Source organism: Pinus tabuliformis, chromosome 6 (assembly GCF_031772625.1).
Source record: "Pinus tabuliformis cultivar Carrire ecotype Pingquan chromosome 6, CPIR1, whole genome shotgun sequence".
Taxonomy (NCBI): Eukaryota; Viridiplantae; Streptophyta; class Pinopsida; order Pinales; family Pinaceae; genus Pinus; species Pinus tabuliformis.
In genome coordinates this window covers 715452717-715596895 of record NC_142292.1, presented here as the reverse complement: position 1 = coordinate 715596895, position 144179 = coordinate 715452717, and the positions used below count along the sequence as shown (strand labels likewise).

The 144179-nt window shown below is 38.5% G+C and overlaps 1 protein-coding gene across 2 annotated transcripts; it reads right to left on the bottom strand.

Moving 5' to 3' along the window:
* Positions 1–68540: 68540 nt before the first annotated feature.
* Positions 68541–119965, bottom strand: LOC149260677 (ATP synthase small subunit 6, mitochondrial-like). Of its 2 annotated transcripts, none has more exons than XM_089420965.1 (3): positions 119708–119955; positions 119554–119599; positions 68541–68814 (listed from the first exon to the last, which is right to left on the bottom strand). In XM_089420965.1, the coding sequence occupies exons 1-3, from the start codon at positions 119826–119828 to the stop codon at positions 68811–68813; spliced, it is 171 nt and encodes a 56-aa protein (XP_089277091.1). In that variant the 5' UTR covers positions 119829–119955; the 3' UTR covers positions 68541–68810. The 2 variants fall into 2 exon arrangements, with proteins under 2 accessions (XP_089277091.1, XP_089277088.1); XM_089420962.1 differs by having other exon boundaries at positions 68770–69123; positions 119708–119965.
* Between the last annotated feature and the right edge of the window lie 24214 nt (positions 119966–144179).

Sequence of the window (144179 nt, the reverse complement as noted above, 5' to 3'; positions counted from 1 at the left end):
AGCCATCCAGAGCCTGGATCGTTGAAGAAAGTGTAACTAGGTTCGGTCTCCGTGACATTGATTTTTGTAAACAAGGAAAATGAAATTATTATTATATCTTTCTGCATGGGTTTCATGAGCAGGAAGTTTATTTATTTAGTAGTGGCTCCCATTGAGAACCTTAAGATAAGTCAAAGAGTCAATTTCATGTATTAAGAAGTTCTTCTTGATCATGAGAAAAATATGAGTCTATAGAAATGTCAAGTAGCCCTCCAAGACAAGCACAATCCTCCAAGACATGCACAAGAAGTCTGCCAACAAAACAATGTGAAACACAGTCATGTTGGCCTACAAACGAATATAAATGACAAGTCGGCTCACAAAAGGAGACACAACACTTCACTCTGTCATGTCAGCTTATTTATGAAGGCAGAACCACTATAAATAGGTGTTAAGGTTCAAAATTACAGTCAGGATTTTCGGACATACCTCTGAAACTTCGGATGACACAGTGGGTGCAGGAGACACAGAATCTCGGACAAGTCTGCAATCTCAGATGGGTACAAGAAGAGACAAAATCTCGGATGTCTCTGATGTTTCGGTGGTGATTACAGTAAGTAATCACAGTTCTTCGGATGAGTACTATTAAGATGGATGTTCTCGGTCTCCTCACTGTCTTAAGGAATACAATCTCGGCCTCCTCCTTGTCTTGGTGATCATAGAAAGCAACGTTACAGTCTTGACTTACTCATGAGAAGGAGGACACTCTTTGTCTCGGCCTCCTCACAGTCCTAGCACTCACTGCCTCAGCACTGTTGAAAATGCAACAAGATGATGGAGCTTAGTGGAAAGGAGTCGCCTTCACTAAGTGGGCCCGCAGGCTATTTTTGGTGCAAAGTCTATTTTTAGACATATGGATCATGGTCTATGAGTTGCAGGATGCTATTGGTGGATGATTGGTCATGTTGGTAAAAATAGATGGAATTCTATTTTTAGACATAGGGGCGGAGTCTATTTTTAGACTGCTAGGCTAAAAATAGAACAGTCGAATATTATTAGCTCTTAATAATATTTGGACTATAAACATTATCTTATCCTCTTGGAGCACTTCAGTTCGAGCTACAGATGTGGCACATGCAACTGCCAGAAGGAAATACGCTTTTCTTATGGGTCAGTTGAGCTGTTGCATGATGGACTTCAGTTAGAACTCAAGTGATTGAGTTTGGTGGAGTTGATTGAGGAGTTGATGGAGTTGTGTTCAGTTTGACTTAGTTGAACTAGTTGTATTTAGTCTAACTGCAGAATACACTAGTGATGAGTGATCTGAATTAATTATTAATTAATTCACTAATTATTAACTCATAAAGCAACTAAAGCATACATCAATTAACTCAGTGCATGGACAGTTTAGTGGAGACAGGTGTTAGAGGTTGAGATTGCTATCAGTTGTGACTATAGTTGTGCATGAGATTTGCACAATCAATGGATTGAGTATTGCCAATGAGGATTGCGTGGTTCAGCCAAGGGAAATACGAGTTTGGATCAGCCATTCTCATCCTTTCTCATGCAGGATTGTGCAGTAGAGGCAGGCAGACAGCGGAGGAGATTTGAACCTATGATTCAATCAGATCTAAGCTAGTTTGTGTGTAGCAGGTGGAGATAGTACAGAGTACTTGTGAGGAGTATTGTACTATGTATTGTTACATGTTCTCAATCAATATAATATACAGATAGTTGGGGGTTTTCAGTTGTATGCTTTCCCCGTGATATACTGTGTTGATATGTGTGATTGATGCTTCAATGTGCGCATGCGATTGTTTCTGAATACTGCAAATTGATGATCAACGTAGAGGAGGTTATGTATTATGCATGCATTCCGCAATAGTGTATAATCAGGATAATCTCTGTGAATAAGTGTCATATTATTCAAAATTTCTACATGGTAGCAGAGCACGGTTGATCATCAAATCTATTATTCAGAAAGTGATTACATTTTATTTCTTCAGGCAGAGTCTATAATCGGGTCAGGTAGCCTCTGGATTCATCCTTCCTTTGGAAGGTGAGATATCCGGTAAAAGACCATACAGTCAATCTCTGTACGAGAAATACTTTGTTCTCACGAATTTTAGATCAGAAGCGGTTGAGTTTTGCGCTGGTGGAATTCGAATTTGCAGCAGTGTTTTCTTGGTCTCAAAGTTGAAATGTCTTTCTACGGATTGCGATTGGAGTATGCTCTTGAAGGCAGCTTGAATTATATTGCATGGAAAGACAGGATGGAGGCGGTGTTAGATGACAATGGGTTGAAGGATTTCATAGATGCTGAGGTCCCAAAGCCTATTGATGCTGCTCACGTTGAGGTTTGGCAAAAGAAGACAGCAAAGTGTCGAAGGATTCTGTTGGAGGGCGTGAAGGATCACATTGTATCCAGCCTGCATGGAAAGGCTTCTCCATACTTGATGTGGAAAGCGTTGACATATTTATTCCAAAGCAAGAGCGACCAGAGGAAGTTGGCGCTCAAGGATAAACTCAAAAACATTAAGTGTGAGAATGGAGACAGCATGCCCAGGTATCTCACGAAGTTCACCCAATGCCGGGATGAGCTAGGAAGTGTGGGGGTGATTATCGATGATAAGGACTTGGTGAGTTTGGCTCTCCTTGGTCCTCCGAAGAGTTGGCATTCCTATCAGGACTCTGTCAATGGTCGAGAGAAATTGTCAGGATGGGAGAGACTTTGATCAGATCTTGTGCAAGAGAAGATCAGGCGGAATACGAGGGACGGATCTTCATCAAAGGCATCTGATGAAGAAAATTGCGCTTTGGCTGCCAAAGCAAAGAAGGGGAAGGAGAAGGGTTCTCTTTCTGAATCCAGTTCTTCCAATGATGGGAAGAAGGTTGACAAATCGAAAGTGTGATGCTTTCGTTGTCATGAGGTGGGCCATTATGCTGCAAATTGTCCACGGAGGAAATCCAAGAAGGGATCCGGGGAAGGATCTGAAGGTGAGGCACTTGCTTCACAGTTTGAGTTGGATTTCACACTCTTTGCATGCATGGTTTCATCCATGGTGGGAAGTGGTTGGTTTCTTGACAATGGAGCTTCTTTCCACATGACCGGTGACAAAAGTTTGTTCAGTACTTTGGAGGAGAAAGATCTCCAGATACTCATAGCGATGGGTAATGATGAGAAGTATAGTGTCTCAGGTGTAGGCATGGTTATTTTTCAGAGGGAGCATGGAGCTCGCCTTACCTTGACTGATGTCAAGTATGTACCAGGACTGGAGAGAAACTTGGTGTCGATCACGATGCTGGAAGACAGAGGCTATGATGTAGTCTTCAGTAAGGGAAAGGTTTTCCTTAGACACATCATCACTAGACAGGTGAAGCAGATTGGTTCACGGGTCAAGAACCTGTATGCTCTTGAGGTTCAAGATGCATGCAAAGCCTTGAGCAGCGAGGCACTGATGGAGACTTGGTGGTTGAGAGGGAGCGTATATTACCTCTCAACATGCAGAGCCAGAAGAAGTCTCAGACGATTGTGTAGGAACCACGATTGGTGCAGCAGCTTCAGGAGGTTGTGGAGCAGCCACAACAAGGGAAGCTGAGAGGAGATCGAGTAGAGACATCTACTCATGTAGAGACCTCCAGTAGGGGGAAACTTCGAGCTAGGTGGGCTGAGGTATTGCATGCAGCCATACCTCCAAGTAGGAGGTGGGGTGATATAGAGTGATCGTCCCAAGGAGGAGGGGCAGGATCTTTGAGGTACCCAACCTCTTGGATGAGACCTTACTACGGGAGCCCCGATGTGGAGTAGCAGGAACTGACTGATTGGGTAGAGACAGATGCGGATGGAGCGGTAGAGAGAGCGATAGTGTAGAGAATCCCAGGACAACGCATAGCTAGCAAGCTGCAGCAATGCGAGAGGCACAAGTGTTTTGCACAGTGCTAGGTGGCACAGAGAGGTGTGCTATGGTGCAAGATGCATGGAGATTTTGCAGTAGCGCAGATGTCAGAGAGGGAGCACTTGTCAGAAGCAGGTAGAGCTTCAGCATCAGAGTATGTTCCTAGCCCAACAGAGTGGTCAGTTGGGAATGTTTTTGTTCCAAGTGTTGTTGGAGCAAATGGACCGAGCAAATGTGTTGCATGCAGTACATTCCAGAGTTGCAGGATAGGGGTTGCAGATAATCCATATCTTGTTGAGAGGGAGTGTTGAAAATGCAACAAGATGATGGAGCTTCGTGGAAAGGAGTCGCCTTCACTAAGTGGGCCCGCAGGCTATTTTTGGTGCAAAGTCTATTTTTAGACTATGTCTATTTTTAGACATATGGATCATGGTCTATGAGTTGCAGGATGCTATTTGTGGATGATTGGTCATGTTGGTAAAAATAGATGGACTTCTATTTTTAGACATATGGGCGGAGTCTATTTTTAGACTGACAGGCTAAAAATAGAACAGTCGAATATTATTAGCTCTTAATAATATTTGGACTATAAACATTATCTTATCCTCTTGGAGCACTTCAGTTCGAGCTACAGATGTGGCACATGCAATTGCCAGAAGGAAATACGCTTTTCTTATGGGTCAGTTGAGCTATTGCATGATGGACTTCAGTTAGAACTCAGGTGATTGAGTTTGGTGGAGTTGATTGAGGAGTTGATGGAGTTGTGTTCAGTTTGACTTAGTTGAACTAGTTGTATTTAGTCTAACTGCATAATACACTAGTGATGAGTGATGTGAATTAATTATTAATTAATTCACTAATTATTAACTCATAAAGCAACTAAAGAATACATCAGTTAACTCAGTGCATGGACAGTTCAGTGGAGACAGGTGTTAGAGGTTGAGATTGCTATCAGTTGTGACTATAGTTGTGCATGAGATTTGCACAATCAATGGATTGAGGATTGCGTGGTTCAGCCAAGGGAAATACGAGTTTGGATCAGCCATTCTTATCCTTTCTCATGCAGGATTGCGCAGTAGAGGCAGGCAGACAGCGGAGGAGATTTGAACCTGTGATTGATTCAGATCTAAGCTAGTTTGTGTGTAGCAGGTGGAGATAGTACTGAGTACTTGTGAGGAGTATTGTACTATGTATTGTTACATGTTCTCAATCAATATAACATATAGATAGTTGGTTGTTTTCAACTGTATGCTTTCCCCGTGATATACTGTGTTGATATGTGTGATTGATGCTTCAATGTGCGCATGCGATTGTTTCTGAATACTGCAAATTGATGATTAATGTAGAGGGGGTTATGTATTATGCATGCATTCCGCAATAGTGTATAATCAGGATAATCCTTGTGAATAAGTGTCATATTATTCAAAATTTCTAGGAGCACACAGCCATAGTCTCGTTATATATGAAGGATCTCGGTCACACTCTGTCTCAGCATATACACTACAAACACAATCACAAACTTGATGATCACTGTCTCATCAAGATCTCGGTGGTAGTGCAGCAAGGTGCTACAAAGATGTAGCAACATTGGTGGCATAGTAGAGATGATCTCAGTGAGATAATGATATAAAAGGAGCAGCTATGGTGCAACAACAATGATCTCGTCATTATGGTGAAGTCCTTCAGGAAGGTCCAGCAATGATGATGATCTCAGAGAGAAGAGGATTGGTGTCTTGGTCTTGGAGTGGCATAATAGTTCAAGGGTCATGGTCTTGCTATTCGTCAATTGGAATCTCTATAAAAAAAAAATTGTGTGGGTTTTCCTCTCCAAGAGGGAGAAGTTTTGACCCTGGCAGAAAGCCAAATATCTTGTGTTCTTGTCTCTTTGTTTTGGTAACTATTTGATGAATATAAGAAGACACACTCTAATAAGAACAAGTGAATATTGTGCTAAGAAGATAAATTAAAAATACCTCACAAGTAGTTATCATGCTAGAAGAATCTCATTAATTCTAACTGCCCTAGATTCTTCAACATGGTATCAGAGCTAAGGTGTTGAAGTTAAAGGAAGGGCAGCAAAAAGAGACATACAAGGATCAATTTTCAAGAAGAGCATCAAAGCAAGTTGTAGGGCTTTGACAAAACTGAAGGATCAGTCTACAACAACAGTCTACATCAGCAGGGGTTTTTGCCTATACAATCTAGAAGACAGTCTACAACAACAAGAGCTTTTATGTTCACAAGTCTTCATCAAAAGGACACCAAGACCCTCGTAAATGTTGTCTGCAAAGCAAGACCTAAAAATAAAAATCACATCATATTGGAATAGGTTGACACCATGGAAGCAGTGAGGGGTTTTTGCCTATACAATCTAGAAGACAATCTACAACAACAAGAGCTTTTATGTTCACAAGTCATCATCAAAAGGCCACCAAGACCCTCATAAAAGTTGTCTACAAAGCAAGACCTCAAAATAAAAATCACATCATCTTGGAACAGGTTGACACCATGGAAGCAGTCCTGATCTACACTACAAAAGAAGGCATATTGAAGGCAAGAAGGCACTGTCATCTCCAAGGTTATGAAATCAAGCAAGGATCATCTCCTTGCCCTAGAAGAAGACCATCTGAGGAAGCAACAAATCATCCTCATCAAAAGGGAGCAACCTTTTCTATTGAAAGGCTTTCTCACTTAAAAGAAGATCATTCAAGAAGAAGCCCTCATACATCTTCTTCATCAACATGATCTAGGTGAAGATTTCATCTTCACATGACAAGTAAGTATCTTTTCATTCTATAATCAAGTTTGGTTAAATGATTTCATGATTGCAAGGACATCTATAGGTTGGATGGGTCATCAAGATTCCTTGCATGAAGGAGGATAGTCATAATCCTCTAAGAAGCTGAAGTCATTAAACATATCAAAAGGTCTCCTCTGAATTTATGGAAAGGTATACTTATGAAAGATCCCCCGCTCTAGCCAATTGTCCACCCTTTCCAAGTGTTATTTCTATGTTGTGTATAGTCGTGCCTAAGGGCATATTGGTTGAAGTAGACTCTTATTCCGATGAATAAAAATCCCTTCCCAAACTGTACAAGCCTCTCTCAGGGCATACAGCTTTCTGGATGTATATTATATTCACATATATTGAATAAATATAATCGAGATGAGAAGGAGCATCTATTGTATTCTCTATGTCTCGATTCTCTACATCCTAGGTCTCTCTATTCCATCATCTAGCTTATATTCTTTATGTAGCATTCACAATGAATGACTTTATCAAATTACGCTAATACTTTCATATGTTATGGATAACGTAGGAATATTGGAGACATCAAAGTGATGTAGATGATAAACTCATCCTTTGAAGATGCAATGAAGAAGGTCACATGAAATTTGATCTACATGAAAGTAAAGGGTATCAAGAGATGTAGGATATCTTCCATCTACAAGACCTAGAAAAGAAGAAACCATAATGCACTAATAGATAATCAAGGTAACAAATATCCATGGGGTAAGAAGGTTACCTCATTTGATAACTTATGGTCTCTATGCTGCATAGAGAAAGACAAGTTGATGGAAAAAGTATTGAAGGGTAAAGGACTAAATCATGTGCAGAAAGGAAAGGAAGTTTGGTCCTCAAACAAGGCAGAATAGGTATAGCTAAAATTATGGAAGCTCATATCACCGGATAGATGGAAGAAGTTGAAGAAAAGAGCCAAGGAAAGAGGGAGTAACAAATCGCTACTATGATTGGGATAGGATCCCTCAGAAAAGGGTCCTATCATAAGCTTCTGTTATAAGGTACGACAATGATAATATGATGCATCGTGGCATCATGGAAGCATTAGAAACAAGAGCTCGTGACATCACCATGGGAATCATGAAGGACAAAATCCATGACAGACAAACTTGAAGGATATAGCTCTTGGGAACATCATTGGATATTGAAGGAAGCGAATATTCATCCAGGACAAGGCTCATCATACATCAAGACAAAAAGGAAACATCTGCCAGATGAGGATATACAAGATCCTCAAGATTCTCTGATGGAATCCTCATCGAAGGGTTCACTAATCTAGAGAGGAAGCAAGTGTTTCATCAAGAACTCCAACTTGTGGAATTCATGGATGATGTTATGGTGACATAAGATGAAAAGAAGATCAAGAGGTTGAAGACACTTCAATCAAGGAAGTTGTTGGAAGAAGCCTAGATGACCTAAAGGTAAAATAAGGTATGTATGTTTGTGTTTAATATTATAATGTCATGTCACATGGTTGCAGGTAACATGGATCATTACTTCTATCTTGAGAAGCATGATCAAGAGAAAAAGGATCTCCTCCTCTAAAAGGATGCAAGAAGGCATAAGACACACTAGATGAAATCAACATAATATGTCCTCATATGAAGTATGAGGTGGTTGATCACAACTAAGAAACTTTGATTAAAAGCACCTGGAATGAAATGTGTGGAGAAGGAAGAGATCGTGAGATATGCAACCCTAATGAAGGTAATCAACATCCAAAATACTAAAGAGACTTAACTAGGAAATCTCTCGGAAAGATATGAAGACTCTGATGGAAAAGATGAAGACCCTTGACAATGGATATCTTTGGGAGATGTGTCAACATGAATGCAGGAGGTTGATTGTTCATTTGGGGTAGCATCAGATGTGCTCTAGCCACGAAAATTGGTGGATGGGCTAAAGCACATGAGATCTCCATTACCTAGAAATGGTTTGGGCAGAATCTAACTAGTTTGGGAGATATTAAAATAATTAATATTTTTAATGAAGTCCCTAAGTCTAAATTTAGGGAAAATAAAATTAATGTGAATTAATATAAAATTGAGTTAGAATGGTCCAAAAGTCATGGATCAAGCCAAATCTAATCTTCACTCTTGATTAAGAACTTAATGTCGGCCGTTGAATTGTCAACGAGAAAAGTATAAGAGGAGGCCTTAGGGTCACTTAGAGAACACACTGAATTGATCAATAATTCGATTTTCTGGGGTGGGGCTTGCTAAGGAAATCGAAGGAGTTATCAGAGATGCAACTGAGGGGCAGTGAATGCAGTAGCAAAGAGGCACGGATAGTACTGGGAGCATCAACGCAGAAGTTGGGAGAGCGCAGAAGTCGGGAGAGGGTTGATGCAAAGCGAGCTAGAGGCCACGTAGAAGCAACGAGAGGCCATGCAGAGGTAGCCAGGAACTACGTAGAGCTTGAGGAGGGCCAACGAGGGAGACGCAGATGCTCTAGATGTTGACGCAGATCCCCGAGAGGTTGACGCTGAGCCAGAGAGGCTGACATAGACCCTAGAGGCTGATGTTGGGAGATTTCGTGGGGAAGATTGGGGCTAATATCTATCTCCGACTGAGGTACTACAGCGAAGGGCATTCTCTGTTGGGTGAGCCATTTCTGGCACCTAGATTGTATTCTGAAACTACTTAACAAAAAAATCATCAGGTAGCTGCACCGGTTTTCCCGCATTGGGTTTTTCCAAGGACATTAGTCCAAAAATAACGGTGTCACTTGTATGCTTGTTTTTCCTTCAGTTGATGATCTGTATGTGTTGAGACTGTACTTGTATTTATTTTTAATATTTACATGGTAAATAACTTGTTAATTAACAGAACAAGTAGGAAGAAATAAATCAGAAAGTACAGGAAGGATTTCTAACAGTTAGACTTAGAAATTCCAACATGGTATCAGAGCATGGTTGCAAATCACAGGATAACTGAGGGCATTAGCCGAGCAGAGCAGCAACAATAGAAACAGTTGTCCCGAGTGACAGAAGTTGTTCCTAGCGGAAAAGCAGCAAGGGGTGACATAGTGCCTGCGTCATCAGTTCGAGCCAGGAAGAGGATCAACGCAGTGGCAAAGAGGAGTAGCCCTGACCTACATAGTGCCTGATCATCTTTCTCAGTCAAGAAGGATTGACCCTCGTGGCCAGGAGGTGCGAATTTTCTTGGTGCCAGGATTTTGCAGAGCCTAGAGGCTCTAACCTTCAGTTTTTTGGGGCATAGGAGGTTGTAGATAAGTTGCAGAGCGAAGCTGATGGGGTACTGTGGTCAGAACAATACCTAGTAGGGCAAGACCAAGGAGGAGGGAGTTGCTGCCGAGGATTTCTAGCCAAGAAATCTGAATCTGTGGTGCAACTGCACTAACGATCGAAGTGAGGCATCTCGATATTGGCAGAAGGGTTTCCAAGAGGGAAATCGAGGCTCAGAGAGAGTCACACTGAGAACTTCCAAGAGGGAAGAAGAGAGGCTTGGAAGAGTCGAAAGAGGAGCAATGAAATGGAAGTGAATGGGGTAAGAGATCAGGACAGATTGGACGCAACCTCAAACTTCGTAGTCTGGAAGGCCTGGATCTTGTCCGTTCTAGACAGGAATCGTCTCAAGAACTTCGCCTTGTTCCACCCTTAAATTAGAAATAATGTCGAATGGATCATATGACCAGGTGAAACTAGGTGGAAAGTTGAATTGCTTGATGGCTGAATTTGCCTCGTCTGCTGCTATTCTAGTATTGCATATGAATGGTCCTACTTGAGTCTTGATCTTGAATTGTGATTTTCTTTTACCTGAGACAAAATGGATTTCATCCATATTGATCATCTTCCTTATATATTCCAGAGAGAAAATCCTCATTGGAACATATTTAGGCAACTTGTAAGGAGCCAACTCACATCCATATACCCTTATCTCTGTATAATTCTGGTATAAATACCAGTCTCTAGTCTTTGTCTACTCACTCAAGTGCAAAACCCTTTTAATCTCTGAACTGATTCTTGGCTCACTCTGACTGCTAAGGAGCCCTGCAATTGTATGAACAAAATTGTCTATGAATTATGCAAACTTAAACTTTGCGGAGTTTTTCCTGACTAATGAAGTCCACTATATCACTGATTGGTTGATGCCCTGATCATCTTGCTTATGTAAAGTTATTGGAAACTTATCTCCCTGCTGAAAAAGAAACATATAGACTAATACAGATGCATAATTAAACATGCCTTCTGTAGTAATCTTCATCATTTGTTCATGCATATTATCAGTCAAAAATTGGCTAAAATTGAACATGAATGTTGGCTTGTTCTCATTGGAGAAAATAGATAGAAATCCTAGAATAGGCTCATCTACCCACTAGTCCGATGGATACCCTAACAGGCAAGAAACTAAGGAAATTATCTATTTGGCTTTCTCTGAGAACATAAAAGCTGGATAAGGGGGATTTTTCTTAGGAAGATGAGAGTCTTCTGGAAGGGAAATCTCGAAAATTTGGGCTCTTTGAGGAAAGGTAAGCTTATGATACAAGTACATAAGAATAGTTGCAAAAAAATGGCTAAGGGAGTCATTTTGAGGAATCGGAAACATCTGGTTTATGGTTTCATGTGTAATTGAGACCAGAATTTCTCCATTATGGACCAACAATGGTTCTTTGCAATGGATTGTATCTGGCTTGACACCACATGACCAGATCATGGAAATAATGTGTCTATGGGAAGATAAACATAGATAAGAGGGATTCTCGAAGATTAATGTCATCTTGTTGGTCTAGGTAATTTTTCTTCAACCATAGATGTAATTCTAATAGGTCGAATTCACACTCGATATCAGCAATCTTGAAGTATTGGTCCGCTAATGGCATGTGATCTAGGTCTAGGGTAGCAAAGGTTTTAGGGTTATCTTCACTCCTTGATTTATTGCTAGAAGATTGGGATTTTCCCTTTGGTGCCATGACTAAGGAGTTTGAGAAGGAAAATGATATCAAAGGATATATATTTGGCTTGAACAAACACCTAGATAAGCAATTAATCTCTGTCAAGGGTATCTGGGCTCTGAATTGTTGAAATTGACAGGTGTTGAACAGTAGGGGTCACGAAAACTTAAAACAGTACCTGCAATTTAAAAACAATAACAAAGTAGCTAGGAGAGTTGCGCGAAATGAGTTAAGGTGATTTTATAGGCTTGATGATCACTTACCATTGCGGTTAAAGCCGTTACAGAACGAGATTAAGGTGTATTAATGGGCAACGGGAAAATTTGCAATGGATATGGTGTATAATGGGTAAATGGTAACGGGAATAGGATGTGAGCGAATGATAAATGAAAAAGTGCTAGGATGTGATTAGTGGAAGGTGTAGTTGGGGAAGTGATGTGGTGATCGTTGGCGGGAGTGAAGGAGCAATAAGCGGATTTCGGAGGGGGGGAGAAATGGTAAGCAGTTTTGGATGAGGGGGTTGTGAAATAATAAGGGAGCACCATGTTTGGTGGGGCCTGGGAAAATCAATACCGCTTTTCAGACCCCCCCCCCACCCCCCCCCCGGTGGCGTTAATGGGAAATAGGACAAGGGGGTTCGAAGTGGTTTCCCCGTCGTTTATCCAGGCGGGGAAATCATGGCCGTTGAAAAGTTCCCTTTGGATATTACAAGCCGACAAAACATCAAATCGTCTCCTGACGTTATAATAAAACTCATGTTTAATGCTTATTACATCTCGCTAATCATGTTTAAATGACATGATTAGTTCATAATTTAACTAAGATAAATCTATCAAAGCATAATTTAAATCCCTAAATGCACATTTGATCTAGCATGCCCTCTTTTATTTATAAAGTAATTCTTAACCCTATTCTAGTGCATAAAATGCAATTGACCAAGTTTAAAAGTTTTCGTCACCTTTTTCTCTAATCTATCCTATGTTCTAATTTCAACCAAGATTAAACAGTTTGGTTGAATTATTTCCTAATCTAAGAACATAAATTTAAACATGTTTGATCATGATTATACTATATGATTCAAACAGGAATTATTTCAAGTGGCATTTGAGCTTTCTCACTTGTACACTTCTTTTTCTTTTCATATTTTTTCAACAATTTTCATATCTTCATTCTTTTATTCTATTTTATTCTATTTTTTATATCATCTTTTATAAATATCTAATTTATCAAAACTATTTATGTTACAACAGTTAACACCAAGTCAAAGAAAATATAGTGATTTTCCTATATTTAGAAGGACGACACATGAACTTCCAACGATAAGAAGATGATACTTAGGAAACTTTGACCTAGGAGGAAAACAACACTGGAAAAGATGGTCGACACTTAGGAAAACATGAACAAATGACAAGATGACACAAGATAGCTTGAAACGACGACTCATGAAAACATATGTAGGCTCCAAAATTGAATAAGGCAAAAAATTTGGAGGCTCATTGTCGCAACGACAATAGACCCCATGTATAGTCAACATACTAGGTCAACACACTGAGTCTTCCTGCTCCCCATCTATCCAACTAGTCACTATCATTTTCCAGGTCTCTGATGGATATCTAAAAGTGAGTGTGTGCTTAATCACCAAATCCATCACATCGTTAATACCATCACTAACAAAATCCAAGATGTGATGGGGAATCCCACCTAGATCCCAACAGTAGTCTGGCCCTCGAGCTCCTTTGGTAACCCGTAACCCCTGTTGAACTATGCTCTTAGCCATGGATATATCTAGACACCTAGCCCGTTCCACTGTGTACCAACTCAATACCTCTCACCACCCAACCCTGTGAGAGGGGCAAAATACAAGAGCACATGTACACTTAACAACTCCAACATGCAGATTCTGCATCCAACACAACTCATGTCGCCTCCTCCCATTGTTCTGCTCAATACATAATATTTGGCTAGGTAACTATGCCTCGTTACTTCTAATGTGTAGTGGAAACCTAATAATTTTGCATGCTCCACCTATATATGCTTGAAGAGGGTTATTGTCTGAGAGTACCGCAGTTACTATATGGTTTTCATGTGTATATGTTTGCTCCTCATCGACAGTTGGCCCCAAATATGGATGCTCATCCTCCTCCCTAGTAGGCTTAACATGAGCCACTAACTGTTCATCCAAAAATAACTCATCACGCATAACATCCTCACTATTATGTTGTAGGTGGCTACCATCCGGAAACTTTGTCACGACTCTAGACATCTTTGTGCCTACTGGCACTTCGTCAAATGATGTCCATATGTGTGCATGTTCTACTCTCTCTGCAAATGTCTCTACCTGAGCCATCAATGGACTCTCCAACAATGGTCACTCCTAAGTCAAACTAGGCATGCACATCCCTTGGGTCTCTATTAGAATAATGAGGATGAACCTGGTTTACCCTTTTATCGCTACTCAACTGGACCAAAATTTCTATTAGATTATTATTATTTCTGAGGATCTCGTCCATTATTCCATGTGTACTCCTTCCCTGAGTGGTTGGAATGTCCATAGTCCAACCAATCATTGTGTATGCATGCCCAACTCTTCCATGATCTTGTTAGCTTCCCTATAGCTGACCAAGATCACGCTCTGATACCACTGTAATATTCCTACAAGGATATCTCTTGGGAAATCCACAAAGTTTTGAGTTTTTCAAATCCAGTTCATTGAGGAATTTTAACAAAGAGTTTGTATATGGAGTATTGTAGGTGACTATTTTGACTTTTATTGTCAAATGATCATGTATGGTGATAAACATACACCATGATGAATCATTCAAAAACCATATATTGATTTCTGTTATGCCCAGATATGTATTTACAGTTGACACAAGGTCAATATCATGATAAAATCAAGCATGAGCAGCCATATTCGATTTAATAAAATAAATACACAATGAGCAATTAGAAAGCAAGGAACTTGGTACTTAGTTCAGCAAATAGTTTCCCAATGTGTCAATCTCAAGAATGTAATGTAACCAACAGCATATACTCAAAGAGATAGCTTCAGTACAACTGGAATAGTGGTCAATAAGTCTGATATAAAACTCAGAAATGACACTCATGTACAGCCAGAAATCAGCCTCAGAGAAATCATTGTAATTTTTTTTTTATGTGGCTCTCCTTTTTGAGGGAGTGGTCTGCTTCAAGAAAATTCCATTTAGTTATGTACTCAAAAAAATTGTTCAATTAAATGGAGGAATCATCCCTCCCTCTATCATCAAAATCCTTTGAAAATTGGTTCCATGAACTCAAGGTAGATTTGTCTCACAACCTGCTCGACCTCTTGGATATTATAGTGTTGGAGTCACATAAATTCAGCCACTTCTTTGGTGACAATTCCAGGTCACAAAACAGTGAAGATCGCCCACCTCTATGAGAAATGGAAATTTTGAAAGTGATTCAATGTAGAATACGTCCCTTCGAGAAGTGTTGAGCATGAAACCCTCGGCCCTCCTCTCGAACAAAAATTTGGCCTCAATCTAGGCAAGACAAACCATTGAAAATGCTCCTTCAATTGGCTTCCAAATCTAGGAATCGATATATGATCAGCTTGGCCTCTTTAGAACGTGCCCTTCTTGGCACAATCAAACTAGAATGCAACATGATTTCTTCCTTGGAATATGAAGGTGTTGTGACCTAGAATTTAGGAAAGAATTTGTCCTTGATAATTTCTTCAGAATTTGTCCTTTCAACCTTTGGTACTTGACCCTCTTAGAGAAAAATAAACTTACCCCTGGAGATTAGAATAGCCCTACAACAAATTGAATCACAATGTTGCAACTTCTCTATGAAATTTTCATTAGATCTTCAAAAATTACAAGGAAAAACAATCCAACCAAGGTGGCGAGTAACGTCCACCGAAGAAGGAGAAAGTCTAACTGGGGTGGCAAAAAATCCACCGAAACTAGTGTGAGGATTTTGCTTCAAATCCTCAAGTCTAAAACTTGCTTGAGTTTCTTTTCAATGACAATAAGATATGATAGGAATAGAATTATCAATAAATGATTCCATCTTCCTTTTATAATTTCTCCCTTCTAGAATCCCTTTTAATATTATTTTATTGGTGTGGGCCATTTTACACAAAGTGAATTTTTGCAGCCATTTTAATAAAATAATATTTTATCGTCAACCCCCGATAAAATCATATTTGTCACCATTCTCCAATATAATACGTGTTTCCACTCTCTAATAAAATAATATTGGTCACCTTTCTCCAATAAAATAATATTTTCCCCTTTTTATTAATATTACTAGAAGTGGGAAAAACTCCTTAGTGATTTATATGCTCACAAAATTGGGGATATTACAGTCCTCCACACCTAAAATTTCGTGTCCTCGAGCAATGATTAAACAAGCACTCTCTCTCTCATTTGACCCAAATTGTCACTCCAAACAATATCGAGATCCCAAATGTGCCACTGAGTCACCCTGAATCTCCTCATTATCCTGTCATAAAGGAATCCCTCGGTACCAGAGTCTCAAGTCACCCTACTCAATGTGAATCACTCCTTGAACCACAAGAAAATCTCCAAAAACACTCTGCATATCACCAATAATTAGACCACCCTAGTCATGTGGAACCCTGATCAACTCGATAAGTTTCCCTACTAAGAAACCAACCTCATGCACTTCAAGAGTATACTCCTGAAGATGAAATCCAACCTTCTTGGAGATGAATCCTCACCCACAAGAACTCTCCATGATATCCTCCTATTGAGCATCCTACCATACTGGGGAAGTGCCTTAGCCATTTGTAGGCCACTAAGGAGCAAATTCTCTTCGGGAAACTGAGACCCAATGGAAGATATGCTCGATATCCTCCTACATAAAATAGATCATTCCTAAGGGTAGTTGAACTTCCAAGCCCTGTAATGTAGGGGTCTCATGCCAATCTCAAAAGTATGCCACCATGCTAATATTATGCCACTTTGACTGTAATTGATTCCCACCATGCTCATATTGTATCCTCCTCTCTCGGACCTGATAGTGAAATATTTGTACACGTCAAACACATCTTGCCCAGGCATCTCCACGATGTCAAAGACTACCCATCCGAAGCTAAACTTGATCCTCAACAACAACGGGGAAAGCCTGCATCACCATATGATGAAAGCCTCGGTGATCCCCCATGTGTCAACCCAAGAGTGAAATAGATCACTCTCTGCCATGATTCCGCTCATCACGAGATAGAGTGATTAGCAACCAACTAAATCCCTAGATCCCATACCCAGATATGATGTGACATAGCTTTGAAAGCTATTTGAATCCATCCATGCCTCGTCTTTATCCCTTGTATGCAATCAATATACATATGCCATACATCATAAATCAATTGGGTGCATGCTAAACTTCCCTATGCATGCCACCCCCACAGTGAGATATGTTATATTATCGCATGTTGTCATTCCCTAATATTATCTTGAGCCTCATTTGTTTTACCTCCTGCTCACCTAATGCCCCGGAATGTCTAGCCTAAAGTGTGTCAAACACCTTCCTAGGTGTGAACTCACGGGCATAACATATGTTATCTCTGCAATCAACTCTCACCCTCACCATATGCCTCAACTTGAATATATGCCTCCTAATGTGTTGCACTTCATCTATTTATCTCAGATGAACTTTCCATGTCCTATTGCTCGTGATGAGAACATCGAGTGACAATATCCAAATACTATGCGATTGAGCATGATGTTAGAGAGTGATAGATGTGTGGGCTTCAATGAGTATTTCCAAGAACATGTATGGACTCTGATGGCGAACCCTGTGACCATCCCGCTCTCCAAACCTAGGTATGCCCACCCCAATGGTATGTTGGACATCCTCGCCAAGGAATCTCCCTACTAGCAACACTCCCAAAGTCCATTGTGCAGCCTCATACACTACTACACACCACCATGCACCTTCGAGCTCCACTGCATACCACCGCTCATCGTTCCATATCCATATAAATAAATTGATTCTACGGTCCAAGACTAAGTCAGTATGCATTAACTCACATTTTTTTCTATCCCCATATCCACTAACTCACTACCACAACTCTTGATGTGTGGACCTCCCCTCTTGATCCTCCATGAGATATCTGACAGGAAAATTTCCCTAAGTGCCAATAGCGATGTCACTATGATGTTTCTCCTCAATGACCCTTGTGCCCAATATATCAATGGAAAACCCTTGTCTCCATATAAGGTATTTTGGGGTGGCTTGTCGATGCTACCTCCTCCAAAAAACTTATCCCATGTCTATGCTTAAGCCATCAATAGGCTCTATGCTTAATCCATCAATAGGCTCTCCAATAGTGGTGACTCTTGAATCACACTAGGTCGATCTAAGTCCTCCTCATGGCCACTGATTGAATATGCCTCATGCTCAACCTCCTCCTCAATCTCACTTTTAGGAAAAACCTCCATGTAGTGGGTATTTCCCTTAGTGTACCTGTGCCATGGGATCCATAGATCTTGACATGTGAAACCAAAGTTCCTTCTCTGGATTTCACTCCTAGTCTCATCATATAAATTTCCCTCTCCTGTCCATTCTTTTTTACAAGGTCTAGTGTCTTTCGAGTCGAATCTCTCTACAATCCTCTGTGTGAACATTTTGTATGATGTGATGTTTTCATGACCTAGAGGGATTAGTGCATGATACCGCCACTCTTTTTCATCTCCATTCGAATGCAGAGTGGCATACTTAATGGCATCCACTTCTCTCATGGGGTTTATTCAAATGCATGTGTCTAGTTTCTGCACCCACTCGTTGATAGAGCCCCTAACTAAACCATCAAAGTTGGGGAGGGTTATCTTTCCCACAATCATTTCTATGTCCTCATTCGGTTGACCTCCCCTATATGGTGTGAATATATTTACCCCCGTGCGCATCACTAGGGTCTTTTTCATAATAATTAGGATGTCTATGGTTTACCCTCTTGACGCTACTCACCTAGGCCAACATTTCTATTAGCTTCATATTATTTTTAAGGATCTTTTCCATGATTCCCTGTGTACTCCTCCTTCCTTGAGTGACAAGAATGTCCATATTTCCACCAATCATTATGTATGCAATCCCAACTCTTCCATGATCTTGTTGGATTCCCTACATCTGGTCAATATTATGCTTTAATACCATTGTAATATTCCTACCCGGCAATCTCTTCAAAAACCCACAAATTTTTGAGTATGTCAAATCTAGTTTGTTTAGGAATTTGAACAAATAGTTTGTGTATAGAGTGTTATTCGTGACTATTTTGATTTTTATTGTCAAATGATCATGTAGAGTGATAAATATACACCATTATGAAGCATTCAAATACCATAGGTTGATTTCTATTATGCCCATAAATGTATATATAGTTGATGCAAGGTCAATATCACGAAAAATTCAAGCATGAGCATCTATATCAATATTAATAAAAATAAATACACAATGAGTGATAGGAAGCGAGGAACCTGACACTTGGTTCAACAAATAGTTTCCCAATGTATCAGTCTCAAGAATGTCAAGTAACCAATAGTATATACTCAAAGAGACAACTTCAGTATATCTATAGTAGCAGCCTATGTGTCTGATATAAAAGTCGGAAATGACACTCATGTACAACCATAAATCATTGTAAATTGTTGTTATGTGGCTCTCCTTTTTGGGGGAATGTGGTTTTCTTCAATAAATTACCTTTCAGTTATGAACTCAAAAAACTCAATCAATTAAATGGAGGAATCAACCCTCACTCTATCATCAAAATCCTCTAAAAATTGGTGCCACGAACTCAAGGTAGATATGTCTCGCAACAGCTTGGCCTCTTGGAGATTAGAGTGTTGGAGTCACATAAATTCAGCCTCTTCTTTGATGACAATTCAAGGTCAAAAAACAATGAAAATCTACCACCTCTTTGAACACTGGAAATTCTCATAGTGATTCAATGTATAATATGTCCCTTTGAGAAGAGATGAGCATGAAACCCTCGACCCTCCTTATGAATAGAAATTGGGCCTCAAGCTAGGCAAGACAGACCACTGAATATGCTCCTTCAATTTGGCTCATAAAACTAGGAATGGATATATCATCTTGCCCTATTTAGAACACACCCTTCTTGGCACGATCAAACTGGAATGCAACATGATTTCTTCCTTGGAATAATGCAGCCCCTAGATGGATATAATAAATAATTTGGTATGGATATGAAGGTGTTTGATCATGGAATTTAGCAAAGAATTCATCCTTGATAATTGCTTCATAATTCATCCTTTCAACCTTTGGTACTTGGCCCTCTTAGAGAAAAATGAACTTGGCCCCTGGAGATTAGAATAGCCCTGCAAGAAATCTATTCACAATGTTGGAGATTCTCTACAAAATCTTTGTTAGATATTAAGAAATAACAAGGAAAAACAATCCAACTACGGTGGGAAGTAACATCCACCTAAGAAGGACAAAGTCTAACTAAGGTGGCAAAGGATCCACCAAAACAAATGTGAGGATTTCACTTCAAACACTCAAGTCTGAAATATTGGGGGTCATTTTCCACTAAGTGGCATTTTGATCATTTTTAATATTATTTTATTAATGGGGATCATTTTCCAGTAAGTGACATTTTGTCACCATTCTCTAATAAAATAATATTTGTCGTCATTCTCTAATAAAATAATACTTGTCGTCATTCTCTAATGAAATAATATTGGTCGCCTTTTTCCAATAAAATAATATTTGACCCTTTTTATTAATATTACCAAAATTGGTCAAAACTCCTTATTAATTTTTGTACTCACAAAATTGGGGATATTACAATCCTCCCCACAAAAAATTGCTCGTCCTCAAGCAATGCTCGAACAAGGGCTCTCTCTCTCAGCTGACGCAAAATATCGCTATAAATAATACTGGGGTCCAACAATGCAAGAGAGTTTGAAATGAAGGACATGAGTCTCATGCACTACTTCCTTGGATTGGAAGTATGGAAAGGTGATGGGGAACTGTTTGTCTCTCAAGAAAAGTATGCCAATGAGATACTTAAGAGGTTATACATAGATAGTTGCAAACCCATGGAGACACCTCTATTGACCAACTGGAGGAAATAGGATTTCACTTCACGTATGGAAGTGGATGCTACTATTTAACGGAAGTTGGTGGGTTCACTAATGTATCTTGTGAACACACAACCAGATATGTGCTATGCAGTCAATTAGCTGAGTGAATCCATGGTTAGTCCAACCAAATTATTTTGGAGGGTAGCTAAGCATGTTCTACGATACCTCAGAGGCACTACCCAGTTTGGACTATGGTACAGACGGACAGAGGGAGTGAAGTTGTGTGGCTTCACAGATGAAGATTGGGCGGGGAGTCCATCAGACTGAAAGAGTACATTAGGTGGAATTTTCAGTGTTGGGTCCGCAGTTTTTTCCTAGTACATCAGGAAGCAAAGATCTGTGGCACTTAGCTCAGAAGAAGTAGAATACATGGTTTTCAGTCAAGCAACATGTGAGGCAATCTAGTTGAAAAAGATACTTGTTGGTTTGTTTGGTTAGATGATGGATCCAAATCTGATCTGCTGTGATAATCAAAGTTTCATCAATCTCTCTTAAAATCATGTTTTTCATGATCAATCCATTCATATAAATATCTGGTATCACCATTTACAGGATTGTGTACAAAGGCAGATAATGTTGTTGCAATACATTCCGAAAGAGAAAAAAGACGTTGACATTTTGATAAAGACCTTGTCAAGAGGGAAGTTTGAGTTCCACAAATGCAAGATAGGGGTGGTTGATGCTTTCTTTCTCAGAGGGAGTGTTGAAAAATGTAGCAAGAAATTCTCAATTTGATTTTTCCTTGATTAAATTGAGAAAGTTTGAATTTCCACATCAGCAGACAACTTGGATAATGTTAACTTGTGTGACATGGCATATGTCACCCAGTTTACTCAGTAAATTCAAGTTGGAAGAGTTAGAGTCTAATTTTGCATGTGTGATTATTAATTTATAGTAATCAAGGTCAATTATCTCAAGTTGTTTTCAATTAAACTAGTTCCAACTTTTGGAGGAACTAGTGGAAGGTCAGTTAAGGAGTGGGACTTCATTCAAACTCAGTGATCGTCCAGTTAACTTATCAATCAGCCCAAAATATCTATTTCATGTAGAGAATTCGAGTTACCTAGTTGAGGTAGAGATTCCAAGGCAGTGTAACATCATTTGTATACTAGTCTTGCGTATACAGGTGTTACATGCAGTTAGATGATCAGCCTAAGGAATTGCACAATTAAATTAGATGAATTTCCTAAATAATAGGGGTTGATTCCTCAAGGAACAGTGTAAGGAAATAGGAGCTTGATCCGAGGAAAATTTTCACTAAGTCTAGTTCAAAGGCCTTCAGTGAGCAGAGAGATACGTTGTGCACTTGCAGGCTGAGCTCAGTTGATCAAAGAAATTGTAATACATCTCTATTCATTTGATTAATACAAGTAGGCATTGATGTTTTTAACAGATTTCTTTCCCCATATAAAAATACTTTGTGCATGTGTGTTAATTCTTCTTGCATGTCTGATATTTTTGTTTCAAATTGTCAATTAATGTCCGCAGAGAAATAGTGTGGGTTTGTGTCTTGTGATTTTGATTAAAACTTCATGATCAGTCACAAATATACAAACTAATTTCTACACTCTAAGTCACCTTCCTTTCCTTCATTATTAGACTAACATTTAGTTCTTTCATCCTCCCGTAAGTCGTTGACTTGTTTTGACTTTTAAGCCTAAGCCTAGGGTGCAATGATCCCTCTATCTCCTAGTTATTCTACGTGTGAGATTGAAACACAACCATTTCTCCGGGAAGTGACATAGATAAAGGGAAACTCCCTTTCGCCACTTCTTGCAACTAGAGACTCGGTGCTACCAGTTGTAATTGCACTTGTGCCATTCCTGTTGAACCTTATGTTCCACTTGGAGTTGACTCTAGTATCATTCCCTGTAATCATTTCATCCTCAACACCTTTACTATGTCTATCTACTCAACATTGAAAGGAAACTTTGACCATCGCTTCACTTGAGTGGGGAAATTTAGTGTATATATAGCACAAAATTTTACAAAAGCTTGGCTCAAAGAGTCCATCTATCTCCCTTTTATTTTTGGGTGTATATATATATATATATATATATATAATACCTACAACACCATCTTTTAAGAAAGACTTCTTCAAATTGTTGAAAAGTGGTGATACTACCAGGTTGAAGGGATTTGAATGGGTGTTAGAGCATCAATTATTACAACATTTTCAATAGATTTAACATTGACAATTGTTATGGCATCTATTTTTACAGCATTCATTGTAATGGTCATTGTTTCAATAGCTTCAATAGTAGTAGTTGTTATGTAATTAGCTTTTACAGTAGTTTCAGCATTTTCAACAATAATGGGTGTTACAGCATCAATTGTGATCGCATTTTTAGCATATTTAACATTGAAATTTGTTATGGAATTTGTTGTTACAACATCATGTGACAACCCCACCCATGGTTCTCTCATAAAATGCATTGTAAATATTTTTTATAAATATGTGAAATTAAGAAAACGGGACTAAGTCAAAGGGAAACGAATTCCAGAGTTGGGAAGGAGGATTGATTGTTTGGGACGTTGAGGTTTTCTTGTACAGAAAATCTGAAATGTTTGGGACAGCCATTAAAATATGGTTGGTATATGAATTAATGAATTGGTTCTTAAAATTGAATGAACTAGAAGGAAGGTACACAGGCCCATGTAGTTGGGAACCTTCATAAGGAAAAGGGACAAGAAACCAAGAGGGGAACTGCATAGCACAAGAAGGCAAGGATGAAACAATAAATGTGAGCCAGGAAAAGAAGGCAAGGAATGGTATTCGAATTCATACTGAAGGAGAGAAGAGACACAATTCGAGCAACAAAAATTAGAGAAATATGGTTCAATCAGTAAGTAGCGTAGAAAAGGAGAGAAGAGAAGGGGATTGGAACTCATCTTCCCTAGAGGTTGCGGGTTGAGTTGCTAGAATCTAGATCCATGTAACAGTTTTGGGTTCCCTGGAGGTTGTGGGTTGAGATAGGATCCTTGGAGCCATGTGACAGCTTGGGTCCTTAGAGGTTGTGGGTTGAGACAAATTTTCTAGAGATCTATAATAGCTTGGGTCGCTGGAGGTTGTGGGTTGGGATGTAATCATGGACCCCTATAACAGCTTAGGTCCCCTTGAGGTTGTGGGTTGAGATAGAAACTCTAGAGCCCCGAACATCTTGGGAAGAGGTTAATCTTGTAGCAGCATTAAAAGAAGTCTTGATTAAATACCTTGGTCACTGCATTATTGTTACAGTGGATCCTGGACTCCCTGAAAGGGAGTGAACCACTATGTATGCACTTGGGGTGAGGCAAGAACCTCTGGACTCCCTATGTTGAGAAGATGGCAACATCAACTGGTGGGATTGACGAAGAGGCCCTCTAGATTCTCTATTTTTGTTAGCAACTAATGCTAATCCCTTAAACAAGCACCCCTCTCAAAATATGGAATCTGGCTCGGGGGCAACAACTGAAAGTAAGTGTAGTTGCACTTGTTTATGGTTGGGTGGAGAGTCCTCGTCCCACACTTAGTTTCCCTACAACATTAAATAAGTATTTGTTTGTGTTTCTTAAATATTCATGAACTTATGATGCATTTTTGGATGAAACGGTTTAGATTCTTTTAGGATTGTAACATTGTTATTAATGTGATGAGTATGTGGATGCCTCTCTATGTAGAGATAGATTTATAGTTATGATAAATAAATGCATGCATAAACATATATGTCACACCTCTAAAACTAATAGTGTTGATAAAAAAAGTTGAACTAGTGTATGCATATACAATGAAATGAAGTGTTGTGTTAAATGCTCATTACCACATTTCATAACATATAATTTGCAGCAGAATATGTAATGTTATATATAATAAACTAATTTGAGTCATGTTCCTGAACCAGAATCTCGTCTTGGGGTAAATTCTCATTCATACTAATTGACAATGTATATGTAAGTAACACAAAGATGTCATGAAACTTCATATGAAGCGAAAGGATCCATAAGGATATGGAATAAAGACTTGGAACACTGGGCACAGAGACCCTTATTATTAACACAAAACAAGTACATAGGAGAATACCTTCTTGGCAGGGTCTGTACATATACATGGATGTTCCTTCACTGGGCTATAATCCCTTGAACCTGCCCGAACGACATTGGGTCAATAGTGGAAAGGGTTATTCTTCCTTTAAATGTAGGAATATCTTAAAACCATGCAGGAAGGCTTCAACAAACTTGCATATTAGCAACATTATTGCATCAAGGTGTAGCTAGCTCATTCCCAGAAGAATCTGCATATTTCCATGGAGTTTCTAAAAGGCCTCCTTTGAAGCCTAGAACCCTTGGTGTGTGGTAGACGAGGTGGAGACCTTCCAATATTTCACACCAATTTGATGGTAGCTAAGGGTTGCAAGAGTGCCTATGCGAGCACGCGTGAGATTCCCTATCCGAGAATTGGGAATGTAAAAGGGTCGGGAAATCCGTGGAGTTGGATTGGCTCAAGCTCAGAAGGGCTAGTACCATAGGGAACCTTAATAATCCATCGGCGTCGGAACCAAGTATTTTCATTGATCTGAATGTCTGAAATACCTCTAAGACAGAGCCATGGTCGAAATAACCAACTCAAGGGAATTATGGTCAAGTTGAGACTTGCTCTTATAACGGCGGTAAAGATCCCCATCTGATGCATTATTTAAATCAGGGTCAAGATCCCTTAGTTGATCAATGGCAGAGATTGAAGGCAGGCTCAATGCATCGTAAGAGGGTAAGCCTTAAACTTATAACAAAAATTCATAAAAAACCATATCCTTGAACCAATCTAAACCTTGGTCGTGAAGACTCTTCATTGGCACAGCCTAATTTTTCCTTTAATCAATTGGATGAGGAAGTGATGACATGGACCGAAGATACAAACCCGAAATATTAACCTGGAGGATTGTGTGGCACGGTTATGGGATCGACCGAGATGATTTTAGCCAGGATGAGTTGGCTGAATATATATATATATATATAAGCATGTAGAGTAACAACTTTAGTTGTGAGGCCCTTATGACGGGTTGGGAAGTCAAGTAGAGTTCGGAGGAAAATAAATAAATAAATATGTTTTACCCCATTCCTCTAACAGTATGAGAGTTTGGGTGATGTTACACATCCGTTGTTACAACATCTACTTCTCAATCCACAGTTACCTATATTTTTGCTTCTCTATTTTTTTTCTTGATCCCCCAAGTTTCGGTTTAGTTTTGGGTGGAAGAAACACCTCTTTGGCTACCAAATTTCAAGCTTTGACAAGCAAAATGAAATGGCTTTCTACCCCTTCAATTGTTACAACATCTGTTGTTACAGCATTCGTTCTAATAGTCACCGTTTCAGTAGTTTAAATAGTAGCAGTTGTTATAGCATCATATTTTACAGCGATTTCATCCTTTTCAATAGTAATAGATTTTACACCATAAACTACTACAACATTTTCAACATATTTAACATTGACATGTTGTTATGGCATCTTCTCTTACAACATCCGGTGTTATAACACATGCTTCTCAATCTTTTGTTACGTATGTTTTTTCTTCTCAATTTGTTTTCTTGATCCCCCAACTGTCGATGTAGTGTTGGGTGGCATAAATACCTCTTTGGATGCCCACTTTCAAGCTTTGACAAGCAAGATGAAATGGCTTGCTATTACAACATATTTTATGGTGTATTTTGTTACAACATCTTCTTCTCAATCCGTTGGTACCTTTGTTTGTGCTTCTCAATTTTTTTTCTTGATCCCCAAGTGCTAGTGTAGTGTTGGGTGGAAAAAACACCTCTTTGGCAAATCACTTTCAAGCTATGGAAAGTAATATGAAATGGCTTTCTACCCCCTCTATTGTTATAGCATATACTATTACAATATCCATTGTTACAACATCTGTTGTTACATCATCCATTTAAATAATCACTTTTTTAAGTAGTTTCAATACTAGTAGTTATTATAGTATCAATTTTTACAGGAGTTTCATCATTTTCAATGGTAATGGGTGTTATAGCATCAGTTGTTATAGCATTTTCAACAAATTTAACATTGCATGTTGTTATGGCATATGTTCTTACATTATATACTATTACAACATCTGTTGCTACAGCATTTACTTCTCAATCTGTGGTTACCTCTGTTTGTGCTTCTCAATTTGTTTTCTTGATCCCCCAAGCGCTGGTGTAGTGTTTGGTGGAAGAAACACCTCTTTGGATGCCCACTTTCAAACTCTAAAAAGAAAGATGAAAGGGCTTGTTGTTACAACATTCATTGTTATAGCATTCGGTGTTACAACATCTTAGTTGTAACTTATTTAAAATTTTATTATCATATGTGCACTTTGATATGATGTAATATGATTATTGTTTCATTTCATATGTTATAATATTAGATATATAACAGAGAAATTAATTATTGCGTGAAATAAATAATAATTTTTCATTCTAAATGTTTTTTTGCAGAACAAGGATCTTCTAAAAGATACAAATGATATTCATCACATAGATCCATATCACGTTGGGTCTGATGCTGAGATGGAAGATGATGCTCATGATGACAAAAATATAGGTGACAATGAGGCCAATGTTGATATAGATCATGGTGATGATGATCATGATCGTGATCATGATCATGAGGCAGTGGTTGGTAGTAGCTAGTGACATTCATGATCATAGACAACATTATAGATCATTTTTTATATATTGTTATGATGTTGATTTTCATGGTTACTATCATACATTATCATTTTCACAGCGTCCTGTACCATATTATTGAGTTGTATCTTTTTGACATGTATCATTTTAACTTATATCATTTGGACATGATGTATCATATTGACTTGTATCATTTTCACTTACATAATTCATCATTTTTATTTGTACATGATGTATCATTTTGACTTATGTCGACTGTTGGGCATGCATCATTTTCACAAGTTATTAATCTAATAGTATATGTGAATTTCACTTGTTTTAGTTATACTTGATGATGACCTTGTTAGTATTGACTCGTCAATTTTTATATGTTAAAAGTGGTTGATGATTTGGATTCTTATTTATTATGTATGATGGTTTTGAATCACTGCTCATGATGGATGTTGTCAAATTCACTTAAATTATAGTTATTTGACTCACTTGTTTTAACTATAAATGATGATCATGTTACAAAAATTATCTTGTTATTATATATATATATATATATTAGATGTTGTAGATTCTATTTTGATGGAGATTTAACAAGTATAATGATGTTGTTAATTTGTATGGATGTTTGTTTCCCTAATAATTCTTTATAAATGTTATCTTATAAAATATTTCAGAGGCATTCATATGTTGTATAATCATATAACTTATTTAAGAGACATGATATATTTCACTAATTAAATTGAAATAAAACATATTAATTTAACTGTATGCAAAACAATAACTATTTTTGGAAGAAAAAAATAAACAACAATGGGAGCCAAACTGGAAGCCACACTAGGAGTAAAATGGGAAGCAAAATTGGAATCCAAATCAAAATCCAAATTGGACGTAAATCTTGGCGCTATTCTCAATGCTTAAGCAAAAATGGAAGCCACACTAGAAGCAAAATTGGAAGCCACACTAGAAGAAATATTGGAACCAAAATTGGAAGCCACACTAGAAACAGAAATGGAAGTAAAACGAGAAGCAAAACTAGACATAAAGCTGGAAGCCAAACCAAGATCCAAATTGTAAGCAAATCCTGGCACTATTTTCGGCACTAAAACTCGCCCGCTATTCCTAGCTCTATTCCTGGAACTATTTCCGATGCTATTCCAAACGTTATTTACGGCGTTATGCCTAGTACTATTTACAACATAATAACTGGTGCAACTCAAGGCAAGATTTTAGGCGTTATTTCTGGCACTATTTTTTCGGTGCTAATACGACATTATTTCCGAAGCAATTTACAGTGCCAAATCTGACGATATGATAAACATACTTGGTTGCGCCCATTTTTTTCCCATAAAGGTGTCTAATTTGTGAACTGAAAAATGCTAAATTATTGCATTATTTTAGGCATTATTTGCATGTTCTGTTGTAGTGGAAAGACGATGTTGGAATTCTTCAGGCTGGGTGAAAGTGGATGTCAAGGAAATCCCTTCCAACCAACTCTTTCATTTCTGTAACATTTTTAGGCAGTGGTATTCTATATTAGCCAAACCGAAGGGGGAGCGAAAGAACGATATCAAAGTAAAGAAGGGAACCAACTTAGCCTCATGGTGGTAGATCATAAGGCAGTCGATCGATGAAATAAAGGATGCAAATCCACTAGGGAAATGTTAAAGGAATCAAGGGATTTTCTACTCAACTCGAGGAAAACGAGCCAACTCACATAATACTACCCCCACACCCTACACCTTTCCTAATGAAGGTTGTATCATGGAACATTCGAGGCCTAAACAACCCAGGTAAGCTTTGTTATCTTAAAGCTAGAATTACCAAAGAAAAACCAGAGATAGTGTTGATGTAAGAAAAAAAATGCAAGGCACAAGATTAGAAGGGCTAAAAAAAAAGTTTTAGAAGGAATGCAAACTAATGGCCATAGATGCTCATGGCTGGGTTGGAGGTTTGGCTATACTATGGGACCCCACTCGCGTGATATTCTAAGATTGGATAGCTACAAGATTCACTGTCACGGGAAAATTTTGTTGCCTAGGTATGGAGGAATGGTCTAGCCTGACAATTGTATGTGGTCCTCATACTTTGATGCACAAATATCGCTTGATGGACGAGCTAAATATGTTAAAGGAAGCCTCAATAAAAAATTGTTGGATCATAGGGGGGGATTTAACATGATATGAAACCTGGAATGTTAAATTTTCTTATTTTTCTATGATGTATTAGTTACTTTAGCCCAATTCATCTTTTCATTAAAAATGCATCCAATTATTAGCAGTATAATCAATCATAATTGTAACTACAGAAAGAACATATATGCAAGGACAAAGAAGACAACAACACAACCATAAGAGACAACAAACTGGTCCAAGACCAAGGAAAAACCCCACAAGGGGGAAACCCTTTCAAATCTTCTTCTTTAGTAAATCGTCATAAAAATATTTTAGCAGAGAGTACAATGAGCTCAATACATATAATTGTAGCAGATAATAACAAATCAGATATACATGTATGTGTAACAGTAGATATAAATCCAGATCTACCAGATTAGTGAAGTCAACTGAAGCCAATATGACAAACACTAGATCTGAACTCTGGTCGCCCTCATTAACATTGTCTATGTGCGACCAAACCCCTTGGTCGTTCTCTCGGTCACTGTATTTGGGCGATTGTCACTGCAGGGTTTCCCTCAGGAAGTATTTATGCGTGTCACTGTGGCAAACTACAGCGAAAACCCATATTTTCTCCCTTATTGTTGTTGTGTGAACATCTGACATGTCCTTGTCGCTCCCGAGACTACTTTGTGCGAGCGACTAGGGACTTGAATCTTTTGATCTGCCTCTGAACCCAAAGTCTCTCTCACTAAATTGTCTCTGAGCGACCATAGATCCAGAGTCGTTCCCTTGCCTACTTTGTGCTTGCAACCAAGGATGAAAATGTCATATTCTGTGCTAGTGACCGAGATCTAGAAAACCTAAACTCGGAACGAACCTTTCTCTTGTGATTTTGGACCATGTGTGAACTCCTTCTAACATACATGTGCGAGCCAAGACAAATAGAAAGGTGATGTGTTGAAATGAACTTGAGGTCGCTTCCTTTTAATGTCTTCCCTGAGGGTTAACCTGGGGTTAATATTTACCCAAGTAGTTACCCATGTGGTTAGAGTAGACCCATTCCATAATGTACGTATGAATAAAATAATTCAAAATTTAACTTCTTCTTAACCAAATTAGGTGATATTTAGGTCAATCTTGGTCCTCTCAGAAAGAGGTATTTAATGCAAGAATAATCTTGGTCATCTAAGTTGTCTAGTGTGGAATTTTACCTTAGTTGTAAAAATTAACATGGAAGAGAAAAGAGGAGGTTAGAGAAGGTTGGACCCCTCCTCCACAGTGATTAACAGTTCCATTCAAGATCTCAAATTGGCTGAAGTGGAAACCAGGAATGGAGTGCACACTTGGAACGACATGAGAGCAGGGAGGCATAAAATTTCTTGCAAGTTAGATAGATTCTTCCTTTCTAAGGAAATATTGCTACGGGATGTCCTTATGGAAGCCAAAATACTGCCTAGTTTGGGATCGGATCATTAGCCTATCCAACTAGAAATTGATTGGAATCTAAATCCAACCAATAGACCTTCTATTTTCAAGGTTTTTGGCTAAGACATATGGACTTTATCAATAACTTGGAACAATGGTTGTGGGATATAAAAGTGGAAGAAAATATAAAAATGCATATCTTTCAAAAGAAACTAAAAGATCTAAAACTCAGGGTCAAGGCCTAGAATTGGCAAGTGTTTGGCAACATCCACAAAGGGAAGAAGCATTAGGAGGATAAGATGCAAGGAATCCAAGTAAGGATAATACGGAAGGGAAGAACAGAGGCTCTCACGAAGGAGGAGGGACAAACAACTCAAGAGTTAGAGGAGTGGTTCAAACAAGAAGATACTTTATGGAGACAAAAATAACGGATCTAATGGCTTCGGGAGGGGGAATGCAATACATTTTTCTTCCATTGATCCATGATTAATCATCGTCACCATAATAGAATCTTCTCACGTGACATCCTCTATCACCATTATTATTCATTATTGTCGCAGAAGGGCGAAGCTAAATTATAAAACATGCAACCCAATCAGTACAAGTCCATGGTTTGAAAATCCCCAACATGGATCTTAGGGAAACCCATTAGCAATTTTTGGATGACAATTTTACCTTTGGAGAACCAACGGTGAAGGAGAATTGAGTTATCATCAACATTTTGGTGGATTTCCAAGAGGTTCCTTCTAGCCCAAGGTGGATATATTCGGACATCATATCTATCTTCAGAAAATTCTTATGGCAAGGGACATATCCTAATATAAAGTGGGCTCTAGTATCCTCAGATAAACTTTCTATTCCCAAATTGAGTGAGGAATGGACCTGTGTGACCAAGAACTCTTAAACAAAGTAATGGGAGCCAAGCTATGGTGGTGATGGCTACAGGGAGGTTTAGAACTATGGAAAAGAATCTAGGATAAAAAAATATGGCCATAATCATTCTCAGGCAGAGAAGCTACGAATGGAGGACTTCTTGAAAGGTTTAGCCTTGTGGAAATTGGCTAGGAACAACAGTAGCATCATTAAATATCATTTCTTTAGGGAAGTTAGGGATTGGACCACGAAAAGATTCTAGCAACAAATGCCACAGATGGATAGAGAGGCGGATCTAAACAATGTGAAGGACATCCTTCAAGGCAAAAACGCACAACTTGTAACATATTGTTGGTCAATTACAATTCCCCAAAATGAATGCAGATGATGGAAATAGTCGGAGGACTGGAACTCCGCTGACAAAGTCATAAATTGGACATTATTTGCATCTGTTATGAGGGAGAGGCGGATTCCAACTGTGGAAAGAAGTGGTGGCTTAAGATGGGTTCATAATCCAAAAGGGAACTTTTCGATCAAAAAGGAAACAAATTGATGGCAGGGCACAACTCTTTACCAACGGATCCAGTATGGTGCAATATATGGTCCAGGAACTTGTGGCCAAAGGTGGCACACTTCCTCTAGTTGGTGGGTAGGAGACACATTCTAACATGGGATCAGTTAATTCAGAAAAGTTATCAAGGTCCCTCAAGATGCACACTATGTTAGTCCCAGGAGGAAACCTTTGAACATCTTCTGAACTTATGACCAAAAATAAAAGCCCTTTAGAAGAAGCTATAGATCGTAATTAAGCAATGGCGATAGTCCCTCTTCAAAAATTAGATTGTAAACCGAGAGTGGATCTTGGCCCTCGAGTTTCTCTTATGGAATACCCAGAAGAGTAGGAACATGATGATATTTAAAAATCAAATCATGACATCACAAGAAATATGGGATACTACTATATCTAATATTCAGGGATCAATATTAGCAGAGACATTGCCAGAGGAGGATTGGAAGGCTTCAGAGGTGGAAACTCAGATCTTGGTAAGGTTGAACTTATCCTTATCCATGGTGGTTTCCCCTAGGGTTTGGGAGCCACAGGACAAAGTAGAGTCCCCTTCTTCCTTTATCCCCCCCCCATAGGCCTTTGTGAAGCTAAATTCAACAGTGCAAAAAAAGGAAACCCAGGCTTAGTGAGTTATGGGGGACTACTTCAAAATGTTGAGGGACACGCACTAGGGATATGTGTTCGATATTGTGGTTCTACCACAAATAATGTAGCAGAGTTCACAACCCTCGAGAAGTGGTTGTAATTAACAGCAAAATTAGGAATACCCAAACTCTAGATCACAGGTGACTCATACATGGTGATATAGGTGGCTCAAAAGATGCCCATTGTCATACCGACGTCTAAAGTAATCAAGAGCTAGCGGCTAGAAACTTAGGAAATATGCATCAAGGAAATCCTCTCCTTTCCATATGTCATCACTTCCCATACCAAATGGAAAGGTAATGCGGTGAAAGATTGGATGGAAAACTGGGGAATTCTCCACCCCAAAAGCGTACTGACCTCCTGTTGGCCTCTTGACCTACTCCCCCGGGACATGGAAATGGTACATAGATTGATTGATCAAGATACTCCTTCCTTGATGGGGATGTGCACTCAACGATCACATGAGGGAATAGATTGGAGAGATGATTTGGCACACATCCCCACTAATGGGATCGATGGCAAGGATGTGTATTGATGTTACAAGGGCAGAGAGCCCAAAGTGGCGAAAACAAAGAACAATCGAGGAGGAGGCTTGGAGTGTTTTATACGGTTGTTAGAGTTTTATTTGCATTTCACGTTGGTTGGTTATGGGAGTAAGGTGCAGAGGGGATGAAGTAGTGGTGTGTGGAAGGGTACTCCTCTTGTGCATGCAAGCTCAAGCTTGTAGATTTGAAGGTATTTTTTGTGAGGGTAATGGGGGGCTTGGTGGCAATGGTTTACTTCTATTCCACTAGGAGGGAGATATGGGACCTAGGTTCACATAGTGGATTTGGTGGCTTGGTAGCCACTACAATTGTAGTCTCGCCTTCCCCAATTATCCTCTGAGCAACAGGGAGTTGTATCGTTGGTTAGTGTTGCTCCCTTTTGCTTGGTTTTTGTCACTGGGTAGTGGACGACACTACTTTGTGGCTTTACGCCCTTAGGGTATTGCTGGAATTTGGCACTAGTTACCAACACCTAGGAGTTGGGGGTGTGTTGAACTGAATCGTGTAGGAGATCTATAGTAGTGGAGAGTAGTGTCAAGTGGGACGTGTAGAGTTAGGGACCTAATTAATTTTGCCTAGAAGTGGGCGACGGTAGCCTCATTGAGGAAAGCGAGCCCAACGACTCTAGGTAGAGCTAAAAGGAGGGTGCATTGGGTGAGCGAGGAACGATGCATAGTGGGGTTGGCCAATCCAAGCATAGAAGTAATGCAATGGAAAAGGGGTAGGTCGAGACATGGAGTTGGACACAGGGCCAGTTGAAAGGAAGGGTTGCACAAGGTGACAACCGCGAGGAGGAGGGCGCTTTGATCGAAGAGGAGGTGGAAGAGGAGTTTCCCCAATGGTTGGGTCATGTCGAACATCCTTCAACAATGCATACCATCGTGGAGCAATTGCAAGGAATCTAAAACATCCTATACATTCTCTAAGAGCATTGATATGAAGACCGCAATGAGGTAATTACATATATCAATGATTTACATTTTTTTGAAGAAATTTTGGAACCCCTGGCCTTTGTCTGTCGCAGCCAACACCGAATTTATGAGCGTTTGGACAAGATAGCGATCATATTAGCACACATAGATTTTCATGTTCACAAGGGCCAAGGTCCATTGGGGGCCCAGGGTCCTATCCAAAGACAAAACCCTCCTATGTAATTGTGATGGCAATTGATAACTTTTTGGTTCTGGCAATTTTTGGGGCATTATAGCATGTTTGCTTTATGGTGTTTTGTAGCAGTCACTTTTTGTTCTCAAGGTACTGCATAGCTCTCTCAACCAAAAAATACGGTTGGAGTGAGGCTAGGAGAGCTAAGAAATCTTTGTTCATATGTACTTCTTTTTTGAGAAACTAAATAGTGAACTATCGAAAAAACAAAACAACACAAAAAATCCCAAATATTTAGGCTTACCTGTTTTCGCGAACAACAAAATCATTTGAGTGCCAAGTAGGAAGTAAATACATCATTCAATGATTGATTTATTCAAGTTGTTTTATTTTTACTACATTATTTGTGATGTTGGAAAGTCTAATATATTTCATATCAGTGTTAATTGGTGCACCTTTCGCTGAAATATGTGTTGATTCAATCTTATCAAAAAGATCAAAGCCTTCCCAACTAGATTACCTTAATTTCTTTTAGCATTCAGTTGACCATGTATGCGTATGTTACAACATAAGAATATAAAATAAATTATGGTCAAGATTTTCACATAAATCTTCCATAACAATTTGTTATACTTGCATATTTTTAATTAAAAAATCAACGTTTGATAATCTTTTTCATTATACACCTCTAATTGTTTTATGCTTTACTCTTTGAACCTTATTTGTAGAATTGTTGGCATATGTCGTTGAAGTTATGAATTGAATTGTGCCAGCTTTAATTGTATTCACGTCATCTTGTGGCCAATGAAATGCGATTATAAATCTGCTAATATTTTATAAATTTGTTTATTATTTTGCAATTTTATCATTTGTACAATTTACCTATTATGCAAATTGTTGCGCTTATTTTATTTACTTGTTGTACAAATTTCTTTTGTTTTGTTTTAGCTTATTTCATTTAATTGGAATTAACACACTTATTGTTGGAAACAATGTTAATAGCGAGAGGGGGGTGAATTAGTATTAAGGCTAATTCTAACTTTTATGACAATTTATATTTCTTCATTCAAACTTGGCACCCATTATATGTGAGCAACCATTAACAAGCCATAACAACAACCATATCAACCCATAGAAGCATACACATCATGAACAAAAAAACATGAGACAACGAGGTTTTACATGGAAACCCTTTCGGGAAAAAAACCACCAATGCTTGTTGTTGTTATTGATGTAAAACAAGAGCACCTACTTTATTACATCAATCTATTTTTGAGACACCACTCACAAGAAGCACCAACTTTCTTTGATTGTTTACTAGTACCCACTAGCAAGAAGCACCAACTCCATCCTTTTGTAGACACTTTTCCATCTTACCAAAAGCACCATGTGAAGCACCAACTCTCTTTGATTGTTTACGAGCACCCACTAGCAGGAATCACCAACTTCATCCTTTTGTAGACACTTTTTGTTATGAAACCAACTCACAAAAAGATAGAAAAGAAAAATCAATGCCTTATAAATCAACCTCTTCGAGGGGGCAACCTTCTTTACCTTACACAAATGAACAATTCTTAAATGATACAAATGACAAGGCCTCCTTTCTATATATAAGAGTCTAAGGGGTCATAATATAATCAGAGCTGACTTAACAATAATAATGTAAGGGCACAATAATAACAATAGTGGGCTTCTATGGGGCACAATAATAATAATATGGGGACTACATGGGCACAACAATATAATAAGGGGGGTGTACTACTAACAATAAGGGGTTACACTAATAGTATAGGGACCTAACATGCCCCTCTCCTTCAAAAAGTGTTGTCCTCAATGCTTGAGTAGTTCTTGATGCTTCTGTATGAAATTCTTGTCCTCCCATGTAGAGTCTTCAGCAAGTAAGTTCTTCCATTTAATGAGATACTCTGAAATTGATCGATTTCGTAGTTGTCGGGTTCTTGTTTCTGCGACTGCTCGAGGTTCCAATATGATTTTTCATTTCTCGTCAAGCTCCAACAATATTGCTTGAATTGGGATCTTATGCAACTTTTGAATGAGCGGCCACACTTCCTCATCCTTCTTCCATTCATCCCTTGCTTCGTTTATCCAATCTGGTTGGATAATAGAAATAGCACAAAACAATGCTTCCACGTCCTCATCCTTTCTTGAGAGTGCATCTGCAACAACATTTTGCTTCCCTTTTTTGTAGATAATTTCAAAGTCATGACCCAACGTATTTGTAACCCATTTCTTTTGTTCTTTTGAAGATAATCTTTGTTCTAAAAAGTATTTAAGACTATCATGATCTATTTTTACCTTGAAGTGTCTGCCCATTAGGTAAGGTCGCCATTTCTTAAGTGCATGTAGTATTGCCAATATTTCCTTCTCATAAATAGATTGTGTGAGGGACATTTGTTTGTATGGATGTAGCCGTAAAAGTACCTAATCGCCTACATCAAAACTTCTTTCACTGCGATGTTGATCTGCATGTTGTTTCATTCGATTTTGCACCAAAGTGGTGTTATCCTTTAAAAAGTTGGAGAACTTGTTGATGATGCTCGATGTGATCTTTCACTGCTTGAACCTTTTATTGTTCTTGATATGTCCTTCTACCTTGAGAGCTTGAGGAATGGTAATTTCTACCAATGCATTACAAGATATGGTCGGATTCATTTCTTGATGCTCGATGTGATCTTTCACTTCTTGAACATTTTTCTTCTTGATATGTCCTTCTATCTTGAGAGTTTGAGGAGTGGTAATTCTTGCCAATGCTTTACAAGATATGGTTTGATTCATTTCTTCTTTCTTTGCGGTTGGTTCATGGTGTATATCCTCTTCTTTTGACGTTTCTTGATCATTTTCTTCCTCCTCTTCACAATCAAGGTAAAATAATTTATTCTCATCACATTTATGACCTTTAATGTATTTGTTATCACAATTGTAAAAAAGTCCTTTTGCTCTTTTTTCTTCCAATTGTTGTGGTGTCACTCTTATAGGTTGTAGACGGCTAGGAGAAACAACACTTCCATCTTTATAGTTGTGAGGGGTAGATTTCCTTATTTCCATAATTTTGCTTTCCACTTTTCTTGCCAACCTGAATGCCCTCTTCAATGAATCAGGTTCCCGAAGACGAACCTCGTGTTGAATGTTATCCTTTAAAGTCCCTATGGAAACATCAATCCTCTGCTTCTCTCGAATATCATTTTCCCTTATATTCAAATTTTGAAAGTCTTCAATGTGCTCTGCCATTGAACACTTTTGTTTGAGATTTATTAATTGGCTAAAGAAGGTGTTCCTCTTTGTATCCTCATAATGTGCTATCATTTCCATCGTGAAAATTGACCATGTAACAAGTGGTTTACGAGAACAAAGCCCTTTATACCATAAAAATTGATATGGTTCTAAATACGAAGATGCAATATGTACCTTTTGTAACAGTGGTACACCATGTAGATCAAAATATTTCTCCATCCGTAGTATCCAATTTACCGAATCCTTGCCATCAAACTTCCTCATCTCGCTTTTTCTTGATTTTAGGAGCTCAATCTTGAAATGACTGTAACTCTGTAATTTCGGATCTTTAAGTTCTGAAATTTCAGCCTGTAATAGCCCTCTGAGTCCTCTTTCTAACTCCACAAGTATGATTGCAATTGGATTCCCGAAGAAATATTTATTCCCAATCTCCCACGATGACCTAATTATAAACTAGTTCAATAGAGTGAACTTGTACGACGTTCCACGTGTCACTGTTTAAACCTTAGGTTCTGAAAATTATATCCAAACAAAATAAAATCTATCCTCTTTCTGTACCTTCTGACGAAATTTCAATCTGATGCTCAGAGAGAAAGTTATGATGATTTTCCCAAGGTCACATGTTTAGGATGTAATTCAGAGGTCTGTAAAAACCCTAACTTCCTCAGATCATATATCCGAAAATATAGCGAGACAAGATCTAAAATTTGGACCCAAGGTTCAGACCGATTTCTTCTCTAATGGGTTTTTTGTTTATCTTCCAAAACTTCGTAGCGAAAACATTATAGTGAAAATTCCATGATGACCTATTTTAGATGAAATTTTGGAGCTTGCAAAAACCCTAACTTTCTCAGATCATATCTCTGAAAATATAACGAGACAAGATCTGAAATTCGAACTCGAGGTTCAGAGAGATTTTTTCTCAAAAGGGTTTTTCTTTTAGCTTCTGAAACATTGCAGAAAAAAAAAATTATAGCGAAAATTCCACGATGACTAGTTTGGAGCAGCGAAACCCTAGAATCCAAAGCTCTGCTACCAAATGTTATGAAACCAGCTCACAAAAAGATAGAAAATAAAGATCAATGCCTTAGAAATCAGCCTCTTTGAGGGGGAAACCTCCTTTACATTACACAAATTAACAATTCTTGGATGATACAAATGACAAGGCCTTCTTTTTATATATAGGAGTCTAAGGGGTCATAATATAATCAGAGCCGACATAACAATAATAATGTAAGGGCACAATAATAACAATAGTGGGATTCTATGGGGCACAATAATAATAATATGGGGACTACATGGGCACAACGATATAATAAGGGGGTTTTACTAATAATAATAAGGGGTTACACTAGTAGTATAGGGACCATCTTACTAGAAGCACCATGTGAAGCACAAACTTCACGGATTTGTTTCAAGCACCTACTTGCATCTCCTTGGATTTATGCAAGCACCAACTTGTAAGAGGCACCAACCCCCAAGCCTTCTCAAGCACCCAATAGAGATGGAAGCACCAACTTCCTGTAAGCAGGCTCCAACCCACACTCAAAAGGAACTAATTTTCTCAGTCCAAGGCAGCCACTCTGTCTAGATATCATCTTTGTTCTGTGTTTACTCTACTGCAACCCACTCCTCTGCTCAATAGCAGTCACTCATCACAGCCTATCGCAACACTTTGTCTTCTACTCTTCAATAGCATGCACTTCAACTCTCGACCCCTTCTATTCCACAAGCTCTCTCGACCTCTTCCACCATAGCATAGGCTCTCTCGGCCTTCTCCCTCTGCACAGGAACCTTCATCCTTTCTCACAACAACACTTACTTTCTCGGGGTCTTTCCTCTGCATAGGCACTCTTTGGCCTTTCTCTGTAGAACAGGCTCACTTGGCCTCACACAACAACGCACTCACACACAGATCTCTCCACTTAGCTCTCTCACAACAATGTTGTTTTTCCCCCACATTGATCAATTGTGCTCCTTTGTTTTGTTCCTATGTTGCATTATGCTCAACGTTTCTTCTATTGCTTGTTTCCACACTACTCAAGTGTACCTATGCATGGCTCTCCATTCTGCTGTTGCGTCTTACTAGACCACTACTACCTCATTAACCACTGAGAATGGGCATCTAAGTGATATTCATACTAAGAATTAATCATTGGTCCACCGGCACACTCCAATGAGGCTCTCCATGCATATGCGTAGCTCACAGAGCTAGACTGTACTTCAGGATGGATTCTCTGCACATCGTAGTCCTCACTGCATTAACCCAACAATCTCTGCAGTCACCATTAGTTCTGCGACACAAATCCCTCTGCACGATCATGGTCCTTGCTTCTGACTCATTCATTTGTCATACACCTATGTGATGCCATTTCGAAGCTTTTACACATAGTGAAATTTCGGAGCCATTGCATATCGTAACTTTTATTGAAAAGACCTTACCAAATTGTAAAATACTGATTGGATTTTAGCTCCTTATTCTTATCCCTTTATCACATTTCCTTGAGTATTAGGATCAGGTGTCATGACCAACGACATAGCATTCAAGTGCTAAGGCCTTCAGGCTCCTTTCGGGGTCCTATCTCCCTGTTTTATAGCTCTTGCCCTTGGTTCTTTGGATCTCCCTTGACCATGTGCCACTCAACATCGAAAGCTCCCTCCATCGTAACTTTTTCAAATCACAATTACGAAGGAGTTCTGAAATTCTAACCTCTTAAATACTTCCCACATGACATCACATAACACTTAGGTTCTAAGCTCTTCTCTACGCCCTTGGTTCTATTGGTTTCCTCGTCTAGATGCCAATACATCGAAGCCCCTTTCAACAGAACTTTTTCATAAAGCATTTGCACAGGAGTTACGATACCTCGAGCTTCAATATGCTCCATAGCACTTAGGTGTTGATCCTGCTCTATGCCCTTGGTCCCCTGGGTCTCCATGACCAAGTGCCAAGCAACATCAAAGCCCCTTTAATTGGATCAAAACTTTCCTATAAAACAATTAGACAAGAGTTACGAAAAATCCAACCTCCAAAATTCCGACTTCTGAGATGACGTCGTGTTGGTGTCATTATCGCCACGTGGTGTCTCCTTAGTGGTGACACGTGTCACACTAATTTTCCCTATTAAGCCATCCAAAATGTCGAATATGGCTGCCACATGCCCTACATACTACCACATCATGCTTCTCAGGTCCAATCACCTACTGCCAAGTGTCCTATTGGAGGAGAGAGAAAATGGTCCCTGGTTCTTTGGTTTTGCAACAAAATTCTTCTGTAATTCTTGGCTCCTCGCAACCTCGCCTCTTTGAAATAATTCAATAGTTAAGAACTTATGAGATTTTGAGGTCCTGAAATCTCTAGGCTCTGATATCTGCCTACTCCAAGGCCCAACCTTTGATATTTCGGCGTTATAAATTTTTGCCTGCTGCCCTGATTCCATGCCATCTCAGATCCCTTTAAGTAAATTGTAGAGGTTCCAATGTTCCGACCTTCCGAGGTCCCAAGGCTCCGACCTCCAATATTTTTCATGCTCCGTCCTTCCGATATCGAGTCCTGAAATTCAGCGTTGCTCGTTTCGGGTCTCTTTTAAATAAACTGCCAAGGAAATAAATCATCGAGGTCCAATATTCCAGCTTCTTCGATATCGGGTTCCGAGAATCGAATCACGAAACTCCAACCATCCTAAATTTTGACCTCCCGAGGTCCCAATATGCTAGTCTGCTCTGATATTTCAACCTGCTTAGGACTAACTTCGACAATCAATAAATTTTGATTCTAATGGCCATTCATAGACTTTCACATACCATTGGAAATCTCTTTTAGAAAACTTTCCAATGGAGAAGGTCCGGTGTAGTCTTTGGGCCCATATGCTACCTGAAAATGGCTTCAAACTCTCTATCATTCTTTCCACCTTAGCTCTTCTTCTTCTGCCTAGGACCTTCCCTTCATAGGCATTTTGCAAGGATCCACATACCATTGGAGATATCTTTCAGAGCACTAACCAGTTGTGCCAACTCCAAGGGTATCTGAGTTGATCTTTTGAGCTAAAACCTCCTCCAAATTCTAAGATTCCCAACCACCATATGTTGAAATTCCTAATTCTAACACGTCATAAATTCTTCCTACATTAGCTGGTTTATTTCACCTACTTGTTTATTCATTTAAATAACTACCATATAAATGTAATATCCCTTCCCTTAATAATACATAATAAATAATAATATAATAATATAATAATAAATAATAAATAATACAAATAAATAATAATAATATAAATAATAAATAATAAATAATAAATCACTTAATAATAAATAATAAAAATAATAAATCATAAATAATAAATAAATAAAAATAATAAAAATAAAAATAGTAATAACTATACTAAAACTCTAAATCAGAATAAATAGAAATAAAACAAGAAAACTATCAAAAAGAAGGAAATAAAAAAAGAAAGCTAAAAAAAATCAAAAGAAAAGTAAAGAAATAAAACAAGAAAGCTAAAAATCAAAAGAAAGTTGCATGTAGACACATGGAGTGTGTGTATGTGGTTCCCCTTCCAATGTTTTGTTCTATTTAATAGATGGTGAGGAAGATGAGAGGCATTTCGGCATTCCATCTTTCCGAGATTCTGTCTTTCATTCTCTTGGGAGAATGGTATACTAAGACCTAGGAGTCACTGGCAGTAGAACGTTGATTGAGGGCTCGGGGGTGGCCAGTTGTAGCAAGACGTTGCACAATTGAGCCTACGGTTGGGTGGAGAGTCGTCCCCAAAACCTTGTTGCAGATAGCAGCCTTCAACCGAAATCACAGGTAAGTATTCTAATCATAGTTTTGAACTTGAAGTTAATCAGTTGAATTGCATGTTGAATATCAATTACTTGATTGATTACATGTTTACTTCGACTGTTACATATGGTATCAAAGCAGAGCAATAGCAATGGTGGCAATAACAATGATACAACCATTGAGAAACAACTCATGAGTACACAGGGAAATGTGAACTTATCTGGCTGCACGCCTTCTAATTGCATTTGGAAATAGAGTTTAAGTGCTTCCTCACATAATCCATTCTTTACATATCCTCTGATCATGGTATTCCATAACACAACATCTCGTTCACAAGATTGGTTAAACACTTGACGTGCATGCTCCAAAGAACCCAACATAGCATACTTGATAATGAGTTGGGTATTCAAAAAGATGTTTTGCACAATCCCAGTTCTAAGAAGTTCGGTATGGATTTGTATGAGTTCTTTCAACTTGAAACACGCCTGCAAAGTAGAAGCAATTGAGGAATATATTTTGTAGTCCAATGAGTTCTGGTTTTCTGGTTTCGGCTTTCCTACTTGTGTGGAAATTCCATTAAGAGCAACCGCTATAAAGGAAGTTCGAGGGATTAACGCATTATTATTGCCCTGAAAAGATATCGTTTGTCGAATGCGTTTGCACATTACCTCAGGTTTACATGTTTGACGAATAAGCAAATAAGCCAGGGCATCAGGAACATCTCAGGAAGATCGAGGTTCAGGCATCTCATGCATATTGAATTATTAGCATAGACAAACTGAGATAGATAGAGTGAAGATAAGCGCTATGCAGATGCCGTCTTATCGCGACCTGCCTAGAAGTTAGGTTACTGTAGGATGGTCACGAACAGGTGGAGTTGTGCTCCATTCATCATGTGTCATAACGTCGTCGTTTTTCCAAGTAGCTCCATTATCTTGTGGGTTTATTTTATCAGCTGCAGTTGGCGTGATTTTCTCTCTGTCATATTTTAATGAAACTTTTCACTGTACAATACAAATTTTAATTTTGATTGTCTTTCTATATCATATGATCGGCTTTTAGTGAACCTTCTCACTGTATAAACTATTTTTAATTCTGATTGTCTTTCAAAGCGAAAAAAAAAATAAAATAAAATAAAATAAAATAAATAAATAAAAGAAAAAAAAAATTGAATTTAAATGCGAATAGAAGGAAGAAACAGAGGAAAATCAAGGGTAAGTACATACCATAATCCAAAGCTTGCCTCAAGATAATACTATGGAATTTCCTTATGATATTGAATAAAGACAAGATACAGAACAAAATCTATCATCGATATGTTATAGTATTTCATTTGTATTCTAAGTCATAACACTTATAAATAATAACCAAGCCAATAAAAAGTTGAAATAAGAAAATTTACGGCATAGTGAGGGTTTTTAGAAAAACTGTGCCATTTGATGATCTTTTAGGGTGGTTTTGGGTGTTTTAGATTCGCGTCCATAGGAGTAAGGATCGATATCAAAGCCATCTTCTCAAAACCCTAACGCTTGCAACATTCCGTTATTAGGTAATGCTTCTTCTCATGTTAGTAATTTGGTGTATCTATTGAGTGGCCTGTCGTGTCATAGTTACTTGAACAATGCAACGCTGTTGTTTGTAATCTATGCTAATTTAGTTTTACTAATAACTAGGGTTCTGTAAATATAATTTTCATTGCGTCTTATAGCCAAAGTTCTGTAAAATTCAAACTATTTTATTGGTTGTTAAATTAGAATTCCCTGAAGGTGATCTCTTTGTCACCATAAGCTTACCAACACATTTATCCTTTAGCCCTGGTTTTCCCTGCAAGGTTTGTCAGGTATATACTCTAGGTCATTTCAGAGGCACAAGCACATACTGCCTACTTATCTCAGACCGGTAACTATAAGCGGCGGCACCACTGCGTTATTTGGCAATCTAAAACGTAATATTCTAGTTTTTCTGTTTATACTGCACTGTTTGAAGAAACATTTCTAAGAACTATTAGGTGCTGAGAAATAAGGAGTATAGATGTAACTAGGGTTTTTTATCCCTCTCATATCTTAATAGATCGGGGTTTATATGAATCTATCCCAATTTTTATAAGTCCCCCCTTTCTAAACACACACGAGTTATTGTTGATATGCTGAGATTTATTATTATTGCACACAAAGGCACATTTCCCCACACCCTGGCTGTAGAGATGCTCGCTTTTCTCGGCACAATTAGTTTGCTCGTGTCCTGAGCATTGCTTATATATTTAATTCAGTTGGTATCCCGTCCACAGTTTTTTGTAAGCATGTGGTAGTCGAGTGGATATTTCTACGTTTCTCACACTTTACCATTTGTTCTTCACAGCTTTAAATGAGCAACTTTCAGTTTCAAGAGTCTTCATTTTTCTGTAGAGAGAAGAAATGATCAGTGCATTTTGCTTGTTTTATGCTCCTGTTCTTCAAGTAAAGAATCTGCATATATACACATATGTACACATATATGTGCTGATATATACACATATATAGCCTCCCATCACAACGTTGTTTTAATACGACTTTTAGCCACCGTCGCTTTGAATATGATATTCATTGCATAATTTTATATAATGTTTGACATATTATCTTCACAGAAATCTGCTTGCACTGATTTATAATACTATCATAGTATAATATGCAGCTCTGACAATTAGAAAATAGGTCCTCACACCATAACAGTTTGACCATTCAATTATATTTACTTTATATCGATCCACATTCAATTTAGCTTTAGTATCAATGATTATCACAGAAGCTCTTGGCCTCGTAATCGGTTTACTTTAAAGGTTGCAAGGGTTTTAATGAAATTCCAGGCTATTCACTTTTAGTAAAGTTTGTTGAGGACTCTTATAGCATTGTTCTCCCTTTGAATTTTTAATGATTTTTATTCGATAGTGATCGATACTTGGATCATCAGAGTTATAGTTGTTTTGAATGGTTGGAATTTGTCTTTTCCTAGATTTTTACCATTGTCCTGCAGAAATTGGATTGATTTATGGACTCGATTTCTGCCATTGATATTTTTTTTTTTGTGATACTATCATACAAGTATTTGTTTGGAGGTTATGCTGGTCAATACTCATTTAAATTGCCTTCATCACCGTAGACATCACGCTGACTTCCTTGCCACTAGCATACTGGGGAATGTTTCTTGAAAGGAAGAATTGATGCCTTTCCTTTGTGTAATTATCTGTTGCGAGAAATTCATTATACAAATAACTTGAAAAGGTGGGTTCCAGTGCATTAGGAATTTTCAAGTGATAAGGATTAGATGAAAATTCAAACCTATAAATATTTTCACCATGCAGTAGCGTGGAAGCATTTGCATGGTATATTGAATCAATAAACCGTGAAGGCGATCTTGCTCTCTCATACAATTCTAACTGAAACAACTTGTTTGCCATATCGTCTGATGCAATTATTTGGAGCTGCTATTCGACTTTGAAAACCAATTTACCCAATTAGTGCTCGACATACATCCTCAAACTTTGCATTATCAGCTGATCCATCAAGCAAACTATATAGTGAACTCATGAATTTTGCATACAAATTAGGAGGTGTTATATCTTTCACATTCTTCCAATTCCGCTCTGCAGTTAATGCATTCTTCTTTGCAGAGACTATCTATTCATATAAAGTCTGATGCAGCCTAGAAAGCTCATAATAAGTATCATTGCCATAGAAAACAGATCTCTTCTCTCATATGTTGCTTGAAGTAGTAGAGTAGAAATGCTCTGACAGAGGCTTGGCCAGGGACAGAAAGCGATCCATCACCATCCATCACCATTTCCAGATTCACTTCCTGAGATATCTTCACCACCATCAGAAGCATTCTCACTATCATCAACCGATTTGGGTGCACTCAGTTTACGATTGCACTGCTTCTCTTTCAAACATGGATTGCTCAGAGAATTATTGTTAGTTTACGTTATTGGTAAAAGCTAACTGTCAATAACACTAAAGACTGTGAACCATCAAATATTGAAGAGGCTGAGAGCTATCAGTTATTATTTCATAAATACACTAAGAACTGTGAACGAAGAAAGAGGTTAAGAACTATCAGTACCAGTTAATAAGAAACCCCGTAGAGGTTCAGAACTAGCAGTTATTATTTCATAATACACTAAATACTCTGAACAAGAAGTTTAGAACTACCGGTTAGCACTAAGTTATTATTTCTTAATAGTAACATTTTCCTAGAATTCGACAATTTGACTATAAAGCAAGCCTGCCTAGGAATAATTAGTTTTTTTTAAACAAGTATTGAGAGAACTGTTTCAGAGTCTTTTGGCTATTTCAAAAATGCAAATTCATGAGGGCTTCTATAAAAAAAAATTGTCCAAAGCCAGTAAAGAAAAGTCCAAATTCTTTGAACAGAAGTCATGGAAATCCAAGACCATTGAAAATATACCATTGAATACTTAAATCTAATTTCCGTTGGAAAAAAAAAAAAAAAAAAAAAAAATATATATATATATATATATATATATATATATATAATAAAGAACATAAAGCCCTCAAATTTAGAAGATCGTCTCAAATTTGGTTTTAGGGCATAATTCTCTTAATACTATTGTTTTGCGTCGGAAATTACAACCATACATATGTGACATTTGGTTTTAAAATTTGAAGGAGATGTTCTTCTTTGGATGGTTGCCTGAATTATGCTAATATTTTCATAGTCTAAAATATAGTGGGTGATTTAGTGATTTATGGGTAACTACTGAAGAATTCAAATGACTGGCGCTTTATTTAGGAGTCACTACTTTTCTTTGTCGACTATACAAAATTCTCAAGAAGAGAAAAAGGTAAAATAATATATTGGTTGACTTGAAGCAAATGATTTCCTTGATCTTTGATTACTCTATATCCATTGATGGTTAGTTTCTACATCTGCTCACTGGTAACTAGCATAAGAAAGTTGTGTTTATATGGATAATTAATGCACTAAATAATGTAAATATTGTGCTATTGCATTTGTTTTATTTTATGCTCCACATTATTAACAATGATAAGGAAAAATCATGAGATGCAATTAAAAGTATGAAATAATCGATCAACTTTTGTTAAGCTCTCTATAAAAAGCCAATTTTCATAAATAACGTAGGAAAATATTGAAATTCCCTTAGTAGATGTATCATTGATGAATTATGTAATTGGATATGTCAAAGTATTGGGAGTGAAACATTGTTTATAGAACGTTGGTAAGGCTAGTAATAGCTTAATTAAAGGTTAAGGCTCTAGATGTTGAAACTTGCAAATAAATAGACTACATCAGAATTGTAGCATACAAATTGTGTGATGAACTAATTAGGAGTGCTTACTTAGCTAAGACAGTTACCTTTATGGACAATCTAAATCATGTTTTATTGTTTAAACTTTATGATGCATCTAAATCGTACACTATGATTTTAGTTTAGTTAATTGTTATGATGTTGAGTATAATGTTACATGAGGTTTAGTGATATAATCGTAGGAGGATATGACCTCTCTACACTGCTATACAACTGCTTTGTGTAACAACTAATAAAGTTGAATAATAAAGAAGATCATTTTAAAGAAGAGAATCCATAATAAAAATGAGCAATTCAAGGAAGATAAGTTATTATATTGGAAGAATAGTAGCAACATTTCAAGTGTAACATGTTTTAAATTGAGACTAAGGGAAAAATAAATGGTATCTATGAATATATGGTAGGAGGAAGTAAAGCATGTTTATGTCAAGAAGAAAATTCTCTTAATGATATTAATGATTGAACCGAGCAACATGATTGGTAAGGTCAAAGTGATGGCCTATATAAGTGTCATTATAGGAAGTTCTAAGCACTTGTAATCAGTGAGAAATGACAAATGATAAACTAGGAAAATGTTCCGAGGATGATAATTGTTTAACTTTTTGAAAAAGAAATACATGATGTAGACTAATGAGAAAACATTGAGCATGAAGTGTAGGAAGAAATATTGTTGGAAATATAGTTGGAAATTCTATAATGAGACTTTGATAAGGATTACATATAAATTGGCAAAAGAAGTCAGATTCAACTAATAAAGGGTGCAATTGAATAAATTTCACTCACGAGGGGATTGATCATATATTGTTACCTCATACAAAACAACTTATTAGTGCACGTCATTAGTATTGAAAGAAGTTATGGTCAAAATACAATTGGCATACCAAATCATTCATAGATGACAATGATGGTAGTGGTTCCAATCATTTTAAAATCTAAACTGAATAATTAATGAGTGAAAATTAAAGTGGAAGAATCCCTATTCCAACTTGAACATGGGTGAATCTACGATAATAGAGATCAAGTGGAAACTTGATGAGAAAATCAAATCTTTTAGGATGAACAATGAAAATTATGCAACTAATGAATAAATCATGAGGGGGCAACAAGCCCTCATGCAGGTAGATTAAGCATAAAATAAGACTTAAATAGGGATGACCTCTTGTATGTGCGCTATTTGGTTAAGAAAAATATGTATAGTGATCATGGAATTTTAACTTGATATCGATGATTTAAATGATTATACAAATGGTAATATCTTAACAATGAATTTCACCAGAATTTCCTTGGGGAAGGAAGAAATATGACGAGAGATTAAGACTCAAGATGATGAGGCTCATGTGAAATTTAACATACCTATGGTGTAAATGGTCAACTTCTTAGTTGAAAGAAGTGGAAATGATTATTGAAAAACTAATTGGCGTCTTGAGGAAAACATCACACTAATAACATTGATGAGATAACATAAATCCTAGATGGATGTTGAATAATCTTAGTTCATAGTTGAATGTTTGTAAAGTAAATGAAATTCATTTTTCTAATGAATCATGATAAGAATGCTTATAGAGTATTATTCTATATTTGATAAGTATTGAGATGTTTCTCATATTGATGATGTTTCATAATATGATGGTATGAGGGTGATCATGCCCACGTGGTTCATATTTATATACTGGTTACAATAATGATGATGTATACTTATGATGAGGCATTATGATGTTATGTAAAGGTAAATTGACATATTCATTTACTACGTGATGATAGGTATTTAATGTAGAAAACTCATGATGGATATGATATGCATAACGTGGCATAGGAATTATGATGCTATAATATGAGGTTTATTGACATGTGGTTCATTTATTATGTGAAGTCATGATATATTTTTATATGTTGATGTTATAACTTATGATGGTATTTCATGAGGTGAAGCAGGTGATACTTCCGTAAAAATTTATGACATGCATGAGCATGTAGTTCGTTATTAATGTTACGATTAACAATGATGAATGTTACATGATGACATGCAAGACTTGGCATGTGGATTATTTTCTATGATACTATGATGGTAGAGCTAATGCATTGGTTGCATGTTGAGGTGTGATGATTCACAGGACTCCACAAATGGGCCGAGAGGGCCGGTTTATTTGATGATCTTGTGCGAGCCCATACGCACGAGGGAGAATAAGTAACACCATATGGGCTGGGGACAAACTCAATCAACACTACATATGCCAGTGGTTCCTTCGTCTTGTGTATAGCTCTTGATGGATAGCTCTAGAAGAGCTATGGGACCATCTTGAGGAGGCCAAGTGCCCGATGTTCTAGGCATGGTGCCTGTTATTGGATTAGGATGCCGAAGTCTGGAAGGGTTGTATAAGACTTCGATGCCTGGAGCTGTGCGCCTTAGTAGTTGTGAAGGAAGTGGGCCAGCCTTGCCAGATGCCCGGGGTCATTGAGTACCGGATCGGATGCCTGCCTTGGGGCAGATGAGGTCTGAGTCAGGCGCGAGCCTTGGGGCCAGCCTTGGACTAGGATACAGACCGGGTCAGGCTTAGCCTGGTGCCGAAAGTGGGAAAAAGGACAGAGATTCCTTGAGATTTCCCGGGGTGTTGGGGACTTTCGATGCCTGTTGGTTATACTAGTTCAGCAGAGGGTGTTGGAAACAGGAAGTAAATAAAATAATAAATAATAAATAATAAAAACAATACACAATACATAATTCAACATAACTTCGGGACGAAGTTCCTTAAAGGGGGAGAATATGTAATATCCCTTCCCTTAATAATACATAATAAATAATAATATAATAATATAATAATAAATAATAAATAATACAAATAAATAATAAATAATAAATAATAAAAATAATAAATCATAAATAATAAATAAATAAAAACAGTAATAACTATACTAAAACTCTAAATCAGAATAAATAGAAATAAAACAAGAAAACTATCAAAAAGAAGGAAATAAAACAAGAAAGCTAAAAAAAATCAAAAGAAAAGTAAAGAAATAAAACAAGAAAGCTAAAAATCAAAAGAAAGTTGCATGTAGACACATGGAGTGTGTGCATGTGGTTCCCCTTCCAATGTTTTGTTCTATTTAATAGATGGTGAGGAAGATGAGAGGCATTCCAGCATTCCATCTTTTCGAGATTCTGTCTTTCATTCTCTTGGGAGAATGGTATACTAAGACCTAGGAGTCATTGGCAGTAGAACGTTGATTGAGGGCTCGGGGGTGGCCAGTTGTAGCAAGACGTTGCACAATTGAGCCTACGGTTGGGTGGAGAGTCGTCCCCAAAACCTTGTTGCAGATAGCAGCCTTCAACCGAAATCACAGGTAAGTATTCTAATCATAGTTTTGAACTTGAAGTTAATCAGTTGAATTGCATGTTGAATATCAATTACTTGATTAATTACATGTTTACTTCGGTTGTTACAATAAATACTGAAAGTAAACACAAATGCAGTCTCAACCATCTACAGATCATCAACTGAAATAACAGACAAACACACAAGGGACACCGTTATTTTTGGACAATCGTTCCCGGAAAAACACAACTTGGGAAACCCAGTGCATCAGTTCTTAGGGTTTTATTATTAAGCAGCGTTCTTGAGTACAACTAGGGTTCCAAATTGGCTTACCCAACAAAGATATCTATATGGCAGTAATACCTCTCTTCGGAAGCAAATATTCAGCAAGTCTGCTCCACGAAAATACTTCCAACACTTCTCTAAGGCTCTACGTCAGCCCTCCTGGCCTCTGCATAGCTCTGGAACCTCCTACGTCAGCCCTTTGTTGCTATGCACTGGCTCTCTGGCCTTCTGCATCACCCACGCAAGCCCTGCTAGCGTTTGTGCAATCTCTTTGGCCCTCTGAGTGGCTCCTACTAGCTCTGTGTAACCTCCTCAATCACTGTACTGGCCTTCTGGCACTATCTCTGCCTCTCTTCGGCACTCACTACCCCTCGCTGCAACTCAGACCACTTGTTCGAATTTTCTCAGCAAACCCCACTCCAGAAAATCGAACTCACTAATCAATCTTGGTGTATCTCCAACTGACCCTCAAACCTCCTCTTATACTTTTTCTGTTGAGTCTTTGACGGCCGAGATTGAGTCTTTAATCAATGGCTAAGATTAGATTTGGCTTGATCCATGTCATTTAGAAAATTCTCACCCAGTTTTATATTAATACCCATTAATATTTTAAATTTCCTAAGACTTAGGAACTCCATTAAAAATAATAATTATTTTAATATCTCTCTAACCGAGTAGAATTTCCCCAAACCATTTCTAGGTCTTGGAGATCTCATGTTCTTTAGCCCTTCCACCAATTCTCATGCTTAGAGCACATCCGATGCTACCCTAAATCACCACTCCCTCTTAGCGAGGAATGTTCTCTAATAATGCTCCACCAATGAACATCACCCTGATCATCCGGCACCGGTTCCTATGCTGATGTTTGGTCTGCTGCCCAACATCCTCTGCATTGTTGCCTCCTGTACTACTGCCCATGGCTCTGTCATTTCCACTGCTACATCTGTACTACATCTCCCTCTACATCCGTGTTGTTGTTGGTCCTTCCTCCCAAATTTGTATCTGCACTGCAGTTATCTCTCATCATGTTGCATCGTGCTGCCCATAACACTACCACTGCTAATTAATGCACTGCAACTCATTTATTGAGAAGTAAGTAATTGATCTACCCATCTACTGACATCCTTGTCAGGCTAGAAGCCCCTTGATGTTGAAGCTACCTCTATTACTATCATGTGCTCCATTTTATGCCTCTGCATTGTTGCAACATCTTTGTGCCTCTCGCAATGTTGCAACCACCTTTGTGCCTTTCTACACTGCTGCAACCACCTTTGTGCTTCTCGCACTACTGCAACCCTCACTGCACTGTCAGAGACCACTGCACTCTAGCACTGCCTTGTCACTCCATCTGCATCTTGCTTCTATTAACATTTGTCATCACGCTATTGTCTATCGGGGCTCTTGTAGTCAGATATGATCCAAGAGTTTGGGTACCTCAAGGATCCTGCCCCTCATCTTTTATAGTCCTCCTAACTACGGCTCAATGTCTCCCCGCCTCTTCTCTAAATGATCCGAATTGGATCCATAGAAAGACTGTCAAGAACCATGACTGAATCAGGTCGAACAAATCTCTAAGGAAATCCAAAACAGTGTCAAAAACACCCTGAACCAGTGGCCATGGTAGCTGACGTGGAACAACAAGGACCTCGGTCAAAGCGCGCTGACCGAGGCCCATGGAGACCGCGCAGGAGGCCAAAGCATCCCCTGGGAGCCCCGGAATGGGAAAAGGGCGAAGTTTTTGATGCGTGATTAGTGCTTAGCGAACAGGGCCAAAATGGGAAAGCCCGAGCACCTGGTCGTGTGGGGGAATCGAAGGACCGCAGGAGGGAAAAGGTAAAAGCGCTAAAATACAAAGGTGGGACCCGCGCTCTGGAAACTGGCAGTTTTGATCGGGGCGCCCTTGAACGATAAGAGGTTTTGGACAGGAGCGGAGCGATTCCATACACCGATCGACGCGTGGCAGGCGGAGGTGAGAGAAAACCACCGTTGATCGCGTGCTATCGATCGAGCAAGTCAACCACGCGAAACGTGCGTATGGCGTCGGATCTGGAGGGCCCAGATTGAACAGCTGAGATTGCGCCCGATGGAAAGAAGTGGAATCGACGGGGAATTAAGCCACGTTCTAAAGAGATTTGGAATCCGTTTGACTGCCACGGTGGAGGAAGAACGCATCCACGGCGTAACTGAAGAAACGAACCGACAAAGCATGTTGGCACCATTTAGAGGAGGACAAGTGGCCACTCCCTGAGCGTTCATGATGACGCCGAACGTAGGGAACTCCAAGCGCAGCTGCAGAAGGCGAGTCGACAGGTGGAAGAGGAACCGAACATGCATATGGATCGAATGGTTAAAGCCATGAACAGAGACAGTCGAATCAGTCAGATTGGGAATCCGAATTGAGGAGAATCCAAGCGACCAAGAGAGACAGTGAACAGTGAACCCTGAGAGGAGGACTGAACATAGAGAACAGTAAAGCCAAGTAGAAGAGACAGAGGGCCCTGCTGACCACAAGCAGCGTCGAGCACTAGAGAGCTTGAAGATGCAAGCCTTCCCATAGAGGAATCTGTCCAGACTGAGCATCACATTCGGCCCTTTCCACTGTAGACCAAGGATCACAGAGCTGGTAGGAAGAAGAAGAGTTTGTGTACTCCGAGTGGCTTGGGGAATCCAAGAACCACTCTACTAAGAAAAATCTGCTTCAGGGGAACTCATATTGAGTCCCTATATTGTAATTTTCTCTGCTGAAAGACACAATAAAGCAAGGCCACCACTGAAGCTGGAACGGAAACGTAGCCCTGGAGAATAGGGTGAACTCCTTATTAAAATTGTTTGTCTTTGTGTTGCTTACTATATTTCTCTGTTGTCTTTCCATTTCATTTTCTGTGTATTCGCAATCTGATCGATCTGTTGTTTCAATAACACAGAATACACCCACCAGCACATGAGTCTGTAATACCTTTAGTTTAATAAATATTTAACTGATGGCACTCATAGGGTGCATATCAGATCAAGTGGTATCAAAGCTGTAAGGTTGTAAGGTTAGACAAGTTTGTGTTGGTATAGCTATGAATGCTCACAAGATCAAAGCTCAAATTAGGAGAATGAGAGTTGGTGGAAACTAATCCTGAAATTGGGAGAGTCTATCCTCGAAAGACCATGTCAGAAGAAGGTTCTATGGGGCCAGACCCTCAATTCATAGAAAGTTTCCTAGCTATGAAGTCCATGGTTGAAGAAATGTACCAAGACTTCAGAAAACAAAAGGTGGAAGATGCATCAGGCTCTAAGCAAGAGAAAGGAGAAGATGAGTCCATGACGACTCTAAAGGAAAAGGGAAAGAGGAAAACTTTCTCACACCTCCTAATAGCCCTGTACATAATAAGAAATCATCTTTGATTAAGTTAGATGTTAAATTTGATTTGCCCATATATGATGGAGAGCTAAATGCTGAAAAATTGGACAATTGGATTAGACAAATTGATGTGTATTGCAGGGTACAGAACATAAACTCATACAAGAGTAAGATTCAGCCATCAAGCCTACGCCTAGGAGGCACTGCCTTGGTTTGGTGGGAAGGTAGAACCCAAGCTGATATGCAAAGCCATGGTAAGACCATCTCTGTCTAGAGTGACTTCGTTTCTGCAATCAAGAAACAGTTCTATCCATTGGCCTACATGCAGCAGGCCATGATGAGTTGGCAAACTCTTCGGCAGTTGAAGGGGCAAAGTGTACAAGGGTATACTCAAGAGTTCAGAAAGAGAGCATTGACGTTGGGTATCTCACTAGACTCACCAGAGACTCTTTTGAAGTACATTGGTGGTCTACACAACTACATGAGGCATACCATCTTCATATTTAATCCCACTAGTATAGATGAGGTATCTGTACAAGCTACTCATCTAGAGGCTAGAGGAAAGAATGGCAATCCAGAAGTTGGGGGACCATCCCAACCCACTGTAAGCAAGAGCAAGGAGAAAAGAAAACAGAAGTGGAAAGCAAGGAAGGCTAACACTGCATAGAAAGCCAAAGCTTCATGCACTCACTGTAAAAAGGAGGGGCATGATTATGAGCATTGTTGGATTTTGCATCCAACTGAGACCTAAGAAATCTGAGGGCAAGAAGAAGAAGACAGTTGCAGCTATTCAAAGAGATTTGGGGTCAGACTTGGGAGATGAACAACCATAGCAGCCACAAGTATAAAAGGCAAGAATTCTGAAGCATCTACTAGTAATTTTGCTCAATCTGTTATTGATGAAGAAAATGAGAGAAAAAGACATTAGCTTTTCCATATTCGAGTTATTTCCAAAAATCAAAAGATTGGTACTTTGTTTGATAATGGCTCTCAAGTAAATTTGATTTCTGAAGCAATTGTAAAGAAATTGGGATTAGCAACTACACCTCACAAGAAACCATACCCATTAGGATGGTTGAATGATAAAGCACAACTACAAGTGACTAGACAGTGCAAACTCAAGTTTTCTTTTGGGTCAGCTTTTGTAGATGAGGTTGAGTTAGACATAATTCCTTTGGATATATGTGGAATTGTTTTAGGAAGTCCTTACTTGTACGATAGAAATTCTATTTTCTATAGAGTTGAGAACAAGTATCCACTGGTTAAAGATGGAATCGAATACTTTGTAAGAGCTCATAAGCTCAAGAATAAATATACTCTCATAAACTCAGGACAGATGAAAAGAATGATTAATTCATGCAAACAATTCTTACTGATGGTTGTAAAGGAAAAGAAACTTGATAAAACCAATGTATTTGAGGGTTGTAATGCTGAACAAAACGCTGATATAGAAAAGGTTGTTTCAGAGTATGATGTCTTGTTTCAAGAACCTAAAGGTCTGCCACCCAAAAAGGGAATAGTACATGATATTATTTTACAGCAAGATGTTCCATTGCCTAACATTGGGATGTACAAGTTGTCTTCTTTAGAGAATGTTGAAATAAAAAAGCAGGTGCAGGAGTTGCTTGAGAAGGGCTTCATCAAGCCTAGCACATCACCATGTGGGTCACCAATCGTTTTGGTAAGAAAGAAAGATGGCTCGTGGAGAATGTGCATTGATTATCGAACACTGAATAAGATAACAATCAAGAATCGTTATCCCCTTCCTCGCATAAATGATCTCTTAGATCAATTAAAAGAAGCTGTTTATTTCACCAAACTGGATTTGCACAGTGGATACCATCATGTCAGAGTTGCAGAGCAAGATGCATGGAAAACTGCTTTCAAAACGAAGCAGGGATTGTATGAATGGCTAGTTATTCCTTTTGGCTTAACTAATGCTCCTACTACTTTCATGAGATTAATAAATGATGTACTCCGACCTTTTCTTGATGATTTTGTTATTGTGTATCTGGATGACATTCTTATTTTTAGAAAAACGTGGGAAGAACATCTAAAGCATGTTACGCAGACATTAGATGTTTTGAAAAGAGAAAAACTTTATGTTAAACTCTCAAAATGTGAATTTGGAAAAACATTTCTAAACTACTTGGGTCACATAGTATGGGGAGGTGAATTGAAAATAGATCCCTCTAAAGTGGCAGTGATTGTAAACTGGCCTAAACCCAAGTCTGCTACAGAAGTGAGAAGCTTCTTAGGAGCAGCACAATATTGGAGGAAGTTCATCTCTAACTTCTCCACGATTGCAACTCCCTTACATGCTTTAACAGGATTGAATAAGGTGTTTCAATGGGGAGGCAAACATTAGAAATCCTTCAACACCTTGAAAGAGAAAATAAGTACAACACCTGTACTAGTACTGCTAGATTTGCAAAGATCATTTGAGATCCAAACTGATGCCAGTGACTATGCCATGGGAGCAGTGTTGACACAGCACGGCAAACCCATATGCTATCATTCTGAGACTTTTAATCCTACAGTAGTTAACTATCCTACATATGATAAAGAATTGTATGCATTAGTTCAGAGTGTGAAAAAGTGGAAACATTATTTAATGGGAAAAGAGACAGTAATACATACTGATCATCAGCCACTTCAATATCTACACTCTAAAACTAAGTTGCAACAATCAAGACATTACAGGTGGATGGGTTTTCTACAACAGTTTTACTTAGTCATCAGATATAAAAAGGGCATACATAACAAGGTTGCAGACATGTTATCTAGACCCATTTTAAATGCATCTACCATACTTAAGCATAATTGTGTACTACACGAAATCTATATAGAACAATATGCTTAGGATATGGATTTTAAAGATGTATATGCAACTTTGAGTCAAGGCAAAAGAGTAGGAGAATTGGACTATCATGTAAAGGACAGACTCTTATACCATTGTGGGAAACTCTGCATTCCACAAACTGAGATGATAAAGATAATTAGGAAAGCACACACTTCTCAGATATCAGGTCACTTTGAGGTAAGCAAAACAGTTTCACAGCTGCAAAGATTCTGTTATTGGCCGAAAATGAATGAGACAGTTTCTAGATATGTAAGAGGGTGTGCCATGTGTGCTAAAAGCAAGCCCAGCAATAGAAACCTAGGCTTGTACACTCCATTGCCAGTCCCTTCTCACCCTTGGGAAAGTGTTTCCATGGATTTTGTAGGAGGACTACCTAAATCTAGGAAAGGTCATGATTATTTATACGTTGTTGTGGATAGGTTCAGCGAAATGTGCATTTTGATACCTTGTAGTAAACAGGTCACAGCTAAACAGACTGCAAAATTGTTATTTGAACATGTATGGGTTCATTTCGAATTACCCACTTTCATTATATCTGATCAAGGCACCCGATTTGTGGGCAAGTTTTGGTCTAGTCTGTGGGAACTGATGGACACCAAGTTAAATAAAAGCATAGCTTTTCATCCACAAACAGATGGCCAGACAGAAGTAGTAAACAGGACTGTGATCCAATTACTGAGAGGATATTGCAATAAACATCCTAAGCTTTGGAATGAACACTTGTGTTATGTGCAGCATGCTTACAACAGAGCCAAACACTCTTCTACACAGAGATCTCCTTTTGAGCCCTGCTTTGGTTTCACACCAAGGTCCCCTTTGGATTTTGTCTTTGGTAAAGATACCATGGTTGATGGGCACAGTGATGTGGATAACGCAACCAGGTTCATTGAACAGATCCATGAGATCCATCAGGGAGTACGGGAACAGTTAGAAAATACCCAGGCCAAGTATAAGGCTAGGCATGATAAGCATCGGATGGAGCATAGTTTTCAAGTTGGAGACCAAGTCTGGTTGTATATCAGCAAGGACAGGATGCAAGGTGAAGGTAAAAAGCTAAAGCCTATCAGGTATGGACCTTTCAGGATACTTGAGAAGATTGGTGAAAATTTGTTTCGCCTTGATCTACCAGCTTACATGCACATCTACTTAGTGGTAAATGCGGAGTGTTTGAACCTTCAATGATTAAGGACTCTGAAGAGAAAAGTCAATTGCCTTCTATTGATGACCTGCTACCTGAATACCTCAATGAGTCGCAGGCAGACACGGTGCTAGACAGGAAGGTGAGGACAACACGCAGGGGAGAAGTTGAGTACCTCAGGATTAGGCTCAAAGGTTCAAAGCCGAGCAGCGCAAGGTGGATTGAGATTGGACAAGTGAAGAAACAGTGTCCTCACTTAGTCGATGCTTAAAAACCAACTTTTGGTGGTCCAAAATATTTTTCAGTAGGGAGGCCATGATCCGAATTGGATCTATAGAAAGGCTGTCAAGAACCATGACTGAATCAAGTCGAACAAATCTCTAAGGAAATCCAAAACAGTGTCAAAAACACCCTGAACCAGTGGCCATGGCAGCCGACGTGGAACGACGAGGACCTCGGTCAAAGCGCGTTGACCGAGGCCCATGGAGACCGCGCAGGAGGCCAAAGCAACGCTTGGGAGCCCTGGAATGGGAAAAGGGCGAAGTTTTTGATGCGTGATTAGCGCTTAGCGAACAGGGCCAAAATGGGAAAGCTCGAGCACCCGGTCGCATGGGGGAACTGGAGGACTGCGGGCGGGAAAAGGTAAAAGCGCTAAAATACAAAGGCGGGACCCGCGCTCTAGAAACCGGTGGTTTTGATCGGGGTGCCCTTGAATGGTAAGAGGTTTTGGACAGGAGCGGAGCGATTCCATACACCGATCGACGCGTGGCAGGCGGAGGTGAGAGAAAACCGTCGTTGATCACGCGCTATCAGTGGAGCAAGTCAACCGCGCGAAACGTGTGTATGGCGTTGGATCTGGAGGGCCAAAATCGAACGGCTGAGATTGCGCTCGATGGAAAGAAGGGGAATCGACGGGGAATTAAGCCGCGTTCTAAAGAGATTTGGAATCCTTTTGGCTGCCACGATGGAGGAAGAACGCATCCACGTCATAACCGAAGAAATGAATCGACAAAGCATGTTGGCACCATTTAGAGGAGGACAAGTGGCCACTCCTTGAGCGTTCATGATGATGCCAAACGCAGGGAACTCCAAGCGCAGCTGTAGAAGGCGAGTCGACAAGCGGAAGAGGAACCGAACAGGCATAGGGATCGAATGGCTAAAGCCATGAACAGAGACAGTCGAATCAGTCAGATTGGGAATCCGAATTGAGGAGAATCCAAGCGACCAAGAGAGACAGTGAATAGTGAACCCTGAGAGGAGGACTGAACACAGAGAATAGTAAAGCCAAGCAGAAGAGACAGAGGGCCGAGCTGACCACAGGCAACGTCGAGCACCAGAGAGCTTGAAGATTCAAGCCTTCCCATAGAGGAATCTGTCTGGACTGAGCATCACATTTGGCTCTTTCCACTGTAGACCAAGGGTCACAGAGCTGGTAGGAAGAAGAAGAGTCTGTGTACTCCGAGTGGCTTGGGGAATCCAAGAACCACCCTGCCAAGCAAAATCTACTTCAGGAGAACTCATATTGAGTCCCTGTATTGTAATTTTCTCTGCTGAAAGACACAATAAAACAAGGCCACCACTAAAGTTGGACCGGAGACGTAGCCCTGGAGAATAGGGTGAACTCCTTATTAAAATTGTTTGTGTCTTTGTGTTGCTCACTGTATTTCTCTACTGTCTTTCCATTTCATTTTTTGTGTATTGGCAATCTGATAGATTCGTTGTTTCAATAACACAGAATACACCCACCAGCACATGAGTCTGTAATACCTTTAGTTTAATAAATCTTTAACTGATGGCACTCATAGGGTGAATATCAAATCACTAAAGGTGCATGAGCACTCATGGCACAGTCGTCATATGTCTCGACTTCTTTCTCCGCCTTAGCTGGAGCTGCCTTGGAGTCAGAAGCCTCTCCCTTATTCTTCTTCCTAGAACATTGGGTTGCATAATGACCCATCTCCCCATAATGAAAGTACTTTATCTTGGAGATGTCCTTTTTCTTCCCCTGTTGTCCCACAGATGCTAGAGCTGCAACCTCTTCCTCCTCTTTCTTGATTCGACCTCCTTTGCTGCTACTCCCTGCCTTGGTCAGCCGCCTGATCTCTTCTTGGCAAAGAGCTTCCCACATCTCTTCCCATCCTGGAAGAGTCACTCTACCAAAATGCTTTGGACAAATGTCTCCCAATCCTCGAACATTGCATTCAGGGCGATCCTCACCATGAACTCCTAATCTGGCGTGGCCCCTATGAAAGTAAGTTGGTCACGAATCCCCTGCAACTTGCTGAGGTACAGATCTATCTTCTCCCACTTTTGCATCTGGTATGACCGCATCTGATTCTCCAGTAGCATCTTCCTCTGCACGGAAGTGCCTTGATACAATCTCGTCAAGGTATCCCACATCTCCTTTGTCGTGTTCTTTTCGGCAATATGTTGTAATACATGATCCTTGACCCCATCAAAGATTATGCACTTTGCCTTGGCCATTGCGTCCTCATACCTTTCATTATCAACTGGGTCGATTGGGATAGCCACGGTTCTCAACGCAAAGCCCTTGATGCGATGTCTATCCAGAACATACAGGATTCTGGCCTTCCAGATGAAAAAATTGGAGGCCCCGTCCAACCTGTCCTGATCCCTCAGCCTATTCATTTCCATCTCCGCTCTTCTCCAAGACTCCCTCTGAGTCTCGACTTTCCTCCTGGAAGTTTTCTCCTTGACTCCCTATGAGTCGCGATTTCCCTCCTGGAAATCCTCCTGCCAACTGTCGAACTGCTCCTCTCTGACCTCTTTGCACCTGCAACACGGATCTGGATTTCTTGGCTAGAAATCCCTTAAGGCAGCAGCTCCTTCTACCTTGATCCATTTCATTAGGTATTGTTCTATTTCGACAGCAATAACACCCCACCAGCTTCCCAATCCATAATCTGCCCACAGCTCCCTAGGCCCCAGCGACTGAAGAAATTGAACCTCTTAGCTCTGTGCAATCCAAGAAAGGCTTAATTGCTCCTCTCGCCAATTGTGTCAAGCCTACTTAACTAAGTAGGAAGATGTGGCTCTTCGTGAGCCTCTTCTACCTCTCTCTGCCTCTGTGTTGGCCCTTTCTCTGGCTCGAAATGATGACGCAGACCCTCTGTGTCACTCCTTCTCTACTGCTTTCTGCATAGGAACAACTCTGTCTCTCAGAACTGTTGTCTCTACTGCAAATTTTCTAATTCAGCTAGTGGCTTCAACTCTCCTGTGATCTGCAATGCTCTGATACCATGTTGAAATTTCTAAGTCTAACACGTCGGAAATTCTTCCTACATTATCTGGTTTATTTCACCTACTTGTTTATTCCTTTAAATAACTACCATATAAATACTGAAAATAAACACAAATGTAGTCTCAACCATCTACAAATCATCAACTGAAATAACAGAAAAACACACAAGGGACACCATTACTTTTGGATAATCGTTCCTGGAAAAACCCAACTTGGGAAACCCAGTGCAGCATTTTTTAGGGTTTTATTATTAAGTAACTTTCTTGAGTACAACTAGGGTGCTAAACTGGCTTACCCAACAAAGATATCTATCTGGCAGTAATACCTCTCTTCGAAAGTAGATATTTAGCAAGTTTGCTCCATGAAAATACTTCCAACACTTCTCTGAGGCTCTACGTCAGCCCTCCTAGCCTCTACATAGCTCTGGAACCTCCAACGTCAGCCCTTTGTTGCTCTGTGGTGGCTCTTTGGCCTTCTGCGTCACCCACGCAGGCCCTGCTAGCCTCTACGCAATCGCTTTGGCCCTTTGCGTGGCTGTTACTGGCTTTTTGTAGCCTCCTCAATCACTGCACTAGCCTTTCGGCATTACCTCTGCCTCTCTGCTATGCACTCACTGCCCCTTGCTGCAACTCAAATCACTTGTTCGAATTTTCTCAACAAACCCCACTCCAGAAAATCGAACTGACTTATCAATCTTCGTATATCTCCAACTGACCCTCAAGCCTCCTCTATATTTTTTCTATTGAGTCTTCAACGCCGGAGATTAAGTCTCTAATCAACAGCTAAGATTAGATTTGGCTTGATCCATGTCATTAGAACATTCTCACCCAGTTTTATATTAACACCCATTAATATTTTAATTTTCCTAATTTTAGACTTAGGAACTTTCATTAAAAATATTAATTATTTTAATATCTCTCTAACCAGGTAGAATTTCCCAAACCATTTCTGGGTCTTGGAGATCTCATGTGCTTTAGCCCTTCCACCAATTCTAATGGCTAGAACACATCCGATGCTACCCCAAATCAACACCATAGTCACCATTTTATGGCTTCTCCAATAATCCTGCTACTATGGTGATTTTCTACCAGAAACTGCAACAACCATGGGACTCCCCTTCAGCTTGACACATATGTTGCCATCACAGCTAGCCTAGTGGACATCAAAGCTAACATCTGCTGCCACAAACATCCATGCTAGTATGATTGACATGATTGTTGACATCAATGCCAACACACTTGTAGCTGTTAGTCATCCAAACAATGTCAATTGTCCAACACTTACAACAAAAAGCATCGAGCTCTATCCCACTATCTCACCTACCCTGTGAGATTCAAGGGGGTTGTCAACGAAGCATAAAAACCTCACATACACACACATAGAGAGAGGGAGAGAGATTATATTATTGAAAGATAAATATTTGAATTTTTTGATATTTGTAAAATCACACAAATTTAGATCAAGAATTATAACCAAAGGATATTTGTTTTTGGGAAAAAAATCATTATGGGAGTAAATTATACTAGTTTGAAAAATTAACAGATGAAAATGTCTTGATTCCATAATATTTACCGATAGAAAAGAATTTAGTCATATAAATTCTCAATTTAAAGAGGTCACCATATTAAATATATAAAAAGTTGTCATATTAAAGATAAACTCTTGCCATTATAGAGATAAAAACAAAGATTAAGACTACCACAATTAGAGCCATCCATTGTTGTCAAGAAGAGAATCATCACAGTTAAGACAAACCGGAATATGAAAGTTATTTCTACTCTAGCTTGGGATACAACGCAACCACCGCTAGTTAAACAAGTATCATTCAAAATTCAATTCATGTCATGATTTTGTTGCCATTGACTATTCTTAAAGAATGGGAGTGAACCAACATAAATGTTGTAGCTGTCATATCAAATTGAGGAGGGTACAAACATCTACATAATTTAGACATAAAAAACCCTAATAGAATCATTTTGTATACCTTAGCATATATGTCTAAGAGGAAAAGATGACTTGTATATCATAGGCGACACAAATTTAAAGGCATTTTTCAAAGATTTGAATATGATGTATGTTCAAAGATTTCATTTTTTTTGTTTCATTTCAAAAACCAGTGAAAGAAAAATATTGTATAAGTTACATTATTTCCAATATTTATTTTCAACAAGTGTAATATTAACATTAATAATATCGATATTTTGTTCGAAAGCAAGGGCACTGCAATAGGTTATAGATTTGAGAAATGAATGGTGCCAGTGGTTCCATTCTGTTTTGTTTTACGGGTGAGCATCTTCACTAGCTATCTGAGTGATTCAACAATTAAGATATTTTCATAGGAACATTTTATGTTAAACCTTGTATCAATATTTCATTTGATGTAGAAAAAAGCATTTAACCTTTGATCAAAACATAGAATAATAAAAACATATGATACTATCATGTTTAAAAAGACCCACACTTTGCAAACAATGAAGAGATCTAATGTATATACAACCCAACATGGATGGTTGCCAAAATAGTTTGGAATCTTGTGAATCTTGGAAATCATACCCGCAAATCACAAAACAGCTTGATATTGCATTGTGGATGTAGTTCAACATAAATGGTCGTTTGAGTTGGAACTTGAGAACAAGTATTTAGCTCAACACGCCTTTATAAAGGTTACAAGACATCTTCATGGAACCTACTCAATACAAGCATTTTTTGTCTACAAGAAACATCTAAAGGATGTTGAAATATAGAACTACCTGATGTGAGTTATATTAATATAAGTGATTAATAAAATAATATTTGACCATGTTTAAATAAGTTACAATATAACAATAACATAATTACTTAACATAATTACTTAGTCAATTGATATAAAGGGGTCAATTCCATCATATCAAATTACTTCATTGCATTACAAATAAATATTTACATTGAGCACGCTAAATCTATTTCTAGTCATGTTTGTAAACTATCTTGTATATTTAAAGAAGTAACCAATACCATAAAACCAAATACTTTCGAAGATTTGGTTAACTATTAAATTGAATTTTCATTCTACAAGTCTCCAATAACACTATCAAAATGTAATTTTTCTTTTACTTAAAAGTATACTTTAATTTAAATATATATATAGAAAAAAACCATCATTTTATTTAAATTATAAATCAAAATTAAAAATAAAAATAAAAAATATATATATATATATATATATATATATATATATATATATATAACTAACAAAAGAATAAAAATAGATAAATAATAATAATAGTCTGAACTTCATTTAGCATTTGAATCTGTTATTTCAACGTAATTTGAAATTGTAAACCTCAAATTATCTTTAAGAAAGTTTTAAAAAATGTCTAATTTTAATATTAACCGAAAACAAATTCAACCCTTTCCAATATTTATATACTTATAATGCAATTAATATAATTATTAACATGAAGCCTAACCGAATCAAATAAATCATAACTATTCATCAACCATTATAATGATATATAAAACAATAATGAAAGGAATAACCATTGTTTAATGAAAACAAATCCAACCAATTCCGAATTTTATATAGCTATAATACAATTAATATAATTTTTAATGAACCAGAGCAGAATGAAATAAAAGATACCTATTCATTACTCATTGTAACGATAAATGAAACAATCATGAAGGTAATCCATTGTTTAATGGAAAGTCATAACTATTAATGATAAATGAAACAATAATCGTTGTAATGATAAATGAAACAATAATTAAGGTAATAACCATTGTTTAATGGAAAGCTTGACACTTAGTGAAGATTACACCATATAGACCAGTACACCAAAATATAAAGCATTTTAATGAGAGTGCGTGAACACAAACCAAAACAAATTTTTATTGAGTTTTGTAAGCAGCTATATAAACCAAGTGGAAGAATAAAAAAAGGTATAACACTTGATTATAAACCAGCATAGATCTATTTAAAGAAAGTTAATATGAGCTGAGAGATCAAATTTCTTTAGAATGCAAAATACAATATGTTATTTCCCATTGTTTAAATTGTATTTTTAAATGCTATATAGAGTGTATACAAAACCACAGGACCAAATAAACGTTTTACACATAAAAACTCACCTATTTTTTCTACTTCTAATTACTTTACAAAATATTCATTCCTTTTATTATAGCCAACAATATTTTTCTATTTAGAGCATAATTTTTAATTTTTATTTTAAAGGGACAAGTGTCAACTCAACGGACAGATGGATTGACGGACAAACTTACACATCCCCTCATACTGGGTTGTAGAATGAGCATCTCGGATAAATAATACAAACCATAAAACATGACTGGACAAAATAGTTTCAAGTTTGAATTATTTATCGCTGGACAAAATAGTTTCAAGTTTGCAAATAACTCAAAGAAAATTGCAAGTGCATATAGCTTTTAACATGAGAACATGAGTTATCCACTGGGCCTTAAATATACTGTGAACAGGTGCATTCTTAAAGTACTCCTCGATGTTAAGTCATTGGTTCAATTCCAAGCTCTATATGGGTGTTATTCTTAAACATGACCATGATGTAACCTCACCAATGCCGAACTTTCAATTAAAAACAAAAAACAAACATACATGAGAAAACATCTGTTTGCCAAACCAAAACAAATCTTTATTTAGTTTTCAAAACAGTTACATAAACTAAGTGAAACAATAAAATATGATGATATAACATTTGATTGATTGTGATGTGAATATGTTTGTTGCTGAAACTTAACCAAAATTTGAAGTTTGTAAATAATTCAGAGAAAATTGTATGACATGAAATTGACACCCACAACTGCTCAACTTGAAACAAATTGGAAGACACATTATATTAACACCATAAATCAGGATACGATTGCAGCTCAAATGGACTAAATGACATTTTTTAATCTTGATGGGATTTGACTGCAAAGCTAATGGATAATTTGATGTGAATGACAAACAGCAATAGCCCAACAAGAGCTACCTGAGTAGAAAGTCCAGATTGCTTGCAATTGCAATCTTACAATTTAATTCTTACAGACCCAAGAAGGATTAGCTAAACTGATAGATGCTCATATCAAACCAGAAAAGAAAATTTCCCCTTTCCGTTAAAAAAAAATCAAAACAATGACAAATATTCCTTGTTTTGTGAAAATCAAAACAATGAACTCCACACACAATAGATAAGGTTCAAAAGCACAAAGGTTTTATTTTACGTTAATATATAAAATGACCCCTTGTAGAAAGTGCTTGGATTTTCACAAGACCACACAATAGATAAGGTTCAAAAGCACAAAGGTTTTATTTTACGTTAATATATAAAATGACCCCTTGTAGAAAGTGCTTGGATTTTCACAAGACCAACAAAGGTAGTTGAGATAACAATTATGAATAAATATATTTTAAAAAAATTCAATGCAATGACCTCCACACACAACAGATGAGAAAAAAATTCCTTGTTTTGTGAAAATCAAAACAATGAACTCCATACACAATAGATAAGGTTCAAAAGCACAAAGGTTTTATTTTACGTTAATATATGAAATGAACCCTTGTAGAAAGTGCTTGGATTTTCACAAGACCAACAAAGGTAGTTGAGATAACAATTATGAACAAATATATTTTAAAAAGACTAACAAACATAATAAACATAAGAGTTATCTTCACTTAGGTAAAACATTATTATATGGAAAATGGAATTAAGAATATCAGCACAGAAGGTAACGGCCTTCTACTATTTTTAGTAAGCATTATTTGAGCCTTCTATATAATTTGGAAGAGAATCCAGGAGTTGGACTCTCTTTCCAAAAAAAAGAGGGTAATTCGACTTGAAAATAGTGCTTCTCTGCAGTTCACTGACCTCATAAACAGGGAAGGAGTATCATATTTCAGTTATTGGTTTAAGTAAAGTATTCGGCATGTGATTGTACTATCTATCCATTCTGATTCTTTACAAGATATTGTTTAAGTACAAGAATGTCCGTTTTCCTCCCTTGTCATCAGTATCTCTCAATAAATTTATATTAGCAACTGTGCCCAGTACAAGCTAAAACATACCATCTTTATGAATGTATGTACATTCGATCTTCCAACATTAGCGGGTCGAAATAACCAAATCATTGCATTTTTTTAAGGAACATTTGCATACCATCTTCCAACGCTAGCGGGGGTCGAAATAACCAAATCATTGCATTTTTTAAGGAACATTTGCAATCCTTAAAAAACAAAAATCTAATTATTACTGAGATTTAAATTGAGATTCATAGAATATGGATTACCCCAATATCGAAAGAATTTTTTTACACTAACAAGAAAATAACTAATGTAAATTGATTATAAACTTCTGAGCTAAATGAGAAAATGTATTATATTACCATAAAACTCGAGGAACATTCAACAATTGTCAAACTCATAATTTTCACAGTATTTCCATGAGAATCTGAAAGTTTACAATTACCTAGTAAGAATCTTAATCAGAATTTTATTTGATCCGTTGAGAGAACCAGATAAATGAAAAAATCCAAGGATCTGAATTCACCTTCAACAGAACAGACACCAGAGAAATAAAACTATCCATGTTAAAAGCCATTGAGATCTAGCATGGTTTGCTTGATAGATTTCACCTGTACACATTATAAAAAATGTTTTTGTTATTGCCAGAGACAGTAGAGCAAATATACACAATTAACTCCACCGAAGAGAAGTGCAATTGGAAAAATATAACGTGTGCCAAACACTATAATTTAAAGCATTGTAAGAAATAAAACCCCGACAACAAAAATGGATTTGAAACTAACAGCAAGAACATGACATGTTACCAGAGACGGAAATATGCTCATATCTAAGCAATATCAACACGAAGACTCAAGAATAGCCCGGAGATATCTGGGTTCCTCCAGATAGATAAAAGCTGTCTAACATAACCAATTGTGCTGAACAGTAACCAATAGCTAGCAGATTAGAAACAGCTGACCACATATGACACATTAAATGGTAAATAAATATTACTCTAGGCTCTATATCCACCTTAACTCTAGATCTATTAAAACTGACAGGGATCAAAAAGAGGTTAACACGCAAATTTCTGTGTGTTGAAAATATCCTCCACAAATCTGTGTGTGTATTTCTTGAGATTTCCTGTTATGTTTTTTTAACAGATTATATTGAGCTGACTTATGACACATGTCAGATCATCTTTATGCATGGACATTACACATCTCCTAGGCTGGAGAATACACCTCATTTATCTCGGTACAATCAAAGATAGAAACAATCATGTTAAGAGCAGTGTAGATCCATCATAAGTCGGGGTTTACACATCCACCATAACATTAGATGTTACACATCTCTTCAAACTGCATTGTTATTAATTTAACTTTTTTGAAATATTACATTGGGCTGACATGTGTCACATCAACCTTAGGTATAATATCCCGTCTTAATGGAAATTTATCAATTTATACCACCAGAGCAATCGCCAACATAAAAATCAGAAATTAATAATCACTCTAAACTCCAACAAAATTAATATCAAACATGGCAATTGCAATATAAAACAGATGCAGAAGATCTCAGTTTATTTATATTAATATAAATATGATATTACATGTCCATACAAATAATGGAAGAATGTTGAGATAAAACTCTCTGAGCTGCTGCAAACTGGATCATCTACTGCGACACTGGATCTGACCTCCAAACTGCAACTGCAACTGATTAGCACTCCTTTGAATTCTGAATGAATTCACCAAGGGATGAGATGGATTTTCGTCCACTCTCACCAAATCACCAGAAGGGTTTTCATCTAGGTTACCGGAAACATCCCTCCAACCCCAAAAACGCCATTCAGCATTTCGGAAACAGAAACACGTACGATTTGCCGGTGAAACGCCACTGTAATGTTTCGTAGCCATTTCACATTTTCAGTCACGCCAGATCCCAGTTCCGAAACGTTTCGGATGTTTGTAAATTTTTTTGGATCAGTTTCCAAAAATCCGAAAATGTATCACGTAAAATTGCGATCCTTTTCTGGATTTTCAGAAACGGATCCGCCCATAAAACGTAGGAAAAGTCACAGAGTTTTTGTGTTTTTGGGCCCACCCCCCTCTTAACCTATATCACCCCATTTCATTGTTGGAGGAGGTCGTCAACATTCATTTCCCGAAGGAGGCCGTCACTGCTTGGGGTTGGAGGAGGCTGTCTCAAGGAGAGCTTGGACTCAATATTATTGCCAGGGAAGAGGTAAGAGCAAAATATGTGCCTTCAATCAGTGACAGTCAGTGGCCAGTTAGCTAATATTCATAGGCAGACGGCTTATTCTCTCAGTCTCCCTACCTTCCTCCCTCTCTGGAGGGAAAGGAACAACTACCTTGATATTGGATTGGCCAACCGTAATCATCACGTGGGAGATCTTCTGTAAGTTCATTGTCCAACCAACATGATCATTATAGGATTTATTTCTCATGGCGGAATGGGCTTCCCCGCTTCTGTGTCTGTCTCTGCCTTGAATAAAATGAGGGTCAAACCTACCCCTTGTTCCAGGCTTATAGACGAAGTAAGGCCAACTCAGCGAGTGACCGGTCTGTCCTCGTGTCACGTAATGAGAAACTACAAACTTACAAAGCCCTTTCATTTCATTGACGAAGTGTTACACGTATAAGATGTTCCCATTACTTTCAACCACATACTTCAGAACTGTTGTAAATAAAACCCCTCTAAATTCATGGCTAAGAACCCTCTACTGGCATCATTATATGATAAAATTAGCAATAAGAAGGGTGACTATTAATTAAATTTTTAATATCTCTGTCAAATGAACCCCGAAGAATCAGTGGTGTCCTTACTACGATCCAACAAACTAGATCCTTTCAAGTTGAACCTATAAATACATTATTTATTTATGAACAGATGGTATAACTTCAGGCTCCAGGTACATTCAGAATAATAAAAAAATTGCACATTATTTATTTAGATTTAGTTCAACTTAAAGCCTTTGTGAAGAAGTTGATTACTCAACTCAAAGTTATTTAATTTTAATTAAGTGTGCAAAATAGCCCTTATTCTGAAAATAGTTGTTGCTAGAATTTGGAATGAAGTGGGGACTGAATATGACCTATAATTTATTCACTGAACATCAATAGATCTTAAATTTTCACCCTTTATAGTGTGGCAGGTGTTCTTGCCATGATACATTTCATCCATTGCTAAGTTACTGGAAACATCCCATTTCTGGCATCTTCAAGTTAATCCATTCATAATGAGGAACAAGAAATTGAATCGGCACCTAAGGTTGATACAAACTCACCACTTTGGAAATATGTAACTATTGTAGGGAAGATCCAAGGAGGGGGATCATTGGCATGGGTTTGCAATGAGTGTCAAAAGGAATTTAAAAGATCATACACCCAGCTTAAAGCACATTTACTTGTGTTAAAAACACTAGGATTTGAATATGCACTGGCCCACCTAAAGAGAATGGGATAGAGGGAAAAGGTTTAAGAAAGGAAAATGTTGCAAAATATAGGAACAAGCCGAGGCAAATTCTCAATTCAAGCAACCAACAAGGTTGGGCGCATCTTCATCAAAGCCTCCGCTTCCCTCCTATGGAATTGGCAGCCCTAGTTCAAAGCGGTCTAATTTGGGACCGTTTGAAAAGAGTTTTAATAATGATGCTCGAGAGAAGGCAAATGCCGCTATAGGTCAATGCATTTATGCAAATGGCCCTCCCTTCAACCTTTTGCAATCTCCTTACTGAGCAAAAATGATTAGAGCAATGAATGAATCCCCAAAAGGGTACAAGCGCCCTAGATATGAGAAGGTTTGAACAACATTGTTGAGTGCTGAGAAGTTAGATTTGGAGGCCAAATAAAACCCCATTTGTATTTCATGGTGCATTTCAAGGGTGTCCAACATTTCTGATGAATGGAAAGATCAAAGAAATAGGCCTATGATTAATGTGATTGCTCTGAGCCCAAAGGGGGCAATATTTTTAAGGCAGTGGATTGTGAGAGGCAGCTGAAAGATTCTCAATTCATTGTTGACATCTTGATTGAATCGATTGAAATGGTGGGGCTAGAAAATTTTGTCCAAATAATAACTGACAATGCAACGGTGTGTAGAGCAGCAAGCCTAATTATTGAAGGCAAATATCAGCACATCTTTTGGACCTCTTGTTCAAAACATTGGCTCTGAAAAATTGCTCAATGTGATCTCTCCAAAAAAATCTCTTCTAAACATTATGGATCACAGAAGTCTAGACTCAGAAACCAAAAAAAAAAGGTCATGATTCGTGAATCATAATAGGTATTCTATCAATTATGATTTTTAATTTATTAAAACATTGGCACTTTCAAGTTGTCGAGATTCGTTTTGCTTCTCATGGCATAGTCTTAACAAGGCTTATGCAAGTGAAATAAACATTACAATCAATGGTATGCAGTTCTCTTTGGAATCAATGGAGGCAATCCCCAACTGAAAAAACACAAGCAGTAAAAAGTTTGGTTGTTGATGATGAATGGTGGGATAGAATGGAGTAACCCTTGGCATTTACTAAGCCAATTGTGGATTTGCTACAGATGTTTGACACAGATATGCCTAATTTGGGAGAGGTGTTGAGGGCATTAACTCCATGACAGAGAAGATAAGGGTGGTTATAAATGCCATGGAGAAGGACTCAGATGAAGTCTTACAAATAAGTAAAAGATATATTGACCAAAACGTGGAACAAAATGACCACATTGCCCCTTTTCGCCTATGCAATGATTCCACAGTATTATTCTACAGAGTTGCTAAGTAATCTAGAAAGAACCGCACCAAACAAAGACCCAAAAGTCTCACAAGGATTTAAGAAAGCTATTAGTAAATCCTGATATTGGGATTCAGATTCGTTTAGAATTTGCTCATTTTGTGGGATAAAGGAGTTGGGTGCAAATCTTGATTCTATGCGGGACAAGACATTATTAAGTCCAATTGATTAGTGGAACTACTATGGTGGGAAACTTCCACATATCCAAAAATTAGCCATCAAGATTTTGTCACAGGTTGCTAGATCCTCTTGAACAGAGAGGAACAGTATTACATATGGCTTCATCCATTCAGTGAAGCGAAATAGATTGGGCTCCAAGAAGGCTAAGGAACTAGTGTATGTTCATTCGAACCTTCGCCTTTTGTCACACGAGAGTGAAGAAAACAAATTTGGGCCCACCAAACTATGGGATGTGGAACCAGAGTTGCCTAACTTGGATATGAGGTTGAATGCCATGTCTCATATGACCTTGTTTAATGAGGAGGCAACAATAATTGCTTCTTCAAGTGGACATGGCAGCAATGCTCACACTCCTGGAGAGGATTCAAATGTAGATGTGGATCTTGAAGAAATATTTGATGATATGTAAATGTAATTTATGATGATGTTTTAAACTTTTGAACAATGAACATTGAATAACATAATATGTCGTATGATAGTAGACTACCAATGATAGTTCATTTTGTAATTTGTACCATGTAGTGTGCATTATTAATTTTGGTGATGATGTTGATAACTGAAATCTAAAACAAAAATTGGATGATATGTTGAATGTTATAATGATCATTGATGATGATAACAATCAAACATTGTTTATGTTGAATTGATGATGATGATTTCAAACCCTGTGTCTGTATCCATTGTCATATTTGTTTCAATGCAACTTAGGCTTTCATCTTGGGCCTACTAAAGTTGAGAACCTGGTTCTCTAAACCTCACCAATCACAAAATACAAACCAACCAAGATGTCCCAAATGATTTGCTTCCCCTCCTTTTAAAGGCTTGATGGATCCTTCTCCCGCTTTCTAAAAGCACTTTTTTATTATTTTATTTCTCGCTCTAGAAGGTTCCCATCTCGTCCTTATCTTATGTGACCTTTTATTTTGTTTTATTTTAGTCACTTGGCCTTTTTCCTTAATTAAGCATTTCCCCTTTTTATATTTAATTAAATAACTAATTAAAGTCACTTTTAATCTAGGAAAATGGTAAATTTGCCTCTACAATCTCTCTTAAAGCCACATTTTACCATCCCATTTTGTAGATCTCTACATTCCAGTTCCAACGAGTTATTACACTAAGGTGTTTCATCAAATATTCTTCCCAAAATGACACCTTAAGCGTATTTAATTAAGATATGCTCATTAATAACCTTGTTTTATGGGAATTGTTGAAATGCGGCAAAACCAAGAATAAATTGTGCGAAATTGGCCTTGATGATGAAATGTTGCGAGTGATCCATGTCGGATCCCATAAAACTCCTCCAAAACCCTTTGAGCCACTGACAACAGAATCTATTCATATAACCAAGTTATCACCAACCCTGGAAACCCATCCTAACGACATCATAAGAGAAACTGAAAATGACGGCATTACAAATCCTCCCGCCCCAAGATTGTTTGCCCTTAAGTAATCTGCATCTATCCACTGTAGAGGCATTTGTACATTGATACCAAGATCCCATACAAACCACTAGGTCACAACATGACTCCATGCCAACCAAACATGAATGTTAAAAGAATGTTGAATGAATTAATTCACATGGAGCGAACAGCTCAATGATAATACAAAGATATTTACAAGAATAGAAACATCAGGTTTCTATGTAGAATATCGAACAAACAGTTTCATCTAAGAAACTGCTAAAAGAATAAGAATAGAAACATCTAAAAGACTGAGCATTACTAAATAGAGATATAGAGATATATTCTAATACCCTCCCTTAATGCTCAATCTATTTACAACACCAATAGACCCGCGAAATTTTACAAATTTATCAGGACCAAGAGGCTTGGTAAAAATATCGGCGGGCTGCTCTGTGGTGGGAACATAGTGCAACTGAACTGAGCCGTCTTCAACCAGCTGTCGAATGTAGTGGCAGTGAATTTCCACATGCTTTGTTCGTTCATGAAAGACAGGATTCTTGGCAAGTTTGAGCACTCCCTGATTATCACAAAACAAAGAAGTAGGCCCTGTCTGAAAAACATGCATATCTGCAAGCATACGACGAAGCCAAACTGCCTCACAGGCGGCCTTAACTGCTCCCCGATACTCTGCTTCTGTTGAGGAGAGAGCCACTACCTGTTGCTTCTTACTAGTCCAAGTAACAGCTCCAGATCCTAGACTAAACACATACCCAGCTGTAGATTTACGGTCATCAACCGAACCGGCCCAGTCAGAGTCAGTGTAGCCACTGAGAATAGGAGTGGAGCTGTGAGTATATAAGAGGCCATAATCAGAAGTACCACGCACATATCGTAGCACCCGCTTTGCTGCTATCCAATGATCAGCTTTAGGAGCTGACATAAAGCGAGAAATGTAGCTTACTGCAAAACTGATGTCAGGTCTGGTAGCAGTAAGATAGATGAGACTGCCCACTAATTGCCTGAATAAAGTTTCATCCACAAGAGGAGAGGATGACTGTGCTGAAAGTTTGAGCCCTGGTTCCATAGGAGTCGTGGCCGGTTTGCAATCCTGCATTCTGAACCTTTCCACAAGATTTTTGGCATACTTGGACTGAGAAAGAAAGATCTGATTTTCAATCTGCCACACTTCAACCCCCAGACAGTAATGAAGAAGTCCCAAGTCTGTCATCTCAAAAGTTCTGCATAGATCTTGTTTGATCCCATGGATCAAATGTGCAGAGCTGCCAGTAATGATAAGATCATCCACATAGACAACTACAAACAAGATATCATCATCAGTATGCTTGATATACAGGTTTGCATCAGATGGACTGCGCTGAAAACCCTGATCTGTCAGATACTGATCAATTTTTATGTACCAAGCCCGAGGAGCTTGTTTCAATCCATAGATTGCTTTAACTAACCGACACACTTTCTGTTCTTGACCAGCAACCTTGAATCCTGGAGGCTGCATCATGTAGACTTCTTCTTGGAGATCACCATTTAGGAAAGCACTTTTTACATCCATCTGATGAACTTTCCAATTGAACTGAGCTGCTAGGGCAAGCACAAGCCTGATAGTACTCATCTTGGCTGTAGGAGCAAAAGTCTCCTCATAGTCGATGCCTTCCTGCTGTGAAAATCCTCGAGCCACAAGCCGAGCTTTATACTTGTCTAAGGTTCCATCAGCTTTGTATTTGACTTTATACACCCATTTGCAGCCTATGGGTTTTTTGTCTGCAGGAAGATCAGAAAGAGTCCATGTGTGATTCTTCTGAAGACTCTGAAATTCTGCTTCCATAGCCTGTTCCCACTCAGATATACCCTTAGCTTCTGAATATGTTTGAGGCTCAAAAGTACTGTGAAGGTTAGCCATAAGAGCAAAATTGACTGTAGACTGTTGTCTGTTCTTATGCCTAGAAGTTCTACCTTCAAGGAGCTCATCATCCCGGAGATCACCTATGGTTTTAGCCCACCATTTTGGCCGAAGAGAAGAAGAACCAATATCAGGATTAGAGGGACCAATATCAGGAGGAAGAGAAGCAGGCTCAAGAGCAATAGGGACAGCAAGAGGGGGATTAGCTTCTGGAGGAAGCTCAGATAGAGTAGTATCAAATCTTGATGCTACATCATCCCTCCCATCAGATGGACTGACTGGAAGAAGAACACTGTGAGGCGGATCCTCAGAGCGCTGCTCAGAAGAAGAAGACTGAAAGAATCCTCTGTCTTCATCAAATACTACATCTCGACTGAAGCTAAGTCGACCAGTGGCTATATCTATCAGCCTATAAGCCTTGTGATGATCACTGTAACCTGTCATCATGAGTTTCTGACTTTTGGAATCCAACTTAGATCGCTTAGCAGATGGAATCCAAACATATGCAACTGAGCCAAAAACTTTGAGATGACTGATCTTAGGCTTACGACCAGACCACACTTCTTCAGGAGTCTTCCCTTTAACAGCCTGAGTAGGGGATCGGTTAAGAAGGTAAACAGCAGTAAATACTGCTTCAGCCCAGAATTTGTTTGGAACACTCCGGTGTTGTAACATGGAACGAGCCATTTCAACAACCGTGCGATTGCGACGCTCGACAACACTGTTCTGCTGGGGAGTGTAAGGTGTGGTGAATTGACGTTTGATGCCATGAATATCACAGAAGTTGGCAAAAGCTGAGGAACAAAATTCCCCCCCATTGTCGGTCCTAAGGGTCATGATATTACAACCAGATTCGTTTTCAACTAAAGTTTTAAACTTCTGAAAGGTACTAAGAGCATCAGATTTATTTTTTAAAAAATACACCCACATCTTTCGACTGAAGTCATCTACAATAAGTAAAAAGTATTTGCAAGCAGTTATAGAAGCTGTATTCATAGGACCACAAATATCAGCATGAAGTAACTGAAGTACCTGGGATGCGCGCCAAGATTCTCCATTTTTGAATGACGACCGATGTTGCTTTCCCGCTTGACAGGCGCTGCATACCCCCAACTGCTGAGTCTGAATATCAGGTAATCCTGACACAAGTCCCTCCCGAGAGAGCTGAGAGAGATACTGCATATTGAGATGCCCATATCGCTGATGCCATAGAGTACTGATGGGAGAGACACGAGCTGCTAGTGCCACTTCTGGAAAGTCACCGGTGTCAAGTAGCCTGTATAGACCATGGTCCTCGAGGCCAGTAGCAACTATCAGACTGGTCTCCCTGTCAATGATGGAACACTTGTGTGCACTGAACACAACATCAAGCTGAGGAGAATTCCTCATAATCTGACTGACAGAGAGCAGATTAATCTCCATACCAGGAACATAGTATACATTTAGAAATATGAGCGTGCGTCCACCAGACTGAATTTGAACTGTACCCCTGCCAGCAACAGTGTACTTTTCACCTCCACCAAATACAACTGAATCACTGAAAGGTGAAAAGTCAATAAACCAGTCACGCCTGTGAGAGAAGTGGCGTGATGCACCAGAATCAATGTACCATGCAGAGGAAGGAACATGTTCTGAAGACCTTTTAGCCATAAAGGCGTAAAAGGCAGAATCTGTCTGCTCGGAATGTTCTGCAACATTCGCTGTCTGATGTGACCCTCCCTGTTTCTTTTGTTCAGAAGCAATCCTCTGCCTGCAGTCTTTCTTCATGTGACCGAACTTGTGACAGTAATTACACTGTACACTTTTCTTCCTGTTAGGATCAAAAGACTGAGATGATCCTCTCTGCTGAAAAGACTGAGAGGACTGATATTTTGCGGCAAATGCATTTTCCAAGGGCACTGATGAAGTACCACTACCAAACTGCTGTTTCCACCTATCTTGCTGCAGAAGTTTGGTACATAAATCTGAAAACTTCAGATCAACATTTGTGGTTGTAATGTTGAGTGTTTCAATGAAGTGTTCATAAGATTTTGGTAGACTCTTCAGGGTAATGACTACCATATCTTCTTCCTCCATGGTCCGACCAATGGCGTCGAGCTGATCTCGAATGTCTTTAATTTTGTTGAGATGTTCCTGTAAAGACATATGTTCATCCATCATGATGGAGAACAACTGATTTTTGAGAAAAAAAGCTCTGCTTTTATCAGATGTCTCATGCAATTCTTTCAACTGTTGCCAGATTTCAGCAGCTGTCTTGCCAAAAGGGATCTGTGGTAACTGATCATCAGCGACAGAGAGCTTGAGAAGCATAACAGCCTCTCGATTTCGATCATCAAATTTATCTTGATCGGTCCCGGCTGTACCTAGACGAAGCTCTTTGCCCAAAATGAGTTGATCAAGACGCCTGTACTCAAAAATGGTCAGCAGTCTTTGTTTCCAAATGTTATAGTTGCTGCCATTAAACCGTTGATTTCCTTCTAACATCAGATTGGTAAGTGTGGCCATTTTCACAAAGAGAATACAAAAGTATGACACACAAGAACAATGTAGCTGACTGCTTATGCTGGTGAAAATTTAAAGAACAGACTTTCTGCTGTCTAAAACAATAGTAATACTGCTAATACAGTTCTGAGAATACAGATTTCCACAAGAGAATGCCGGTCTACAGATGTCACAGGTCTGAGTTTGTAATGAACACTGTCAGGATCACAAGAAAAAAAAAAATTCCGCTGATTGGTAACACACTGCCGGCCACCAGAACCACAAATACAGCAAATACAGATGTTGAAAAATGGACCCACATGTGTTGTCTCAGTTTCACGCTTCTGCTGAATGGTAACCCACTGCCAGCAAACACTACGGATATATATATACGTCTCAGGTATCAAAATGGCCCACAGAAAATAGATGAAGATCTAAACAATGGCCCACGTGAGCTATCAAGGCTTCACGTCACGTCTCAGCTGTAAACGACTCAGAGATATACTATACGGCTCAGCTATATAGATCCACAGGTGTATACGATGGGTTTCAACTGCCACGGGTTTCACTGTATATATGGAGGTGTATTATGGACTGTATATAAATACCCGTATTCCTCGGGCTTGAAATCAATAAGCGTATATCACAAGTTTGACAGCGTTTGAAAAATAAAAAATAGACAGTTGCCCGCAGATCAAATTTTCAGACCACGACTCTGATTTTAAAAAACAAATAAGTTATAAACCGAGAGAAAACACCTGGATCACGATTGCTGAGGAATTCCACGATGTGGTCGAAGAAAATAGCTGGATTCAATATTCCAAGCAAACTGGCCAGCCAAAAAAAATTTCGCTTCCACGAAAACAGTCACCGCCACAAAGTTATTTCCTTAGAAAAATGATCATGCAAGGGAAGAATCCATTTCTGTATCGAGATGGACCACTGTAAGCTTTTATCACAGCGAGCAAAGCCGAGGCTAAGACTCAGTGAAGGCTGCCTGGCTTACAGAGGGCTTGACCTTAGAAAAGACTCAAGAAATTATGATGCAGAGAGAATTACTTTTCAAGAAATCTCTTAACCTTGCTCTGATACCATAAAAGAATGTTGAATGAATTAATTCACATGGAGCGAACAGCTCAATGATAATACAAAGATATTTACAAGAATAGAAACATCAGGTTTCTATGTAGAATATCGAACAAACAGTTTCATCTAAGAAACTGCTAAAAGAATAAGAATAGAAACATCTAAAAGACTGAGCATTACTAAATAGAGATATAGAGATATATTCTAATAAATGTATCCCTCAATACCTGGATCCCAAACCCATCTTTGACTCAACCTACCATCAACAGATCCACCTGGATCCCAATGCCAACTAGGCTCTAGGACCTGTGGGTTAGGACACCACCTTGGCCCTCCATCATTGCCCATGCCTAAGGGCTCATGTTGTGCTATGCCCCCGACTAAGAATATCCTCCCAAGAATCACCCCATCAATAGGATACCAAATCATAATCTCCTACCAATCCATCCCGTGGGAAGAATCGAATGCATGAACTCCTATACATGGAACAAGTCTACTATGCCAATGTTGCTCCATGTTGTAGAATGGCATGGACTCTCCTTTTGAAAAAGGTTTGTTGTTTTATTTTGTTCTTTCGTCTAAAGAATCATTGTAGCCCAACGAACAAATTGATGCACAGTTGTGCACATTCCACTTTCTGTCTAAGTTATTTATGGATTTTGTGAGGCCTTCTAAGGCATGTTTCCATTTGTCATCCATGAGCAAAATTTTTAAATTCCACCTTTACAAATAGTCAACATGCTAATCACAATTTTTTTTTAAATTTCTTAAGCAATCTCCAAAAGTAATTTTACTGAAAATTTTAATAAATTCCAATCGGTAAATCACAAATTTTCAATTGAAAAATTCCATACCAAAAAACCCAACCATTAATACTGAGGAAGAATCTTTTTTTTGACTTGGAAAATTTCATCAACTACTCCGCCAATAAATTCAACTATTGCAATGATTCGACCTCTCCACCAAGAAATTCAGCCCAGCGAAATAATTCGACTTAACAAGAGAAATTTATAATAGCAAGAGAAAGTTGGTACGGCAAGATAAATTCAGCCGAGTAAAATAATTGTGACCCATCTGTTGGAGAATCTAGGGCAAAGTAGTGTAAAGTGATTCTTCGTTGCTTGATAACAATTTGTGATGCACTTTTACAATTTATCTTCTTTTTCTTATTAATGTGTGTGTTTCATCAAACTGCTACCAAAACAAAATAACAAGAACACAAAGTTTGGCTCTCTACAAGGGACAAACCCTCTCCACTCTTGAGAGGAAAACCCTTTGTAAGATTTCTCTTATTGAAGCTTTTTATTTGAACAACTGCCAAACCCTAGACCCTTGACTAGGATATCTTCCAAGCATAAGTCAAATCCTTCCTCTTTTTGCACTGTCACTTCCGCCACATCTTCCGACACTTCTTCTGGCACTTTGTCTTCCAGCACTTCGTCTTCCAATTAGTCTTTTTCACCTTAGAGATGGACTCCTTCACTAGGCTTGTGAGTCCTTGGAGGCTTGATCTCTTCACCAAAACAAAAGGTTGTTAGCTTGTTGTCATAGCCTTGGTGCACCTCACACGTGTGACTATTTCTAGCCCTAGAAACAATCCTTCATACTTTGACTTTCTGCTCCCTTAGTTTGCTTGAGAGTCTTCCACACTGGAGTTGGAGGCCTTTGTAGGCCTAGTTACTAGCCCAAACCATGAAAACTATGCCACTGTAATTTCATTGTTGATCTAGTCGCAGACTGTCCTTATTATTTCACAAGTGTGACAGTTTTCTACCATAAAAAATAGCCTTGCACCTTCATTGTCCTTCCTCCTTTCTTCGTTGTCCTTGTAACCGTTTTCCTTGCCTTGTCTTCGCCCTTCCTTGTCTTCTTTCTTGCTTACGGATTTCAGAGTGAGATTGGTGTCCTTATGAGGAGTGGACAACCTCTATAAATAGAGGTTTGTCCATCCTTTTCAAGCTGACATCACTGTCCTTAAAGCCGACTTGACTGTCCTTAAGGCCAACTTGACAGTTTGCTCTTAAATTCATTTTTATTCATTATTTTGTTGCTTGTATACTTCGTTGGTGCTAGGAGAGGATTTGACTATGCTTGGAGGTGTTCCCATGACCTTGTATGTTGACATACATGATGTAACATGCCCTCAAAGGGTCTTATCATAATTACATTTTGACTTTGACTCTCTAGAAGCACTTCAAAATGTGCTTGTCCTATTTTCAATGAGCAAGAAACTCATTGACAAATAATATCAAAATAAATTCTCTTTTCTTGAATAAGTACAAATATCAAAATTACATTTATGAAGACCGAACCTAGTTACATTTCCTCCAACACTCCCTCTTAACTAGGGAGGTATTCATACAACATTACAAGGTGTTTGGCAATTTTCATCTTGAAGAATTCACATAAGAGAAACCGGATTAGCAATCCATCTGTTTATAGCATCATATTCATCAGCATTGTCATAGTGCAAGGCCTTGACTAACAGCTCCATCTCTTTACAAGACCATGAGCTACAATGCTGGCGAGACCAATGATTTATAGACACCTTCATTATTGTCTCTCAAGGTACATACCCACCCGGGTGTTCTCGAGTATGACCTTCTAGGACTATTCTTATCTTGGGTTCCCAGCCCTCGAAGAATATGGATCCTCTTGCCTACTCTTGTCTTGGATGCTCTACACATCCTCAAAGAGTATTAGATGCCAAATGATGACCTATTCCTCCCATTATTTCTTCCCAAGTGAAGACAAGAATGTTGTGTCTATCTTGTGTTTACATTTCCATCCATGGCCTTCATCTAGACTTACGGGTTTTAGTCCTGGTCTAGTGCATGACCCATGAAATGGAAAACACAATTGTCGCTCCTTTGTAATCAGGGGTGGTTCAAAACTCCCTCTTGATCAGAGACCTGTTAGAGCTCCCTCTTTAACTAGGGACTCTTTCCTTCATTAGCAGCTTCTTCTTCATGGTTCCTTCAGCTTGCTTAATATCCTTCCTTTCTTAATGTCATGAAGTCTTCGATCGAATTTCTTCTAGGTAGGGCACCATCCATTGATCACTTTCCTTCTTGGTTTGTCATGCCATTGCTTCATGGAAAGTGACTATCAGGTTCTTCTTGTCATCTTGGCTACTCCTTTGTCATTTTGTCCATGCTTCGGTGTGCTCTCCTTATGGATGCTCCATCGTACTTAGTACCCCGTCATGACTTCATCCTGATATTGCTTCAACATTGCTTTTCCTTTTGTTGGATGGCTTCTTCATCACAACATCTTTGTAGAGTAGAATCAGTTATCTGCACCTTCATATCTCCAAGGCCTTCATAGTTGTCAAGGGTCCTTTTATCAGAGTTGTCCTGCCTTCTTTTGGGAGATATCTTCAAGGCATTTTGTCATATAGTGATTCTTGGTGATCATGGTGTTCTTCACATGCTTGATCTCTTTCTTCATTTGCTCTTCCTCAGATAGATAGGTCAACCATCTAATGCTTCTTATGAGAGCATTCTTTCATTGCTTGCTTTCTGGACTTGTTAGCATTTCTTCTTGCTTCTTAGTCAGAAATCTTATGCTCCTTATGTGAGCATGCTCTTTTGTTGACCTTCATTGCATTGTGGTACATGCCTTCAAGCATGTTCTTGGTGAAAGAGATTCTTTGATGCTTGATCATGTTATAGAACTATACCCATGACTTAGTAATATGCAAATGATAACATGACTAAACTTTGATGATACATACCTCATCTTGATTCTCCTTTGATCATCCTTTAGTGTGGTCCTTCTTGCTTCATCTTAGCTTGCCTGCATATCATCCTTTTCTTGAAACCCATGAATGGGATTCCCAATGAGATATTTGCCTTGGTTCATGAACCTTCTTTTGAAGATCCCATCATAGGATATTTAAGATCCAGCCTTGCAAACGTTTCCTTTCTTTTGACGATGTAGGTCTTCTATGATTCTTATCATGATCAATTTTCATTCATCATATATGAGGTCATATACTAGGTATGCTTCTTCTACATCAATATCCTGAGCTATATTTGCCATGCTCCTATATTCTAGAAGATATTTCGACTTACACATTTTCGTTCTTCTCGTAAATGCTACATCTATATGAATGTTGGGAACTCTATGTACATAATGCTGCTAGATTCTAGAGGGTGATTCTAGCCATGCAATTTAATTTATTCCTACATGCTCCTATTCTACTTAAAACTTTGAAAGAAGTCTAGAAGTAAAGAGTTTGACCTAGTCATAGTAGAGATCTGGAGGATCTTCCTTCTTTTGCTTCTTTCCTTCTTCTTTCACCTCTTGAGTTATGTGAGCTTCTTCCCTCTTCCTTTTGTTATTGTTGTCCTTCTTAAGCTTAGGACAATCCCTTTTGTAGTGTCCATATTCTTGGCATCCAAAACATTAGATCTTGGCCATGTCTTTGTTGTTTGTTCTTCGTGGACCAAACTTGCCAAATTTTACCCTTTCTTTTGGCCATGGTAGCAAATGCTTGCTCCTTTGATCCCACATCTTCTTTTGCCTTAAGTCTAGTTTCCTCTGTTCTGCATAGAAACCACATTTCACTGAGAGTGGTTGCTTCCTTCTTGGCATATATGCTTGATGTGAATTTTCCCCACTCCTCAGGTAGAGCATTGAGGACAACAGTTGTCATCTCTCTGTCAGACATGACTTCCCCAAGCTCTTGAAGTTGATCTCTCATTTCAGAGATTTTCATGAAGTAGAGAGCTATTCCTTCCTTTGTTATCTTCATCTTGTATAATTCATTCCTCATATATATTACTTCTCTAGTTGTGGATACCGCGAATAGCTCTACTAGCTTATCATAAATTTCTTTTGATGTCTCAAACTTGAAGACATAGGGAATGAGAGTCTTTGATTAGTTCTATCAGAATCCTTTGAGCTCTTGTCTCATCCTTATTGTACTTGGCTAAGGCTTGAGTCTGTTCATTAGCAGGGATAGTGATGTTCCCTTTGACATATTCTAGGAGTTCATTCTCCTCGAGTAGTAGATCAGTCCTCTTCTTCCATGCAAGAAAGTTATTGGTGCCAGCCAATTTATTGCTTTCCTTGCAAAAAGACATTGATGTATATTCAGAAGGGGACATGTACTTACTTGATAAGATTTGAGATGTAATGGATTTGCTTCCTCCTTGAAGGCTTGATGGCTTGTCTTCCCTGGATCTTGATGTTCTTCAAGTTGCCTTCTTCAAGTGGACTTGCTTGGTGATGAGGTTTGCTTGAAGACTTGTAGGTCTTCCTTCAATCTGCTCTTCTTTGTAGGTGCCTTTATATAAGGCTCTTCTTCTAGCTTTGTAGACCTCATTGATGAATGATGGATTGTAGACCCTTCTTGTCCTTGAAGTGGTTGAGAATTTTATGTTTGATGCTTCAACTTTGTAGATGCTTCTTTTGATCAGTGTTCTTGAGTTGCCCTTTCCTTGATGTGTCACCTACCCTTTGATACCATGTTGGAGAATTTACGGCAAAGTAGTGTAAAGTGATTCTTCATTGCTTGATAACAATTTGTGATGCACTTTTACAATTTATCTTCTTATTATTATTAATGTGTGTTTCATCAAACTGCTACCAAAACAAAATAACAAGAACACAAAGTTTGGCTCTCTACCAGGGACAAACCCTATCCACTCTTGAGACGAAAACCCTTTGTAATATTTCTCTAATTGAAGCTTCTTATTTGAACAATTGCCAACCCTAGACACTTGACTAGGATATCTTCCAAAACATAAGTCAAATCCTTCCTCATTTTGCACTGTAACTTCCAGCACATCTTCCGAGACTTCTTTTGGCACTTTGTCTTCCAACACTTCATCTTCCAATTAGAGTCTTTTCACCTTAGAGAGATGGACTCCTTCACTACACTTGTGATTCCTTGGAGGCTTGATCTCTTCACCCAAACAAAACATTGTTAGCTTGTTGTCAAACCCTTGTTGCACCTTGCACGTGTGACTGTTTCTAGCCCTAGAAATATTCCTTCATACTTCGATTTTCTGCTCCCTTACTTCGCTTGAGAGTCCTCCTTCCACGCTAGAGTAGGAGGCCCTTTGTAGGCCTAGTTACTAGCCCAAACCATTAAAAATATGCCACTGCAATTTCACTGTTGATCTGCCTCATACCGTCCTCATTCTTTTGCACATGTCACTGTTTTCTGCCCTAGAAAACAGTGTTGCACCTTCGTTGTCCTTCCTCCTTTATCCGTTATCCTTGTAACCCTTTTCCTTGCCTTGTCTTCGTCCTTCCTTGTCTTCTTTCTTGCTTATGGATTTCAGAGTGAGATTGGTGTCTTTTTGAGTGGACAGCCTCTATAAATAGAGGTATGTCCCTCCTTTTCAAACCAGAATCACTGTCCTTAAGGCCGACTTGACAGTTTGGTCTTAAATTCATTTTTATTCATTATTTTGTTGCTTGTAGTCTTTGTTGGTGCTAGGAGAGGATTTGACTATGCTTGGAGGTGTTCCCATGACTGTAATGTGCCTAAACAGGAATGTAAGTGATATACAAAGCATGCAAACAATCCAGCAACCAGAAAAACGAAATATACATTAAGCACCCATGGAAACACTGGAAATAGAGAACTGCTGAGCCATTTTATTACTTCTTTGGGAGCAAATACAATAGTAAAATAGAATGGCGCGCCTGGGCTTGTCTCAATGGACAAGCATGAAAAATCCCAGGTGAGAAACTGTTGTACTGAAAGCTGCTACAACTACTGCACGAAACTGAACTGCGCTGCCCCCAAAAATTTGATCTGTCTACTGACTTAGAAGGGCTAGAATCATTGTTTCCCGTGCTCAGAAAATTATGAGATTTCAGCGCCTTACTCCTTGGCCTAAACCCAAGAAAACCCACGAAGGAATTGGCTAGATGTTGACCTCAAAATTTTGGCCCAAATTCCCCTTAGCTTCTCTGGCTGCTCACTGAGTTGGGACTCGTGTTTGACCCCTTAGATGCGCCAAGAAAATTCTACAAAATTAGGAGTGTGAGCCTTGCCCAAAACCGAGAAAGGGTTTCCCTTGGTTCCAACCTTCAAAAATTGACCCTTCACAGCTTGGCCCTCCTCCAATTTCGAATTTTTTTGTTGTGACTGATTTTGTCGATCTCTTCTCTCCCAACTCCAACAATCCTTCTCAAATGGTCCTCCAAGTGATCTCCTACTCCTGTCGGTTAGCTCCAGCTCTACAATTCCTTCCTCCAACTCCCACGTGAGCCTAGTGATGTCTCTCAGCACAGGCCCAGGTGTAAATCAAACTACTAGGATGTTGGCTCTGTTGGCTCCCAAACTCACAAGAAAGGTTGGCCCTTTGTTGCTCTCCTTCCTCTAACTCTCCCGGCAAATGCTTGATCACTGATAACTCCAAACTCCCCCTGCGTATTCTCCAACTAGCTAGAAATACACTCGTTGTTGTGGTTGAATGGTAGTGTTGTAACACTCTCCCGGAACTCCTAAAATACTTATGGAATTGCCTCTCTAGGGCAGGCACGAATTGTCCCCCGAAGTAGAGGTTGAATCTCCTGCTTGAGAGATTCGTGGCTAAACAGTCGGTTGACTCAGCTAAACAGCAAAGCAAACAGTGAAGTAATTTTGATTGCAAGGTGTAAGAATGAATCCAAAATGAGAGTTGCTCCCTCCTTATAACTCCTTGGGCCTCCCTAGTCTCATGTGGGCCCCTCCATCCACCTATTCGACTTTCCCTCCAAGCTATTCAAGTGGGCCAATTCGAACTCCCATGTGGGTAGCCCCCACATTCCACTAGCAAACAAATAAAGTCGAATTGCTTCCTAAGTCCCTAAGTCGAAAATGATGGGTTCTCTTCCTTAGCCAAAATTGTGCAAAATTGTGTAGCAACACCCTGTTATAAATGTGTTTGAGAAGGGACATGACAATCCTTCCCTCCCAAATGTTGCTTGCCCTCAAGCAACCTCAAAGCAGGGTGCTCCAAAATGTGCTCACCCTCCCAGGTGGCATCCTCATCCGGCAAGCTCTTCCAATGCACCAAAAATCACTTGTCCTCAAGCAATGCATGAGCAAGCAACCTCTCTAACTGTTGCTCCCAACTGTCACTAAAATAGTGCCAGGGTCCCGGATGTGCCATTGGGTCGTGCCTGACCTTTGCACTGTCTTGATATGGAAGAATCCTTCAATACCAGGATCCCAAGCAATCTTGTCCAACATGAAGCTCCCCTCGCTCCACTCACTATCCCACCCAGTGAAAATACCAAAAGTTCGTTGCTCCATCAGTGACTCGCTAAAGCCCAATTAAAGATCTGTATGATCTCCCCCTACAGTAGTCGACGCATCCCTAAAGGTTATTAAGTTGTGAAGAGCTGTGATGCTCCAGTTCCCTGCTATTCCCAGAGTGGTGCCACCATGTTGACGCTGCGCTACTTTGACTATGTCATACTCCACATCATGCGCAAGTCAATATCCTCCTCTCTTGGAACTCAATGGTGGAATACTGAAAGAGGCGAGACACATCCTGCCTGGGCATCTCCATGGCACCGAGGGCTACCCACTCTGAACCTGTGCAGCAACAGAGAATATCTGCCTCCCCATATGATGAAACCCTCTGTGAACCCCCATGTATCATCCCAAGAGCGAACTATATCACTCTCTGTCGTGACTCTGCTCATCACGAGTGATCTATCGATCAATTGAATCCCTACATCCCATAGCTAGACCTGTTGTGGCATAGTCCTGTCAACTGATGGAATCCCTCTAGCCCTCGTCTCTAGTCCCTACATGTGATCACTATATAGGCTCCATATATCGTGGGCTAATATGATGCATGCTAATCTGCCCTGTGCCTACCACTGTGTAGTACCGATGATCGTTGGAAGCCACGTGTGCCAAAGAGCTACCCCTTGAATGCAACCAAAAGATGGGTATTTGATACTCGTAATCAACTTAGGGTATGTGGATCCCTCCTGTCCCTACCAACCATATCCCATGGGTCTGCCATCCGCCTTCTCGATAATGTGCCAATATAAGGTCTGAAGCCCAAACACATACTAGGAAACAACTTCAATCGTACCAAGTATCCATTGCTCATGCATGGTGCCGACATGCCTTGAGAAAACAGTGACACATGTCTCCCTCGTGACTAGCTCCCTAGACGTAGGCTCGAAGATGAACGATATGCCACCCCTGCAGATGATCACCTCATCCCTGAACCTGTAGTTGTCAACCGATACACCAACCCAATGCCACTACTGAAAAGTCTCCCCCCTAGTGCACTGAGTGTCACCCAAATATCTCGGGTGAGCTCCTCGTCCTCCGCTACTCATGCCCAGAGTGCAGAAAGTCGACAACAAAATCGACTGCGCCCATGAGAGATGTAGAAGAGGGTCAAGCATGTGAGTCCCTGCGGGTACTATCAAGTATCGCTCCTCTGTGTCCCCGTCAATCCTGGTTGAACTAAGCCCAAAGGTATGCTCGATGTTTTTGTCCAAGGGTCTCCCTAGAGGCAACACTCCAAGACCTCGTTGCGTGGCACTAAACACCCATGCATACCACCAATCATCCCAATACTCCTAGACATGCCAGTGTACATTGCGACCTACCCCTATACACCGTTGGATATCCTCAGCTATGGCTATGCCATCCTATATTGGCTTGTGTCCCACCTGTCACTGTACCTGTCACTCCCCGCATGTACTCAATGCGATGTGAGGCACTCCCACTCCACAATGCAGTCCAACATACTACGACACACCACCATGCATCTCCATGCTCCTTTGCAAGCCCCTTCTCCTCGCTCCATAGCCCCACACACCACTAGATGTTATGGCCTAACATTGGGTCTGTATGCATCAGACTACATCCCTCTACATAACACTGGACCCTATGACATAACTTTGTGTAGTCCTATGTACCTGACCACTGTCGTACCACCCTGTAACATACAGTATCCTGCATAGGCCAAAATATCCACCTCTTTGATGTGGGCTACATCCCCCCATCTACTCTGAAAGACCTAAGTGGCCCGACTCCCCACATGCTAACGGAAATGACACTATTGCGCCTATCCTCAATAGTCCCTGCGTTCCGTATGCTAGTAAGAGAGCACTCTCTCCATACAATGCCCTGTCTGATAACTTGCCGATGCCACCTCCTCCTACCAGCTCCTGCCAGAGTAAGCTAGTCACCCTGTGACTCCACGCACTGTCAATATGCCAAGACAACTCATGAAATATGTCTACTCACTTGTCAAACCATCTTGTCACTAGTGCTGACTAGGGCTCTGATGGAGATATGAAAATGCGGATGCACTCAAGCATCAAATCCATCCCGTAGCTACTACTATCACCTACCAGCTCTATGATGTGATGGAAAATCCCCCCTAGATCCCAAAAATAGTTCGGCCCTCGAGTCTCTTTGGTAATCCATGGCCTCTGCTAACATGTGGCCATGAATGTATCCAACCACCTAACCTGCTCCATCGAGTACCAGCTTAATACCTCTCGCCATCCAATCCCAAAGGAGAGATAAAATTTGTAATCCTCTGTGGAAGGAACAAGCCCTCCAAGCTGATGTGGTATCATGCCCAGGTCAGTCCTGCTAACCTGTCCACCCCCTTGGGTACGTCTAAAAAACTTGGCCTCCCTGAATCGAATGCATAAGGGTGGGTTGGTAATGCTATAAACCCCGCCAGTTGGCCTCTGAAGTGAACTGTGCTGAAAACCTAATGTGTGACCTCTATGTTGCCCCTCATCAATGGCTAGCCCAAGAGATGGTTGCACATCCTCCATCACAGGCTCGACATGAGCTTTCGGCTGCTCCTCCACAGATAACCCAATATGCACGATATGCTCACCAGTCAGTTGTAGGCAACTGCCGTCTAGAAACTTCGTCATAGATCTGGAGGCCTCTGTACCTATTGGCTCCTCAACAACAGTGGAGCTGTCTTCCGGCACCTCACCAACCTGTGGTGCATTGTTATCACCTGAGAACTCGGTCACAACCCCGGATACTTCAACAACGGATGGCACCTCCTCAATGATGGACACCTCAGTGTCTCTTGGCACCTCGTCAATGGAAGGCCATGTGGGTGTGTGCTCTACTCTCTCCTCAAGGTGTCTGCCAGAGCTATTAAAGGAATCTCGAACAAGGGTGACTCCTGCATCACACTGGACACATTGACATGCTTCTTACGCTCTAGTGTGCCCAAAAAAACCTCCTCCTTAAGCTCCTGATATCTAAAGTTAGGTCTCCACCAGCAAAAGCGCCCCTTGGTCTCACCCTCTAACTATCCCTGTCCTGTCTGTTCCTTTTAAGGAGATCTGATGCCTTGATTCTATTGACTTTCCCAACACAATGTAGATAGTTTCACCCCCACAGCATGTGCACCACTAATGTCTCTAATGTAAGGATGATAATGGATTTGGTCCAACACCTTCCTCAATTGGGTCAATCTCTCATCATTCCAACAGATTCCACCTAAGAATTCCTGCATACTAAATCTTCTTTGAGCCATAAGTTGTCTATGGTTTAACCTGTCATTGTGCATACATGCCCAAATCTTCCATGATCTAGATGGCTACCCCACAGCGGGCCAAGATCATGGCTCTGATAGCACTGTAATGTTCCAAAACAAGAATGTAAGTGATATACAAAGCATGCAAACAATCCAGCAATCAGGAAAACGAAATATACATTAAGCACCCATGGAAACGTTGGAAATAGAGAACTGTTAAGCCATTTTATTACTTCTTCGGGAGCAAATACAATAGTAAAATAGAATGGTGCACCTGGGCTTGTCTCAATGGACAAGCATGACAAATCCCAGGGGAGAAAATCTTGAACTGAAGGCTTCTACAACTGTTGCACCAAACTAAACTGCGCTGCCCCAAAAAACTGATCTGTCTGTTGACTTAGAAGGGCTGGAATCACTGCTTCTCGTGCTCAGAAAATTTTGAGATTTCAGCTCCTTGCATCTTGGCCTAAACCCAGAAAAACCCACTAAGGAATTAGCCAAATGTTGACCTCAGAATTTTGGCCCAAATTCCCCTTAGCTCCTCTAACTACTAGCTGAGTTGGGACCCCTGTTTGACCCATTAGATCTACTTAGAAAATTCTACAAAATCAGGAGTGTAATCCAACAGAAATTGACTGGTAATTCGCCCTCCTTTGCAGATTATTTAAAATATCAGATGGACACTCCCAATCATGCTCTATGAATTGAACACCTCCTGGGCAAGCAGCACCAGAACGAAGGTTATCTGCCTCGAGGGGCGGCTCATCCAATCAAAAGAAGAAAATTGATGGCGGCCTTATTAGTCGAGCGTGCTTACGCACCCTTCACCCGGATCGAATATTATCCATCCCGCTCCTGAAACTCCTTCCTTATCTCTCGGTGGGCCGAATCCTAATCATCCAGCTCCATCCAACACCTCCTCCCTCATCGCTTGGTTGGCTCTTGGTTTGGGGAAGCAGCAGACTCCTAAATAAATCCAAATCAAAATCTCAATGGCTATGACTGGCGTATGATCCTCAACTGGTAAATTCTATGTAACCTTTGGATAGATGAATGCGCGAGGGTACTACCACGCTTTGCTTTGAGCCTTCTACGCTATTGAAAGAAGCTAGGATTCTCTTTATTGGATATTCGCGGCAGGCTAGACAGCAATAAAGAGATACCATAGTCATTATTTTCTTTTTGACACGGATCGAGGCAATTGAGAAAGGTATGCCCAAAACCCAGAAAAAAACCCAAACAAGATTACCCTTAGTTCCAACCTTCAAAAATTGACCCTTCACAGCTTGGCCCTCCTCCAATTTCAAATTTTGTTGTTGTGATTGATCTTGTCAATCTCTTCTCTCCCAACTCCAGCAATCCTCCTCAGATGGCCCTCCAAGTGATCTCCTACTCCTCCCGACCAGTTCCAACTCTACAATTCCTTCCTCCAACTCCCACATGAGCCTAGTGATGTCTCTCTGCATAGGCCTGGGTAACTGTAAATCAAATTGTTGGGATTCTGTCTCTACTAGCTCCCAACTCACAAGAAAGGTTGGCCCTTTGTTGCTCTCCCAATCCTCTAACTCTCTCAGCAAATGCTTGATCACTGATAACTCCAAACCTCCCCTGCGTATTCTCCAGCTAGCCAGAAATACGCACTCCCTGTTGTCGCTGAATGATAGTGTTGTAACACACTCATGGAACTCCTTAAATACTTATGGAACTGCCTCTCTAGGGTGAGCATGAATGGTCCCCCAAAATAGAGGTTGAATCTCCCGCTTGAGAGATTCGTGGCTAAACAGTTGGTTGACTCAGCTAAACGGCAGAGCGAACAGTCAAGTAATTTTGATTGCAAGGTGTAAGAATGAATCCAAAATGAGAGTTGCTCCCTCCTTATAACTCCTTGGGTCTCCCCAGTCTCATGTGGGCCCCTCCATCCACCTATTCAACTTTCCTTCCAAACTATTTGAATGGGCCAATTCGAACTCCCATGTGGGTGGCCCCCACATTCCACTAGCAACCAAATAAAGTCGAATTGCCTCCTAAGTCCCTAAGTCGAAAATGATGGGTTCTCTTCCTTATAGCCAAAATTGTGCAAAAATGTGTAGTAGCACCCTGTTACAAATGTGTTTGAAAAGGGACATGACAATGACCTTGTATGTTGACATACATGATGTAACATGCCCACAAAGGGTTTTATCATAATTACATTTTGAATTTGACTCTCTAGAAGCACATCAAAATGTGCTTGTCCTATTTTCAATGAGCAAGAAACTCATTGACAAATAATATCAAAATAAATTCTCTTTTCTTGAATAAGCTACATTTATGAAGACCAAACCTAGTTACATGTCCTCCAACACCATCAAGAGAAATTTGGCACCATAAAATAATTTTGACCCAATAACAAGAATTCAGCACAACAAGATAAATTTGGCTTAGCAAAATAATTTCGTCCCAACAGAATAATTTCGGGCATGCAAGAGAAATTTGGCTCGTAGGATATAAATTCATCCCAATAAGATAATTTTGGCCCAACAAAATAATTTCAACCCATCAAGATGAATTCAGCTCGGAAAAATAAATTCAGCCCAACAAAATAAAATCAATCTCAACCCTTTGAAGAATGATGTGATTTCCCGCAATTTCAACACCTACAAACAATATTATTACTTCGGCCAATAGGTTCCTTTTTCGACAGTTATGGATAAATCACCTACAACAATTATTTTCCGAAAAATAGATTAAGAATTCTAACCCACGAACTTGGCTCCTTTAATCTTCGGGAACAATACGACAATACGGAAAACTTTGATTTTAACCCACAATTGGCCAAAATCATGCTCTAATACCACTATAACATCTCATCCTAATTATTTGCGTTATATTATAGAATATTTTCTTCATAAAATTATGACATATATTTTATCCAGAAATACCAACGAAATTTATCAATATATACTAGAGAAATCGACAAAATAAAAACTCATAAATTAATGCAACTCTGACAAAATTAATATTAAATATGGCAATTGCAATATAATACAAATGTAGCAGATCTCAACTTATTTATATTGAAATAAATATGATATTACATGCCATACAAATAATGGAAGAATGTTGAGATAAAACTCTCTGAGTTGTTACAAACTGGATTTGGCCTCAAAATATATCTACTACAACATTGTATCTGACCTCCAAACTAAAACCATAACTGATAAGCACACCTATCAATTTGAATGAACTCACCAAGAAATGAGATGGATTTTCGTCCACTCACCAAATCACATAAGGTTTTTCACCCTAGGGCTACTGAAGTTGAGAACCTGATTCTCCAAGCCTCAGCAATCAGAAAAACAAACCAACCAAGATGTCTCAAATGATTTGCTTCCCCTCCCTTTAAAGGCTCGATGGATCCTTCTCCCACTTTATAGAAGCACTTTTTTATTATTTTATTTCCCACTCTAGTATTGAGAAATCTAGGGCATTAGCATTAAGGGATTTCTCTTCCATTAGTGATTGCTTGTGAATGCTTTTTACTTCTTAGATTAGGATCCTCTTCATGTTAGATTATTAGTGTTCTTATTCATCAAACAGTAACCAATGCGAACATAAATACACAAGAGACACATCATGTAAGCTATAAGCTAGGGCCAAAAACCTCTCACTCTTTGAGAGGAAAACCCGCACAAATTCTTCTTATAGAGGTTCCAATTGATGAATACCAAGACCAAGACCCTTGACCTATTAGCCCCTCCAAGACCAAGACACACATTCTCTTAACAGTGACCATTCTTCCAGACTCCTCTTCCACTTCGACCCGTGAGATCTCCACGCTCTCATATTACCGAGATCTTTCTTTATGATGGCAGAGAATCGAGATATAGCATCAAGACCCTTACTGAGGTTCCACCAAGGTTGTGGCACTATTTCATCATTGTGTATACTGCAGACTTGTCACTTATTCACTGTGATCCGAATTATATATAGCTCCTAGACTTCACACCTTACTGTAGCCTCCTCTCCGAACTGAGTTTTTTTGTTTAGGGTACCAAAACTTCTTCTTCAAATCAGTCATCCGAATCTCAAATTTTCATTGTCCCTGTCTACCCGGATTTACAGAGGGGCAAATCTGAACTTCATACAAACTCCTGAAATATCCAAACTGTAATCCTTCACTCGGCCACCCGAGATCTGAACTTGCTTATGTACTGTCACCCAAAAATCTCAGGAAAAAAATCGAACCCGTGTACTATTCTTCTGCAAAGATCATAGCCACATATTTATAGTAGTTTGTCCTGCATATAAGCTGACATGACATATAGGGAAGGGGTGTGTCTCTTTAGGTGAGCCAACATGTATTATTCCATACAGTTTTGGAGGCCGATTTCAAGAGAGGATTGTGCTTGTCTTTTGGAAGGTTCTTAGACACTTTAATAGACTACATATATATATATATATGACACATGCTGAAGAATAGCTCTTCATTCATGACATAAATTCTTTTGACTCTAATGCTAAATCCTAAGGCTCTCAATGGGAGCCACTAATAAAATAAGATCTCTTGCTCATGAAACCCATGAAGCAAGGCATACATATATATATATATATATATATATATATATATATGACACATGCTGAAGAATAGCTCTTCATTCATGACATAAATTCTTTTGACTCTAATGATAAATCCTAAGGCTCTCAATGGGAGCCACTAATAAAATAAAATCTCTTGCTCATGAAACCCATGAAGCAAGGCATACAAAAATAATTTTATTTTATTTCATCATTTACAAAGATCATAATTACATGTCATTATAAAGACCGAAACTAATTACACTTTTCAACACTCCCTCTTAAATAGGGAGGTATTCATACGTACTTGGTCATTCTCAATCTGAAGAATGTCTCATAAGAAGAATTCGGATTTGTAACTCATTTGTATAGCATCATACCAACCAACATTGTTATATAGCAAGGCCTTGACTAACAGCTTTATCTCTCCACAAGATCAAAGCACAATGTTGGTGATACCAATGATTTATAGACATACTCATCATTGTCTCTCTAGGAACATACCCCACCCGGGTTCACTCAGGATATGCTCCATAAGAACTATTCTTTTCCTAGACTCCCCAGTCCCACAAAGAATATCGGTCCTCCAAGTCTACTCTTACTGTTGGATGCCCTATCTCATCCTCAAAGAGCATCAGATGCCAAATGATTACGCAATCCTCCATTATGTCTTCCTGGGTGAAGAACAGAACGACATGTCTCTCTCCTTTTTCAACCCAGGAAGATATATTCCATTAAAGGAATGTACCTAAGCTCCCTGCTTGGGAATTTCCAAGTTTCTTCCAAGTAAGAGACTTCTTTTCAAGTTCCCTCTTAACTGGGGACCTATCGTAGCTTCTCATGTGGAGATCTTGGAACAACCAACTGCTTGAAGAGCTCCTTTTTTCGATTTCATGAAGTTCTTCTTCGTCAAGGAGTCTTCATGTTTGGGGACTTCTACAAAGGGCACAATTCATGTATCACTTTGGTCCATGAGTTAGTCATGTTCTCAAATCATCATAAAGTGATCCATCAAATTTTCCATCTAGCTTTGCTTCATGTCATTTTGCTTTCATACCTTTGTGATGATCTTTCACCATGACATCTTCCTATAAGTATTAGCATCCTGCATACAGATTGACACATCTCCCACAGATATTCAATTTCAAGGGTCTCTATCTTTTTCTTACTTCCATCAGAGTCTTCACATCCTTCCGGGAGATCTTCTAGTCAAATCTTCTTGGAATTCAGATGTTGAATGCCTTCTACCTTCGTTCCATATTATCACGATCTCTTCTTACCTTTTCACACACTTCATTCCTAGGGGCTTCTAATCAGAGTTCCTCATCGTGGTCAACCACCTCATACTTCATATGAGGGCATATTATGTTGATTTCATCTAGAGTGACTCATGCCTTCCGACATTCTTTCATCCGAGGAGATTCCTTTTCTTTGATCATGCTTCTCAAAATAGAAGTAGTGATCCTTGTTACATGCAACCATACGGCATGACTTTATAATATTAAATACAAGCATACATACCTTATTTACCTTTAAGTCATCTAGGCTTCTTTCAGCAACTTCCTTGATTGAAAATATCTTCAACCCCTTGATCTGCTTCATCTCTTATGTCATCATACCATCATCCCATGAACTTCACAAGTTGGAGTTCGTGGCGAAACACTTGCTTCCTTTCTAGATCGGTGAATCCTTCAATGAGGATTCCATCTTGCATATCCTTATTCAACAGATGTTTCCCTTTTAAACTGATGTATGATGAGACTTGTCCTGGATGACTTCTTCCTTTGATTTTTCAATGAGGTCACCAAGAGCTATATCCTTTGACCATCAGACATCCTTCATGTCTCCTATGGTGATGTCACGAGCTCTTGCTTCTAATGCTTCTCTTCCTTGGACTTCCTTCTTTCAACTTCCTCCACTTCTTCGGTGAAATTGACTTCTTCTCTATCCTTCTTGTTATTGTCCTTCTTAAGTTAAGGACAATCTTTCCTGTAATGTTCATAGTCTTTGCATCCATAGCATTGAGCTATGCTTTTCTTTTCTTTTTGAGAACCAAAATTTTCCAAACTTCCTTTTCTTCCAACAAACGTTTGAGTCCTTAACCTTCAACACTTTTGCCCTCAACTTGTCTTCTTTTACCTTGCATAGAAATCACAAGTTGTCGAATGAGGTAACTTTCTTATCCCATGGATATTTGTTACCTTGATTATCAGTTAATGCATTATAGATCAATGACGATTATCTTCTTTCCTAGATCTTGTAGATGAGATCTTATGAAGATATCCTTCATCCTTTGATACCTTTAATTTTTGTGTAAATCAAATCTAAGTCGTGTGACCTTCTTTCTCGCTTCTTCAGAGAGTATTCTTACGAGTTTATAATATGCATCTCTTTGATGTCTCTGATATTGCTATATGAGAGGATCTTTCATAAGAATCCCTTTCCATGAATTCAGAGGAGACCTTTTAATATGTTCAGTAACATCACCTTCTTAGAGGACTATGCTTATCCTCCTTTTCATGCAAGGAATTTTGAGGACCTATCCAACTTATAGATCTCCTTGCAAACACAAAGTCATTTTACCAAATTGATTAAAGAATGAAAGATACTTAACAAGTGAAGATGAAATCTTCAACTTAATCACTTTGACGATGGTTGAAGAAGATGTATTAGTGCTCCCTCTTGGATGATCTTCTTCCAAATTTAAAAGCCTTTCTATATTAGACAAGGTTGTTCCTTTTGATGAGAATGATTTGCTGCTTCTTTGGACGAACTTCTTCAAGGGCAAGGAGAGGATCCTTGCTTGGTTTATAACCTTGAAAATGATGATAATGCCTTCTTGCCTTCAATAGACTTCGACTTCTCTTGTAATGTAGATCATAAATGCTTCTAGGGGTTCTCGACTTTTTCCAAGATGATGTGATCTTCATCTTTAAAGTCTTTCGAGCTATGTTGCCTTCTAGACAACTTGATGAGGGTCTTTGTGGCCTTTTGATGATGTCTATAGAAACAAAAACTCTTGTTTTTGTAGACTGCTTCTTTGATCTAGGGTTTGATTCTTCAATGTAGATCTTGATCTTTTGCTTTGATAACCTTCAACTTGCTTTGATGCTTTCCTTGGAACTTGAACCTTGAATGTCTCTTTGATTAGATGCCCTTCCTTTGACTACAGCACCTTAGCTCTGATTCCATGTTGAGAAATCTAGGGCATTAGCATTAGGGGATTTCTCTTCCATTAGTGACTGCTTGTGAATGCTTTTTACTTCTTAGATTAGGATCTTCTTCATGTTAGATTATTAGTGTTCTTATTCATCAAACAGTAACCAATGTGTGAACATCAAATACACAAGAGACACATCATGTAGACTACAAGCCAAAGCCAAAAACCTCTCATTCTTTGAGAGGAAAACCCGCACAAATTCTTCTTATAGAGATCCAATTGACAAATACCAAGACCAAGACCCTTGACCTATTAGCCCCTCCAAGACCAAGACACATGTTCTCTTAACAATCACCATTCTCCTTGACTCCTCTTCCACTTCGACCTCTGAGATCTCCACATTGTCATATTGTTAAAATTGGCAACTAGGGCCAAACTCCACATGGGTCATATTATTTATGACAACTGATATTTTTCTTGGGTTCCTCTCTCCGAGAGGTGTAGGATTGATCTAAAGATCATCCGATTCTGACATGTACAAATAAAGTTATGAATTTATTTTGATTATGATCAAATTGTTAAGGTCAGCCAACAAACTTATGTAGGCTCAGAAGCCCAACAGTCACGTCTATTCATCCTCAATGTTGCATATAAATAGAAGGTGACTTAGCCTCATTTGGACACACTCATCTTCACACTTCTCTCTCTCCTCATTGATTGGGTACAGATTTCTGGGTCTCTCTCTCTCTCCACACGTCTAAAATTTTAGGCGGCTGAAATTTCAAGACACTGAATGTCTGAACAGTTTGACCAAGTGTTGACCAACATTGACTGCAGCTAGGGCTGACCATAGGTGGGTTGTTTGACCAAACTCTGACTAGGCTGAATTTGACTGTTTTGAGGGTTGTTTTATCTTACTATTTAGAGGTTGAAGTTGACCAATTTGTTAAGGGTCAAATCTGCCCTGTTGACCAACGTTGACTTTTCTAGTTAGGGCTCTTTTGATGCTATTATAAATTATCATATTTGTAAATTGTACTATCTCTCTCTGTTGAACTATTGAAGACTAAAAGAAGACTTGATCAAGGGTTTCCCCACATTGGGTTTTGTCCCTGGCTGGTGCCACATCTTGTGTCCTCTTGTCTTGGCTTGTCTTCTACTATTTATGTTTATGTTCTATCTGCATTTTACTATCATGTTGATGTGATTGCTAATTTGAATATTGATATTGGGCTAATAAAGAAATTGAAGTAAAATTGCTCTAAAGCATAAAACATACAATTGTTGCCTAAAATTAACATGGTATCGGAGTTGAGGTGAAGACAAAGCCCAAGTAAGAGTGAAAGAGCAATCACCAAAGACAGTTGGACAAGGACAAAAGGCTCAATGGGTTCCTCGTCCCACTTCCCAGCTAAAGACAAGCTCCATGATAAATCTGACTATCATGGATGGAAGATGTCTCTTGATTTGACCTTGGAAGAACAAGAAGTGATGGATTATGTGCAGGGTAAAATCCCTGAGCCTCCTTCAAATGCACCAGCTACTGTGAATACCAAGTACAATAGGGTTGAAGTCAAAGCAAAGAAGATTATCAAGGATTCCATTGACAAGCATCTGGTGGCCTACATCTCTGAATTGAAGACCTCCAAGGAGATCTACGACAGGTTGGTTGGCATGTTCAAGGTTAGTAATGCTAATCAAATTCTATTTCTCAAGAATAAGTTGAAGGATATTAAGAAGGGCAAGGACGAGGATATTCAATCCTATTTCTTGAGGATCACTGAGATCAAGAATGATCTACTTTTGATTGGAGAAGTCATTCCTGACAGGGAACTTACTCTCACCACCCTTGGAGGACTCCCACCTGAGTGGTATGTATTTAGAACCATTGTCCTCAACAATGATCGAATCCAGGGTTTGAAGAATTGATGTCGAGATGCATTCAAGAAGAAACAAGAATGGTGGAGCAAGAAATGTCTTCTAATAGAAGCAACCCCATTGCATTCTCCGCTCATGCCAAAAGGAGAAATAATGCAGGGTCTAAAGGTCATTTCCATGGAAAGCCTGGATCTAAGAGAGGAAGGAAGGGCAGGTGCTTTGTTTGCAATAAGTTTGGCCACTATGCAAGGGGTTGTCCAAATAGAAGGGACACATCGCATGATGATGATCACAATCATTCCAGGGGAAACTTCAACAACAACGATAAAAGGAATGGTAGGTCCAATGGCAGCAAAGGAAAAAGGAATGCAGGACATCAAGGAAATGGTTGACCCTCCAAGAAATCAAGTAACTCCAGGTATGAAGAATCAAATGTTGTTAACAATAAGTAAAAAGAGTACTATCTTATATCGGCCCTCTCCACTGCCTCTCCTCCGGACACTTTGGGAAATTCGCTGATTGATAGTGGTGCCTCAAGGCACTTCACCGGATACAAGGAAGCCCTCTCTAATCTGATAGAAAAGGAGACAAACTTGGAGATCATCCTTGGAGACAATGCCACCTATCCCGTGAAGGGAGTAGGGAATATTACCCTTCAATTGAATCAAGGTAACATTATTCATTTGCAAGAAGTACTATATATACCTGATCTCAAGAAGGACTTGGTGTCCATTTCAGCCATGGAGGACAAAGGATTCAAGGTGGCATTCATCGATGGAAAGGTATGTGTTTGGAAAAGAAATTTTAAAGATGCTTTTACTCTTGGGTTCAGGGTTGAAACTTTGTATCAAGTTGGAGGAAGTCCATTGTGAGCCATGTCTTGCGACACATCTCTACAATCTAAACTATGGCACCGGAGGTTTGCCCACCTTCATTATAAGGCCCTACCTGATGTGAGACAGATGGTGACAGGTATGCCTGAGTTCAAAGTAGAGCATAAAAGTGTATGTCCAGGATGTGCCGAAGGAAAACTTACAAGGGGACCATTCCCCTCAAGTAATAGCAAGACCATAGATATATTGCAATTGATCCACTCCGACATATCTGGTATGATGCCCATAAACTCTTTGAGAGGATACTTATATTATCTCACCTTTACAGAGGATTATTCTCGCAAGACTTGGATCTACTTCTTGAAGAAGAAGGATGAAGTGTTCACCTAGTTTCGATACTTCAAAGCCTTGATCGAAGACTAATCCCAGAAGAAAATCAAGATATTGAGGAGTGATAATGGGACCAAGTACGAATCCAATGAATTCCAAGATTATTGCAAAAAAGTTGGCATTAAGAGGGAGACTACAATGCCATACACTCCTGAGCATAATGGTGTGGCTGAAAGGAAGAATCACTCCTTTGTAGAAGCAATTGTGCCATGCTTCATGATCAAGGCCTTCTGAAGTTCCTATGCGCTGAAGCTGCAAATACTATCGTGTATGTTCAAAACCAATGCCCTCATCAAGCATTGGAATCCAAGACTCCCGAAGAAATGTTCACTGTAAGAAACCCGATGTCTCTCATTTTAGAATTTTTGGAAGCCCCATATATTTTCATATGCCAAAAGAGCAAAGAAGCAAATTGGGTGCATCTAGGAAGAAAGGAATCTTTGTGGGCTATAGTGAAAATTCTAAGGGATATAGAATTTATGTGGTTGGTCAAAGGGAAGTTGAGATAAGTCATGATGTCACCATCGACAAAGATATGGCCCTCAGGAAGATCAACAACCTTCCTATCCCAAGGAAGGACAGAGAAGCTGACACCGGAAAACAGGGTGCAAAAGAAGACGAAACTATGCCTGATGTTGATGAACCTATGGATCCTATTGATCCTCCTCCTAAAGAACCCTCCTCCACCAAGAGGAGACCCTCATGGATTAGGGAGACTCTCGAAGATGCCGAGACACATATTGCACCAAGGGGGACTTTTTGTGAAGCAAGAAGCCAAACAGGGATCAAGGATACTTGACCGTCATGAGCATTATCATTCAAAATGAGCCTTCATCATTCGAAAAAGTCGTGAAGCAACAAGTATGGAAGGATGCTATGAATGAAGAATACGAGTCAATCATGAAGAATGATGTCTAGGATGTGGTCCCTAGACCCCGAAACAAATCAATTGTCACCTCTAAGTGGCTCTACAAAATCAAGCATGGAACTGATGGAAGTGCAGAAAAGTTCACAGCTTGCTTTGTTGCTCGAAGCTTCTCTCAAAAGGAAGGTGTAGATTACGATGAGATATTTGTACCTGTTGCCCAATACACCACCATCCGCTTGATCATAGCTCTTGTTGCCTCGCAAGAATGGAACCTACATCAGATGGATGTCAAGACCGCTTTCTTGCATGGTTCGGTTAAAGAGGAAGTCTATGTGGAACAACCCGAGGGGTTTGAGGTTAATGACCGGGAATCTCATGTATGTAGGTTGAAGAAATCCCTCTATGGATTGAAGCAACCACCCCGGGCTTGGTATGAGAGGATCGATAACTATGTGATGACACTGGGATTCACTAGAAGTGAAGTAGATCTGAACCTTTACTAAGGTTGAAAATGATAAACCTCTCATTCTAGTACTTTATGTGGACAACCTCTTTCTGACAGGTGCAGACCCTCTCATTCACAAATGTAAGAGGGAGTTGGCTTCTGAATTTGAGATGAAGGACCTAGGACCGATGCACTACTTCCTAGGGTTGGAGGTTTGGCAAAAGCCAAGTGAAATTTTCCTATCTCAAGGAAAATATGTTGTGAAGACATTGGAAGGATTTGGGATGGTGGACTGCAAGCCAGTGACTACCCCGATGGAATTCAACTTTAAGAAGATATGTGGTAGTGCTGCTGGACCTGAATTAGGAAATGCTTTTGAGTATCCTCAACTCATAGGAGCGCTGATGTTCTTGGTGAACTCTCGTCCAGACATATGTTTTGCAGTTAACACATTGAGCCAATATATGGTTGAGCCTCATCATATACATTGGATTGGTGCCAAGAATCTTCTGAGATATCTTCGGGGCACAATCACTCATGGACTGAGATACACTGTCGGAGATGTGAGGCTGCATGGTTATTCTAATGTTGATTGGGCTGGCAGTGTGGTGGATCGCAAGAGCACTTCTGGATGTTGTTTTTCTTTGGGTTCTACTTCGATATCCTGGATGAGCAAGAAGCAGAAATCGGTTGCCTTGAGCACTGCCGAGGCCGAATACATAGCTGCTAGTATGGCCTCCTGTGAAGTTGTCTGGTTGAGGAAGCTCTTCAATGAGCTGTTTGGACATGTGTTGGAACCACCGTGATCCTCTACGACAAGCAGAGTGGGATCCAATTATCAAAGAATCTTGTGTTTCATGATTTCTCCAAGCATATAGATATCAGGTACCACTTTATCCAGGATATGGTATAATGAAGAGCAACAAGGCTCCATCACATTGGGACTAATGAGCAAGTTGATGATATTCTGACAAAGCCACTAGGGAAGGTCAAGTTCTTGGCCTTCGGAGAACGACTTGGAGTTGTGGAGAGACCCTCTTATGAGGGTCATGTATGAGATGGACATTAAGCTCTGGGAGCTTCGAGGGGCTTGGGGTACTTCTTAGAGCGATGAGCAACCATAGGGTGAGTGGTTCAGCCTTCACCTAGTGATTTCCTGCGTACATGGTGAGTGGTTCAACCTTCCCTTGCGATACCCCTTGGCGACATGTAGGCAGGATGAGTGGTTCATCCTTCTCCTGCTGAGACATCCTACCCATGCAGTCTGGGACTCATGGGAAGTACCTCTCATCTGGCCAATGAGTAGGGAAATGAGGATAGGGACCATAGTACTACTGATGGACGCATCGTGTACTACCGTACTCCCTATGCTAGGATGACTGATATTGATCTGGGATCAATTGGAACTGACTTCGGGTCAGTAAGAGTGGTATGAGACACTCTCTTTTGATTGGAACTGACTTTGGGTCAGTAAGAGTGGTATGACACACTCTCCTTTGATTGGGACTGACTTCGGTAGATAATGGTACGATACATTCTCGATCACTTCTTCTTCATAGTTCAGCAGAGCAGAGCAATGTATTGATGGCAGATATAGTACAGATTGGAAGATGGAGTTCTCCCTAGTTGAGAGGGAGTGTTAAAATTAGCATCTAGGGCCAAACTCCACATGGTTCATCTTATTTATGACAACTGATATTTTTCTTAGATTCCTCTCTCTAATAGGTGTAGAATTGATGTAAAGATCATCCGATTTTGACATGTACAAATGAAGTCATGAATTTATTTTGATTATGGTCAAATTGTCAAGGTTGGCCAGCAAACTTATGTAGGCTCAAAAGCCCAACAGTGACGTCTATTCATCCTCAACGTTGCATATAAATAGAAGGTGACTAAGCCTCATTTGGACACACTCATCTTCACACTTCTCTCTCTCTCTCTCCTCATTGATTGGGTACGGATTTCTGGGCCTCTATTTCTCCACACGTCCGAAATTTTAGGAGGCCGAAATTTCAAGAGGCCGAAATTTTAGGAGACCAAAATTTCAGGAGACCAAATTTCTGGATAGTTCGACCAAGTGTTGACCAGCGTTGACTATAGCTAGGGCTGACCGCAAGTCGGTTGTTTGACCAGACTTTGACTGGGCTGAATTTCACTGTTTTGAGGGTTATTTTATCTTGTTGTTTAGAAACTAAAGTTGACCAATTTGTTGAGGCTCAAATCTTTCCTGTTGACTAATATTGACTTTTCTAGTTAGGGCTCTTTTGCTGCTGTTATAAATTATCAAATTTCTAAATTGTACTATCTCTCTCTGCTGAACTATTGAAGACTAAAAGAAGATTTGATCAAGGGTTTCCCCACATTGGGGTTTGTCCCTAGCTAGTGGCACATCTTGTGTCCTCTTGTCTTGGCTTGTCTTCTACTGTTTTTGTTTATGTTATATCTGCATTTTACTGTCATGTTGATGTGATTGTTAATCTGAATATTGATACTGGGCTAATAAAGGAATTGAAGTAAAATTGCTCTAAATCAAAGAACATACAATTGTTGCCTAAAATTAACACATATTATTGAGATCTTTCTTCTATTATAGCACAGATATAGCATCAAGACGCTTACTGAGGTTCCACTGAGATTGTGGCACTATTTCATCACTGTGTATACTGCTTACTTGTCACTTATTCACTGTGATCTAAATTATATATAGCTCCTAAACATCACACGTTACTGTAGCATCCTCTCTGAACTGAGTTTTTCTGTTTAGGGTACCAAAACTTCTTCAAAACAGTCATCCGAATCTCAAATTTTTCACTATCCCTATCTACCCGAATTTAAAAAGGGACAAATCCGAACTTCATACAAACTACTGAAATATCCGAACTGTAATACTTCACTGGCCCACCGAGATTTGAACTTGCTTCTGTACTATCACCGGAAAATCTCAGAGAAACTGTCTGAAAATCTCAAAAGAAAATCGAGCCCGTGTATTGTTCTTCTGCGAAGATCATAGCCACATATTTATAGTGGTTTGTCCTGTATATAAGCCGACATGACATATAGCGAAGGGGTGTGTCTCTTTAGGTGAGCCAAAATGTGTTATTCCATACGGTTTTGGAGGCCGACTTCAAGAGAGGACTGTGTTTGTCTTTTGGAAGGTTGTTAGACACTTCAATAGACTACATATATATATGACACATGCTCAAGAAGAGCTCCTCATTCATGACATTAATTCTTTTGACTCTAATGATAAATCCTAAGGCTCTCAATGGGAGCCACTAATAAAATAAAATCTCTTGCTCATGAAACCAATGAAGCAAGGCATACAAAAATAATTTTATTTGATTTCATCATTTAAAAAGATCATAATTACATGTCATTATGAAGAGCTAACCTAGTTACACTTTTCAACATCTAGAAGCTTCTCTGCTTATCCTTATCTTAAGTGACTTTTTATTTTATTTAATTTTAGTCACTTGGACTTTTTCCTTGATTAAGCATTTCCCCTTCTTTTATTTAATTAAATGACTAATTAAAGTCACTTTTAATGTAGCAAAATGGTGAATATGCCTCTATGATCTCTCAGGCCACTGAAAGTCACTTTTCACCATCCCATATTGTAGATCTCTTCATTTGTGTTCCATCAAGCTATTACACTAAGGTGTTTCATCAAATATTCTTCCCAAAATGACACCTTGAATGCATTTAAGTAATAACCCTGTTTTATGAGAATTGCCGAAATGCGGCAAAACCAAGAATTAGTTGTGTGAAACTAACCCTGATGATGAGATGTTGTGAGCGATCCCTGTCAAACCCCATAAAACTCCTCCAGAGTCCAAAACCTTCCAGGTCGCATCCTAGCCGCATCATAAGGGAAACTAAAAATGGGCACATTACATTAGGCACGAACATTACATGTATTTTCTCTCTACAATAAGCAAACATTCGCAAACATTAGCAAACTGGGCAATCAAATTACACCAGTCTCCTGGAATATTTTCTATCTAGGAGGAGGTATGTCCTTTTCTGTAGTTGAGGCATTGGAATCTACCTCTTAAAATTTTTTGTGATGTCCTCATAATCTACCTCTTAAAAGTTATTGTAATGTCCTCAACTACTAAAAATAAGAAGTACTCGATAACTCACTTTTAATCCTAAATAATAACTCCATCCCTTTGCATATGCCCCTAAAATGAATGTTTATTGAGAGTGCTATGTGGACAAATATCAAAATTATCACTAAGAGGTTATTTGGATTTATCTAAATGATGCATATAACACTACTCTTGCCAAAGTGAAAACTTTTAAGGTCACCAATGTAGATATTTCACTACCAGATATTTGCACAAATATTAGGAATTTCACTAGCAAGTTATGTGGATTTATCTGGATGATGCATATAACACTACTCTTAACAACGTGAAAATTTTTAGGGTCAACAATGTAGATATTTCACCTCATGATAATCCAATCTACAGACAAAGAATAAATTCCTACAACTAACATCTGAAGGTTAGGAAACAAGTGTCAAAACAGCATATCCGCTTAAATCAAAGCACTATATGAACAATTCCAAACTAGAAAGTGTAGGTACAACATATCACTAGGTTAGATAAATCCAACAAAAAACTAATGGTTAGATCTACATAAACAAACTTTTCAAAATCAAGTTAGCGAGCTGGAATTAGTAACAGCAATCACATTTCTTATCAATTATTAAATAGATATTACATGGACTTTACAACACTCTTTGCTCACACGCTTGTTGCAAATCCACACTTACTTGCCACTATCAAAGTCTCTTGAAAAAACTGAATGAACTAAAACAACCACTAACGTATCATGCACACTACCCACAGAAAACTCCACACTATGACCATTTAACTAGCGTATCCTCCTCTCCTTCATATAAGATGAGGAAGAAAGTTACAAAACAAGCCATAAATGGCCTAGAGTAGTGTGCTCAACTTTTACATGAGTAAGTCACTCGTAAGTGCACCTTAAGTCCAACAAATTACTCCTTAGATAATGTGCCCTCCAAGAATCGAACTGACTATATGTAAGCATGTAAGAATGAATAAGAATCTCTCTCATGCATGTACTTCATTTCCTTGAAATTGTGCCCCATTAACTATGAATCTATCTCATGCATGTACTTCATTTCCTTGAAATTGTGCCCCATTAACTATGTCTTCATAAGCAGCTCATCGTCCTTGCAACAAAAACTCCCTCACACAAGTGCACTCATTCTCCAATGGAAGCCAAGCTCAACAATTCAAATTCCTAGAGGTGAAACGAAATGGACAATAGGATCAACGCAACCAAGTAAACTAACACCCCTCTTTACAAGGAAAATGTTCTCCACCAAGCCAAGCTACTCTTCTTCATCTTGAACTTCCCCTCCCCTAGGGGCTTGCATATAAAGTTGACTACTTGTGAATATGAACATACCCCTAGGCCATTGTTCCCTTCTATACTCTAAAACCTCTTCAAAATCTTCAAGTGTATTCCCTTGTTCAAAGATGACTTCATCAACAACTTGCCAACCTCCAATGTCCTTCATGTTAACTTCATGGGCCAAATTCTTCATACACCACAATATGAGCAATTCAAGACTTCCTGCAATGCACATAGATTGGAAGAGCTCAACAAGAGTAACAACTCATTCGTCCGAAAATATCAAGCTTGTGGTGCATGCATCAACCCATAATAAACCTTCTTCATTCTGCAAGCATATCTCAATAATACACTCCTAGCAACCAGAGCAAAAGTCTCAACAAGGCCAACCCAGCCTCACTCTTAGAATCCTCTAGCAAAAAACTTGCCTTTGCACTCTTCAATGCTCACATTAGATGCATGCTTGAAAACAATCAATGATTCCACAATAAATTTTGGAACTATCTCCAAATAATCATTCTCCTTCATCATCGAATCCCACAAACCTATTTTGGATGTGCCTCCTCAAAGCTAGTAGGATATTCCTCCATCCACATCTCAACTTTTCACTTCAATGAGATGAATTTAGAAGATCCTTCTAGTCAATGACACTCTCTAGGATCAAACATCCCAAACTTAGCCATTCCTACTACTTCAAACAAAATAGATCAACAAAAAATCATCAACCTATCACAAGTTTAGTTGTGCCTATCTTAGGTGACAAATCCACTCCAATCACTAGGGCAAGCAACCTTTCACAAATGTATGAACAATCATTAGAGCTTCCTAAGCATCAAACCCACGAAAAGCGTCCAACGACAACTACTCACAATCAACAATCTACTCCAATCTCTAGAGCTTCTTGGACATCACATCCATTGAAATATTCCATTCTCGACTCCCTCTCACAAGTAGCTCAATCCTTAGCACAAACCACTCCAAACAATGGAGTATCACAAGCATTACACCACCAACCTCTCACAAATCCTGAAACCTATCTTAGACATCTATTGGCTCCAAATCTTGAAGCTTTCTAGCGCATCACTCCCACAACATATCATAGGTACAAATTTGCACTCAGAATTAATTCCTCCAACTTTCAATTGAAGATTATGAAACACTTATGAAATAACAAATTTGCTTAAACCAAAGCACTATATGAAAACTCAAGAGTGTAGAAAAGGCATATCACTAGGTCAAATCAAACCTGCAGAAAACTAATGGTTAAATTTACATAACATAATTCCATAAATAAAACAAATAAGTTAGAATTTGAAGCATCAATCACATATCTTCTTATCAACTATAAAAGAAATATTGCACAGGCTTAACAACACTCTCCACTCACACCCTTACTAAAAAACCACACTAGCATAATCCCTCTACATAGCTAGATCAACTAAAGCATCATCCGATGTAACACGCACTCTTCCCACACGAAAGCAAAATTTCATGCTCTATCTATTTAATTAGTGCAACTTTATATCCGTTGTATAAGATGAGGAAAAGAAAGTTACAAAACAAGCCATAAATGGCCTCAAGTGGAGCACCTCATTTATGCATGAGTAACATCCTGTAATTGCACCTTAATTCCAATGAATCACTTCTTGGGTAGTGCACCCTGAGAATAGAACTCGCTATATTTATGCATGAATGCATGCTTGATAATCTCTCTCATGCATGTGCCTCTCTTCCTTGAAATTGTGCCCTCCAAGAATAGACAACCTCCAAATGTGATGCACCCTACATGCATAACAACCTACACCCTCTAAAATACAACATGCATGCAACATCATGGACAAGACGTCATGCGTGCATAAGCTTCCTAAAATATAACACCACATAAGACAAGTAACTACTAACATGCATGAGAATCTCTCCCATGCATAAACCTATTAATCACTATTGCACCACATTAATGAAGTCTTCATAAGCAACTTGCCATCCTTGCATGACAATCTCCCTCACATAAGTGCAACCTTCCTCGAGGAGGACCCAAGCCAATCAACAACTTGAATTCCTAAGGTGAAAGAAAATGGAGAACGTCATCTAAAAAACCAAGTAAACTAATAACCAAGAATGGCACAACACATGACCCACTAATCATGGACGTTATATTTTCTACACAATATACAAAGTATTTCGATGGCATTGTTAAGTTAATAAACAAACATCTATGTTACCTCAAGTTGAGGCAATAGGACAACAATCAAAGAAAAAGATTTAAATATTTAAAAATTAAAGATCTAAAATACAACTCCTACATATCTTTGAACAATTAATTAGCAACGCATACATATAAATAAATAGGCATGTATCATAATGGATGAATCTTTGACTTTTCTCACCCCTAGTGAAACTGGAAAACAGTAAGTCAATGACACATCTCATTGATCAATCAAAAATTGATCATGTCCATAATGAACATAATACCTTCAACATAATCACCATCTCCCTTTGTCGCAACATCTCACTTCAAGACTTTTGAAGCCATTCTTATCTCTAGGTGGAGATAACTGTATACACATGCCAATTTTTCAACTCCCTTGGAAGTAAGCTTGTTTCTCTTGACACAGTGGATAAAGTTTTAACCTGTACGTCAACTAATTCTTCATGAAAACCAAGAAACTAAGGACCTATGACAATGATTAAAAGGGAAAATTATAGAATATCTATAACTACCCCATGCATCCTCAGGTTGCTCTTGGACAATGGTTAGTTTATCCTCTCTTCAATTTATTGTGTTGCATGATTGTTACCAAGTCACCCTTGCAACTCTAGAGCACATATCCTTGAGATGGCCACTCCTAAACCTCCTTGACCTTAAATCCCTTTGCTAGAAGAAATTGGTTGAAAATTTTTACCTACCCAAAAAGCCAAATTCATGAACAATGTTCATGTGAATTACTCTTGTTTATGGAGCATATGTATTATATTTTTGTCGTGCAATATGAAGAACTTATCATGCTTCGCTTAATAATATAAAAAGATCATATGAAAAATCTCAATTGGCTAGCTCAAGCAGTTACGGGCTTTGAGCTCCATGCAAGAGATCCCAGGGTTGATTTCTAGAGCTTGTTGCCTCTAATGCAATTCTCACTCAATGTCCCTACTGCATGAGGCACCATAGTCAGCATTAACCAGTTTGCACTATGTACCACCTGCAAATGTGGGGTAGTGCACGAGGGTTTCCAAAAAAAAATCAAAATAAAAATGTCATTTTTGGCCTATAAAACCCTTGGGATAGCACCTACCTTAATATCCTTAAAAGTGTTGCCCAAATATTTCTCTCAACCAAGAAAGTGTGAAAGTCGTAAAGATCTATTATTTGGAAACGTTTGTTAGTATTGTATAAATATACATTATTGGCTCTGAAACAGGATTCGTCCAAAACAGGCCACGTGTCTGAATCCCACAAATCCGACACGATTCGATGGGAATTCAAATCCAAAAATGGGGCACGATTGAATCTCAGTCGTGTCCCGTTAGGACACAAAGTGTCCCGATTTTGGGATTCAAATCCCAAAAAAGTGAAACCCACGGCATAAAAACAACATTGTTCTTTTCATTATTTACCATTTCTCTCATTCGGTTTTGCAAATAGTGAGCTATGGGCAAGGAGATTCAAGCACCAGGTAAGTGCATTTCATCTCTATTTTTTTGCATTTCTATTACAGCAGTTTGTATATGAATTTTTTTTACAAATTTGTGCATGTTTTGTCTTTTTACTGTATTCATGGCTCAATCAAGAGCAGCAGGTAGGGGGCAAAGGAAGGGGAAGAATGTCTCCATTAGAGATGCCCTCCACCCCCAATATCATCATAGTCTGCTGCAAGTAATGTTGAGGGAAGGCTTCCTCCTAAAGACAACATTGAGAGATATCCCTTGTGGAAATATGTCACAAGAGAGGATGGGACAAGCACCAAGGGGAAGGGAGGAGAAAATGTGCAATGGAGATGCAACTTTTGTCACAATTCTTTGAAAAGCACATATTACCGTGTGAAAGGCCATTTGTTGGCTTTACCAAGTTGTGGAGTTGGAGCTTGTAAAGTTGTTCCTTTACAAAAGAGGAAAGAAATGGAAAAAGAGTTCACTGTTGGTATGGAAAATGTGGCTGCAAAATCAAGAAAAACCAAGAATGAAGACCCCCTTCCATTTTTGAGGAAAGGCACCACCAAATTTCCATTTGAGAGTTCTATTGGGGGACAAGCAGCAAAAAGAAAAGCAATTTCACTTGGTCCAATGGACAAGATTTTTCAAAAAGAGAAACGGGAAGAGCTTGATCTCACCATTGCCTTCTTTTTCTATCAAAACTTCATATCATTTAATGTTGCACGCTCACCTCTATTTATTGAGATGTGTCGAGCTCTAACTCACGGGTCTCCATCATGGTATGTGCCTCCTGGTTCAGAGAAGCTTAGAACCACATTGTTGACGAAGGCAAAAAAAGAGGTGCAAAAAATGCTTGAGCCTATTAAAGCATCATGGCCAACATCTGGGGTTAGCATTGTTTCTGATGGATGGACAGATCCAGCACGACACCCAATCATCAACTTCATGGTGTCTTCCTTGAATGGTCCAGTTTTCTTGAAATCAGTGGATACACTTGGAGAATGCAAGGATGCACAATTTATGGGTGAGTTATTTATTAAAGTTATTGAAGATGTAGGTGTTGATTCTTGTGTGCAAATCATTACAGATAATGCACCTGTTTGCAAGGCTGCTGGCATGATTGTGGAAGCTAAATATCCACAAGTGTTTTGGACACCTTGCATTGTCCATTCATTGAACTTAGCACTAAAATCCATTGCTTCTGATGTGCTTTGGATTGGTAACATTATTGAGGATGCACGACATATCCGTAACTTTGTGCAAAATCATACAAATGCCCTCACTATCTACAAGGACTACAACAATCTATCATTGTTGAAGATTGTTGATACATGGTTTGCCTCTTCATTCATCATGTTGAAGAGGTTGAGGGAAGTCAAGACCGCTCTTGGGTCCATGGTTATTTCTGAGTTTTGGTCTTTCTGGAGAAAGACAGATCAAGTAGCCTCTAAAAGAGTGAAGGACACAATGCTAGATGATGCTTGGTGGGAGAGGGTAGATCTAATTATTCAGATCATGGACCCTATCATTTCTTTGCTTCGATTTGCAGATACGGACAAACCCATCCTAGGAGAGGTTTATGAGGGATAGGATTCCATGATTAAGTCCGTGAGGAGCATTATTCTACAGAGTGAGTGCCCCGAGTATGAGACATCACCAGAGGCCTTTTATGGTACTATACAGGATATTCTTCTCAACAAATGGGACAAGAATTGCACACCTTTATATTGTTTGGCTCACTCATTGAACCAAGGTTGCATGAAACGGGGAAACAGGTACGAGTTTCCGAAACGGGAAGCGATACGAAACGCGACCTCCCCAAATTTTGGAAACAGGGAAACGTGAATATATATATATATATATATCAGGAATTTAAGAAATATGTGCAATCATAAAGCATATATGATACATTCTAATTTATTACATTATGATAAAATTGTCAATTGTCAATGCATAGACTATAAGTATCTAAATTTACATCACATTTACTCATGAATAATCACATAATGAAAATAGAAATATCCAAAATCAGCGACGAGAAATTTCTAATTTTTTGTCTCGTGGTTGATTGGGAGTCTCCTCCTACATAGTCGAATGACCTTAGTGCTCTTGATTAAATACAAGTTTCATACCCTAGTACCCTACATTCTCTTGATTATTGGGAGTCTCCCCTGCATAGAGGGCTTTGTTCTCTCGATTAAATACAAGTTCCATACCCTGGTACATGATAAAATCCAATGGAAACATTGAAATCCCCCCAATCCTGAAATCCTGAAAAACAGATAAGTCTGCTGGATTTTGAGTAAGATCTAAAATTCTACTTTCTCCATATGAAATCCAATGGCGGCGAAACCACTCTCAAACATCCTGAGTCATTTCATGGTAATGTTAAAAATTTAAGTAAAAGGATGAAAATGAAAAATAAAGGAGAATATCACTTTTACTTTAAGAATTTAACATTACCATGAACTGCATATCAACACTAGGGCAAACAAATGTAAGAGATCTACATTAGAAAAAAAAATTAAAAAACAAATGTTTTTTTGAGGGAAACGTGGCCCGTACGGCCTGGAAACGCGTTTCCGGCCGTACGGCCACGTTTCCGTTTCGGGAAACGTGGCCGTACGGCCGGAAACGCGTTTCCAGGCCGTACGGTACGGGGAAACGCGTTTCGTTTTGTTTCCCCTGGCGAAACGCCCCCTAGGGCCACGTTTCCTGCAACTTAGCATTGAACCCAAAATACTACAGTCGTGAGTGGCTGAATGGTGGACCTTCCCGCAGATTCCCTCCTCACATGGATGGTGAAATCTCACAGGGGAGGAAAGATACATTCAGGCAAGTTTTCCATGATAGAGTATTGCTTGATGAGTGGAGGATGCCTTTGCAGAGTTTTCCACTGGCACTGGTCGATTTGCAGGATATGATGTGATTAGAGACAAGGGGCTAAGAAGCCCTATTCTTGGTGGGAAAATCATGGGGCAACAAGCCCTCCTCTTCGGCAGTTAGCCATGAGGCTCCTCTCTCAAGTGACTTCATCTTCTTGTTGCGAGAGGAATTGGAGCACATATGGGAATTTGTATAGTGTGAAGAAGAGCAGGCTTGAGCAGTCCAAGGCATAGATAATGGTGTATGTGCACACCAACCTTCGTCTTATTTACAGGCAGAGGGAAGAGTGGTTGAGGGGAAAGACAAAGATGTGGGATGTCTTCCCTGATGATATGGGTCTAGACAGCAATGTTGAGTTGGCATTGGCCAACATGGATCTCAATGATCCAATGCTAGAGCCTATTAGATTTGATGACGGTGATATTTTAGAGGGGTCATCTTCCACACCAGCAGATGCAAAGGCGACTATGGATACAGGGGAGGAGGAGGATGCAGGGGAGAGCAGTGGGGACCATGATGATGAGGACATTGATGTTGATTGTGATGATGACTATGAGGATTGATGACCCATGAGTCATGGGCTACCTATTGCCTTGAGGCTTGTATACCTGTAGTTGTTTTATATTTTCTATTTCTATTTGCCATTGGCATTGCACTACCTAAGTAACACATTTTGATTTGATGACTTAATGAGAAAACTGCAGCTATCAGTGTCTTGATCTTACTATCTTGTAAGTTGTCTTTCATTTATGAATCATGATTTATGTGACATGTATTTGAATTTTGTATATACTATGCATGCTATAATGTTACTAACTTACTTTGTAAAGAGTAAAACTAGCATCTAGATGAAGATCTATGTTTGAAACCAATGAATTTGTATCATTAATGAGAATTTGCGTAAGAAATATCTAATTTTTAATATATATATATATATATATATATATATTTTAATAAAATAATATATAACGAATCTTACGTGTCCTGTTCCGGGGGGGTCAACGTGTCTGAATCCGACACTTGAATCCCCATATCCTACGAATCCCCGTGTCAGGTTACTTAGATTATTGATGATTTCAACATTTGTCGACAGTTTCTAAGCCAATATAAGGATCACATATTAGAACCTCTAGGGTCGAAAGCTTAATGTGCTCCAACCAAAATAATTTGCTCCATTATAAAATAGCTAAGTTTGTGAATATTTACTTGTCTGCAAAAAAAATATGCTAAATTGTATGGGTATGATCTTGCACACTCACCTTGGGAATGATCAGATCTTCCCTTAGCAGATATTTCTATTATTGTTTAAAACATGTCTTAGGATGTTTCAAGGATTGTGTTTACAAGAGGTTTCTAGTTTAATTTTCTGACTTCCACCAGGGCTTTGAATGATCGTGTTTAGGTTCTGAATGGTGAGAAGCATTTCTGTTGAAAGAATGAAACTTCCTTTTGTTCCCTGATCTTCTAAGATTTTGTTGAAACTAAAGAATCAACATTCCTATACTATGATTTGTGTTTTCCACATACACACACTGAATGTATCACTACCATTTCTACTTGAAATGATAGTGATGCAAAGCTTTTCTACGGGAAAAATAAATCTTACACCCTCACTTGGAAAACTGAGTTCGACATCCCCTACTGATATTTGCTCGTAATATCAATCCCGGTTCAGAATGCATTTCCTTAACAATCCATTCACTTCATACACATATAATGTCGATTTTCTTTATTAATTATGAATTTGTGCAGCAATGCAAATGCTGAATGCTATTTAACTGATTGCTCCTTCCTCTCCCTCCCTCTCAATCACAACTGCTTTTTGGCCCTCTCGTGCACTCCCTGCATTTCTCCCTCTCCTCTGCTCTTCTCTTCAGTGAGGCCACAAGAATGTTAAGAAAGCCATGGATAGTATGATCAGAAACAACGTTTTGATCAGTGTTGAGGCAGTCAACCGACTGATAAATGAAGTAATTTAGCAGGAGGAAAGCCATGAAATTCTGCAAGCTAGTTTCATCCGTATGGAATATCTTCTGCCTTATATTACCATCTTCCTCCAAGATCAACTGCTTAAAGCGTTCTCTGAGACCCTGAAGCTGTGGATGCGGCTGTTGCATAATTGCCTCACACACGCCAAAAGCAAACGCCATCGCTCCAATTCACAGCAGCGGTGTCTCGATTGTCTCAGCACCAACCTTGGGAGAGCGTCAACAAAAATTGAAAATTGGAGGGTACGTTTTAATTACCTCATTAAAGCCCTTGAAAGTGACTTTTCAGTAATTGTTAGAGATCACGAAGCTGTCATTGCTCCAATCTTTCCCCTAATGAAGCATGTTATTGAGGACGAGGAAAACCATCAGATTCCGCAAACTAAGTTGAGGCATGTCCACAATCTTCTGCTGGTTATAAGCGTCGTCTTCCAAGATCAACAGAAAGCTGCCCCTGAGCGCCTCAAGATTTGGTTGCAACTGTTGTATAAATCCCTTACAGAGGCCAATACCATACTCCAAACTTACGGTCCATCACACAACAAGGCCGACGTCTGGATTATCTCATTGGCAACCGCGGGATATCCACTGGACAAGACAAAAAATGGAAGGTACCTTTTAATTTCCTCTTTCAAGGCCTTCAACAAGAATTTTCAATGTTTGTTACTTCTACTTCACACCTCATTGTCAAGAGGGATCCGATCCAAATGGAATTGGCAAGCGCACAAGAGTCCAGAAAAGGACAACCTCTTTCTACAGATGAAGCAGAAGAGTCAACATGACCACTCCCCAAAGATGAAACAGAAGTTTCCGTAGATGAAGCACAAGAGTTAGGGCGACCTCCCTCTAGAGATGAAGCAGAAATCTCCACATATAAAGCAAGAGAGTCTATGGATGAAGCAGAAGCCTCTAGGGATGAAAGAGAAGGGTCTACAAATGAAGCAGAACAGCTAGAACAACCACTCTCTAAAGATGAAGCATGGATGTTATTCAGAAGAATTGCTTTCAAAGACAACCCTGCTCCTCCTATGGATATAGAGGAGTGTTCTAAGAATATTGCAGACAAGTGTAAAGGTTTTGGTTTGGCCATAACCTTAGTGGCCACAGCAATGAGGGGAAAAGGCAGAGTAGATGAATGGGAGACTTCTTTATCTTCCATTAAAAATGCAGATTCTTCTTCTTCTGCAGATACTCTGCATCCTCGCATTGAACCACAACTCTATCCACTATTAAGATGGTGTTATGATGCATTGCCCAATTCAGACATCAAAAATTGCTTCCTATAGTGTGCCATGTATGCGGAAAATGAAAAAATCTCTGTGCAGGAATTAGTGCAGATGTGGGTTGCAGAGGGTCTTGTGAGAAGCAAACAGGGGAACCATTTAATGGACATGGCCATTAGGCAAAGATACGTGAACCTTCTTGTAGATCGTTGCTTCATCCAAAATGCTACCGCTGACAAGGGTATCATGTTTGCTTGGCTGAATCCAGAGCATGAATGTATAAGAGTTCACCATTTGGTTCGCGAGATGGCAATATATGTTGGCCAGAAGGAGGAGAATTGTTTACTCATGGCAGGTCAAGGGCTGCAAAATTTTCTTTATTAAGTATGAATTTGTTTCAGTGTGATGGTATAGAGTAGTCCCGCCCTAAAAGTCAAGCAATTTTATTCAACAACAAAAATCCGTAGCCACAAAAGATTCATAGGCAATAACCAAAACATTCGCTATGAAAACGTAAATCACTGTCTCCATGGCTACGGATTTGCAGCAAGTTGTAAGCAAAATCTCAATATCCTTCTGAATGGAAAAAATCAAATCCCAATGAGCACCGTCACTAATAAATCCACATGAACTGGAAAGGGAATAATATTCAAAAACCGGGGGATCTACGGGGATCTGAAAGTATAAATATTGAAATTTGGATTAGTAAGATACAATACCTCTTTCCATGGCGCTGCACGAAAGGGGAATTTTTTGCATCCTCCTCTGTGAAATCAAACCATCAACAAACCGTAAATACATACAGATAATCAACTAAAACTTTACTTCAGGCAAGACTGCAAAGGAATACGTAACGAAGATCAGGGAAGATACCTGTCAAGCCAAGGGACATCTTGGTTACGATGGCGAATGTAATGCCAAAACCGACCAGAAATGGCCAGTTTCTGTTCAATTCCCTCTTCAAAAACACCCTCATTGGCTCGTTCAAACCCATTGCTCTGCTCTGCTCCGCTCCTGACCAAATCCTACCGGAATGACAAACTTCTTTACTGGCGGCTCTTAGCAATGACCTTAAGGCAAGTACTGCGGCTTTGTCCGTCTACTTCCCCTCTTTTGTCCGTCTACTTCCCCTCTTGATTATATTGTGCCTCTTGATTATATTGTGTTATGGTATGGTCAAGTTTGATAAAGGCTCGTTCAAACCTATTGCTTTGCTCTACTAATGAATGAGTTTGTGTGTAGTTTAGTTATTTCGAGATTTTAGATTCGAATTTTATGGAAAAAAATTGAGGATATAGTCATTTGTTGGGATTATATTGTGTTATGGTGTAGATTATATTGTACTATGGTATGGTTAAGTTTGATAAAGGCTCATTCAAACCCATTGCTTTGCTCTTCTCAACTCCTGACCAAACCCTACCAGAATGCACAAACTTCTACCGCAATGTAGGTATAATATAAAAGCACCCCAGAAACCTTTGTTTTCTCTATTATATAGAGGCTTTCTTTGAATGGGGAATATTATTAATTGGTTTGGTTTGTGTGGAGTTAATGAATGGGTTTGTGTGTAGTTTAGTTATTTCTTTGCTCTGCTTTGCTCGGCTCCTGACCAAACCCTACAGGAATGCACAAACTTCTACCGCAATATAGGTATAATATAATAACACCCGAGAAACCTTTGTTTTCTCTATTATATAGAGGATTTCTTTGAATATACAATACTATTAATTGGTTTGGTTTGTGTGGAGTTAATGAATGGGTTTGTGTGTAGTTTAGTTATTTTTAGATTTTAGATTCAAATTTTATGGAAAGAATTTGAGAATATAGTCATTTGTTGGGATTATATTGTGTTATGGTATGGTCAAGTTTTATAAAGGCTTGTTCAAACCCATTGCTCTGCTTTGCTCGGCTCCTAACCAAACCCTACCGTAATGCACGAATTTCTACCGCAATGTAGGTATATAATAAAAGCACCCCATAAACCTTTCTTTTCTCTATTATGTAGAGGCTTTCTTTTCTGAGGAAGAATAGACAATACTATTAATTGGTTTGGTTTGTGTGGAGTTCATGAATGGGTTTGTGTGTAGTTTAGTTATTTCTAGATTTTAGGTTCGAATTTTATGGAAAAAAATTGAGAATATAGTCATTTGTTGGGATTATATTGTGTTATAGTGTGGATTATATTGTGTTATGGTGTGCTCAAGTTTGATAAAGTTTTGCATAATTTTGGTGACAGTATTTTATATTTGGGTATATTATTTTTTTATCCAACAAATGGATTAGTCTTAGCCTAGGCTAAGCCTAGCCAGGGAAAAGAAATGAGACATTGTTTATAAATTTAGGATAGGTGTCCACAAATGGGCATAGAATAAAAGTGATTGAACATGAGACATTGTTTATAAATTTATGATAGGTGTCCACAAATGGTCATAGAATAAAAGTGATTGAACATGTATAGGGTTTAAATATTCACAAATTTAGAATGGGTGTCCACAAATAGACAAAAAATAAACATCATTGAACATGTGCGGGGTTCAAATAATGGTGATAAGCATTGGAGTGAAAATGGTATATAGTAATACTAACAATATGTGTAGTAAGACTTTGCATGTGATGTTGGTGTTCACATTTGTGGTGTTTGTAAAGTGGTGTTACTTGTTTATGTATGGTGTACATTTAACCATTAGTTCTCACACAACATTGAAGTGGGTATAATGATATTTGTTCTTCAAAGATAAAGGTAGTGACCTTTTTATTAATATAATAACAAATTATTTTGTTATGGGATAAACATACATATTTTTTTTGTAGGAATCATCTGATCTTGAAAGCAAATTTCACTTTGGTCATTCGAGTCTAATGACATAGGAAGTCAATGTTCTCAGACATTGGATGGAAAAGGAGGCACAAAAAGAACTCATGTATCAAAGAGCTTGGCTTCAGACAAAGATGTTTCTCAAATGGGACAAGAATTGGCTTTGGTTCTTGCTTAACTAAATTTCAATGGTTGGCATAAAGTGCAAAAAAGGAAAGGTAAAAAAGAAAAGACAAATGCTAGTTTTCAATCCTATCTTTCCTTCCTCTTTTGTTGTTTTTTCACGGCTTATGCTGTGGCGTTCATAGTCATTTTTTGAACCTTTTTTTGTTGCTTAATTTTCTCTTTTGTTCCAACATGTATTTTATGTCTCTATATGAATACACACTATGTGTGTCTATAAAATGTAATTTTTATACCATAATGAATTTACAATTTTTTTTTGAAAAAAAAAATCCAAATTTAAATTAACTTAATAGTGACATGAATAATCCCGGATGCGGGTGCCCAGCAAAGACAGTAAGGTGGCGGCAGAATAGGACGGCATGTGGCCATACCACATGGCCCTCTGTAATCTGGCACATCAGTCTAAAAATTGCATTAACACCAGCCATAAATGGAATTTAAGTTGGCGCCATCTTCAACCAACCTGCAACTACCCACCTCGGCTCTATGCAAAGATGACCTCTGGTGATAATCATACCACTGCACCTGTCCATTATCCTCTACCTCTGCAATGTCTCTTCCCTCAGGCAGTTGCAGCACCTAGTTCTCGCACTACTACGGGGAGGCGCTGCAGCATCCTCTGCTGCATTGATTTAGGCCCGGGAACTCATTCACTCAAAGCCTGGCCTGCCATTTTGTCTTCCACTCGGCCTCTGCAGCTAGTCCCTCCTCTAAGCCGCCCGCTAATCCTACTGAGCCCTCTCATCACCCTGAGCCTAATCTCGGAAGAAATTCTCAAAGACCTGGGGTCAACATGCCGAGAACACGACATCGAATGCGTAGTCGTAGGGGTGGAAGTAAAGGAAGTTTGACTCGTCCCCCTCATTCTCTGGCCTCTGAATCCACATCCTCTTTGGCCCAACAGAGTACAGGGTGCTACCCAAACACTCGTAGTGGAAGAGGTCGCTCACAACATCACCACCTCCATCTGACGCCCCCTGCTTCGTCTTCCAGTGGCATTCCTTCCAATCCACAGCCGCATCTCCACTCCGCCCAATTCATCTTTCATTCCTCCATGAACAGGCCCATAATTACTGCCATCATCTCCATATCCTTTCACGAGATGGAGCAAGCTATCGAGGGTGGACACCATTCCAGAACAATTGAGGAGCAAGCCACTGAAGGTGGTGGCCACACCAGAGCAGAACCACCCATGGTTCAAAAGAGCACTCACAGTGCAAGGACGCAACAAACGGGGAAGGGGACGGACCAGGACTAGCCTGACGATGAAGAAATGGATCCTTACCATTGTTTTATCGAGGAGGAACAACCGGCGCAGCAGGCAGACAACACGGAGGCTTCAAAGCAAGCAGGTGTCAACATGGAGGATTATAGATGCTTCATCGTGGAGGAACACCCGTCGTCTCCGCCTCGCACCTGATCAGCCACACAACCTGCCACGTGTCTGCTATTCTCAGGTTTTGGGAATTTTGCTTTCTGGTTTCCTTTACGAGGCTTTCGGAAAAATTGTTGGTATTTGGTTACTTGGTTGGTTTTTGTTTCTCCTTGAAAAACTGATAAAAAACTATGCACAATTGTTGGTTTCCCCTGCGTGGGCAGCAAGTTAATTTTGGCAATCGTTTTTTGATTCAGACTGGTTTCCCATTATGGGCAGTCCAGACTCTGTTTTTGTTGTTTTTTCCCAACACTCAGGCATGGATATGCACAGGCTAAAACCTTAGTGTACTATATTTTTTCAGTAATAGAATTAGCTTAACTTAAAAAAAAAAAATGACATGGATAAATGGAAATAAGATTCACAAAGGAGACATACAAGAAGAAAAAACCATAAACTGTAAGGAATTTGAAGTGAGGAGTAAGTATAATGACACTTGGCTTAACAAGGTAGAGAAAAATAAGCTACATTAAAAAATAATAAGATTTAACTTGGTTATTGCATTACTCTTACAGTGGATCTTGGACTCCTTGGAAGGGAGTGAATCACTATGTATGCACTTGGGGTGAGGCAAGAACCTCTGGACTCCCTGTGTTGAGAAGATGGCAGCATCAACTAGTGGGATTGACGAAGAGGCCCTTTGGATTCTCTGCTTTTGTTGGCAGCTGGTGGAGTGAATCACTATGTATGCTCGGGGTGACAACTGCAAGTAAGTGTGGTTGCAGTTGTTTATGGTTGGGTGGAGAGTCCTTGTCCCAAACTCGGTTTCCCTGCAACTTTAATATGTATTTGTTTGTGTTGCTTAAATATTAATGAACTTATGATGCATTTCTGGATGAAATGGTTTGGATTATTTTAGGACTGTAACAACGTTATTAATGTCATGAGCATGTGGATGCCTCTTTATGCAAAGAAATATTTATAGTTATGATAAATAAATAAATGCATAAACATATATGTCACACCTCTGAAATGAACAGTGTTGATAAAAAAGTTGAACTAGTGTATGCATCTACAATGAAATGAAGTGTTGTGTTAAATGCTCATTACCACATTTCATAACATATACTTTGCAACAGAATATGTAATGTTATATACAATAAACTAACTTGAGTCATGTTCCTGAACCGAAATCCCGTCTTGAGGTAAATGCTCATTCATACTAGTTGACAGTGTATATGTAAGTAATACAAAGATATCATGAAACGTCACAGGAAGCGGAAGGATCCATAAGGATATGGAATAAAAACTTGGAACATTAGGCACAAAGACCCTTTTTATTAACATAAAACAAGTACATAGGAGACTACTTGCTTGGCAGGGCCTGTACATATACATGGATGTTCCTTCATTGGGCTATAATCCCTTGAACATGTCCAAAAGGCATTGAGTCAACACTGGAAAGGGTTATCCTTCCTTTAAATGTAGGAATATCTGAAAACCATGCAGGAAGGCTTCACCAACCTTTCATTATTAGCAGCATTATTGCATCAAGGTGTAGCTAGATCAGCCCCAGAAGTATCTGCATATCACCATGGAGTTTCTTACAGGCCTCCTTTGAAGCCTGGAACCCTTGGCGTGTGGTAAGCGAGGTGGAGACCTTTCAAGATTTCACACCAATCCAATGGTAGCTAAGGGTTGCAGGAGTGCCTACGTGAGCACGTGTGGGATTCCCTGTCCAAGAACTGGGAATGCAGAAAGGTTGGGAAATCCTTGGAGTTGGATTGGCTCAAGCTCAAAAGGGGTAGTACCATATGGCACCTTAATAAGCCATCAACGCCGGAACCAAGTATTATCATTGATCCAAAGGTCTGCAAGACCTCTAAGACAGAGCCATGGTCGAAATAACCAGCTCAAGGGAATTATGGTTGGGTTGAGACTTGCTCTTATAACGACAATAAAGATCCCCGTCTGATGCATTACTTAAAACAGGGTCAAGATCCCTTAGTTGATCCATGGTAGAGATTGAAGGCAAGCTCAATGCAGCGTAGGAGGGCAAGCCTTAAACTTATAACAAAAATTCAAAGAAAAAACAAAAAACAAAAAACCTTATAATTGAACCGATCTAAACCCTAGTCGTGGAGACTCTTCATTGGTGCAGCCTGATTTTTCCTTTAATGCAATTGGATGAGCAAGTGATGACATGGATCGGAGGTACAAACCCAAAAGATTAACCCGGAGGATTGTGTGGCACAGTTATGGGATTGACTGGGATGGTTTTAGCTAGGATGAGTTGGCTGACATGCGAACTCGAAAGTCCTACACTTGGTCAGAGGTGAACCTTCTTGACAGGTCGGCAACGGGATGATGTGGTGAGCGGAGTTTGTTGCATTCGGCCCGCAATATATATATATATATATATATATATATATATATATATATATAAACATGTAGAGTAACAACTCTAGTTGTGAGGCCCTTATGATGAGTTGGGAAGTCAAGTAGAGTTTGGAGGAAACAAATAAATAAATATGTTTTACCCCATTCCTCTAACAGTATGAGGGGTTGGGTGATGTTACACATCCGTTGTTACAACATCTACTTCTCAATCCACAATTACCTACGTTTTTTCTTCTCTATTTTTTTCTTGATTCCCCAAGTTTTGGTTTAGTGTTGGGTGGCAAAAACACATCTTTGGCTACCAAATTTGAAGATTTGACGAGCAAGATGAAATGGCTTTCTACCCCCTCAATTGTTACAACATCTGCTATTACAACATTCATTGTTACAACATCTGTTGTTACAACATCCGTTGTAATGGTCATTGTTTCAGTAGTTTAAATAGTAGCAGTTGTTATAGCATCATATTTTACAACAATTTTAGCATTTTCCACAGTAATAGGTTTTACACCATAAACTGCAACAACATTTTCAACATATTTAACATTGACATGTTGTTATGGTATCTTCTCTTACAACATCCATTGTTATAACATATGCTTTTCAATCTGTTGTTACCTATGTTTTTGCTTCTCAATTTGTTTTATTGATCCCCCAACTGTCAATCTAATGTTGGGTGGCAGAAATACCTCTTTGGATGCACACTTTCAAGCTTTGACAAGCAAGATGAAATGGCTTGCTATTACAACATATGTTGTTACAACATATATTATGGCATATGTTGTTACAACATCTGTTGTTACAACATCTGTTGTTACAACATCTGTTATTACATCATCTTCTTCTCAATCCGTTGTTACCTATGTTTGTGCTTCTCAATTTTTTTTCTTGATCTCCCAAGTGTTAGTGTAGTGTTAGGTGGAAAAAACATCTCTTTGGATACTCACTTTCAAGCTTTGAAAAGCAAGATGAAATGGCTTTCTACCCCCTCTATTGTTATAGCATCTACTGTTACAATATCCATTATTACATCATCCATTTAAATAATCACTCTTTCAGTAGTTTCAATAGTAGTAGTTGTTATAGCATCAGTTTTTATAGCAGTTTCATCATTTTCAATGGTAATGGGTGTTATAGCATCAGTTGTTACAACATTTTTAATAGATTTAACATTGCATGTTGTTATGTCATCTGTTGTTACATCGTCTACTGTTACAACATCCATTGTTACAACATTTTCTTCTCAATTTGTTGTTACCTATGTTTGTGCTTCTCAATTTGTTTTCTTGATCCCCCAAGTGATGGTGTAGTGTTTGGTGGCAGAAACACTTCTTTGGATGGCCACTTTCAAACTTTGAAAAGCAAGATGAAATGGCTTGTTGTTACAACATTCATTGTTACAGCATTCGGGGTTACAACACCTTAGTTGCAACTTATTTCAAATTTTATTATCATATGTGCACTTTGATATGATGTAATATGATTATTGTTTCATTTCATATGTTATAATATTAGATATATAACAGAGAAATTAATTATTTCTTGAAATAAATAATAAATTTTCATTCTAAATGTTTTTTTTTGCAAAACAAGGATCTTCCAAAAAATCCAAATGATATTCATCACATAGATCCAGATCACATTGGGCTAATGCTGAGATGGCAGATGATGCTCATGATGACACATATACAGATGACAATGAGGCCAATGTTGATATAGATCATGATGATCATGATCATGATCACGATGGTGATGATGATCATGAGGCAGTTGTTGGTAGTAGCCAATGACATTCATGATCATAGACTGCATTATGGATCATTTTTTATATATTTTTATGATGTTGATTTTCATGGTTACTATCATATGTATCATTTTCACGGCCTCCTGTACCATATTATTGAGTTGTATCTTTTTGACGTGTATCATTTTAACTTATATCATTTGGACATGACGTATCATATTGACTTGTATCATTTTCTCTTACATAATTCATCATTTTTATTTGTATCATTTGTACATGATGTGTCATTTTGACTTATGTCAATTGTTGAGCATGCATCATTTTCACAAGTTATTGATCTAATAGTATATTTGAATTTCACTTGTTTTAGTTATACTTGATGATGATCTTGTTAGTATCAACTCGTCAAATTTTATATGTTAAAAGTGGTTGATGATTTGGATGTTATTTATTACGTATGATGGTTTTGATTTATTGCTCATGATGGATGTTGTCAAATTCACGTAAATTATAATTATTTGACTTACTTGTTTTAACTATAAATGATGATCATGTTACAATAATTATCTTGTTATTGCATATATATTGGATGTTGTAGATTCTATTTTGATGGAGATTTAACAAGTATAATGATGTTGTTAATTTGTATGGATGTTTGTTTCCCTAAAAATTCTTTATAAATGTTATCTTATAAAATATTTCAGATGCATTCATATGATGTATAATCATATAACTTGTTTAAGAGACATGATATATTTAACTAATTAAATTGAAATAAAACATATTAATTTAACTGTACGCAAGACAATAATTATTTTTGGAAGCAAAAAAATAAGCAACAATGGAAGCCACACTAGAAGCAAAACTGGAAGCCAAATCAAAATCCAAACTCGACGTAAATCCTGGTGCTATTCCCGATGCTTGGAAGCAAAAAAATAAGCAACAATGGAAGCAAAATTGGAAGCCACACTAGAAGCAGAATTGGAAGCCATAGTGGAAGCAAAATTGGAAGCCACACTAGAAGAAACACTGGAAGCAAAATTGGAAGCCACACTAGACGCAAAAATGGAAGTAAAACGAGAAGCAAAACTAGACATAAAACTGGAAGCCAAACCAGGATCCAAATTGTAAGCAAATCCTGGCACTATTTTCGGCGCTAAAATTGGCCAGCGATTCCCGGCTCTATTCCTGGAACTTTTTCTGGTGCTATTCCAGACGCTATTTACGATGTTATGCCTGGTACTATTTACAATGTAATTTCCGGCGCAACGCCTGGCAAGATTTTAGGCGTTATTTCGGGCGTTATTTCTGGCACTATTTTTCAGTGCTATTACGACATTATTTCTAGAGCAATTTACAGCGCAAAATCTAGAGATATGATAAACATACTTGGTTGCGCCCATTTTTCCCCATAAAGACAATTTGTGAACTAAAAAATACTAAATTATGGCGCTATTTTAGGCATTATTTGCATGTTCTGTTGTAGTGGAAAGATTAAAAAGATCCTGCTACACACCAGTAAAATTATGGAAATGGGAGAAAAACATAACTGTGAAAGCTTTGATGAGAAGATGATGTTAGAATTCTTCAGGTTGAGTGAAAGTGGATGTCAAGGAAATCCCTTCCAACCAACTCGTTCATTTCTGCAACATGCTTAGGCAGTGGTGTGCTAGATTAGCCAAACTGAAGGGGGAGCGGAAGTATGGTAATCAAAGTAAAGAAGAGAACCAACTTAGCCTCATGGTGGTAGATCAAATGGCAGTTAATCGAGGAAATAAGGGATGAAAATCCACCAAGGAAATGTTGAAGGAAGCAAGGGATTTTCTACTCAACTCGAGGAAAATGAGATAGCTCACAAAATACTACCCCCGCACCCTACACCTTTCTTAATGAAGGTTGTATCATGGAACATTCGAGGCCTAAAAAGTGCAGGTAAGATTTGATATCTTAAAGCTAGAATTATCAAAGAAACACCTGAGACAGTGTTGATGTAAGAAACAAAAATGCAAGGCATAAGATTAGAAGGGCTAAAAGGAAAGTTTTAGAAGGGATGTGAACTAATGGCCATAGATGCTCATGGTTGGGTTGGAGGTTTGGCTATTCTATGGGACCCCACTCGCGTGATATTCTAAGATTGGATAGATAACAAGGTTCATTGTCACAAGAAAATTTCATTGCCTGGGTATGGAGTAATGGTCTAGCTTGACAATTGTATGTGGTCCTCATACTCTGATGCACAAAGATCACTTGATGGATGAGCTAAAATGTTAAAGGAAGCCTCATTAAAAAATTGTTGGATCATAGGGGGGATTTAACATGATCTGAAACCTGGAATGCTAAATTTTCTTATTGTTCTATGGTGTATTAGTTACTTTCACCCAATTCATCTTTTCATTAACAATGCATCCAATTATTAGTAGTATAATCAATCATAATCGTAATTGAAGAAAGAACAATATATGCAATTATGACTACAAGGTTTCTCTCAAGAAGTATTTATGCGTGCGACTGTGGCATTATACAGCTAAAACCCATATTTTCTCCCTGACTATTGTTGTGTGAACACCCGAGATGTCCTGGTCGCTCCCAGGACTACTTTGTGCAAGCGACCAGGGACCTAAATCTTTTGATCTGCCTCTGAACCCAAAGTCGCTCTCACTAAACTGTCTCTGAGCGACCAAAGAGCCAGAGTTGCTCCCTTGCCTACTTTGTGCCCTTGACCAGGGATGAAAATGTCATGTTTTGTGCCAACAACCGAGACCCAGCAAACCCAAACTCAAAGAGAACCTTTCTCCTGTGATTTTGGACCATGTGCAAACTCCTTCTGACGTACCTGTGCGAGCCAAGACAAAATAGAAAGGTGATGTCTTGAAATGAACTTGAGTTTGCTTCCTTTTATAGGCTTTCTTGAGCGTTAACTTGGGGTTAAGATTGACCCAAGCAATTACCCATGTGGTTAAAGCTGACCCATTCCATAATGTACGTATGAATAAAATAATTCAAAACTTAACTTCCGCTTAACCAAATTAGGTGATCTTTAGGTCAATTTTGGTCCTCTCAAAAAGAGGTATTTAATGAAAGCATCATCTTCGTCACCTGAGTTGTCTAGTGTGGAATTTGACCCTAGTTGTAAAAATTAACATGGAAGAGAAAAGAGAAGGTTGGACCCTTCCTCCGCAGTGATTAATGATTCCATTTAGGATCTCAAACTGGCCAAAGTGGAAACCAGGAATGGAGTGCACACTTGGAATGACACGAGAGGGGGGAGGCATCAAATTTCTTACAAGTTAGATAGATTCCCCCTTTCTAAGGAAATACTGCTACGGGTTGTCCCTATGGAAGCCAGAATCCTGCCTAGTTTGGGATCAAATCATTAGCCTATCCAACTAGAAACTGATTGGAATCCAAATCCAACCAATAGACCATTCCATTTTGAAGGTTTTTGGCTAAGACATCTGGACTTTATCAATAACCTGGAACAATGGTGGTGGCATATAAAAGTGGAAGGAAATAGAAAAATGCAGATCTTTCAAAAGAAACTAGATCTAAAACTCAGGATCAAGGCCTAGAATCAACAAGTGTTTAGTGACATCCACAAAGGTAAGAATCATTAGGAGGATACGATGCAAGGAATCCAAGCAAGGATAATACGGGAGGGAAGAACAGAGGCTCTCGCGGAGGAGGAGGGACAAACAACTCAGGAGCTAGAGGAGTGGTGCAAACAGGAAGAGACTTTATGGAGACAAAAATAGTGGATCTGATGGCTTCGGGAGGGGGAATGCAATACATGTTTCTTCCACCGATCCATGATTAATCATCATCGCCATAATAGAATCTTCTCACATGTCATCCTCTATCATCATTCTTATTCATTATTGTAGTAAAAGGGCTAGGCTAAATTCTAAACCATGCAACCCAATCAGTACAAATCCATGGTTTAGAAATCCCCAACATGGATCTCAAGAAACCCATTAGCAATTTGTGGATGACAATTTGCTCTTTGGAGAGCGAATGGTGAAGGAGAATTGAGCTATCATCAACATTCTGGTGGATTTTCAAGAGGCGCCAAGTTTGTTGATAAATAACCAAAATCTAATATTCATTTCTTTAATACTCTAGTCCAGATCCAAAAAAAAATAGCTCGTCTCATTGGATTCCAAATAAAGGTCCAAGCTATCCTGATCTACTAGCTTTCAGTCCTTCCAGCCCCAAGGTGGATATATTCAGACATCATAGCTATCTTAAGAAAATTCTTATGGCAAGGGACATATCCTAATAAAAAGTGGGCTCTAGTATCCTGGGATAAACTTTCTATTCCCAAATTGAGTGGAGGAATGGACCTGCGTGACCCAAAACTCTTAAACAAAATAATGGGAGCCAAGCTATGGTGGTGATGGCTACAGGGGGTTCAGAACTATGGAAAAGAGTCTAGGATAACAAATATGGCCATAATCATTCTCAAGAAGAGAAGCTATGAATGGAGGACTTCCTGAAAGGTTTAGCCTTATGGAACTTGGCGAGGAACAACAATAGCATCATTAAAGATCATTTCTTTAAGGAAGTTAGGGATGGGACCACGACAAGATTCTAGGATGAATCGTGGCAACAAATGCCATAGATGGATAGAGAGGCAGATCTAAACAATGTGAAGGACATCCTTCAAGTCCAAAAAGCACAACTTGTAACATATTGTTAGTCAATTGCAATGCCCCAACTTGTAACATAGTGACACCTATCATTGCCAACTTATTTATGGAGGACTTTGAAAACAAAGCCCTTATGACCGCACCCCTAAAACCTAAATTATGGCAAAAATATGTGGATGACACATTCATCATATGGCCTCATGGAAGAGAAACCCTAGAAACCTTCAAACAACACCTAAATAGTTTATCCCCTTCCATAAAATTCACTATGGAAGTTGAGGTCAACAAAAGCCTCCCCTTGATATCCTCATCACTAGGAATGATGATGGCTCTATATCCCACCAGGCATATAGAAAAAGACTCACACAGAACAATATTTACATGCCTCCTCACACCATCACCCTACCCACAAACTACGAGTCCTCAACACATTAGCAACTAGAACCCTTAGAATCTCTGACAAGGAACACCTAGAAAAATAAATAGAACACCTTATTAAAGTTTTCCTAAAAAATGGATACAACAAACATCAAGCCATCAAAGCCATAAATAAGGCAAACACTCGACCAAACAAAAATAAAAACTTTGATAATATAATAGATAAAGTCAACCTCTGTTACATATAAGGAACTACAGACAAGATCTCCCGCATCCTGAAAAATAATGGAATTCTAACCACTTTCAAACCCTTAAACACTATCTGTAACTGCCTTAATCCTGTCAAAGACAAAATTGATCCAAAATGCCATAAATGAGTCTACTTAATTCCCTGCTCATGCAACAAACACTATGTAGGTGAGATTGGGAGATCCTTTAACACAAGAATCCAGGAACACTCAGCTGACATTAAACACAATCGATCCAAATCCTCAGCTCTAGCTGAACATTCTGATAAAACTAAGCACCAAATTTGTATAGAAGATACCCATATCTTAGCTAGAAGTGATCACTACTTCATAAGGAAATTCAGAGAAGCCATAGAAATTAGCAAACACTCTAATGACCTCAATAGAGACAATGGATCGACCATAAGCGAAAACTGGATTCCAATCCTATCATCTAAATCTACACCTAACTATAATCCTCCAATTAACCTAGAACATACATAAAAGATCTAATCCATTATAATTAAATAACACACTACCTTAATAAAATAGAATTGGACAAAAATCATAAGAAATAAACATCAATTGATATCTTAACTATAATAACTCCACAACCTAGGAAAATAGGCAATAAACCTTCACAAATAATCACGACATATAATTAAAAATGAATATGATTAAAATTAATACAAATTCAAAATAAAAACGATTACAATTAAACATAAATAACCCTAATAAAATAATAATAATAATTCATTAAAACAAAAATTAAAAATTAAAAATAAATAAATAATAAATAAATTGTAATAAATATAATTATAACAATTACTATTAATAATTAATTAAAAATAAATATGATTAAAATTAATACAAATTCAAAATAAAAACAATTACAATAAAACATAAATAACCCTAATAAAATAATAATAATAATTCATTAAAACAAAAATTAAAAATTAAAAATTAAAAATAAATATAATTATAGCAATTAAAATCAATAATTAATTAAAACTAATATAACAATTAAAAGTTATAACAATTAATAATTAATTAAAATAAATACCATGAAAATAATTAAAATATATAAATAATTAAAATTAATTAAAATAATTATAAAATTAATACAAATATAATTAATATAACCCTAATGAAATTAATATAGCCGTAACCTTAATGAAGATAATAATTAGATAATCAATTTAAAATCCTTAAATATCACAAAATATAATTAAATTAACAAAATATAATAAAGCAATTAAAATTATAATTAAAAATGAGCCCACGGGGCTTTGGATTGACGGTGAATTGGTGCGCTGTTAAGGCACTCCTTGCGATAAGTCACAGGTTCAAATCCCCCGTGGGTATTTAGGTTAGTCTTAAACTAGAAAAAAAAAAATTAAATTAAAAACAAATAGAATAAATTAAAAAAATTTGAATTCTAATATCTGTCGGCTAAGCATCTCATCTCTATATATTTGGAAAAATGAGAACAGTCTTTCAATAATATTTCACATCCTGAAGATGAACCACCGTTGCTAGTTCGAAACGTCGATCAGAAAGAAACCTAATGCGATGTATCCGGAATATAATCTACATAATCATGAAACACGCAAAAACCTCAAAGACAAAATGATGGAAATATTCGGAGGACTGGAACTCTGTTGACAAAGTCATAAATTGGACATTATTTTCATCCCTTATGAGGGAGAGGCAGATTCCAATATTGGAAAGAAGTGGTGGCTTCAGATGGGTTCATAATCCAAAAGGGACCTTTTTTATCAAAGAGGCACACAAATTGATGGCAGGGCACATCTCTTTACCAACGGATCCAGTATGGTGCAATATATGGTCCAGGAACTTGTGGCCAAAGGTGGCACACTTCCTCTGGTTGGTGGGTAGGAGACGCATTCTAACTTGGGATCAGTTAATTCAGAAAGGTTATCAAGGTCTCTCAAGATGTGCACTATGTCAGTCCCAGGAGGAAACCTTTGAACATCTTCTAAACTTATGCCCAGAAATAGAAGCCCTTTAGAAGAAGCTAGAGATCACAATTGAGCAATGGCGATAGTGCCTCTTCAAAAATCAGATTGTAAACCGAGAGTGGATCTTGGCCCTCGAGTTTCTCTTATGGAATACCTAGAAGAGCAGGAACATGATGATATTTAAAAATCAAAGCATGACATCACAATAAATATGGGATACTACTCTATCTAATATTCAGGGATCAATATTAGCAGAGACATGACGAGAGGTGGACAATCAGATCTTGGTAAGGTTGAACTAATCCTCATCCATGGTGTTTTCCCCTAGGGTTTGGGAGCCGCAAGACCAAGTAGAGTTCCCTTATTCCTTTATTCCCCCCCCCATAGGGCTTTGTGAAGCTAAAATTCGACAATGCAACAAAAGGAAACCTAGGCTCAGCGGGTTATGGGGACTACTCCAGAATGTTGAGGGGCACCCACTAGGGATACATGTTCAATATTGTGGTTCTACCACCAAATAATGTAGCAAAGTTCACAACCCTGTAGAAGGGGTTGCGATTAACAGCAAAATTAGGAATACCCAAACTCTAGATAAGAGGTGACTCAGCCATGGTGATATAGGTGGCTCAAAATATACCCATTGTCATACCGACGTCTAAAGTAATCAAGAGCTAGCGGATAGAAACCCAAGCAATCTACATCAGGGAACTCCTCTCCTTACCATATGTAATCACTTCCCACACCAAATGGAAAGGTAATGCGGTGGCAAATTGGATGGAAAACTAGGGAATTCTCCACCCCAAAAGGGAACTGACCTCTTGTTGGCCTCTTGACCTACTCCCCCAAGACATTGAAATGGTACATAGATTGATTGATCAAGATAATCCTTCCTTGATGAGGGTGTGAACTCAACGATCACATGAGGGAATAGATTGGAGGGATGATTAGGCACACATCCCTACTGATGGGATCGATGGCAAGGATGCGTATTGATGTTACAAGGGCAAAGAGCCCCAAATGGTGAAAATAAAGAACAATCGAGAAGGAGGCTTGGAGTGTTTTATACGGTTGTTAGAGTTTTATTTGCATTTCACGTTGGTTGGTTATGGGAGTAAGGTGCAGAGGAGGCAATGTAGTGGTGTGTGGACGGGTACTCCTCTTGTGCATGCAAGCTCAAGCTGGTAGATTTGAAGGTATTTATTGTGAGGGTGATGGGGGCTTGGTGGCGTTGGTTTACTTCTATTCCACTAGGATGGAGATATGGGACCTAGGTTCACATGGTGGATTCGGTGGCTTGGTAGCCACTGCAACTCTCGCCTTCCTCAATCCCTGAGTGATAGGGAGGGGTCTCGTGAAGGACACCCATTATGTTGGTTAGTGTTGCTCCCTTTTTCTTGGTTTTTGTCACTAGTGGTGGACGACACTACTTTGTGGCTTTGCATCCTTAGGGTATTGTTGGAATTTGGCACTAGTTACCAACCCCTGGGAGTTGGGGGGGTGAATTGAATCGTGTAGGAGATCTGTAGCGGTGGAGAGCAGCATCAGGTGGGAGGTGGAGAGTTAGGGACCCAATGAATTTGGCCTAGAAGTGGGCGACAGTAGCCTCATTAAGGAAAGCGAGCCCGACAACTCTAGGTAGAGCTAGAAGGAGGGTGCATTGGGTGAGCAGGGAATAGTGTATACTGGGGTTTGGCCAATCTTAACAGAGAAGTAATGCAACGGAAAAGGGGTAGGCCGAGACATGGAGTTGGACACATGGGTCAGTTGGAAGGAAGGGTAGGTGACGACTGCGAGGAGGAGGGCGCTTTGATCGAAGAGGAGGTGGCAAAGGAGTTGCCCCAGTGGTTGGGTCATGTCGAACATCCTCCAACAATGCATACTATCGTGGAGCAGTTGCAAGGAATCCAAAACATCCTATACATTCTCTAAGAGCAATGATATGAAGAACAGAATGAGGTAATTACATATATCAATGATTTACAATTTTTTGAATAAGAAATTTTGGAACCCCTGGCCTCTGTCTGTCACAGCTAACACTGAGTTGATGAGCGTTTGGACGAGATAGAGGTCAGATTGGCACACATATATTTTCATGTCCACGAGGGACAAGGTCCAATGGGGGCCCAAGGTCCTATCCAAAAGCAAAATTCTCTTATGTAATTGTGATGGCAGTTGATAGCTTTTTGGTTCTGGCAATTTTTGAGGCATTAGAGCCTGTTTGTTTTATAGTGTTTTGTAGCAATCACTTTTTTTTCTCAAGGTACTACATAGCTCTCTCAACCAAAAAATATAGTCAAGTGAGGCTAGGAGAGCTAAGAAATCTTTGTTCATATGTACTTCTTTTTTGAGAAACTAATATAATGAATTATCAACAAACAAACAAAAATCAATAATTTAGGCTTACTTGTTTTCGCTGACAACAAAATCATTTGAGGAGTGCCAAGAAGGAAGTAAATACATCATTCAATGATTGATTTATTCAAGTTGTTCTATTTTTACTACAATATTTGTGTTGTTGGAAAGTCTGATATATTTCATATCAATGCTAATTGGTGCACCTTTTGCTGAAATATTTGTTGATTCAATCTTATCAGAAAGATCAAAGCCTTCCTAACTACATTACCTTACTTTTTTTAGCATTCAATTGACCATGTATGCGTCTGTTACAACTTAAGCATCTAAAATAAATTATGGTCAAGATTTTCACAGAAATCTGCCATAACAATTTGTTATACTTGCATATTTTTAATAAAAAAATCAGCGTTTGATAGTCTTTTTTATTATACACCTCTAATTTTTTTATGCTTTACTCTTTGAACCTTATGTGTAGAATCATTGGCATATGTTGTTGAAGTTATGAATTGAATTGTGCCAGCGATAGTTGTAATCATGTGGTCTTGTGGCAACGAAATGCAATTATAAATCTACTTCTATTTTATAAATTTGTTTATTATTGCAATTTTATCATTTGTACAATTTACCTATTATGCAAATTGTTGCGCTAATTTTATTTACTTCTTGTACAAATTTCTTTTGTTTTTGTTTTAGCTTATTTCATTTAATTGGAATTAACACACTTGGCCTCACACAGCGATGCACTCACACATAGATCTCTCCACTTATCTCTCTCACGATAGCATTGTTTTTCCCCCACATTGATCAATTGTGCTCCTTTGTTTTGTTCCTCTGCCTCCACTATGCTCAATGCTGCTTCTACTGCTTAATTCCAAACTGCTCGAGTGTACCTATGCATGGCTCTCCATTCTGTTGTTGCATCTAACTAGGCCACTACTGCCTCATTAAACACTGAGAATGGGCATTTGAGTGATCTTCATACTGAGAATTAATCTTTGGTCCACCGGCACACTCCAACGAGGTTCTCCATGCTTATGCATGGCTCACAGAGCTAGACTATACTTTAGGATGGCTTCTCTGGACATCGTGGTCCTCGTTGCATTGACCCAATGATCTCTGCAGTCGCCATTAGTTTTGTGACACAAATCCCTCTACACGATCATGGTACTTGCTTCTGACTCATCCATTTGTCATACACCCATGTGCTACCATTTCAAAGCTTTTACACCATAGTTCAATTTCGAAGCCATTGCATATCATAACTTTTATTGAAAATACCTTACCAAATTGCAAAATATAGATTGGATTTTAGCTCCTTCTTCTTATCACTTTATCGCATTTCCTTCGTAGGATCGGGTGTCGTGACCGGCGACATAACATTCAAGTGCTAAGGCCTTCATGCTCCTATCAGGGTCTTATCTCCCTGTGTTATAGCTCTCGCACTTGGTTCTTTGGATCTCCCTCGGCCGTGTGCCACTCAACATCGGAAGCTCCCTCTATCGTAACTTTTTCAAATTACAATTACGGAGTTCTGAAATTTTGACCTCTTAAATACTTCCCACATAACATCACATAACACTTGGGTGCTAAGCTCTTCTCTACGCCCTTGGTTCTATTGGTTTCCTCGTCTAGACACCAATACATCGAAGCCCCTTACATCAGAACTTTTTCATAAAGCATTTTCACAGGAGTTATGATACTCCGAGCTTCGATATGCTCCATAACACTTAGGTGTTAATCCTACTCTATGCCCTTGGTCCCCTAGGTCTCCACGACCAAGTGCCAAGCAACATCGAAGCCCCTTTCCTATAAAACTCATCATCGCCACATGGTGTCTCCTTAGTGGTGACACGTGTCACACGAATTTTCCCTATTAAGCCACCCAAAATGTTGAATCTGACTGCCACATGTCCTCCGAACTGCCACATCATGCTTCTTAGGGCCAATCACCTACTGCCAAGTGTCCTATTGGAGGAGAGAGAAAAGGGTCCCTCGTTCTTTGGTTTTGCAACAAAATTCCTTTGTAATTCTCTGCTCCTTGCAACCTCGGCTCTTTTAAATAATTCAATAGTTAAGAACTTACGAGATTTTGAGGTTCTGAAATCTCTAGGCTTTGATATCCGCCTACTACGAGGCTCAACCTCCGATATTTCGTTCTTCCAAATTTTCGCCTATTGCCCTGATTCCATGCCATCTTAGATCCCTTTTAAGTAAATTGTAGAGGTCCCAATGTTCCGACCTTCCAAGGTCCCGAGGCTCCGACCTTTGATATGTTTCCCACTTCGTCCTTCCGATATCGAGTTCTGAAATTTAGCCCTACTCGTTTAAAGTCTCTTTTAAATAAATTGCCAAGGAAATAAACCACCGAGGTCCAATATTCCAGCCTCTCCGATATCGGGTTCCAAGAATTGAATCCTGAAACTCCAACCCTCTGAAACACTGACCTCCAGAGGTCCCGATATGATAGTCTGCTTTGATATTTCGACCTGCTTAGGACTAACTTCGGCAATCAATAACTTTTGATTCTGATGGCCATTCATGGACATCCACATACTGTTGGAAATCTCTTTCAAAGAAATTTCCAGTGGAGAAGGTTCGATGTAGTCTTTGGGCCCATCTGCTACCTGAAAATGGATTCAAACTCTTTGCCATTCTTTCCACCTTGACTCTTCTTCTTCTGCCTAGGACCTACTCTTCATAGGCATTTTGCAAGGTTCTACATACCATTAGAGATATCTTTCGAAGCACTAACTAGTTGTGCCACCTCCAAGAGTATCTGAGCTGATCTCTTGAGGCAAAACCTCCTCCAAATTCTAAGACTCCCAACCACTATAGTCATCATTTTATGGCTTCTCCAATAATCCTGCTACTATGGTGATTCTCTACCAGAGACTGCAACAACCATGGGACTCCCCTTCATCTTGACACATATGTTTCCATCACAACTAGCCTAATGGACATCAAAGCTAACATTTGTTGCCACAAACATCTATGCTAGTCTAATTGACATCAATAACAACACATTTTCCAACAATCAGACAAAGCCAATCTGCGCAACACATCTCCCAACGTGATTGTTGACATCAATGCCAACACACTTGCAGTCGTTAGTCATCCAGACAATGTCAACTGTCCAACACTTACAACAAAAAGCATCGAGCTCTATCCCACTATCTCACCTGCCCTGTGAGATTCAAGGGGGTTGTCAACGAGCATGAAAACCTCACACACACAAACACACACACACAAACACACACACACACACATAGAGAGAGATTATATTATTGAAAGATAAATATTTGAATTTTGTATATTTGTAAAATCACACAAATTTAGATTAAGGATTATAACCAAAGGATATTTGTTTTTGGGAAAAAAATCATTATGGGAGTATATTATACTAGTTTGAAAAATCAATTGATGAAAATGTCTTGATTCCAGAATAGTTACCAATAGAAGAGAATTTAGTCATTTGAATTCTCAATTTAAAGAGGTCACCATATTAAATATATAAAAAGTTTGTCATATTAAAGATAAACTCTTGCCATTATAGAGATGAAAACAAAGGTTAAGGCTACCACAATTAGAGCCATCAATTGTTATCAAGAAGAGAGTCATCACAGTTAAGACAAACCAGAATATGAAAGTTATTTCTACTCTAGCTTGAGATACAACACAACCACCACCAGCTAAATAGTTATCATTCAAAATTTAATTCATGTCATGATTTTGTTGCCATTGACTATTCTTAAAAAATGGGAGTGAACCAACATAAATGTTGTACCCATCATATCAGATTGAAGAGGGTACAAACATCTACATAATTTAGACATAAGAAACCCTAATAGAATCATTTTGTATACCTTAGCATATATGTCTAAGTGGAAAATATGACTTGTATATCATAGGCGACAAATTTAAAGGCGTTTTTCAAAGATTTGAATATGATGTATGTTCAAAGGTTTCATTTTTTGTTTCATTCCAAAGAAAAATATTATATAAGTTACATTATTTCCAATATTTATTTTCAACAAGTGTAATATTAACATTAATAAGACCGATATTTTGTTCGAAAGCAAGGGCACTGCAATAAGTTATAAATCTGAGCAATGAATGGTGCCAGTGGTTCCATTATGTTTTGTTTCACGGGCGAGTAGGAATAATGTTGCCTCTATCTAAAATATTATCTTAGAGAACTAAGTGAGCACCTTCACTAGCTATCTAAGTGATTCAACAATTGAGATATTTTCAAAGGAACATTTTATGTTAAACCTTGTATCAATATTTCATTTGATGTAGAAAAGAAGCATTTAACCTTTGATCAAAACATAGAATAATAAAACATATGATACTTTCATGATTAAAAAGACCCACACTTAGCACACAATGAAGAGATCTAATGTATATACAACCCAACATGGATGGTTGCCAAAATAGTTTGGAATCTTGTGAATCTTGGAAATCATAGCCGCAAATCACAAAACAACTTGATATTGCATTGTGGATGTAGTTCAACATAAATGGTTGTTTAATAATTCAATGGATTCATAATTCAAGAGATCATGGAGTTGGAACTTGAGAACATGTATTCAGCTCAACACACCTTTATAAAGGTTACAAGACATCTTCATGGAACCTACTCAATACAAGCATTGTTTGTCTACAAGAAACATCTAAAGAATGATTTAGTTTACATATTTTTAATTGTACCATAAACATTAAGGATGTCGAAATATAGAACTACTTGATGTGAGTCATATTGATATAAGTGATTAATAAAATAATATTTGACCATGTTTAAATAAGTTATAATATAACAATAACACAATTACTTAGTCATTGATATAAAGGGGTCAATTACATCATATCAAATTACTTCATTGCAGTAAAAATAAATATTTTACATGAGCACACTAAATCTATTTCTAGTCATGTTTGTAAACCATCTTGTATATTTAAAGAAGTACCCAATACCATTATATGTGAAAAAACAATACTTTCAAAGATTTTGTTACACTATTAAATTAAATTTTCATTCTACATGTCTCCAATAACACTATCAAAATATAATTTTTCTTCTATTTGAAAATATACATTAATTTTTTTTTCCTAAATATTGAAAAAAAACCATTATTTTATTTAAATTGTAAATCAAAAAAAATTATAATTATACATATCTTATAACAAACCAAGAATAAAAATAGATAAATAATAATAATAGTCTGTACTTCAACGTAATTTCAAATTGTTAACCTCAAATTATCTTTAAGAAGGTTTTTAAAAATGTCTAATTGTTAACCTCAAATTATCTTTAAGAAGGTTTTTAAAAATGTCTAATTTTAATATTAATCGAAAGCAAATTCAACCCTTCCAATATTTATATATTGGAATGCAATTATATTAATTGCAAGCCTAACTATTCGTCAACATTATAATGATATATAAAACAACCATTTCCAATATTTATATATTGGAATGCAATTAATATAATTATTAACATGAAGCCTAACGGAATCAAATAAATCATAACTATTCATAAACCATTATAATGATATATAAAACAATAATGAAAGGAATAACCATTGTTTAATGAAAACAAATCCAACCAATTCCGATATTTATATAGTTATAATACAATTAATATAATTATTAATGAATCATAGCAGAATGAAATAAATGATACCTATTCATTAATCATTGTAACAATAAATGAAACAATAATGAAGGTAATCCATTGTTTAATGGAAAGTCATAACTACTCATCGATATCAATCGTTGTAATGATAAATGAAACAATAATTATTACCATATCAATGAATCATAGCAGAATGAAATAAATGATACCTATTCATTAATCATTGTAATGATAAATGAAACAATAATGAAGGTAATCCATTGTTTAATGGAAAGTCATAACTACTCATCAATCGTTGTAATGATAAATGAAACAATAATTAAGGTAATAGCCATTGTTTAATGGAAAGCTTGACACTCGTTAAAGATTACACAATATAGACCAGTAAACCAAAATATAAAGCATTTTAATATGAGTGCGTGAACCCAAACCAAAACAAATTTTTATTGAGTTTTGTAACCAGCTATATAAACTAAGTGGAATAATAAAATATGGTATAACACTGGACTATAAACCAGCATATTTTTATTGAGTTTTGTAAGCAGGTATATAAACTAAATGGAAGAATAAAATATAGTATAACACTTGATTATAAACTAGCATAGATCTATTTAAATAGAGTATTAGCTAAGAGATCAAATTTCTTCACATGCAAATTTCTTCATAAATGCAAAATACAATATGTTGTTTATCATTGTTTAAATTGTATTTCTAAATGATATATAGAGTGTATACAAAACCATGGGACAGTACCAAATAAACATTTTACCCATAAAAACTCACCCATTTTTACTACTTCTAATTATTTTACAAAATGTCATTCATTTAATTATAGCCAACAATATTTTTCTATTTAGAGCATTTTTTTCATTTTTATTTTAAAGGGACACGTGTCAACTCAACGGACAGATGGATTGCCGGACAAACTTACACATCTCTTCATTCTGGGTTGTAGAATGAGCCTCTCGGGTAAATAATACAAACCATAAAACATGACTGGACAAAATAGTTTCAAGTTTGAATTATTTATGGCTGGACAAAATAGTATTGCAAGTGCATATAGTTTTAACATGAGAACATGAGTTGTCCACCGGGTCTTGGATAGACTTTGAACAGGTAAATTCTTAAAGTACTCCTAGATGTTAAGTCACTGGTTCAATTCCCCCCTCTATATGGGTGTTATTCTTAGATATAACCATGTTGTAGCCTCAACAATACTGAACTTCCAATTAAAAAACAAAACAAAACAAAACAAACAAACATGAGAAAACATGTGTTTTCCAAACCAAAACAAATCTTTATTTAGTTTTATCTTTATTTAGTTTTCAAAACAGTTACATAAACTAAATGAAACAATAAAATATGATATAACATTTGATTGATTGTGATGTGAATATGTTTGTTGCTGAAACTTAACCAAAACTTTAAGTTTGTAAATAATTCAGAGAAAATTGTAAATACATATGACATGAAATTGACACCCAGAACTGTTCAACTTGAAACAAAATGCAATACACATTATATTAACACCATACATCAGGATACGATTGCAGCTAAAATAGACTAAATGACATTTTTTTAATCTTGATGGGATTTGACTGC

Bases quoted from the DNA above. Each gene is read 5' to 3' on its own strand.
- LOC149260677 (XM_089420962.1), bottom strand. From the start codon at position 119,828: ATGGGTTTGAACGAGCCAATGAGGGTGTTTTTGAAGAGGGAATTGAAC. The intron at 119,600-119,707 runs GTATCTTCCCTG...TTGATTTCACAG, and splicing joins GATGTCCCTTGGCTTGACAG to AGGAGGATGCAAAAAATTCC. The intron at 69,124-119,553 runs GTATTGTATCTT...GTTACTGTTCAG, and splicing joins GTGCAGCGCCATGGAAAGAG to CACAATTGGTTATGTTAGAC.